General features: G+C 47.7%; 4 protein-coding genes and 1 long non-coding RNA gene across 15 annotated transcripts in view; 1 reads left to right on the top strand and 4 right to left on the bottom strand.

The window, feature by feature from the left end:
• Positions 1–12,950: 12,950 nt before the first annotated feature.
• Positions 12,951–56,688, bottom strand: c26h19orf47 (chromosome 26 C19orf47 homolog). 6 transcript variants are annotated; one of them, XM_070867698.1, is made up of 10 exons: positions 56,582–56,688; positions 46,295–46,382; positions 42,464–42,578; positions 34,661–34,717; positions 31,656–31,737; positions 28,722–28,850; positions 27,146–27,292; positions 26,737–26,807; positions 16,287–16,858; positions 12,951–14,889 (listed from the first exon to the last, which is right to left on the bottom strand). In XM_070867698.1, exons 1-9 carry the CDS (start codon positions 56,598–56,600, stop codon positions 16,325–16,327), a joined length of 1,242 nt encoding a protein of 413 aa, XP_070723799.1. In that variant the 5' UTR covers positions 56,601–56,688; the 3' UTR covers positions 12,951–14,889; positions 16,287–16,324. The 6 variants fall into 6 exon arrangements, with proteins under 6 accessions (XP_070723799.1, XP_070723797.1, XP_070723801.1 ...); XM_070867696.1 differs by having other exon boundaries at positions 12,951–16,858; XM_070867700.1 differs by having other exon boundaries at positions 12,951–16,858; positions 27,221–27,292.
• Positions 38,822–40,568, bottom strand: LOC139239063 (uncharacterized). Its single transcript, XR_011588599.1, has 3 exons — positions 40,231–40,568; positions 39,767–39,923; positions 38,822–39,489 (listed from the first exon to the last, which is right to left on the bottom strand). It is a non-coding gene; the product is annotated as an uncharacterized lncRNA (long non-coding RNA).
• Positions 56,689–61,184: 4,496 nt separating the features above from the next.
• ccdc97 (coiled-coil domain containing 97) lies at positions 61,185–80,719 on the bottom strand. The gene is made up of 5 exons (XM_070867695.1): positions 80,601–80,719; positions 77,758–78,309; positions 70,383–70,628; positions 67,882–68,011; positions 61,185–63,796 (listed from the first exon to the last, which is right to left on the bottom strand). Exons 1-5 carry the CDS (start codon positions 80,632–80,634, stop codon positions 63,676–63,678), a joined length of 1,083 nt encoding a protein of 360 aa, XP_070723796.1. The 5' UTR covers positions 80,635–80,719; the 3' UTR covers positions 61,185–63,675.
• A 2,985-nt stretch (positions 80,720–83,704) lies between these two features.
• LOC139239135 (serine/arginine-rich splicing factor 5-like) lies at positions 83,705–102,885 on the top strand. Its single transcript, XM_070867694.1, has 8 exons — positions 83,705–83,835; positions 85,716–85,862; positions 90,109–90,179; positions 91,460–91,564; positions 95,175–95,244; positions 97,939–98,012; positions 99,880–99,990; positions 101,141–102,885. The coding sequence occupies exons 2-8, from the start codon at positions 85,737–85,739 to the stop codon at positions 101,424–101,426; spliced, it is 843 nt and encodes a 280-aa protein (XP_070723795.1). The 5' UTR covers positions 83,705–83,835; positions 85,716–85,736; the 3' UTR covers positions 101,427–102,885.
• A 6,970-nt stretch (positions 102,886–109,855) lies between these two features.
• Positions 109,856–122,196, bottom strand: part of LOC139239133 (dynein axonemal assembly factor 10-like) — a 237,527-nt gene continuing 225,186 nt past the window's right edge. For all 6 annotated transcript variants that reach the window (XM_070867689.1, XM_070867687.1, XM_070867690.1 and 3 more), the window contains 7 exons: positions 119,536–119,636; positions 117,058–117,188; positions 115,102–115,203; positions 113,889–114,004; positions 112,501–112,635; positions 111,278–111,375; positions 109,856–110,334 (listed from right to left, as the gene is read on the bottom strand). In XM_070867689.1, the coding sequence (XP_070723790.1) occupies positions 110,130–110,334; positions 111,278–111,375; positions 112,501–112,635; positions 113,889–114,004; positions 115,102–115,203; positions 117,058–117,188; positions 119,536–119,636 (888 nt within the window). In that variant the 3' untranslated portion in view covers positions 109,856–110,129. The remainder of the gene's footprint in view (positions 110,335–111,277; positions 111,376–112,500; positions 112,636–113,888; positions 114,005–115,101; positions 115,204–117,057; positions 117,189–119,535; positions 119,637–122,196) is intronic.

Genomic DNA, 122,196 nt, shown 5'->3' with positions numbered 1-122,196 from the left:
AAAAAGGTGCAGGGGAGTTCTCCCTGGTGTCCTGGGGCCAACATTTATCACTCAACCAACATTACTAAAACAGATCATCTGATTATCATGGTTGTGGGAGCTTGCTGTGCGCAAGTTGGCTGCCGCATTTCCTACATTACCACAGTGACTACACTTCAAAAAAGTGCTTAATTGGTTGCAAAGTGCTTTGGTCCCGAGACGGGTTATATAAATGCAAGTCTCTCTTTATAGAGCACGAGTACTATAAAGAAAAGATTGCATTTATAAAATGACATTTATATAACATGGGAGTTAATTTGAGCCAGTGTCTGTAGCGACGTCCATCACCGAGAAGGACAAGGGCAGCAGGTGCATGAGAACATGCTCTCTCCAAGTTCCCCTCTGAGTCACAAACCATCACCACTTGGACCTATATTGGCTCTTCCTTCATCATTGTTGAGTCAAAATCCTGGAACTCTCTACCGAACAGCATTTTAAGAGTGCCTTCAATCACACGGACTGCAGCGGTGCAAGACACGGCCCACCACCTTCTCAAGGGAAATGCAAGGATGGGCAATAAATGCCGGCTTTGTCCATATCCCAATGGCAAATTTTAAAACTCGCCCAATTGCAATGGGATCCATCAGCAAGTACCTGCCCCTGCTGAGCATCTTAAACATAAATTTACCAAAATGGTGGGAAAGGAAATGATTTTGATATGACTATTGACCAATGAGAATGCATCCAGTTAAGGCTGCTTTCAACAATCGTTGCAAGGACATTTAATTATAAATCAAAACAGGTTATTTTCGCACTGCTTTACTTATTGGTAATGAGCATCCTGCCTTCAAAATGGACACCACTGAAAAGCATCAAGGATTTTAGAGCTCAGAATACTAAATGATGAAGATGATCGCCAGAATCCAAATAGTTTTCAATGGGGAAATGAAAACCAAAGGAAAACATGATCTAAAATACTAAAACACACGGATCCAGTGGTTACAAATTACTTACCCTAGTGAAAATCCTTAAGAGCTTGTTTGTTTGAAAGAGTACTTGGTTAATCAAATTGGCTTAATGCAGAGGGTTGGGAATCTTTGGAATTCTCCACCCCAAAGGGCTAAGTCGTTGAGTATATTCAAGGCTGAAAGATAGATTTTTGGACTCTAGGGCAAATCAAATGTTATGGAGATCATGCGGGAAAGTGGAGTTGAGGTCGAAGATCAGCCACGATCTTACTGAATGGCAGAGCAGGCTCAAGGGGCCGAATGGCTGACTCCTTACATAGGATTACACCGGATATATGGCACAGAAACAGGCCATTCGGCCCAACCAGTGCATGCCAGCTCTTCTGCTCCACTCGAGCCTCCTTCCGTCTTTCCTCATCTAAATCTATCAGCATAACCCTCTATTCCCTTCTCCCCCATTGGCTTGTCCAGCCTCCCCTTAAATGCATCGATACTATTCGCCTCAACCACTCCCTGTGGCAGCGAGTTCCACCACTCTCTGGGTAAAGACATTTCTTCCGAATTCCCTATTGGATTTCTTGGTGCTCATCTTATATTGATGGCCCCTAGTTATGCACTTCCCCACAAGTGGAAACACTCTCTGTATCCACTCCATCAAAACCTTTCATCATTTTAAAGACCTCGATTAGGTCACCCCTCAGTCTTTTTCCAAGTAGAGACCCAACTTGTTCATCCTTTCCTGATATGTATACCCTCACATTTCTGGTATCATCCTTGTAAATCTTCTCTGCACCCTCTCCTGTGCCTCTTTTCTTTTTATAATATGGTGACCAGAACTGTACGCAGTGCTCCAAGTGTGGTCTAACCAATACAAGTTTTGCATAACTTCAATACTATTCAATTCTATCCTTCTAGAAATAAACCCAACCCAAGTGCCTGGTTTGCTTTTTTATGGCTTTGTTAACCTGTCGCTACTTTTAGTGATTTGTGTATTTGTACTCAAATCACTTTGTTCCTCTACCTCACCCAGACTCACACCCTCCAAGTAATAAGTGACTTCCCTATTCTTCCTACAAAATGTAATAGCTCACATTTATCTGTGTTGAATGTAATTTGCTAATTATATTCCCATTCGGCAAGTTTATTAATGACGTCCTGTAATTTGTTAGTCCACCTCAGTATTGGCTACCCACTCCCCCTCCCAATTTGCTGTCATCTGCAAATGTAGAAATTATGTTTTTGATTCCAAAGTCTAAATCATTAATATAAACTGTGATTCCAGGACTGATTCTTGTGGAACACCACTACCCACCTTCTGCCACTGTGAATAGCTACCCTTTGCCCCTACTCTCTGCTTTCTGTCTTGAAGCCAGCTAACAATCCATTCTGCTACTTTTCCCCTGACTCCGCATTCTCTGACCTCATATTCCTGCTCCTCGTTATTATGTTATGGTCCTTTCACATTCATTGCTTAACTATTGTTACGAGCTGATTTACTGTGCCGTTGTATAAAGGACATCTCGAGCAGGTGACGAGAGGTTGGAGAGGAAACAATAATTGGAGCAGAGCATGTAGACATAATTCAGCCCCATTTTAAACTCTTACATTCTGTCTTTATTTTTCTCTTTCCGTTATATAAATTCCAACGATCGCATTGGCAATAGAAACTGCTGTAATTACACCATCCTGCCAGTGGGGCACTGCAGCACCCCTGCTCATTGGGCATGGCAGGAGGGTTGGTTGGGTGGGGGCCGGGGGCGGGGGGGGCGAAGGGGACTGGTAGATGTAATTGCAGTGTGACACATTTAGAATGGGCAGTTTCCATTATAAATGTGGACACAAATTTGTAATGGAAGCTGAGAAATGCAAGATTTTAAACTATAAAGATGTGAACTTTTCTGTTGTTGTTGCAATTATTCTTTAGTGTCAGCTGTGGCTCAGTGGGCAGCACTCTCGGTTGTGGGTTCCAGGGACTTGAGCACAAAAAGTCTTGGCCGACCGCAGTACAGTGCTGAGGCAGTGCTGCACTGTCGGAGGTGCCGTCTGTCAGATGAGACGTTAAACTGAGGTCCTTTCTGCTCTCTCAAGTGGACGTAAAAGATCCCACGGCACTGTTTTGAAGAGCAGTGGAGTTATCCCTAATGTCCTGATCAATATCCCTCAATGAACATAAAAAAAATGATCTGGTCATTGTCACAATGCTGTTTGTGGGAGCTTGCTTGTGTGCAAATTGCCGCGTTTTCTACTCATCATCATCATAGACAGTCCCTCGGAATTGAGGAAGACTTGCTTCCATTCCTAAAATGAGGCCTTATGTGGCTGAACAGTCGAATATGAGAACCACAGCCTCTATCACAGGTGGGACAGATAGTCGTTGAGGGAAGGGGTGGGTGGGACTGGTTTGCCGCACGCTCCTTCCGCTGCCTGCGCGTGGTTTCTGCATGCTCTCAGCGACGAGACTCGAGGTGCTCAGCACCCTCCCCGATGCACTTCCTCCACTTAGGGCAATCTTTGGCCAGGGACTCCCAGGTGTCGGTGGGGATGTCGCACTTCATCAGGGGGGCTTTGCGGGTGCCCTTATAATGTTACCGTTGCCCACCTTTGGCTCGTTTGCCGTGAAGGAGTTCAGAGTAGAGCGCTTGCTTTAGGAGTCTCGTGTCTGGCCTGCGAACTATGTGGCCTCCTACATTACAACAGTGACTACACTTCAAAAAGTACTTCATTGGCTGTAAAGCGCTTTGGGATGTCGGTGGTCGTGAAAGGCGCTATAGAAATGCAAGTCTTTCTTTTTTTCTATTTAAATTAACATATTTCATCAGCCCATCTCCTGCGCCATTGCTGATGCACAGTCTGGCAACTGGTGATTCGTAATGTTTAGTGTGTCAACCTGCCCAGTCTATTGAAGGCTACGACTCAAGTAATCCCTGTGGCGAAGGGGTCTTAATCTTCAGTTCTTCTGAAAAAGAACAATTTTAACAGTAATGAGGTACGATGGTGCAAATGGGAGATCAAAGGCAGCCTGGTCAGTATGAGCTCACATTTGACCTCTTGATTTCTCGGTGTCCCCTTTGTGGTCCTGGATCAAGAGCACAAGTTGGCAGCCTGCTCCCTGGCCACCAATTCAACATGGCTTCCCCTTAGAAATGCACAACAGTTATCTAAGGGAGAGACACACTCCCTCTCACTCCCAAACCTCGCCACCATGGGGAGACACTCATCCAACTCCTGAAACAAGCACTCTACTCCGAGCTCCGTCATGGCATGCGAGTCCCAGGAGGGCAGAGAAAACGCTTCAAGAACACCCTCAAAGCCTCCTTGAAAAAAATATAACATCCCCACCGACTCTGTGGAATCCCTGGCCCAAAGCCGCTCAAAGTGGAGAAGCATTCGAGAAGCCGCCGAAAACGTTACTTTGAGTTTCTTCGCCAGGAGCATGCGGAAGCCAAGTACAAACTGTGGAAGGAGCACATGCCAAACCAAGCACCCCTCCCTCCCTCCAACCACCGTCTGCCCCACCTGTGACAGAGTCTGTAGATCCCACATAGGACTCATTAGTCATCTTTGAACTCATGTTCATGTGGAAGCATGTCATCCTTGACTCCGGGGTATTGTGCCCAAGAAGAAGAATTGACACTTCATGTCCAGTCAGTATAGAAAGATGGGCGATTTGAACTGGTGTCCCATCACAATGATTGTTCAATCGATTAAGCAATGGGTGCTGGTAAACCATCCAAGGAACTGACTAGGCAGAGTCAGTGTGTGAGATCTCTTGCCGCTCACCCGCCCCGACCTTCCCGCTGCTCTGCTCACCAGGGATGAGCGGCGAGAGATTGTGGCAGAGGTGCGGCAAATGTTTGAGGCGGAGAAATGGCAAGAGATCGAGGCAGAAATGCGGCAAATGATCGGGGCGGAGGAGCGGTGAGAGATCATGGCTGAGATTCGGCGAGTGATTATGGCGGAGGTGAGGCGAATGTTTGGTGCGGAGTTGCGATGAGAGATCATGGCGGAGGGGAGGCGAATGTTTTGTGGCGGAGGAGCGGCGGGAGATTGTGACAGTGATGCAGCAAATGAGGGTACAGGGCCCAGAAAAGCACGGGCCAGCCCACACTGCGATATGTGTGTGCATTAGGTCCGTGCAGCAGAGCAGGTCTCCGGTCGTCCTTGTTAACCCTTGCACTGGATAAAGGCCGTGTGGTGGCTGATGTGCAACTGTCATCACACGTTAAAAAAATCTATGCACAGGCATCTTCCACCCCTGGAGTTCAGGACTGGAATATTGGGTCCTTCATTGAAACATCTGTGAACTCATCCCTTTTAGAAACATAGAAAATAGGTGGAGTAGGCCATTCGGCCCTTCAAACCTGCACCACCATTCAATATGATCATGGCTGATCATGCAACTTCAGTATCCAATTCCTGCTTTCTCTCCATACCCCTTGATCCCATTAGCCGTAAGGGCCACATCTAACTCCCTTTTGAATATATCGAACGAACTGGCCTCAACAACTTTCTGTGGTAGAGAATTCTACAGGTTCACAATTCTCTGAGTGAAGAAGTTTCTCCTCATCTCGGTCCTAAATGGCTTACCCCTTATCCTTAGACTGTGACCTCTGGTTCTGGACTTCCCCAACATCGGGAACATTCTTCCTGCATCTAACCTTTCCAATCCCGTCAGAATTTTATATGTTTCTATGAGATCCCCTCTCATTCTTCTAAATTCCAGTGAATATAAGCCTAGTCGATCCAGTCTTTCTTCATATGTCAGTCCTGCCATCCTGGGAATCAGTCTGGTGAACCTTCGCTGCACTCCTTCTGTTGTGTATCTGTAAAGCATGCACTCCCATGTTCTGCCACCGGGGAGCTCATCCCCTGAAGTCTCAAGGGATCCCAGCATCCCTTGGGAGCACTGTATATAAGCCGGCCCCTAAGGCCTGTTCCTCACTTTGGAGTGTCTTATTAAAGCCTGAGGTCACTGTTACTTTAACCTTCCTGTGTGAGGAACACAATAACTGGCGATGAGAATACGAATCCAATGCAAAGATGCAGCAAACTGTGGGCATCCTGGAGAAGTTCTCGGAGGGTGAGGACTGGGAAGCCTATGTCGAACGGCTAGACCAGTACTTTGTAGCCAACGAGCTGGACGGAGAAGGAAGCGCTGCAAAAAGGAGAGCGGTCCTCCCCACAGTCTGCGGGGCACTGACCTACAGCCTCATGAAGAATCTTCTGGCTCCGGTGAAACCCACAGATAAGTCGTATGAGGAGCTGTGTACACTGGTTCGGAGCATCTTAACTGAGGGAGAGCGTGCTGGTAGCGAGGTATCTGTTCTACACATGCCAGCGATCTGAAGGTTAGGAAGTGGCGAGCTACGTCGCTGAGCTAAGGCAACTTGCAGGACAATGTGAGTTTGATGGCTATTGGAGCAAATGCTCAGAGACTTTTTTGTACTGGGCATTGGCCACGAGACCATCCTATGAAAACTTTTGACTATAGAGACACCAACCCTCAGTAAGGCCATTGCGATGGCACAGGCGTTTATGTCCACCAGTGATAACACCAAACAAATCTCTCAGCACACAAGTGCTAGCAATGTTCATAAATTAACTGGAATTGTGTTTGCGAGCAGAAATGTACAGGGCAGAACCCACGAGTCTGCAACTGCCAGCAGGCCTCAGGTGACCCAGATGACTCAGAGTCCCCAACAAAGGATGAATGCAAGGCAATTCAGCCTATTCAACCATTCAGCCTATTCATGCCACTTCAAAGGGTATGTTTTTGCAAGAGCTGTGGAACAATGCGGTACCTCCAACGAGCTTGCAAACGAGCTGCAAGCTCTGCAAAACCTGCTAACCACCAAGTGGCAGAGGAAGATCGGTCCATGGTGGATCAAAGCAATTTCGAGCCGGAGAGAGAGGAGGCAGATGCTGAAGTACACAGGGTGCACACATTTGCGACGAAATGTCCACCTATAATGCTAAATGTAAAATTAAATGGCTTACCCGTAGCCATGGAACTGGACACTGGCGCTAGCCAATCCATCATGAGTAAAAAGATGTTTGAGAAACTGTGGTGCAACAAGGCATTCAGACCAGCCCTGAGCCCCATCCACACGAAACTGAGAACGTATACCAAAGAGCTTATCACCGTCCTGGGCAGCGCCATGGTCAAGGTCACCTACGAGGGCACGGTGCACGAACTGCCACTCTGAATTGTCCTGGGCGACGGCCCCACACTGCTTGGAAGGAACTGGCTGGGCAAAATCCGCTGGAACTAGGATGACATCCGAGCGCTATCACACGTCGATGAGGCCTCATGTACCCAGGTTCTTAACAAATTTCCTTCCCTTTTTGAGCCAGGCATTGGAAACTTTTCCGGGGCGAAGGTGTGGATCCACTTGGTCCCAGAGACACGACCCATTCACCACAAGGCGCGAGCGGTACCTCACATGATGAAGAAGAGAGTGGAAATCGAGCTGGGCAGGCTGGAACGCGAGGGCATCATCTCCCCAGTGGAATTCAGCGAGTGGGCCAGCCCGATTGTTCCAGTACTCAAAAGTGATGGCACGGTCAGGATTTGCGGCGATTATAAAGTAACTATTAATCGTTTCTCGCTACAGGACCAATACCCGCTACCTAAGGCAGATGACCTATTTGCGATGCTGGCAGGAGGCAAGACGTTCACCAAGCTCGACCTGACTTCGGCCTACATGACGCAGGAGCTGGAGGAGTCTTCGAAGGGCCTCACCTGCAACAACACGCACAAGGGACTGTTCATCTACAACAGATGCCCATTTGGAATTCGGTCGGCTGCAGCGATCTTCCAGAGAAACATGGAGAGCCTACTCAAGTCGGTACCACAAACGGTGGTCTTTCAGGACGACATATTGGTCACGGGTCAGGACACCGCCGAGCACCTACAAAACCTGGAGGAGGTCCTCCAGCGACTGGATCATGTAGGGGTGAAGGGGTCGAAATGCGTCTTCATGGCAACAGAAGTGGAGTTTTTGGGGAGAAAGATCGCGGCGGACGGCATTCGGCCCACAGACGCCAAGACAGAGGCTATCAGGAACGTGCCCAGACCACAGAACATCACGGAGCTGCGGTCGTTCCTGGGACTCCTCAACTATTTTGGTAACGTCCTACCAGGGTTAAGCACCCTTTTGGAGCCCCTACATGTGTTATTGCACAAAGGTGAGAACTGGGTGTGGGGAAAAAAAAACAAGTAATTGCTTTTGAGAAAGCCAGAAACATTTTATGCTCCAACAAGCTGCTTGTATTGTATAACCTATGTAAAAGACTTGTGCTAGCATGTGACGCGTCGTCGTACGGAGTCGGGTGTGTATTACAACAAGCTAACGTTGCAGGGAAGTTGCAACCTGTCGCCTATGCTTCCAGGAGCTTGTCTAAGGCTGAGGGGGCCTACAGCATGATTGAGAAAGAGGCATTAGGGTGTGTGTTCGGGGTAAAGAAAATGCATGAGTACCTGTTTGGCCTGAGATTTGAGCTGGAAACCGATCACAAGCCCCTCACATCACTGTTCGCTGAAAACAAGGGGATAAATACTGATGCCTCAGCCCACATATAAAGGTGGGCACTCGCGCTATCAGCGTACAACTATACCATCTGCCACCAGGCCAGGCACCAAGAACTGTGCGGATGCTCTCAGTCGGCTACCATTGCCCACCACGGCGGTGAAAATGGCAAACCTGGGTAAACTTGTTGATGGTGGCGCAGCCCGCAGACTTGTTGATGGTCATGGAAGCGTTTAAAAATGATAGATCACTTGTCACGGCCCGCCAGATTAGGACTTGGACCAGCCAAGAACCTTTGCTGTCCCGAGTAAAAAAAACTGTGTACTGCATGGGAGCTGGGCCAGCATCCTCGTTGAAAAGCAAGAACCAATCAAGCTGTTCCAGCAGCGAAAGGACGAGTTGTCCATTCAGGCAGACTGCCTGATGTGGGGGAACCGCATAGTGCTACCAAAAAAAGGGCAGGGAGACGTTCATCTCGGATCTCCACAGCACACACCCGGGTATAGTAATGATGAAAGCGATAGCCAGATCCCACGTGTGGTGGCCCGGTATCGACTCTGACTTAAGAGTCCTGTGTACGGCAATGCAGCATATATGCTCGCGCCCAGAGAGGCACCACTAAGTTTGTGGTCCAGGCCCTCCAGACCATGGTCAAGGATCCATGTCGACTATGCGGGCCCGTTTCTCGGTAAAATGTTCCTGGTGGTGGTGGATGCTTTTTCAAAATGGATTGAATGTGAAATAATTTTGGGAAGCACCGCCACCATTGAAAGCCTGAGGACCATGTTTGCCACCCACGGCCTGCCTGACATACTGGTCAGTGACAACGGGCCATGTTTCACCAGTGCCGAATTTAAAGAATTCATGACCCGCAATGGGATCAAACATGTCACCTCGGTCCCATTTAAACCAGCCTCCAATGGGCAGGCAGAGCGGGCAGTACAAACCATCAAACAGAGCCTTAAACGAGTCACAGAAGGCTCACTCCAAACCCACCTGTCCCGTGTACTGCTCAGCTACCGCAAGAGACCCCACTCGCTCACAGGGGTGCCCCCGGCTGAGCTACTCATGAAAAGGACACTTAAAACTAGACTCTCGCTGGTTCACCCCAACCTGCATGATCAGGTAGAGAGCAGGCGGCAGCAACAAAATGTAAACTATGGTCGCGCCACTGTGTCACGGGAAATTGATCTGAATGACCCTGTGTATGTGCTAAACTATGGACATGGTCCCAAGTGGATCGCGGGCACGGTGATAGCTAAAGAAGGGAATAGGGTGTTTGTAGTCAAACTAGACAATGGACAAATTTGCAGAAAGCACCTGGACCAAACGAGGCTGCGGTTCACAGACTGCTCTGAACAACCCACAGCAAACACCACCTTTTTCGAGCCCACAACACACACCCAAAGGATCAACGACACCACGCCAGACCAGGAAATCGAACCCATCACGCCCAACAGCCCTGCAGGACCAACAACACGCCAGCCCAGCGAGGGCACAGCCAATATACCAGAACAGACATTTGTACCGAGGGCGGTTCACCAGGGAAAGAAAGGCTCCCGACCGCCTCACCTTGTAAATAGTTTTCACTTTGACTTTCCTCCGGGGGGGGGAAGTGATGTTGTATATCTGTAAAGCATGCACTCCCATGTTCTGCCACCAGGGAGTTCATCCCCTGAGGTCAGGGACATTAGATCCCAGCATCCCTTGGGAGCACTGTATATAAGCCGGCCCCTAAGGCCTGTTCCTCACTCTGGAGTGTCTTATTAAAGACTGAGGTCACTGTTACTTTAACCGCCCTGTGTGCAGCCTCATCTGTGTTAGGAACACAATATCTTCAATAGCAAGAATGCCCTTCCTCAGATTAGGGGACCAAAACTGTATATAATATTCAAGGTGTGGCCTCACCAAGGCCCTGTACAACTGCAGTAAGACCTCCCTGCTCCTATACTCAAGTCCTCTCACTATGAAGGCCAACATGCCATTTGGCTTCTTCACCACCTGCTGTACCTGCATGCCAACCTTCAATGACTGATGTACCATGACACCCAGGTCTCGTTGCACCTCCCCTTTTCCTAATCTGCCACCATTCAGATAATATTCTGCCTTCCTGTTTTTGCCACCAAAGTGGATAACCTCACATGTATCTACATTACACTGCACCTGCCATTCTTTTGCCCACTCACCTAACATGCCCAAGTCACCCTGCAGCCTCTTAGCATCCTCCTCACAGCTCACACCGCCACCCAGCTTAGTGTCATCTGCAAACTTGGAGCTATTATATTCAATTCTTTTGTCCAAATCATTAATGTACATTGTAAATAGCTGTGCTCCCAGCACTGAAAGCATATCATCCTCGTTCGAGGGACTGCCTATGATGACTGTGTGAGGGAGATTAATACCAGCAGATGCAGTTAAATGAAGAGCATTACTCCACAGCATCAAGGAGGGAAGGATGAGAAAGGGAATGGCTTCACGAATGCGAGTTACACTATGCATCGTTACTCCGTGATGTACTATTTAAATCTATCTATAGTCTGATTTAAATGAAGTTAAACTGTAGAGAGTTATTGGTCAGGGACATTAGATTATAATTAAGGAGACACAGAACACAAACATTTTCCTTATTACATACTGAGCTTTTAAAAAAAGTTTCATGCATTTCATTATTCAAAAAAATAATTATCCTTTTATGCACAATAATTTGAGCTGGCCGAGGTTTGACCTGTGACTATTCTGATGCACACATTTATCAAAGGACAGAATGCAGGTGGTAGTTAATGGTGGTCAAAATTACAGTAGACACCCTCTTATGGAGCCAAGTGCCAAAGGAACCTCCAATTCCCCCTGCTACAGGTTTTGCGAATGGGAGTTCTTCCCCCTATAACATATACAGTATGCTCCTTTACATTGCTAAATTGTTGTCCAACTCCAGGAACCTGTAACACAAAAAAAAATTCTAGGCTAACACTACGAGTGCAGTGCTGAGGGAGCGGCGCACTGTCGGAGGGAACGCCGCACTGTCGGAGGGAACTGTCGGAGGGAGCGCCGCACTGTCGGAGGGAACTGTCGGAGGGAGCGCCGCACTGTCGGAGGGAACTGTCGGAGGGAGCGCCGCACTGTCGGAGGGAACTGTCGGAGGGAGCGCCGCACTGTCGGAGGGAACTGTCGGAGGGAGTGCCGCACTGTCGGAGGGATCTGTCGGAGGGAGCGCCGCACTGTCGGAGAGGCGGTGCCGAGGAAGCGCCGCCGAGGAAGCGCCGCACTGTCGGAGGGGCGGTGCCGAGGGAGCGCTGTACTGTTGGAGGGGCAGTGCTGAGGGAGCGCTGTACTGTTGGAGGGGCGGTGCCGAGGAAGCGCCGCCGAGGGAGCGCCGCACTGTCGGAGGGGCGGTGCCGAGGGAGCGCCGCACTGTCAGAGGGAGCGCCGCACTGTCGGAGAGGCGGTGCCGAGGGAGCGCCGCACTGTCGGAGGGGCGGTGCCGAGGGAGCACTGCACTGTCGGAGGGGCAGTGCCGAGGGAGCGCCGCACTGTCGGAGGGGCGGTGCCGAGGGAGCGCCGCACCGTCGGAGGGGCGGTGCCGAGGGAGCACCGCACCGTCGGAGGGGCGGTGCCGAGGGAGCGCCGCACCGTCGGGAGGGGCGGTGCCGAGGGAGCGCCGCACTGTGGGAGGGGCGGTGCCGAGGGAGCACCGCATTGTCGGAGGGGCGGTGCCGAGGGAGCGCCGCACCATCGGAGGGGCGGTGCCGAGGGAGCGCCGCACTGTGGGAGGGGCGGTGCCGAGGGAGCACCGCATTGTCGGAGGGGCGGTGCCGAGGGAGCGCCGCACCATCGGAGGGGCGGTGCCGAGGGAGCGCCGCACCGTCGGAGGAGCGGTGCCGAGGGAGCGCCGCACTGTCGGAGGGGCGGTGCTGAGGGAGCGCCGCACTGTCGGAGGGGCGGTGCCGAGGGAGTGCCGTACTGTCGGAGGTGTCGTCTTTTGGATGAGACGTTAAACCGAGGCCACGTCTGCTCTCTCAGGTGGATGTAAAAGATCCCACAGCACTATTTCGAAGAAGAGCAGGAGAGTTATCCCCCGTGTCCTGGGGACAATATTTATCCCTCGATCAACAAAAAAAATCACAGATGATCTGATCATTATCACATTGCTGTGTGTGGGAGCTTGCTGTGCGCAAATTGGCTGCCGTGTTTTCTACATTACAACAGTGACTACACTCATTGGCTGTAAAGCGCTTTGAGACGTCCAGTGGTTGTGAAAGGCGCTATATAAATCCAAGTCTTTATTTCTATTTAATCTTCTGCACCTGTCTGTTTAGTGGATGTGAGCTGGGCCCATGGTTACCTCCTTCCTCCAGTATTAATCCCTTGTCTGAAACTCTGCATCTCTGGGTACCTCGGCTCACGCCCATTATAAGTTCAGATGAGAAGCCTCTCCACAAATGCCATTCCAAGCTAATTCAATACAACACCGGAATTAAAATTTCACACATTAGGTTTTAATTTTCATTTAAAATTAAATCTCGTGTTGAAAGCGTGAACAATGTAATATTACAATTTTCATTAAATAAAAACTTCACACTGTAGGTTATAGCCATCCCTGTGGAGATCTTTACAATCAAGAGCAGGCTCCAGTGAAGAGTCAAACTGAAGGTTGCAAACCTGCTCAGCTTAAAAATAAAAATCAACATTTAGTAGCATCTCTTCAATCACTCCAAGAGTTTGCCCAACTTGCATAGTTTGTACATTTAAAAACATAAAGGACAAAACTGTTTCTGTAGCATAAAGATGTAACTTGGCAGAGTTCAGAGGTTAAAACTGTGTGCCGTTAACAAAAGAAGTGAACGCTGATGAAAACTGTGCCATCCGCAGCCGTGCCTTCAGCTGCCTGGGCCCTAAGTTCTGGAATTCCCTCGCGAAACCCCTCCACCTCTCTCCTTCTTCAAGACGCATCTTAAAACCTACCTCTTAGACTAAGGTTTTGGTCACCTGCGCTAATATCTCATGTGGGTGGGTGTCACATTTGCGTCTGATAATCGCTCCTGTGAAGCGCATTGGGATGGCTTACTGCACCAAAGGCGCTGTACGGCTGAATGTTGTAAGCTGCTGAGTGGCTTCCAAATGTACCATGAACAGACCAAGTGGTCAAAGTTCGCAGTTGTACCATTGGCTGCCAAAATATAAGATGAACCTGTAAACTGCAAAGCTTCAGCAGCCCAGTGGGTGGCTTTTACTGTTGTCGGGCCTCCTGATTTGTGCGTTTGTGTGCATCAGGTAGGGTCACCAAAGGTTGGGTGAAATTAGCCGAGAACAAATCTGAGCTCCTTGGAGTCAAAAATAAACCAGAAATGCCTGTAATCAGAATAATTCAAGTGGGAAATCACAGCTCATCAGGAAAGCCATGGTCAATGCGACAGTGGGCACTGAACGGCAAGCAAGCCATAGGTCATCCCACTTGTTTGTGGTGAGGGAGAAGGGGCAGATGTACAAATGTGGCTTGAGGATGAAATTCTCTGGGTTCAATCCTAAATTCTGGAATTCTTCTTTCCCAAGGTCATTACTGGCTTAAAACACTAAAATCAGACAGCCTGACAGACAACAATCTTCACTCAGATCTCTGCACAACAAGAGTGTGGCATCTGATCAGCCTCGGGAGGACAGATAGAATGAGCTCCACAAGTGGGTCCTGATCTGGGTTTTAAAGAGATATTTTTGAGCAGCTAAAAACAAAGTAGGCAACGAACTAGCTCCCAAAATTGGGGAAGGAACTACTTTTCCACCCTAGGAAAATCGTACAAATGTACAGATAAAAGCAAATCATCACACACAACTGACCTTCGGCACAGAAAAGGCCCTTAAAAAGCTGCCAGCACCGATCTCCCCCAAAATAAATACCAGCGCTTTGGCATTCCGACAACCAATGACGGCCAAACTCAGATTAGAGTAGAACTCAAATGAACACAAGATGTTAAAAGTAACATCTACATTTAATGTACACAAGACTGTTTAATATGTAATACTGGTCTGAAGGTCTCCCCAACTCAGGAATGGCTCAAAATGGCCAATGCACAAATGCCTAGAGCTCACTCACTGTTACAGCTTGCGTTCTCTTGGCACAACCAGTTCAGGCCATGTCATCATCATTCTGCTTGCTGAACACTATGGGCTAGAAAGTCGCCGACTTTGAGAGCAGGTTTTTGCTGATATTTCACCCTCCGCGGTGAAAACCCAGTCGGCAGGATCTTCGATGACCTTTTTTGTGGCGGTGCTTTCCACGAACCACCGGGGAGAGGAGTGCCGACGTGCAACACCCGAAATAGCGTTTGCGACCGATATTTGTCTCTCCCCGCACCCAGAAAACCGACAGGGGGAAAAACCTGCCTTGGAGCCTTGCCAGCAGCGGTAAGTACAAAGACCTGCAAAAAGGTAAGTTAAAGTTTTTATTTTTAAATTGTTTTTCAGCGATTTAGTAGGTAAGGGTTTTGTGAATGTTCTGTGAATGTTTTTTGGGGGTTTTTTTTTTGTAGCTATCACCCTCTCCCAAGGCCTCTCTCGCAGCGCTATCGGCCCCGGACTAAAGTTGCCGAAATCCGTGGTTTGCGCCGCGAATCCTCGTGCAATGCCGATTTTTACCACTGTGCAAATTAAAGGCCGAAAATCGGGCCTACTAACGGTAGCGAAGCGAACACAGTAATTGTGGCATAAACATACCGGTTTTGCTGAAAAACAAATTTCTAGCTCTTTATATTTTCTGTTTTTATTTGCTTGAAGGCGCTTTGGCACCATTCTGATAGCCATGGGTGACCATGTTCGAGACTGACCCACTGCACTGGATCAAACGTCATAAATGTTGAAAGAAGACACACGTTAATTAGTCTCCCCGGGTCTCTGCGTTAGGGGCCAAACTGGCTACCTAGTCAACACCTACACACAAATCAAACTATGGGAGCAAGAGCTGAATTAAAATGATTTTATATCTTCTAGAAACCATGGAAAACAAACTGTTGGGCAGGAGCTCCCCTATAAATACAGAGGGTCAGGCATAAAACACTCTGAAATGCATATAATAAGCTTTGTGAAAGCAGCGTGTTTTGAACAGTTTTGTACCCCCCCGCTGTTCGTCAGTGCGGGGCGATACCCCAATACCACAAAGGCCCACCAATACCAATAGCTCTGTGCACAAAGCAACCAGATTTATCCAAGGCTCCCGAGGGTTCAGAGTCCACTGAAATAATGACTGTGATCAGACACCGTGTGAAAGCGCAAAAGAAAAAACAAAGAGCCATTTGCATCAATCACACAGTGGGCAACGGCTCGGTTTGATAGCGGGCTTGAGGGAGTCACCAAAATTCTTGTGCCAATGCAAGGCAGCAATCTGGGGTGCAAAATACCTCCATCAGATTCAGCAGCCCCTTAGAAAGATCAGCTTCAATCCCCCTTCCTGGCTCCCACCTCAACACAAACTAAACTGGGGTTCCCCCAATAAAATATTAGGACACAACTGTTGTGCCGATTAAGATCCTGTCAATTTTCTCGACAGGATTCTTGTGTCGTGATATCACTTAACCCCCAGTCTTTTGGCTGTAAATAAACACTTCCGCTAGGCAGCGATCTGGGGGTCCCGCTCTCCGGCTTTACAATGGGAATAACCGCAGGTGTGCGCGGAAAATTGAGTGAGCCCGCGACAGGCCCAAAAAAGAAAATGGCAGGGAACATTGTAAATAGATACTTGGGAATCACCCAAACCACAGTGTTTGAAGTCAATGTTAAAAGTGGTCTTTGTCATTACTAAAGAGGCACCTTTTATACATACAAAAATAAAGGATTGTGTGCTTCTTTCGGGAAATCCCACTAGTTCAGCTTCTTCCCCAGCCTCTCGAACACGCTGACGGTTCCTGTGGAGTCCATCTGAGCCAGGCGGCCCTCGGTACTGCTGCTCACTTTGGCGCTAACGGCGGGCCGTGCTGTGTTTTTGATGGTGACGGTGAACTCGGGGCTGCCCCGACTCTTGGTGCTGGTGACTTTGTTGTCCTGCGTGTCCGCCTCGGCCTTGCCCAGTCTCTGCCGGACGCTGACCTTGGCCTGAGCCACCGGCTGCAGTCGGAGCGCGGGGGCCGCCAGGGCAGGGGCCGGGAGGCCGGGGACAGTCCTGCCGCTGGGCTTGGGGACGGCCAGCCGCCTGATCGTGGTCACCGCCGGCTTGGCTTTGGCGGCCGAGACTTTCACCTTGGCTGCGAGTGTCAGCTTGGCGCCCTCCTTCGCAGTCGCAGCTAGGCTTCTCTTCAAGACCCCGGCATACTGAAGCACAGAACCAGCATCGTCATCATCACTGCCCTCCTTCTTCTGATTAACGACTTCACCCAGACGACTGAAGACTCCTGTCGGCTGAAAGAGATGCAGAATTTCAGCCAAGATACAGATTTCCAACATTCATTGCTGAATTTGTTCAGTGTTCGTTTCAACTGTCCCATCGATACCCTAGTGCATTTACTACTGCGAGGTCAGATTAGAGAATCTGGGGCTCTTTTCATTAGAACAAAGAAGGTTAGCAACTTGTATTTATATAGCACCTTTAACGTAATGAAACATCCCAAGGCGCTTCACAGGGGTAAGAGATTTTAAAAAATATTGACACCAAGCTGCATAAGTAGAAATTAGGGCAGGTGACTGAAAGCTTGGTGAAAGAGGTCGGTTTTAAGGAGCACCTTAAAGGAGAAAAGAGAGGTAGAGCGGCGGAGAGGTTTAGGCAGGGAGTTCCAGAGCTTGGGGCCCAGGCAACAGAAGGCACGGCCACCGATGGTGGAGCGATTATAATCAGGGATGCTCAGGAGGGCAGAATTAGAGGAGCGCAGATATCTCGGGGCGTTGTGGGGCTGGAGGAGATTACAGAGATAGGGAGGGGCGAGGCCATGGAGGGATTTGAAGATAAGGATGAGAATTTTGAAATCGAGGTGTTGCTTAACCGGGGGCCAATGTAGGTCAGCGAGCACAGGGGGTGATGGGTGAGCGGGATTTGGTGCGAATTAGGACACGGGGCAGCCGAGATTTGGATCATCTCTAGTTTACGTCGGGTAGAGTGTGGGAGGCCAGCCAGGAGTGCGTTGGAATAGTCAAGTCTAGAGGTAACAAAGGCGTGGATGAACTGAAGCAAGGGCGGATACGGCAATGTTACGGAGGTGGAAATAGGCGGTCTTAGTTATGCTGCGGATATGTGGTCGGAAGCTCATTTCAGGGTCAAATACGACAACAAGGTTGCAAGCAGTCTGTTACAGTCTCAGACAGATGCCGGGGAGTGGGATGGAGTCCGTGGCTAGAGAACAAAGTTTGTGGCGGGAACCGAATACAATGGCTTCGGTTTTCCCAATTCTCAATTGGTGATTAAGAGAAGATCTGATAAAGGGGTTGAAAAGTATGAGAGATTAGGATAAAGTAAAACGGGAAGTACTATTTCAACTGGGCAGTAACTAGAATACATAAATCTATCAGCAGCAAGGGATGAAGGGAGAGGTTAGGACACTTTTGTGCAAAGTGTTGTTAGGACATGAAATACACAACTAGAAACAGTGGCAGGAGCAGAATACATAAAATAATATGGCAAAGAAGGTCATTTGTTCCGTCGAGCCTGTGCCGGCTCTTTGAAAGAGCGATCCAAATAGTTCAACTCACGTGCTCTTTCCTCATAGCCCTGAAAATGGATAAATATTTGAAAAATACATTTTTTTTAAAAAAGGGTCTGGGGAAAGGGCAGGCAAATGGGTCGAAGAGGTTTGCACTTTTAGAGGGCCGTCACTGGCATGATGGGCTGAATGGCCTCTGGCCGTGCTGCAAAATTAAAGTTTCCTGGTGAATTTAGTGTGGCTCTACATAACCACTAAAATCCCAGTAAATACATTTTCCAATTGAAAGTGACCACTTTGCACAAGTTATGTTTTGTTAGAATTGGGAGACATTTTTGGAAGATTTATTTCTAGACAACACCAATCATGTGGCATTCTTATAACTTCACTGGAAATCAAGGAAGCCACCACCATCTATATAGATTCAAAATCTGGAGTCTAGTTGCAATTCTGTCAACTTTTTGCATTATAATTGTTACGTCTGCATTTAGAAATGGGACCAGCCTACATAAACTAGTCATGCTGCAACTGTACCCTCCCGCAGTGGAGGCACTGCAGCCCCACCACTGGTGGGAGGGTGCAAGTACAGCGTGGAAATTTTACAAGGCTCATAGAAACATAGAAAATAGGTGCAGGAGTAGGCCATTCAGCCCTTCGAGCCTGCACCACCATTCAATAAGATCATGGCTGATCATTCACCTCAGTACCCCTTTCCTGCTTTCTCTCCATACCCCTTGATCCCTTTAGTCGTAAGAGCCATATCGAACTCCCTCTTGAATATATCCAATGAACTGGCCTCATCAACTCTCTGCGGTAGAGAATTCCACAGGTTAACAACTCTGAGTGAAGAAGTTTCTCCTCATCTCAGTCCTAAATGGCTTACCCCTTATCCTTAGACTGTGACCCCTGGTTCTGGACTTCCCTAACAGCGGGAACATTCTTCCTGCATCTAACCTATCCAGTCCCATGCGATTATAAATGTAGATATAAAGAAAGACTTGCATTTCTATAGCGCCTTTCACGGCCACCAGACATCTCAAAGCGCTTTACAGCCAATGAAGTACTTTTGGAGTATAGTCACTGTTGGTAATGTAATTTATAATACTGGAAGTATAAAAATAAGGACAGAATGTATGCCTTTACAATGGGGACTGAATTATTTCTGCCCGTCTTGATCTAATTATTCCCCCACACTCTAACTCTGCTTCACCCAAAGTCGACATTTGGTTTACGCTAGCGGGAGATCGACTAATCAGAATAATGATCATCGCGTCACTTTAACCATCACCGGATCATCTTTCATACTGGTTCTGGTTTAATGTGTCTCGCCTGTGACATCAATCTGCAAGTGAGACTCAGGACCACGGTGCACCTTAGCTTTTTAGACCCACCACCCTGCCGACGTTGTGTGCTGCTCTCTGCTTTTGTCAGAGGCTTTGAATTTATGGGTGCCATGCCATATTTTACTGCAACAGCATGCAGACAGTTGAAGGCTAGCCCTTAATGGTTTTATAAAGTGGTAATTCAATTAAGCAATCCTGGCGATGTCAGCAGAACATGGAGACTGAATTATTGCTTCCAAATTCTCTCTCGTTTTGCTTTTGTTATTGAGCATAATTTATTTAAAATATCTGGGGTTTTTTTACTTCCAAGTGCAATAGAAATCTTGTAAAATAGGAAGTGGGGTAATAAAGAGAATCTTGACTCGGGAACGATATAGCTCTGGTGACTACGAGTTCAATAAAATATAAAATATTCCATATAATATTAATGTAATGTTTCAAAGCTGAGGCCACTACATCATTAGTTATATATTTTTACAAAATCATCTCTCAAAATCTGCATAAACACCCGAAATTTTCAAGGGTTGATAGCTAAACAGCCAATTCCATAGGCAAGGCCCCTGAATCGCGGTGCTCATGGAAAAATGGAACGTAATTCTCAATTCACGTTAACCCCCCCTCACAATCTCTTTTCAGGAATATGACTCAGTCCCTGTAAATCTGTGGCCGTTTATCTGATAAACACACTAATGATCAGTCAGCATCTGAGAGAGAATCGGTCAGCTGACAGTTCAGGCTGGACCCTGCATAATATTTTTTGGTTGCCATTTCCGATATAGGGTTTCACTCAAAACCTCCGCCAGTCTCTCCCCATCACAAACCGGTGGACTAGCTGTGTATTCCCAGCTTGATCTACTTTCCATTTGCAAGTGTGCCCAAACAGCAACACATTTTATTTATGCGCTGTTCTACATCATGCAATTAGGAGACGAACTGTTCAATAAATACATCACTGCAATCCAACACTGCTTCAGCCTAAGTGATTCATCGGTTAACTACCCTTAAAATTAATGCAGCTAATGACTGGATTTCGGTCGGAAGAAAAGGTACATCATTGCCCAACAAAAAAACAAGCTATGAATAGTGTCTCAATACTAAACCGTTTGAATACTAATGTGATTTCCGACTTAGTAACTACAATTAATTAGTCCAAGCTTTGCTGTTACTGCAGCTGTGATAGAATCCTTTTCTCCCACTCCCTGATGTCTATTCCGTCCTTGCGCTCAGAAACTGCCATCTTGATGTTCAGAAACCCCATGATCTTGGTCACCTCCCCTAATTCTTGGGTCTCCTTCCCCTATGAAGCGTCTCGAGATGTTAAAACCGAGCCAGTTGTAGTGGCTGTCTCGCAAACGATTCCTCGCGAGTGAAGGATGGTAGCTCACCTGCCCCTCAAAGTTCTCTTTATACAGTGAGAAATGAAGAGTGGTGCAAGGTTCCATCGCCGCCCTGTGGGGAAGTAACTCCCCTCCTTTCTCCCCAAGGCTAAGGTAGTGAAGAGAAAAACAACTCCTAGTCATGAGCAGCTGCTGGCAATGATCTTGCTGTTATCATTTACACCACATCTGGACCCATCTTTTCATAGAATCATAGAAGAGTACGACACAGAAGGAGGCCATTCAGCCCATCATGTCCGTGCCAGCCGACAAAGAGCTATCCAGCCTAATCCCACCTTGCAGCATTTGGTCCATAGCCCTGTGGGTTACAGCACTTCAACTGCACATCCAAATACCACCCTTTCAGGCAGTGAGTTCCAGACCCCCACCACTCGCTGGGTGATGAAATGTTTCCTCATCTCCCCTCTAATCCTTTTACCAATTACTTTAAAATCAATGCCCCCAGGTTATTGACCCCTCTGCTAAGGGAAATAGGTCCTTCCTATCCACTCTATCTAGGCCCCTCATAATTTTATACACCTCAATAAGGTCTCCCCTCAGCATCCTCTGTTCCAAGGGAAAACAACCCCAGCCTATCCAATCTTTCCTCATCGCTCATGTTTTCCAGTCTGGCCAACATCCTCGTAAACCTTTTGTTTCTTTTGTCCCATTACCACCCCCTTTTGCTTAACGCCATCATTCCTTGTATCATTAAATTGCACTTACCCTCCACCGTATCCCAGACCTTTTGTTCTTTCCACCCTTGGCTCTGTAACTGCTTATAAACTGTTAACTCTCAAACTTCTACCAGTTCTGATGAAACCTCTTGGACCTGAAACGTTAGCTGGGTTTTTCTCTGCACAGGTGCTGCCTGACCTGCTGAGTGTTTCCAGCATTTTGTGTTTTTATTTCACATATATACAGCATCTCTCAAGCAACACCCCCAGAAAAGAGATGATCTGGACATTATCGCATTGCTGTGTGCAAGTTGACTGACAATAACGTTTCCCACATTACAACAATGACCAAACTTCAACAAGGACTTCATTGGCTGTAAAGCGCTTTGGGACGCCCTGCGGTCGTTGAAGGCGCTATATAAATGCAAGTCTTTCTTTCACATAGAAAAACATGCCAAGTTACTTCGAAGGCATGAAGAGAAAAAAGTGGACGCTGAGCCAATGGAGGAGAGAAGTAGGAGAGGTGACCAAAAGTTTGGTCACAAAATATGCGTTTCGAGCAGAGGTGTAATGGAGGAAAGGGAGGTGGAGAGAGGCAAGGGTTTTATTGAAAGAATTCCAGAGACTGGGATGTATCTGCCGGAAGGGGCAAAAGGGTGAGGGATGCGCAACAGACTGGGGTTAGAGAACTGGAGAGTTCAGGGAGGGTTGTAGGGCTGGGGGAGGTTACCGAGATAGGGAGGAACAAAGCCATGGAGAGATATAAACAAAGGTGACAAGAATTTTAAATTTGAGCCAATGTAGTTAGTGAGGAAGGGGTGGTGGGTGAGCAGGGCTCAGTGCAAATGGGGTACAGGCAGCCGAGTTTTGGACTGTAGGGTGTAGGAAATCACAGGCACAAGTGTAATTAATCCTCAGCAGCACAAACGCATTAAGTCAAAATAGTGCCCTTGACTTGGAATTATCGAACGCTGAAACCTCCCCCAGAGATTCAGCTGCTTGTGTAAATATTCTTCATTGATCAATTACAGATTTGATAAATACTTCTAATATCAATACCATGCTTTAGTGACCTGGCTTTGAAAATATACCCAACCCACCCCAGTGATTTTTTAAAATAGATTTCGAATACTATTTAAACCATAACATGTTGATTGTGATGAGATGTGGATCAGAGAGGTCCTGGTGGAACCCAAACTGAGCATCGGCGAGCAGGTTATTTGCGAACAAGTGCCGCTTGATAGCACTGCTGATGGCTCCTTCCATCACTTTGCTGATGATTGACAGAAGGCGGACAGGAGAGTAATTGGATTTGTCTTGCTTTTTATTGATAGGACATACCTGAGCAAGTTTCCACATTGGGAGGTAGGTGCTAGCGTTGTAGTTGTACTGGAACAGCTTGGCTAAGGGCATGGCTAGTTCGGTAGCACAGAATTAAATTGGCGCTTTCAAAAAATCTCTCAAGGTCCCAGCCAAGAGAATTTGGCTGTTATGGTGCAGTGGAACTTGTCTGATAAATGTTAGTAGGAACTGATTTGGTGGAGCAAGATATGGCAGAAAGTCAAGCACCACATAACTATAGACATTTCAGCACAGCAGGCCATTCAGCCCATCGTGCCAATGCCTGCTTCATATTAGAATTACTCACCTAAATTCCATTTCACCATTTTTAACATAGAATCAAATCTTTCAAAGCAGAATGTCATTGTATCATATTTCAAATATAAACAGTGAGATTGTTTCTTCTTTAGGGTCAACTTGGGGCTTTGTAATAATTTTTAATTCACACTGGGAATTCCAGCTTCAGTGGGCCCACACCAGGCTGCTCCTGGGTGACACTCGTACCTCAACCAATGTCATCAGAACCGATTAGTCGATCATTAATCTTATTTGATGTCTGTGTGATCTGTGACTCTGTGGGTAGCACTCTCACCTCTGAGTCAGAAGATCGTGGGTTCAAGTCCCACTCCAGGGACTTGAGCACAAAAAATCCAGGTTGACACTCCAGTGCAGTACTGAGGAAGCACCGCACTGTCGGAGGGGCAGTACTGAGGAAGCACCGCACTGTCGGAGGGGCAGTACTGAGGGAGCGCTGTACTGTCGGAGGGGCAGTGCTGAGGGAGCGCCGCATTGTCGGAGGGGCAGTACTGAGGGAGAGCTGCACTGTCGGAGGGGCAGTACTGAGGGAGCGCCGCATTGTCGGAGGGGCAGCACTGAGGGAGCGGCGCATTGTCGGAGGGGCAGCACTGAGGGAGCGCCACACTGTCGGAGGGGCAGCACTGAGGGAGTGCCACACTGTCGGGAGGGGCAGCACTGAGGGAGCGCCACACTGTCGGGTGGGGCAGCACTGAGGGAGCGCCACACTGTCGGAGGAGCCGTCTTTCTGATGAGATGTTAAACCAAGGTCCCATCTGCTCTCTCAAGTGGACGTAAAAGATCCCATGGCCACTATTTCGAAGAAGAGCAGGGAACTTCTCCCAGGTGACCTGAGGCCAATATTTATCCCTTAATCAACATAACAAAAAAAGCAGGTAATCTGAACATTATCACATTGCTGTTTGTGGAAGCTTGCTGTGCGCAAATTGTAAGCTGCGTTTCCTACATTACAACAGTGACTACACTCCAAAAGTACTTCATTGGTTGTAAAGCGCTTTGAGACGTCCGGTGGTCGTGAAAGGTGCTATATAAATCCAAGTCTTTTTCCTTTTATTTGCTGTGCGCGAATTGGTTGCTGTGTTTCCCTACACTACAAAAAGTACTTCATTGGCTGTAAATCACTGTGAGATGGATGTGATAGGTGCTATATAAAGGCAAGCTCTTTGGGGGTAATTCTAACCTAACCCACCTGGCGGGAAGCTGACTGGATCGGGTGGAACGTTAATTTTAAACACAGCCCGATTTTAATCTCCACCAAAGGCGTTCCACCCAATCCCATGGGATTCCCACCCATCGAGTTGGTCAAAATGACCCCTTTCTTTCAATTAGAACAGCATTTAATTCTTGTCTTGACCGAGATATATAACATAGGGAGGAATTTTTTGTGGTGGTCAGTGTAGCTCTTTCATTCCCAAAACACAGATTAGTCCTGAATATTTTTTTTAATTTCATCTCAAGATGTGAGTGATGCTGGCAAGTCGGTTTTAGTTAATCACTTTAAATCTGAGATCGATAGATTTTTGCTGGCCGAGTATTAAGGGATTATGAGCCAAGGCTGGTGGATGGAGTTAGGTCGCAGGTCAGCCATGATCTGACTGAATGGCGGAACAGGCTCGAGGGGATGAATGGCCTCCTCCTATTATAAGAACATAAGAATTAGATGCAGGCCATTCGGCCTATTGAGTCTGCTCCGCCATTCAATGAGATCACGGCTGATCTTCGACCTCAACTCCACTTGCCTGCACTATCCCCATATCCCTTGATTCCTTAATATCCAAAAATCTATGGATCTACTCAATATACTCAAAGACTGAGTCTCCACAGCCCTCTGGGGTACACCATCCTCCGAGTGAAGAAGTTTCTTCCTCATCTCAGTCCTAAATGGCCGACCCCTTATCCTGAGGCTGTGACCCCTGGTTCTAGACTCCCCAGCCCGGGGGGAAACACCCTCCCTGCATCTACCCTGTCAAGCCCTGTAAGAATTTTGTGTGTTTCAATGAGATCACCTCTCATTCTTAACTCTAGAGAATATAGGCGTAGTTTACTTAATCTCTCCTCATAGGACAATCTCCCCATCCTAAGAATCAGTCTCGTGAACCTTCATTGCACTCCCTCAATGGCAAGTATATCCTTCCTTGGGTAAGAAGACCAAAACTGTACACAATACTCCAGGTGCGGTCTCACCAGGGCCCTGTTCCTACGTTCCTCATCCCTAGCTGCCCAGAGAAGGTAGTTGTTTCTCTCGTAGCAACTGCGCCTGCAGCCAACTGGCTCTCCAGGGAGTAAGAACCTATTGTGTAGTGTGACACTGGAGTCACGTGTAGACTAGACCGAATGGGGTGGGTAGGTTCTCTTCTCTGAAGGAGAGTAATGAACCAGTTAGATCATTTTATTTCCCCAATTCAATTCAATTTTGCAACAAGTCACGAATCATAGAATGATACAACACAGAAGGCCATTCGGCCTATCGTGCCTGTGCCGGCTCTGTGACAGAGCGATCCAATCAGTCCCACTCCCCCTGCCCTTTCCTTTCCTTTTAGCCATGCAAGTTTTTCCTCTTCAAGTAATTATCCAATTTCCTTTTGAAAGTTATTATTGAAAGTATATACCCAGCATTTTTAATAAAATGTTGGCCACTCCATTCAATTGTATTTTTTAATTTACTTCCCTTGCATTCCTTTTACAGAAGGGAAACTTGCTCTTCAATAATTGTACTCAGTAACATTTTAGACAAATGTAAAAGCAGTTCATTACTGCGATAACAGTATGTACAAACCAGAGCCATGGCAGGATTTGAACTCAACGCCCAAGTTTCTAGGTCAGTAAGCATAACCATTACAGTACGGTACATAAGATCATAAGAATGAGAAGCAGGAACCTGCCATTCGGCCCCTCGAGCCTCCTCCGCCATTCAATGAGATCATAGCTGATCTTCTACCTCAACTCCACTTTCCTGCACTATCCCCATATCCCTTGGGTAACCAACGATGTCTCCGCAAGATCTTGTGAATCCCCTGGGAGGACAGGCGCACCAACATCAGTGTCCTCGACCAGGCCAACATCCCCAGCATTGAAGCACTGACCACACTTGATCAGCTTTGCTGGGCAGGCCACATAATTCGCATGCCAGATACGAGACTCCCTAAGCAAATGCTTTATGCGGAGCTCCGTCATGGTAAACGAGCCAAAGGTGGGCAGCAGAGGCGTTACAAGGACACCCTCAAAGCCTCCCTGGTAAAGTGCGACATCACCACTGACACCTGGGAGATCCTGGCCACAGACCGCCCGAGGTGGAGAAAGTGCATCCGGGAGGGCGCTGAGCACCTCGAGTCTCAACTCAAAGAGCGTGAAGAGGTCAAGCGCAGACAGTGGAAGGGGCGCGCGACAAACCAGCCCTACCCACCCCTTCCCTCGACGAATGTCTGTCCCACCTGTGACAGGGTCTCGTATTGGACTGTTCAGCCACCAGAGAACTCACTTTGGGAGTGGAAGCAAGTCTTCCTCGATTCCGAGGGACTGCCTATGATGATGATCAACAGGGCAAAAGTGGCATTCCGTTTGAACTAAAAATGTGGCATTGCATTCAGGCCTCACCTTGCTCCCAGTGGTAGTGTCCGCCTTTGCTTCTGCACCGAGCCTGTCAAAGACCGACATTCTTGGCAAACCTAGCGATGGAACAAAGAGCAAACATGTACACTACTGGCACCATGTTCAAATATACAGGAGAAATTCAAATACCTGAAAGGTTAGGATATCATTTCAATCGGAAGGGTTAGTAACTGGAGCACGTTGAAGCTTTCTAGTGTCTAAAATATGCGAGCACGGGCTGCATATCTCCGAGTACTGGAGTCAGCATTACTACGGTCGCGTGGAACAAAAACTGGCCGCCCTGGTTATTAGTGCTAAGATATTTACAGCCTCAGTCTGCACTACAACACGAGGAGTACTTGCTGTGTTAGCATGCAGCAGTCACCCAACAGTATGCACTGTGTGATCACTTTACCTTGTGTGGCTTGCTGTTCCAGGATTTTCTTAGTTTTTTCAGTTGTCCCTTTTGGCATATTGATTATGTATTTACCTTCCATTTCAGCAGTCACTCGGCGTCGCTTTGCAGAAGCATCGGGACCTGGATCAGCTGGCCTGGAAAGAACTGGACAAGAAAACGTTAATGGTCAGCGTACGGTATAAAGGCACAGAAGCGCAGAGGACCTAAGCAAGGAAAAACATCCTCACATCAGCGGTTAGGGCTCCCAGCCTCTCAAACTCTGCTGCAGTTTGTCAACTCGAAGTTGCTTTATTCAAATGATGATAATTCAATTTTTAAGTGTGTATTTATGTTTCTTAATTCAAATGATTGAACAATTAGCATTTTCAGTGTGCAGGCCCGGCAGAATCAGCAGTAGACTGTGGACGATAACTCGCACTGCAATGGCGATTACTGCAAATAGCTGTCATTGCTTTTTTTCCACACCGCAGTAATCCTTATTCGAGTCAGTTGTCCTCTCCAGCCACATGCACAAGACACAAGCTGCAAAAGTAGCTATTCCATTCTCTGTGAGCACAGTATAGAGAGAGAGAGAGAGAGAGAGAGAGAGAGGGAGAGCAAAAGTGTTCAGCTGGCAAGATTCTATTTAGAATTCAAAATTGGGCATTTTAATCCAGCACGTCACTAAATTGTGTCCACGGAGACAAAATGCAATCGGGCACACAGACTTCCTACAAGTTGCAGCCCTGGCTTTAAGTCCAGCCAAAAATGCACCCTGAAAACACAACACTCACTTCGTGCCACTGGTATCCTAGATTAGAGACTAAAGTACAAACTGGCATTTGCGCATGTCAGTTATTAACTGAACGAGTTGTGGGAAGGAGAAGAGGAGGGGTCCTGTAGATTGCAAAAAGATGAATATGATAACAATGAATAAGTTCTCTCTGAAGCCCCCCCCCAGGCAGACTAAGTCTCACACACACTAGGTCAGTCCCGGGATCAATGCCCAGTCAGGGATACTACTATCACCCTCAGCGCCCCAGGTTTGGAAGCTGGGATGAAAAAGAGCAGCCAGGGTTTCGAATCCTGTTCGTTATCCAGTGACACTTGCCGGAAAGTGGATGCATGTGGACACCAGGGGAAGATAGGGTCAGGTTTTAGCTGCTATTGCCTCTCTCTCACTCAAATAAATCTGCTGACAATTGGCGTTTTAGGCTCAGGGGTATGGCAAATTTATCACGAGGAACTGGAGAGCTGCCGGAACCTGTGGAACGACACTCCAGCAGGGTACCGAATCCCCTCTCTGTGTCCCCACCAATCGTTGCCTTCAGCAAACGAGGGGAGACAGTTGTGTGGGAGTGGGTGCCGCAATGACCCATGTTTTTGGCTCAACTCGTTAAGATGTGATAACGCATTTGTGCAGCCAGGAAAGGAGAGAGAGAGAGAACCAAACGTGGGAGTGGGTAAAAGAGATGTAAACGAAAACAAACTTCTAAACATGCATCACACAGGGTTGTACAACCTCAAGCTTCATGCTTTAAGGTAATAGGAAAATGGTGACCAATTTTCAAGAGGTCTCATTCCCCTTTCATACCTGCTTTCTTTGTGGCAAGTTTGTTGGCCACAGTGACGGATATCTTGGAAGTGCTTGTTTCGGGCCTCCGGACAGGAGTAGAAGGTGGGGACTCTCTGCTCAAACTGTTAGCAATCATTCTAGAGGCAGCTGAATGGGGAAAAAAATAGAGAGGACACATGCGTATAGCACAGACCCACACACAGATTAACTTAACAGGAGTAGAAACATCCTTTTCTGCAGAAATAAAGCCCGTTTCTTCAGTGTCACACAAACAATGCAGCGTGCTTCATTTACATTCAATTCAATACGGACAAAAACTGAGCACTGTGCCGTGAAACCACTGGAATAATGTGGTTAGGAATAAACAAACCTTTTTATTGTTGATGCACAGCCTCTTCTCTGCAGCAGTTCTGGCAATTCCTGAAGACTCACCATCTTCCAGCCACCACGACTTGATCGGCACCCTACCCACCACCTTCAACACTCACTCCCTCCACCACCGGCGCACCGTGGCTGCAGTGTGCACCGTCTACAAGATGCACTGCAGCAACTCACCAAGGCTTCTTCGGCAGCACCTCCCAAACCCGCGACCTCTACCACCCAGAAGGACAAGGGCAGCAGGTCCATGGGAACACCACCACCTCCGAGTCACACACTGACTTGGAAATATATCGGCCGTTCCTTCATCGTCGCTGGGTCAAAGTCCTGGAACTCCCTCCCTAACAGCACTGTGGGAGCACCTTCACCACACGGACAGAAGTGGTTAAAGGTGGCGGCTCACCACCACCTTCTCGAGGGGCAATTAGGGATGGGCAATAAATGCCGGTCTTGTCAGCGATGCCCATATCCCAGGAACAAATTTCCCGGCTCCAAATGGTTTTAAAGATTAACGGGGAGGGAAACTGTTGAGAGGGGGGAGCAGTTTATGTTGGAAGTCCTCCTCATCGAACATTCAAAGTCATTGACTCACTATTATTTTGTTGGATGACTGTCTTGAGATGTCAGTGTTGCTGCCTGCATGGAGATGCTCGGGGCAAATCACCCACCTTCCTGCATGACCCACAGTGGCTCCATAGCAGACAGTAGCGGCTGTACACGTGTCTCGAACCAGCGGGGAGCAGAACTGTGCCACCTGCAGTAGCTCCATGGTTACCAGCGGCTGCCGTCGCTTCAAGCGGTCCGAGAGCTGCAGTAACCCAGGACAGCATGCCACTGCGTGCAGATGCGCCCGTCACAACCAGTCACGTGGCTTTGCAGTGTCCCACTGCACTGAAGCCTACCCTCCTCCCCACCCATGGAGCTTCCCCCCACACCCCGATCACATCACCGGAGGGAGCAAGAAGCAAGGGATACGGTCCCACGTGCCAGGAGTACCAGGCCCGGGGGGGGGGGGGGGTGTGGGGGTACTCTCAACAATGCTGGCAATCCTACAGCTATAAAATTAACATTTCTACAGAATCAAAGAAAATAATAGTGAAGCTATTATTTAGCTACATTTTGTGTGTCAGTGGGTAAGCTCCCTCGCCTCTCAAGTCAGAAGGTTGTGGGTTCAAATCCCACCCCAGAGACTTGAGCACAAAAATCTCGGCTGACACTCCAGTGCAGTGCTGAGGGAGCACCGCACTGTCGGAGGGACAGTACTGAGGGAGCGCAGTACTGTCGGAGGTGCCGTCTTTCGGATGAGACTTTAAACCGAGGCCCCGTCTGCTCTCTCAGATGGACGTAAAAGATCCCACGCCACTATTTCGAAGAACAGCAGAGGAGTTCTCCCCTGTGTCCTGGGATCAACATTTATCCCCTCAACCAACTTCACTAAAAACAATTATCTATTCATTATCGCCTTGCTGTTTGTGGGAGCTTGCTGTGCGCAAATTGACTGCCGTGTTTCCGACATTATAACAGTGACTACACTTCAAAAAATGCTTCACTGGCTGTAAAGCACATTTGGGACGTCTGGTGGACGTGAAAGGCGCTATATAAATGTAAGTCTTTCTTTTCTTGCATAGAATGAGAGAGTACTATGAACAAAAGGGGCACCGCTAGGATTTCTGATTTAATTTTTAAAAATGAACCCATATATGTAACTCATCACAACTATATCAAAACATTTCTGATTTTGAGCACTGAACTTCTAGCAAATAAGTTATATCATCGCTGGTTCCAGCACTCCGAGACTTTGAAAGTATGCTGTGTAAAGACTAGCCTACGAACAGTTTCCATGTTCATGTTAAGTTGTTCAAACGTCAACCCATTTGCTTTCAGCTATATTATTAGAGAAGTATTTCATGAGAAGTTAAATTGTGATCCTGTCTGTCCTGGTGGATGCAAAAGATCCAAGGTCCTAATCGAAGATGATCAGGGGAGTTTTCTGAATGTCCTGGCTAAACATTACATTTATCCATCAACCAATACCACCAAAAACAGTTCAACCCATCATTTATCTCTTTGGGACCTTGATGTACAAAAAGGCTGCTTGCTTACACAACAGTGACTGCACTTCGAAAGCAATTAATTGGCTGTGAAGCGCTTTGGAATGCAACAGTGCATAACTTTTTCTTTTAACCTATTTCAAGGAGGCCCTTTCGCACTATTTGGGCTCAACAGTGGAGCTCTGCGCTCTCAGAAATCTAAATTTACTGGGGGGTGGGGGTTGCAATGCTGGTGTGTGTGCTGAAAAGCATGCAGAGAGCTCTCTCCTGATGCCTAGCGTGCTCACGTGATGCACTCTGCAACTACAGATCTCAGACCAGTATTTCAGTCCAACTACTGCACGAGATTCAATCTATAGGAATCATCTCTGTTTAATGCTCACAAGCTTATGCAGCTAAATAGTAAAAAAATGTATAAAAAGATTGCAAAAAAATTGCTTCTGTGAGAGTTCAACAAGACAAAATTACAATTTAAAAAAGTATTCCTGCATTTGCATAAACACTGCAAACTTTGCCTACTTACGCGAGTTTCCTGTTCTTTTCAATTCAAAATGTACGTTAGCATGACTGGGGCTTATCGACTCCGTGGCCACCTTGGCAAGTTCCTGGAAGAAGTAAATCCAGTTTAAGAAACTGTGCAACACAACACACGATAAAATATTTTTACCTTCATGCTCAGCCTATCTGGCTATCAAAAAGGGACTGAAGTTTAGAGATATAAGGGCAGGCTAGGATAACCAAGAGGTGTATTAGTGTTGTCAACAGAGCTTCTGTGAAGTTTCAGCGAGGGGAGCAAAAGGGAAATCATGGAATCATAGAAATTTACAGCACAGGAGGCCATTCGGCTCATCGTGTCCGTGCCGGCTGACAAAGAGCTATCCAGCCTAATCTCACTTTCCAGCGCTTGGTCCGTAGACTTGTAGCTTACGGCAAGGGAAGATAAACATATTTAACATTTATAAAATAGATTATTGGGTTCAAAATACCTATTGGACTATAACTTTGATAGCAAATTTGAACAGAAAAAAGCTAATACCTATAGTTCAATTTGTATAACATATAAAAAATGTGGCGAGCTGAAACACCACGCTCCCTAGAGGCTTTTGCTGGAAGTGCAGCACTTGTTTTTAGGCAACGATGCTTGATGAACTATCCTGCAAAAGTGTTCATATCTTTTTCTAAATCACTCTCAAAGCCCGAGCTTTTTATTTAGGTCAGTCAGACATATTAATATCTGGCTGACCATAAAAAGAAGCTAGCTTTGTCTTAGTCAACCACTGCTTCTGGATTTGTGTTGTTTTCTCTCCCACATATCTCTTCAACCGAGATGGCGTTCTGCACTGTGCACCATGGCCAACGCAGGTTGGGCCTGTACTTATTGGAGTTTAGAATGATGAGAGATCTTACTGAAACATATAAGATACTGAGGAGGCCTCAACAAGGTCGATGCAGAGAGGATGTTTCCATTCGTGAGGGAATCTAGAACTGGGGGGGGGGGGGGGCAGAGTTTCAGAATAAGGAGTCGTCCATTTAGAACGGAGATGAGGAGGAATTTCTTCTCTCAGAGGGTCGTGAATCTGTGGAATTCTCTGCCCCAGAGAGCTGTGGAGGCTGAGTCACTGAATACATTTAAGGTGGAGTTAGACAGATTTTTGAGCGATAAGGGAGTCAAGGGTTATGGGGAGCGGGCAGGGAAGTGGAGTTGAGCCCAAGATCAGATCAGTCATGATCTTATTAAATGGCGGAGCAGGCTCAAGGGGCCAAATGGCCGACTCTTGCTCCTATTTCTTATGTTTTTATATTCTTAAAAGGTTCACAGTGGCTGTAACTATTTTTTATTAGAACGCAGTATATGTTCACTGGGGAAACTGTGGTACATGTTGGCAGTGAATAACTCCAAATACAATGTGGTGCAGCCATTCCCTGTTGTGTCTCCTCTGCATGCGGCGTCAGGTATCAGTGCGGCCTAGTGAAGTTTGAAATGCTTGTCATGTCAGCTACTTCGGGCGATCAGTCTCAGAAGTTCCACTTCATTGCACGAGATAGTTCGGAACGGAGGGTCCCATTCGACCCCAACTAGCTGGACCGTCCAGAAATAAACCTACAGCCCCATCGCAGCAGCCAAGTGTTTTTAAATTATTCCGAGGATTTTGTCTCCACTATAGCGGCCAGAAATCTATTGAAAGTGTTGATCACGCTGTGCGAGGAATTTCCTGACATCAGTCTTAAATTTCCCCACTGTGATTAAGTAACCCTTTACAATTCCAATTTTTTTTTTTACTGTATGTTTTCTGGAGATGGTTTTTCTAGTTTTCCCCTTCAAGAAAAGAATCACAGAAAATACTAAAATTAGTACTAATATTGACAAGAACGTGGAAAAAACAGCAAAGTGACAAACGTATTAAAAATGCAAGCACTCAGATGAGCGACTTCAGTGAGGCGGAGCGGCTGGAGAAGCTGGGTTGCTCTCCTAGGAGCAGAGAAGGTTAAGGGGAGATTTAGTAGAGGTGTTCAAAATGATAAGGGGTTTTGATACAAGTAAACAAGGAGACACTGTCTCCTGTGGTGGGGGAAGGGGGGCAGTAATTAGAGGACACAGTATCAAGATAACTGGAACCAGAGTGGAGATGAGAATTTCTTTTTAATGCAGCAAGTTCAGATTATCTGGAACGCGCTGCCTGAAAGGGCGGTGGAAGCAGATTCAATAGTAACTTTCGAACTAAATACTTGTAAAAGAAACAATTGCAGGGCTATGGAGAAAGAGCAGAGGGTGTGGGACTAATTGGATTGCTTTCAAAGAGCCAGCCCAGGCACGATGGGCCGAATGGCCTTCTGTGCCTAATTTAGAACGGGTTGGCCCATCCATCTGCCCCCGGTCGGTAAAGCCTATTCACTCCATTACCGCCTCTTAGAGGCATTAATGGAGCCTTAGGAGGGGGAAATGTCATCCCCAGCGCCTTTAAAAAGACTTGCATTTAGATAAGGGGTTGACTTTACACAGTCCCATTTCCCCATCCTCGTAGATTTTTCTTCTTTTTTCAGCATACTGCTGTCGCTATCCTAGAGGTATCGTTTTTTTTTTATCAACAAGGTAGATGTAGAGAGGATGTTTCCACTTGAGGGGGGGATCTAGAAATAGGGGGCATAGTTTCAGAATAAGGGGTCACCAATTTAGAACTGAGATGAGGAGAAATTCTCTCTGAGGGTCGTAAATCTGTGGAATTCTCTGCCCCAGAGAGATGCAGAAGCTGGGTCATTGAAAATTTTTAAGGTGGCGACAGACAGATTTTTGAACGATAAGGGAATGAAGGGTTATGGGGAGCGGGCAGGGAAGTGGAGCTGAGTCCAAAATCAGATCAGCCATGATCTTAGTAAATGGCGGAGCAGGCTCGAGGGGCCAAATGGCCGACTCCTGCTCCTATTGCTTATGTCCTTATTCTGTGGAAGAAGAAACTCCATGGATAAAGGCTGACCGAACATATATAGCAAGTGGGGACTGAAGAGCACAGTGACAAGAGTTAGGCTTACCGAGGATCTGTGCCAGTATGCTCTACTGGAGGGCGAGTGGACTCCGGTGTTTTTATGCTATGGAAAAATGTTGAAGTATAACTAAATAACGTGTCTACTTAAAGAGCACATCCAGTCTAACAGTTGATGGAGTATATGTGGTTCATGGTACCATAAAATGGGTTATTTTTGCTGGTTTCTGCCCTACAGTTCCAAATGTCTGTCCCAATGGTCACCTTAGCTGCGTAAGTCATCAGAGGTCAGAAATTAAAATATGCACAACAACCCTTGTAAACCTGAAGGGCTTGATCTCGATGTTCCGTTTAACCCACAGCGCTCTAGGGGACCTGTGCAGCCGGTGAGCCAGCTATTAAATTGAAAACAAAAACGCAAATGCGCAGAATTTTGAATGGGCTACACGGCCCACAAAGATTTACAGCATTGCTCGAGCCCCTCTCTCTTCCCCCCCACCCCCGCATAGAATACAGTGGTCCAGACCTTCGATAAGCTTCCTGTATAAATTTTGCAGTTTTTGAGCACGTATTTTTAATCCTGCTTTATTCTCCAATGTTGATAACTGCTGTAACATTGTCATCATTGAAGCACACAAGATTTTAATTAATTTATTTGTTAAATGCTTTAAGCTGCTTTTTCTGTTTATGCTCGTGGCCTGAATGAGGAACAAATTGGATATTGTACTGGGAGGTATGGAGTACAAAGGTGTGGAAATTATGTAGAACACTGGTTTGGCCCCAGCTGGAGTAGTGTGTCCAATTCTGGGCACCGTACTTTAGGAAGGATGTGAAGGCCTTAGAGAGGGTGCAGAAAAGAGTTACAAGAATTATTCGAGGAATGAGGGTCTTCAGTTACGTGGACAGACTGGAGAAGCTAGGGTTGTTCTCCTTGGAGCAGAGAAGGTTGAGAGGAGATTTGATCGAGGTGTTCAAAATCATGAGGGGTCTGGACAGAGTAGATAGAGAGAGAAACTGTTCCCATTGGCGGAAGAGTCGAAAACCAGAGGACACAGATCTAAGATAATTGGCAAAAGAACCAAAGGCGACACAAGAATAAACTTTTTTTTTACGCAGCGAGTGGTTAGGATTTGGAATGCGCTGCCTGAGAGGGTGGTGGAGGCAGACTCAAATTTATCTTTCAAAAGGGAGTTGGATAAGTATCTGAAGGAAAACATTTGCAGGACTATGGGGAAAGGGCGGGGGAGTGGGACTGGCTGAGGTGCTCGTGCAGAGAGCCGACACGGGCTCGATGGGCTGAATGGCCTCCTCCCGTGCTGTGATAGAAACATAGAAAATAGGTGCAGGAGTAGGCCATTCGGCCCTTCTAGCCTGCACCGCCATTCAATGAGTTCATGGCTGAACATTCAACTTCAGTACCCCCTTCCTGCTTTCTCGCCATACCCCTTGATCCCCCGAGTAGTAAGGACCTCATCTAACTCCTTTTTGAATATATTTAGTGAATTGGCCTCAACAACTTTCTGTGGTAGAGAATTCCACAGGTTCACCACTCTCTGGGTGAAGAAGTTCCTCCGCATCTCGGTCCTAGATGGCTGACCCCTTATCCTTAGACTGTGACCCCTGGTTCTGGACTTCCCCAACATTGGGAACATTCTTCCTGCATCTAACCTGTCTAACCCCGTCAGAATTTTAAATGTTTCTATGAGGTCCCCTCTCATTCTTCTGAACTCCAGTGAATACAAGCCCAGTTGATCCAGTCTTTCTTGATAGGTCAGTCCCACCATCCCGGGAATCAGTCTGGCGAAACTAACGCTGGCGATAAATGGCCGTTAGTTTCCATTTTTAGGGAAAATGGGCGATAAATGGGCGATAAATGGGCATTATACTTCATCTCAGCGGTTAAGTGGGCGGTAGTGATGCAAAACAGACACACAGACACAATCTGCAAGAAACAAATATTCTATCCACCCGGTTGTTCCAGGTGCCTATCTTCTAGCAACGGAAATGGTACAAATTGCCGTTTACATTAGAGATACAATCCCATAGGAACATTGGGCTAGACTTTCCATCTGTTTTGCATCACTACCGCCCACTTAACCGCTGAGATGAAGTATAATGCCCATTTATCGCCCATTTTCCCTAAAAATGGAAACTAACGGCCATTTATCGCCAGCGTTAATTTCACCATAAAGCTAACGCCGAGAATTAGTTAAACCTCCCGCCCATATTTTTTTTCAAAATTATGATGTCAACAATAGTGCACCGCCCACAATACTGTTCAGAAAGAAAACTAACGCCCAGAAATCGCCTAGAATATCGCCGAGCATTACTTTCGGCATCTCGCCCATATATCGCCCAAAACATCGCTCGCCCAAAAAAAAAAATCGCTGAAAAAAAGCTGCACCCAGTAACCCAGTGGTATGGAAGCCATTTTGTAAATCAGAGGACTTTTCATATAAACGGCTGCTTCAAGTTCTGGGAGTTTTAATTTCATCTGAGAGTGCTTTTAAGGCGATTTTAAAATCTGACCAACCATCTAATCACAATGTGGTCGATTTGAAGTTTTTATATGAGTTTTTGGAGGACAATTTCTGAAGAATACATATAATAGTAATTGTAATGGGGCCTGTAATTTCTCAGCCAGAATTGATGACTACTCACATGCTGCAGACTAGAGATGGGAGAAGGTTCATTGAAGAGCATTATGTGCCCAATCAAGGAGGTGGCAGACTGCTGAGGAGGAGAACTTACACCTGACGCACTTACAGGGATAAGCGGTCATACCTGAACTTATCCAAGAAGACGTGGCTTCGGAGACTGCGCTTCCGAAAGGAGGTCATCAGCGAGATATGCCAGCTCATTAAGGGAGATCTACAGCCTAACAGCACCAGCAGGACAGCACTGTCCGTTGAAGTCAAGGTTACTGCGGCACTTTCCTTCTATGCATCGGGCTCCTTTCAGGCCTCAGCGCAAATGTTGCCAGCTATCTCTCAGCACGCCACACATTGCTGCATTCGACGAGTGAAGCCCTTTACACTCAAAGGATGACTTTATAAGCTTCCCTATTACCAGGGAGGCACAGACTGAGGGGGCTCTGGGTTTCTTGAGAATAGCAAACTTCCCCAAGGTGCAGGGAACAATAGACTGCACGCACTTCGCCATGCAAGCACCTTTTCAGGATGCAGAAGTGTTTCGGAACCGAAATGGATTCCACTCCCTGAATGTGCAACTCGTTGTCGACCACAAGCAAATAATCATGGCAGTAAATGCAAAATTTCCAGGGAGTGTCCATGATACGCGCATCTTGCCTGAGAGCACCGTCTCTGACCTGTTTAAGAGTCAGCCACAAAGTCACGGTTGGATGCTGGGGGGATAAAGGATATGGCCTTGCCAGCTGGCTGACGATGATTCCACGGAGTAAGCCCCAGACAGAAGCCAAGAAGCGATACAACGAAAGCCACATAGCCACACGCAATATTGCCGAAAAGACAATTGGAGTGCTTAAGCAGCGCTTCAGATGCCTGGATCACTGAGGAGGCGAATTGCAATACCACCCTGAGCAGGTCGCTCAATTCATTGTGGTGTGCTGCATGCTGCGTAACTTGGCTATCAGGAGGGGACAAGAATCGCCAGATGGGACTGCTGGTCCACCTCAGGAGAGAGGAGAAGTGGAAGAGGAAGAGGTGGACGATGGGGAGGACAATCAGGCTGGCGTTGAAACCATGCCCCCACCCCCCTCTAGAAGGCAAGAAAGGGCCTGTGGTGGTTACGCAGCTGCAAGATTGTTGTGTCTGCAGCTCATAAATGAACAGTTTACATTACGTTGGTGGCAGTTACAGTTGATTTACGTTACGTTTAATCTTTGCCTTTCACGGCCTGGCCTCGCCAGTGTCTGCATACCCTTAACGTTACTGCTATCTGAAGACAATGCACAGCAATGTTATTAAATTTAAAACTTTTAATGTTGTTAATGAAATTCTTTTTTTTTTAAAAACACAACACATCAGTAACCCCCCCCCCATACCCCGTGAAACATTTATAAATAACAATACATTTTATACACAACAGCAGCAACAAACAATTAAAAAAATTCAAACATCTACCCACCCTTCAACAAATTAAAAAAAAATTAACACCCCTCACTCCCTGCGACTATGCACCTCCGCCCCCCCCCCCCCCCCCCCCCCCCGGGTCTGTACCCCACCTCTTCCCCTCCCCCTACCAACTCCAAGTCGTTTTGCAGGAGAGCACCTCGAGCGCTGCTTCGGTGGGGGAGCGGGGGGGGTGACGGCAGATCCATTGATTGGAGCAAGAGCTTCCTCCTGACTCGCATGTGTCTCGAGCAATAGGGGTGCGGCACCTTGGGGGTGCAGTGCCGGAGTCCGGGACCACGGATAGCCCTCTGGCATCCGTGGTCCCGGCTATTCTCTGCAGTGCCACTGCTAGCCTCGTCATGTTCTCAGCGACGATCGCAGACTGAGTGGCAACCTGGCCAGATAACCCGCCCATTGCTTGGGGGAGCTCTCGACCAATGTCGACGCTCGTGCTGGACAAGTTCACCACGCCCTCACTCAGATCTACCACTCTTGGAGCAGTCCGACTGCACCAAACCAACCTCCACGGGATCGGCGCCGGCATGGAACCACTCGGGGTGCCCTGCTGCAAAGCGCTTGGCCCCGCTACCTCCTCGGTCGAAGAAGACCTGGCCGCAGGAACACTTGTAGACAGTGCTGCAGACTCCTCCTCAACATCTTCACTATCCTCAGTGGAGAGGAGGACCTGCAGCAAGATGGGCGACACCCGTGACTCCTCGCCTCCCGAGACAACTACTATAAGCAGGATCCTGGTGTTCCTGCAAGGCCTGCACTATCTGTTGAGCTAGAAAACATAAATGAATAAATGAGGTAATTAGATGGGGGGGGGGCTAGGGTCACATGGGAATGCTTACGCTACACAGAGAGCAACACTACTGCTATAAATATACTGACAGACATCACATATTTTTAACATCGTGATTGTACAGAACTTGCTTTGCATTACAATGCTATTTCATGATCCTATCATTAATTACATAACATCACATCAATCATATATTAAATGGAAATGAATGGCATTAAATTACTTTAAATCACCTAATAGTTTATACATTACTCACATGGCACGAGAACGGGTTCCTATGCCGCACGGGTGGCCGACCGGCTGTGGACACCCACCAGTGCCAATGCCCGCTCTTCCAGATGGGTCAGGGCACAAAGCTCAGCTTGGCCACCACCCGTGCGCCGCTGTTCGGCCCTGTTCTTCGAAAGTTTCTTCTGCAAAGGCATGGCATGTCATAAGATCATTGCTGGGTACTTTTAGATAGCAGATTACTGACAGATATATTATTATCACACAACACACAGCACAGACAATTCACAATTAGTCAGCTCATTCTAGTCCACCGTAAACGTTATATATACATATCGCATGCATGGTTATATCTACCGTCTGCGAATAACTTGAATAAAATCAAGATTTGGATTAAATGATTACCGGTCTAACTACAATACATCAGATCTGCATTTAAATTCATTATTGCATCATTACAATTAGAATTACATAAATAAATGTAATACTTACTCTGCCTGACCCAACAAGATCATTCCAGCGCTTCCGGTCCTGGTTGGGCTCCTTCACCTCCTGAGCGTTAGCAGACACGACCTCTGCAATCTCCGTCTAAATCCTTTGATAAACCCGTGGGTGGGGTTTCCCACGCCCACCCCGGGTCAGTTGTGCCCACTGATTCTCCATCTTTGCCACTAAGGCAGCATTGGCCTCCTTGCTAAAGCGCTTTGCGCGCCTACATTCTCACATTTCTACCCCATCTGCCACCCCTCCTTCCTCCTCCTCGCTCATCATTCTTTCCATGAAAGATTCAATTCGATCCATTATTAGATTAGATTAGATTAGAAAGATTATAATTTCAAATAATTCAGAAATTAATTGTTGAAAATTTGCTGAAAAATAACCCAATACTCCACACTACCAGCTTTCTCCTCTCTCTTCTGCGCATGTGCAGGTGACCCCTAACCTCCTGATACGCGAGAAAAGACCGTTGCTATGGACGCCGGCCTTGCACAACCTGAAAAAACCGCCAACGCCCATTTCGCATGGCTATGGCCAACGCCAAATTAAAAAATGGAAACTAGCGGGTTTGAAAATGGGCGATATTCCGACGATCACAAAAAATATAAACGCTAACGCTGGAAATACCGCCCACTTTTGGGTGATCTGCAGACTAATGCAAAGTGTAGCCCTTAGGTCTTGTTCACTGATGCTACCATCCAGTGGTCACACTAAGAGGATTCGACTATTTTAATTTCCTTGCTGAACTGCATCCATCCCCTCAATTCAGACACCGATACAGCAGCAGTGAAACACACCAATTGAGTAATTTGGAAAATGCACTTCAGTGCAAAGCTATATATAGATTAATGCCGCACCAAAGGGAGTTGTTCAAAACATTATATCTTTATTGCCTAATGCGAGGCGAATATGAGAGCGGAGAGAAGGGAGGGATTGAAACGCTAAACGTTCAGTGCTAAATATTGATAGGTGCATAAAAATGTTATAAAGAAAGTAAGAATTAGGAGGAGTAGGCCATTCGGCCCCTTAAGCCTGCTCCGCCATTCAATAAAATCATGGCTGATCTTCGACCTCAACTCCACTTTCCTGCACTATCCCCATATCCCTTGATTCTCTTAATATCCAAAAGTCTTATCAATCTCTGTCTTGAATATAAACGACTGAGCCTCTACAGCCCTCTGGGGTAGGGAACTCCAAAGATTCACCACCCTCTGAGTAAAGAAATTTCTCCTCATCTCAGTCCTAAATGGCCGACTCCTTTATTCTGGGACTGCGACCCCTGGTTCTAAACTTCCCAGCCAGGGGAAACGTCCTCTCAGCATCTACCCTGTCAAGTCCCGTCAAGCTATGTAGCTTCATTGTGTCAGCTGTGGCTCAGTGGGTAGCACACTTGCCTCTGAGTCAGAAGGTTGTGGGTTCAAGTCCAACTCCAGGGTCCTGAGCACATAGCTAACACTCCAGTGCAGTGCTGAGGGAGTGCTGCACTGTCGGAGGTGCCATCTCTCGGATGAGACGTTAAACTGAGGCCCCGCCGGCCCTTTCAGGTGGATGTAAAAGATCCCATGGCACTATTTCGAAGAAAAGCAGGGGAGTTATCCCCGGTGTCCTGGGACCAATATTTATCCCTCAAACATAACAAAAACAGATTATCTGGTCATTTTCACATTGCTGTTTGTAGGAGCTTGCTGTACGCAAATTGACTGCCATGTTTCCAACAGTGACCACGCTCCAAAAGTACTTAATTGGTTGTAAAGCGCTTTGAGACATCCGGTGGTCATGAAAGGCGCTATATAAATGCAAATCTTTCTTTCATTATTTCAGGTGTATATTTAATATTCACTTTTAACCTAACGTTTTATATAATTTGTTAGTATTAGCAGGATAATACAGTCAAAGAGATTTAAGGCCAGGGCATAGAGCATTAAATGAAATACACCCCAAGCTATTGATTAGTGAGGCTAATGAAGGGGATACATAGGGAGATTAGAGTTGCATGTTATCATAGTCAGATTAAACGTTTTATATCACTAATAGCACAAATACTGAAACAAGAAGCTTAGACAATGTTCCCTTTAAGCTGCACGGCTCCAGGGGTCCCATGCAGCCGGTGAGCCGGCCTTTAAATTGTAAAAAATGTGCGTGCGTGGACTTTTGAATGGGCCACGCAGCCCGTTATAGGGGCAGGGTAACATTATTTGGTTAAGAAAGTACCGTTGGCGGCTCTCACCTGCTTGTACACCACTTTGGCATGTTTGAGAATGGCGATAATATCACCAACAACTGAGATGCCCAGTTCATTCATGATATCTTTGGTGAGGTCCATGAGCATATTCTTCTGTATCCTGTGCAAGCAAAAAAAAAAGTTTTGGGTGAATGTTACTGGTGCTGCTGACAGGTGCCGTGGGTTAGGCTTAGGGATGCTGCGTCAAATCCAGCCAGCCTGATGGATTGAAAGCCTCGTTTGACTGATGGTGGGAAAGGTCCCACATGAAATGAGTCCGGGAATTCCCAATTCAGTTCCTGGTGGAAAAGCAAAATACTGTGGATGCTGGAAATCTGAAATAAAGACACAAAATGCTGCAAATATTCCAAGTCAGGCAGCATCTGTGGCGAGAGAAACAGTTAACGTTTCAGGTCGAGTTAACATCTCCAACTTTTCCAGTTCTGACGAGAGGTCATCGACCTGAAACGTTAACTCTTTTTCTCTCTCCACAGATGCTGCCTGACCTGCTGAGTATTTCCAGCATTTTCTGTTTTTATTTCAGTGACTGGTGGAGATACAAAAATGTCCCCAATCCAGCACTAATTTTTAATCTTATTCAGAATGATAAAATGGTTGTTACAGTATTTAGCTTTTTAATCACCATATTCTCTCTGACATCGTTGGAGTTTTACTCTGTGAATTGCAAGCTATACCTCGTTCCATCCTCTGCCCATGTAAACATGAATCCGGGTCAATTTGGTCTCCTTATCTAAGGAAGGATAGACTTGCCTTAGAGGGAGTGGGAAGAATGTTCACTAGATTGATTCCTGAGATAAGAGGGTTGTCCTATGAGGAGGGATTGAGTCGAGTTGGCCTAATTTAGAAGAATGAGGGGTGATCTCATTGAAATTCTTAGAGGGATAGACAGAATAGATGCGGAGAAGCTGTTTCCCCCGGGCTGGAGAATCTAGAACCAGGGGTCACAGTCTCAGGATAAGGGATTGGCCATTTAGGACTGAGATAAGGACAAATTTCTTCACTCAGAGGGTTGTGAATCTTTGGAATTCTCTGCCCCAGAGGGCTATGGATGCTAAGTTGCTGAGATTGATGGATTTTTGGGCACTAAGGGGATCAAGGAATTGTGGGAATAGGGCGGGAAAGCAGAGTTGATGCAGGCAAGTGGAGTTGAGGTCGAAGATCAGCCATCTTATTGAATGGCGGAGCAGGCTCGAGGGGCTGTATGGCCTACTCCTGCTCCTATTCCTTATATTCTTAGTGTGGATTATGTGGTCAAATCTCTGAACCTACACCTTCTGATTCAGAGGAGAGAGTGCTGGCACTATAGGATGGTGGCCAAAAATAAATTGAAAGTCAAGTTGCAACCCTGCGTTTAAAGGAATGGTCGCTGATGTGGAATAAAATCTATTACATTTCAAAATCAAGCCGTTACATGTTAAGAGTGGTGGGAGATGCTTAAAACTCTGTTACACTGGTGTAGTCATGATTGATTTACACTATGGTGATTTTGACAAACTATCTTTAAATGGAATACTGGAGGCGGATATTGAACAGCAGATGTTTGCACTCATTTACAAATCCAAATGAGCAGAGAAATCAGTCACATTTACTGTTTTTAGACACTTAACTCCCCGATGACACGTGACAGCGACTGATTATTACACATTTACAAATCCTCCTGCAACTGAGTTAGGATCTGCAGTGGTATTTAACGCTTTCACTGCAGGATCCATTAAATTCTTACTTTTTCACCCAACATCCGTGCATCTAAGCACGCACGCACACACATGTACATGCACACACTTCGCGGCAGCGACTGCTATTAACTGAATAGCTATTGAGACAACTGTAGCATCCTAACTACATCACTGGCTCAGAGCAGCTTGCTCCGTATGGACAGGGAACGGAACCGAGGACCTTCTTGTCTTCATGGCGTAGCAATTAATCTGGCAGGGCCTTGAGCTACAAGCTGTAAGATTTCAAACTGACTGGGTGCCTGGATCATAGGGGCCCACGAGCGGATCACAGGAGGGGTTCATGATGTTAGCAGCTTTCTTTCTGTCATTATTTGATTTGAAGAATTTCACAGCCACATTCGAAGCACCTGTTCCTTGTTTTTCATATCTAGGTAAGTGAGTGCACTCGATGTGAAGCTGTACAAAGAGACCAATTAAACAAGCCGCATGCAGATTATTCCAATGACTGGAAGCTATAATGAGCGTCTGCTTCTCCCGAAAGGGAATACGAGTGATATTGCAGGATAACCCGGTGACGCTGTGTGTTGCAGAGACAGGATGCAGGTTCATGGCCGTAATTCCCCACACAGGTTCTCACCCAGATTCATGTCACTTGCTGGATTAAATTAATGAAAGAATAGTCTGGGCTCAAATGTGGAAATCTTTGGCGGTAGCTCTGTTTGCCTTTAAGGTTCTTCAGCGAGGATTTGCTGGCAGAGGATAACAGAAGGGATACTACACTGTCAGACCATTTGGCAGCAGAAACGCATTATTTAAGTGCAAGCTAAATTTAGATTTTTGAGAGGCATTTATGGGAAGTATTGCTCGGGAGCTGAAAGCAATGAGCTGTTGCTCCTACATTTTTCAGCCATACTTTGCATCTGTACATGACCACATATTCAGCATTGGAAATTGTAGGAGTGCTATTTTCCAGATGTACAATATCTGTATTTTGTAAATGACAATGGACTTACATTGCAGGCTGGTGTCCGGAAGCACAGACTAAAACCTTGCAAGGTGCTTTTGCTTCCTGTCTCCGCAGCAAAACATGAATGTCCTCTGCAGGCAGTGCTAGACATGGGAGCTGCCATTATATAGCGTCAACCAGTGGCTCAGTGGGCAGCACACTCGCCTCGAGTCAGAAGATCATGGGTTCAAGCCCCACTCCAGAGACTGGAGCACATAAATCTAGGCTGACACTCCCAGTGCGGTACCGAGGGAGCGCCGCACTGTCAGGAGGGGCGGTACCGAGGGAGCGCCGCACTGTCAGGAGGGGCGGTACCGAGGGAGCGCCGCACTGTCAGGAGGGGCGGCACCAAGGGAGTGCCGCCCGAGGGGCGGTCTTTCACATGAGACATTAAACCGAGGCCCCCTCTGCCGTCTCAGGTGGATGTAAAAGATCCCATGGCACTAAATCGAACAGCAGGGGAGTTCTCCCCGGTGTACTGGGGCCAATATTTATCCTTTAATCAACATCACTAAAACAGATGATCTGGTCATTATCACATTGCTGTTTGTGAGAGCTTGCTGTGCGCAAATTGGCGGCTGCGTTTTCCCACATTACAACGGTGACCACACATCAAAAGTACTTCATTGGCTGTAAAGCGCGTTGGGACATCCCAAGGTTGTGAAAGGCGCTATATAAATGCAAGTCTTCTCGCTTTCTGGTTGTAGGGCAGACTTGACCTCTCACACAGCCCAGTCCATCATTGCGGTTTTCCACGCTGCTATCCTGCGTGAATCTGTGCAACATTTGCGCAGTTGCCACCAGCTCTCTGACGGTATTCAGCCGCAGTGAACCTGAAACACCGGCAGCCCTAACATACTGCGGTGGGTGTAAATGGGGCAAGTGGACGCAAGCAGCTTACCAAAGGAAGAGGGGGTGACAATTAGCAGGAAAGGCACCACAGCCTCTTGTATATCTCCCACCAGACACTTTACACGTGATAAGCATGGGGACAAGCTGACTGAACACAAAAAAAACACCAAGTTTAAATATTTCAAGTTTATATTATAGCAGACATTCTCCAGGATAGCCTGAAGTTCTTTTCAGTTAATTTAACAAGGACTTGGAAGCCTACAGGTATTCTAACAGCCCTACCGGTTATCCACAAAGCTGACAGCATAGTTGACAGCTGGTCCCGCTGGTATCCCAGCATCTTTGAAAAACTGGATCCACTCCGATGTAGCTGCAGAAGAGAGAAAGGTTTGAGTCTCAAAAGTATGTCAGCACACAACACTTCTCTTAACCAAGCAGGCTAACCGCGCCAAGACACCACCTTCACCGGCAACGTCAAACTGAATGGCTGCGTGGCTGCTGCTTCAGGACGAGTTATTTCGGCTGCCTGACGAGAAACTGTACACTTACCGCGTGTTTAGAGGAAACGGGCAAATGGACATTCTAATCTCCAGGTCCCGGCACCAAATCATTTCTAACATTTCATCGACACATTTAAAAACTGAGTTTCAAATGCCTATTTTCCATATCAGATTGGATCGTTGTGTCACTAAGGGTGAAATTTGGCTGCTGCGTTTCCTACATTACAAGCGACTACACTTCAAAAGTACTTAATTGGCTGTAAAGTGCTTTGGGACGTCCTGAGGTCGTGAAAGGCGCTATAGAAATGCAAAACTTTCTTTTTCTTATAAGACAAATATAATTGGAGATGCAGGGCTGGACGCTCCCTCGAACAAGAGTTCCTGCTCCAATGGCTCAGCCAGAACTCGGCAAATCTCTGGGACTCCGAACGGCAAGTGATTGAGGTATAGCAGCCATCAGGTGGGTGAAGGCAGGCCCCCAGCAGTGGGGGCTAGGCCAGTTAAGTGGCTCCCAAAGAAATTAAGCATTTTTGGTTTGATCGGCCCCCGTACTGAGGGAGGGAGGGGAGAAGGACGTGAGCGGCGCATGTCCGGGCAACCCAGCACGTGCAATTTAGGTGCCCTCACACTGACTCTTCAAACTCCAGTAGGGTCAGCGGTGGAGGGCACGATGTAGAAACAACCATTCACACACCATTTGTATATGTATCCAGGCTTGTTTCACAATTGTATGACAATTAGCAACAAAAACAGCGGAAAAATAGTGAACCAAAAGGAGATCGGTTTTAGCAGGGGATTCGTAGTTATACTGCCAAAGTGCAGCAGGACGGCACCAGGCAATATAACAACTTGTTTATATAGCGCCTTTAGCGTAGTAAAACTGCGCTTCACAGCAGTGTTATAAGACAAAACAAATAAAGTTGACACTGAGCCACATAAGAAGAAATTACAGCAAATAATCAAAAGCTTGGCCAAAGATATGTTTTAAGGAGCGTCTTAAAAGAGGAAAGAGAGGCAGAGATGTTTAGGGAGGAGTTCCAGAGCTTGGGCCCTAGGTAACAGAAAGCATGGCCACCGATGATTGAGCGATTATAATCAGGGATGCTCAAGTGGGCAGAATTAGAGAAGCGCAGACATCTCGGGGCTTGTGGGGCTGGAGGAGATTACAGAGATAGGGAGGAGCGAGGTCATGGAGGGATTTGTAAACAAGGATGAGAATTTTGAAATCGGGGCGTTGCTGATGTGGTATATTTGGACTTTCAGAAGGCTTTCGACAAGGTCCCACACAAGAGATTAATGTGCAAAGTTAAAGCACATGGGATTGGGGGTAGTGTGCTGACGTGGATTGAGAACTGGTTGTCAGACAGGAAGCAAAGAGTAGGAGTAAATGGGTACTTTTCAGAATGGCAGGCAGTGACTAGTGGGGTACCGCAAGGTCCTGTGCTGTTTACATTGTACATTAATGATTTAGACGAGGGGATTAAATGTAGTATCTCCAAATTTGCGGATGACACTAAGTTGGGTGGCAGTGTGAGCTGCGAGGAGGATGCTATGAGGCTGCAGAGTGACTTGGATAGGTTAGGTGAGTGGGCAAATGAATGGCAGATGAAGTATAATGTGGATAAATGTGAGGTTATCCACTTTGGTGGTAAAAACAGAGAGACAGACTATTATCTGAATGGTGACAGATTAGGAAAAGGGAAGGTGCAATGAGACCTGGGTGTCATGGTACATCAGTCATTGAAGGTTGGCATGCAGGTACAGCAGGCGGTTAAGAAAGCAAATGGCATGTTGGCCTTCATAGCGAGGGGATTTGAGTACAGGGGCAGGGAGGTGTTGCTACAGTTGTACAGGGCTTTGGTGAGGCCACACCTGGAGTATTGTGTACAGTTTTGGTCTCCTAACTTGAGGAAGGACATTCTTGCTATTGAGGGAGTGCAGCGAAGATTCACCAGACTGATTCCCGGGATGGTGGGACTGACCTATCAAGAAAGACTGGATCAACTGGGCTTGTATTCACTGGAGTTCAGAAGAATGAGAGGGGACCTCATAGAAACGTTTAAAATTCTGATGGGTTTAGACAGGTTAGATGCAGGAAGAATGTTCCCAATGTTGGGGAAGTCCAGAACCAGGGGTCACAGTCTAAGGATAAGGGGTAAGCCATTTAGGACCGAGATGAGGAGAAACTTCTTCACCCAGAGAGTGGTGAACCTGTGGAATTCTCTACCACAGAAAGTAGTTGAGGCCAATTCACTAAATATATTCAAAAGGGAGTTCGATGAAGTCCTTACTACTAGGGGGATCAAGGGGTATGGCGAGAAAGCAGGAAGGGGGGTACTGAAGTTTCATGTTCAGCCATGAACTCATTGAATGGCGGTGCAGGCTAGAAGGGCTGAATGGCCTGCTCCTGCACCTATTTTCTATGTTTCTAACCGGGAGCCAATGTAGGTCAGTGAGCACAGGGGTGATGGGTAACAAGGGAAGACTATACTATGCACACAACCTTTTTAATATCTGAGCTAATTATTTTCCATGTGTTTTTGAAAAGCTCGGTTTTCAATGTCAGCTACAGTTGGAACGCTGCTGTGGTGTGATGTGCAGCTCGACGGCGGGCATTCAGCAACTGAAGGTCAATGGGACAACTGGGGCCCAAAGACAAGTGGTGAGACAAAAATAGCACCACACGCTTAACTGAGAGTGTGGACTACAAAATCAAACAGCTTGCATGCTGGGGAGAAATTCCTCTTCAGCATTAACAGATCATTGCAGTAAATGTACAGAATTAACTGCACAGAAACAGTCCATTCAGGAAATCAGAAAGGCTGGACAGGCTGGGCCTCTATTCTCTAGAAAAGGGACACTTGAAAGGTAACCTAACAGAGGTCATTAAAATGAAGGAGTTCGTTACGGTAGACGTAGTGATGTTTCCACTTGTGGAAGAGTCCGAAACTGATGGTCATAAATATAAGATAGTCACCAATAAGGGTTTTGGGAGAATTTTCTTTACCCAGAGAGTGGTGAGAATGTAGAACTCGTTGCCACAGGGAGGGGTTGAGGTGAATAGCAGAAATGCATCTAAGGGGAAGCTGGATAAACACATGAGGGAGAAAGGAATAGAAGGATATGGTGATGGGGTGAGATGGAGAGGGGTGGGAGGGGGCTGGTGTGGAGCATAAACCCCGACACGGAGCGGTTGGACCAAATGGACTGTTTCTGTACTGCAATGCTATGCACTATATTAAAAGAAAAATGGCTTCCCTCCATTTTATTCACCCTTTATATACTGGGTAAGTGGAATTATTTTAACAAGTGTTAAGCTTTTGCTGTGCCAAGATGGCAACTGGTAAACAGCAGGGTAACAATCTCTCGAAGGCGACCAATGTCTCCTGTCAATCAGAAGACATTCACTTTGAAACTAGCGCTAGGAACTCGAGGAATTTCTTCTTACAACTGCTGTTTATAACCAGCTGCAGTCGCAGATGGAATTTCTGCACAACTTGCTGGCGATTCCTTATAATTAACTGGTGAGGGGTATTCTGCATTGATCACATCACAGCAAATCGATGCTTACAATTTTAAGATTGTCAAAGATTAACTGAAAATAGACTGATTACATTTTACAAATTACGGTGTGAGCAAATGTAGTATTTCCTGCAGTGTGAATATTTTGAGGGGAAGGGAGGCTGGGAGTGGAAAGTTAGGCAGTGTTTAATTTTGGTTTAAAAGAACATAAATGGAAATAAATGTGGAGAAATGTGAAGTTATTCACTTTGGTAGGAAAAATAGAAAAGCAGAGTATTTTTTTTTAAATGGTGAGAGATTGGAAAATGTTGGTATTCAGAGGGACTTGGGTATCCTTGTACACAAATCACAAAATTAACATGCAGGTACAGCAGGTAATTAAAAAAAGCAAACGGCATGTTGGCCTTTATTACAAGAGGATTTGAATACAAGAGGGACTTATAAAGGCGTCACTGCAATTATATGCAGCTCTGGTGAGACCACACCTGGAGTATTGTGTACAGTTTTGGTCTCCTTACCCAAAGAATTATATACTTGCCATAGTAAACATGGCCTATATTCTCTAGAGTTTAGAAGAATGAGAGGTGATCTCATTGAAACATACAAAATTCTTACAGGGCTTGACAGGGTAGATGCAGGGAGGATGTTCCCCCAGGCTGAGGAGTCTAGAACCAGGGGTCACAGTCTCAAAATAAGGGGTCGGCCATTTAGGACTGAGATGAGGAGACATTTCTTCACTCAGAGGGTGGTGAATCTTTGGAATTCTCGACCCCAGAGGGCTGTGGAGGCTCAGTCGATGAGTATATTAAAGACCGAGAGCGATAGATTTTTGGATATTAAGGGAATCAAGGGATATGGGGACAGTGCAGGAAAGCGGAGTTGAGGTCGAAGATCAGCCGTGATCTTATTGAATGGCGGAGCAGGCTCGAGGGGCTGAATGGCCGACTCCTGCTCCTAATTCTTATGTTCACATTTGAAACTTATTTGGTCACATGCAACAGCATGGCATCCCCAACACCATTATCTACTGAGCGCCAACCGTGCAAAGATTTACGCTGGGCCAATGTATTATATTTCCTGACAGAAAATAGTTTTTTTTTAAGTATTTAAAATGTTGTGCTGCAAAGCCTCGTATATTCCTTCAAGCAAAAGAAAAGTGTGGAAGAATGTCGGAGGCTGTTAAGATGCTTGTGAGCCATCTTTGATGTCCTTTCCTCACAAACTTGCAAATAATAAGCAATTTGTCTCAGTAATCAATAAACACCTCACTTAAATAGTGTCGGTAGGATTTCCATCCCCGGGTGTGAGCAGCCTGAAGATAAAGCAGACACACACTGCCTGGCATTTGGAAACAGGACACTGCGCAGTCAGTCAGGCAACAGAAGGTTGCAAGGAGAATGGGGTACTATAGCGAGGAGCTAGAAAATCAGTTTCAAGTCCAGCAAGACCCACAAAGCACCTTTTTCTATTTTTATATATAAACAGACAAGCTATACTGATGGAAAATAAGTGAATCCAATCATAACTTTTGTTGTACAAGTCCAGTCGATGGAACTAAAGCAGTTTGCTGATTTATGTCAAGTTGCCTCTCACCAAGTGAAACTTCGGAGAGATTGAAGAAATTCACGTGCAAAAGGCACAAATCTCCAGTCTGGATCAAAAGGGGAAGCTATTGCCATACCAGTGAGTCAACAGCCATAAAAGTCCTTTGAACCATTTGAGGGAACAACTGATGCCACTGATGGTCCCTATGGATTGGTAACAGAACATAATAAACAGGAGCAGGAGTAGGACATCTGGCCCCTCGAGCCTGCTCCGCCATTCAATAAGATCATGGCTGATCTGATCTTGGCCTCAACTCTACTTCCCTGCCCGCTCCCCATAACCCTAGACTCCCTAATAGTGACGGCGCTCAGTGGTATAGCATATGTTTTGTAACTAAGAGGCCCCTCGGGTTCAATCTCTACTGTACTTTTGACTTGATTTGTTTAATGAGATCAAATGCGAGTCCAGAACTTCTGCACCCAAAGCTATTTTGTGATTTATCTTCAAAGGCAACAATGCCCCTTTAAAGATCACAAGTCTTAAGAAACAAAAGGTCACCACCATGTAAAAGATGTGGAACATTAATAAAAATCAGAAAAGTTCTACCAGGAGAGGAAATACTAACTGAAAGATTTCAATTTGTTCATGTTCTAGTTCAGAGTCTTACAAGGAAGTAAAATGGCTCTCAGTGCGTCCCGTTCAATGAGCTACTTTGAAGGGCAGTGCTGCAGCTATTTCATACAGTAAGATGCCACGAACAGCACAAGGCAAATGACCAGTTCATCTATTTTTAGTGGGTTGGTTGCAGAAGGAATGTTCCCCACAACAGCGGAACGCTCTGCTCTTTTTCAAATATTGTCACAGGATTTTTTACATCCACCAGAGGAAGCATTGAAACAGGAAGTTCTGCCATTTAGTATCGACTCCATCTACCTTGATTGCTTAACCCTTAATACCTTTGCCCAACAAAATTCTATCCACCTATCACTTTAGAACTTTTGAATTAAGCTAGGCAGGCTGTTCAACGTCTTATCCAAAAGACAGCATTGCCTCCAACATAACAACTTGCATTTGTATAGCGCCTTTAACTTAATAAAATGTCCCAAGCCAACAATGCAGCACTCCCTTGATACCACTTCCTGCACCAAAGCATAAACCCTGGGGTGGGGCTTGAGCCAAGATCTTCTGACCCAGATGAGCCACTTGAAACCTACTGATGGAGGTTAGAGATTTTTTTTAAAAGCTGCATTCATACAGCGCCTGACCTCAGGACATCTCAAAATACTTTACAATCTGGATATGGGTTTTTTTGTGATGTTGATTGAGGGATAAATATTGGCCCAGGACACCAGGGATATCTCCCCTGCTCTTCTTCGAAATAGTGCCCGTGTGCTCTTTTACATCCACAAGAGTGAGCGGACAGGACCTCGATTTAATCCCTCGTCCAAAAGACGGCACCTCCGACAGTGCAGCACTCCCTCAGCACTGCACTGGAGTGTCAGCCTAGAGTTTGTGCTCAAGTCTCTGGAGTGGGACTTGAACCCAGAAACTTGACTCAGACAAGAGAGAGACGAGAGAGAGCTACCCACTGAATCACTCACTGACTGATGGAGGTTAGAGATGGAAATAGGCCTGCCAGTCAGAGGCAACGACAACCAATTTGAGAATGAAACACAGTAAATATTTAGATCTGGTGGAAATCTCTAGCTCTCCCCGATTTTTAAGCCAGTCTCTCTTGGCCCCCATCCGAGAGACCACACTCCCAGTGACGGAAAGCCCCTTCCCTCAAGGAACCGGCACCTGATGCTAGGTCCCAGTACTAGGTCCCTTACCATTTGTTGTATATAACTTGAATGAAGGGGATATGATTCAGAAGTTTGAAGAGGATACAATAATTGACCGTGTGGTTGCTAATGAAGAAAAAGCTATAGGCTGCAGGAAGATATCAATGGACTGGTCAGGTGAGCAGAGCAGTGGCAAATGGAATTCAATCCAGAGAAGTGTGAGGTAATGCATTTGGGATGGGCTAACAAGGCAAGGGAATACATAATGAATGGTAGGACAGTGAAGTGTAGAGGAACAGAGGGACCTTGGAGTGCAGGTCCACAGGAACTTGAAGGTAGCAGGCCAGGTAGATAAGGTGATTAAGAAGGCACAGAGAATGCTCGCCTTTATTAGCCGAGGTGTAGAATACAAGAGCAGGGAGGTTATGCTTGAACTGTATAAAACACTGGTTAGGCCACAGCTGGAGTACTGCGTGCAGTTCTGGTCACCGCATTACAGGAAAGATGTGATTGCACTGGAGAGGGTACAGAGGGGGATTTACGAGGATGTTGCCTGGACTGGAGAATTTTAGCTATGAGGAAAGATTGGATAGGCTGGGGTTGTTTTCTTTGAAATAGAGGAGGCTGAGGGGAGACCTTATTGAGGTGTATAAAATTATGAGGGGCCTGGATAGAGTGGATAGGACGGACCTGATTCCCTTAGCAGAGGGGTCAACAACCAGGGGGCATAGATTTAAAGTAATTGGGGGGAGGTTTAGAGGGGATGAGAGGGGGGAGGTTTAGAGGGGATGAGAGGGGGGAGGTTTAGAGGGGATGAGAGGGGGGAGGTTTAGAGGGGATGAGAGGGGGGAGGTTTAGAGGGGATGAGAGGGGGGAGGTTTAGAGGGGATGAGAGGGGGGAGGTTTAGAGGGGATGAGAGGGGGGAGGTTTAGAGGGGATGAGAGGGGGGAGGTTTAGAGGGGATGAGAGGGGGGAGGTTTAGAGGGGATGAGAGGGGGGAGGTTTAGAGGGGATGAGGTTTAGAGGGGATGAGAGGGGGGAGGTTTAGAGGGGATGAGAGGGGGGAGGTTTAGAGGGGATGAGAGGGGGGAGGTTTAGAGGGGATGAGAGGGGGGAGGTTTAGAGGGGATGAGAGGGGGGAGGTTTAGAGGGGATGAGAGGGGGGAGGTTTAGAGGGGATGAGAGGGGGGAGGTTTAGAGGGGATGAGAGGGGGGAGGTTTAGAGGGGATGAGAGGGGGGAGGTTTAGAGGGGATGAGAGGGGGGAGGTTTAGAGGGGATGAGAGGGGGGAGGTTTAGAGGGGATGAGAGGGGGGAGGTTTAGAGGGGATGAGAGGGGGGAGGTTTAGAGGGGATGAGAGGGGGGAGGTTTAGAGGGGATGAGAGGGGGGAGGTTTAGAGGGGATGAGAGGGGGGAGGTTTAGAGGGGATGAGAGGGGGGAGGTTTAGAGGGGATGAGAGGGGGGAGGTTTAGAGGGGATGAGAGGGGGGAGGTTTAGAGGGGATGAGAGGGGGGAGGTTTAGAGGGGATGAGAGGGGGGAGGTTTAGAGGGGATGAGAGGGGGGAGGTTTAGAGGGGATGAGAGGGGGGAGGTTTAGAGGGGATGAGAGGGGGGAGGTTTAGAGGGGATGAGAGGGGGGAGGTTTAGAGGGGATGAGAGGGGGGAGGTTTAGAGGGGATGAGAGGGGGGAGGTTTAGAGGGGATGAGAGGGGGGAGGTTTAGAGGGGGAGGTTTAGAGGGGGGAGGTTTAGAGGGGATAGGTTTAGAGGGGGGAGGTTTAGAGGGGATGAGAGGGGGGAGGTTTAGAGGGGATGAGAGGGGGGAGGTTTAGAGGGGATGAGAGGGGGGAGGTTTAGAGGGGATGAGAGGGGGGAGGTTTAGAGGGGATGAGAGGGGGGAGGTTTAGAGGGGATGAGAGGGGGGAGGTTTAGAGGGGATGAGAGGGGGGAGGTTTAGAGGGGATGAGAGGGGGGAGGTTTAGAGGGGATGAGAGGGGGGAGGTTTAGAGGGGATGAGAGGGGGGAGGTTTAGAGGGGATGAGAGGGGGGAGGTTTAGAGGGGATGAGAGGGGGGAGGTTTAGAGGGGATGAGAGGGGGGAGGTTTAGAGGGGATGAGAGGGGGAGGTTTAGAGGGGATGAGAGGGGGGAGGTTTAGAGGGGATGAGAGGGGGGAGGTTTAGAGGGGATGAGAGGGGGGAGGTTTAGAGGGGATGAGAGGGGGGAGGTTTAGAGGGGATGAGAGGGGGGAGGTTTAGAGGGGATGAGAGGGGGGAGGTTTAGAGGGGATGAGAGGGGGGAGGTTTAGAGGGGATGAGAGGGGGGAGGTTTAGAGGGGATGAGAGGGGGGAGGTTTAGAGGGGATGAGAGGGGGGAGGTTTAGAGGGGATGAGAGGGGGGAGGTTTAGAGGGGATGAGAGGGGGGAGGTTTGAGGGGGGAGGTTTTGAGGGGGGAGGTTTAGAGGGGATTTGAGGGGGGAGGTTTAGAGGGGATTTGAGGGGGGAGGTTTAGAGGGAATTTGAGGGGGGAGTTTTAGAGGGGATTTGAGGGGGGAGGTTTTGAGGGGGGAGGTTTAGAGGGGATTTGAGGGGGGAGGTTTAGAGGGGATTTGAGGGGGGAGGTTTAGAGGGAATTTGAGGGGGGAGGTTTAGAGGGGATTTGAGGGGGGAGGTTTAGAGGGGATTTGAGGGGGGAGGTTTAGAGGGGATTTGAGGGGGGAGGTTTAGAGGGGATTTGAGGGGGGAGGTTTAGAGGGGATTTGAGGGGGGAGGTTTAGAGGGGATTTGAGGGGGGAGGTTTTCACCCAGAGGGTGGTGGGGGTCTGGAACTCACTGCCTGAAAGGGCGGTAGAGGCAGGAACCCTCACCACATTTATAAAGTACCTGGATGTACACCTGAAGTGCGGTAACCTGCAGGGCTACGGACCCAGAGCTGGAAAGTGGGATTAGGCCGGGTAGCTCTTGGTCGGCCGGCGGACATGGTGGGCCTGATGGCTGTAAATGTCTCTGATCCCGCGGGTGAGTTTAATCCGGCTCCCTCCCTCCGGCCGGCTGCGGCTTTACCCATTGCCGGGGCCCCGAGTGAGCCAGGCCCGAGGCCTCAGCACCGCGCTCTCGCCCGGCCCCGCACAGCACAACAGCCTCGGTTGTGGTTGCCCCGCCGGGTGGGCCGGCTTTCTCGCCCCGGCCCCGGCCCCGGCCCCTTTGCCACCAACTTACCGAGAGTCACCGACACCATGGCGGCTCCGCGCAGCGCGTCACCTCAACGCCCGCGCGCCCGCCCGGCCGGCCGGAAGGGGCCGCCACCTAGCAACGGGCCCGATCCTGGCAACCAGCTCCTAGCAACCGGGCCCGACCCCTAGAAACCGGGCTCTGCCGACCGGGCCCTGGCAACCAGATCCTAGCAACCCGGGCGCTATCCTGGCAACCAGCTCCTAGCAACCCGGCCCGGCCCTAGCAACAGGCCCTAGAAACCAGGCTCTGCCAACCGGGCCCTGGCAACCAGTTCCAGCAACAGGCCCTAGTAACCGAGCCCTAGTAACCGAGCCCTATCCTAGAGACCAGGCTCTGGCCACCGGGCTCTATTCCCCAACTCTTTAGTTGTGATACTTTGCTGTTTCATGAACGTTTGGGTCAAGTCGGTGCAAATGAGGCACTTTGCAAAGTTGACCCTTTGGTGCGCTGCACACGGAGGTAGAGTTTGCGCTGGTTCTTTGCGCTGCAATTTGCCCGAAATCTGCATAACTTGAGCAAAAGGTGGCGGAATTTTAAGCGCTAATTACGCTCAGCGCAAATCGAGGTTCCGTAAACTACTGCGCTAATCTAAACAAACAAGCCGCTATAAACAAAACTGGCTGTGCCCCCCCCCCCCCCCCTCTGCAAAACACAAAAAAAACCTACAAAAATACAAAAAAAACCCCAAAAAACAAAAAAAAAAGGGCCTTGGGAAATGTTTGGAGTGTCGGGGGGCACTTGATCTAATGTTTATTTTTGTTTACTCTAAAAGAGTTGTGCCCCCCCCTCCGCCGGGGGAATTAATCACCATTGGGAGTTTGCAGGCCTCCAAATACTTTTGCATGTCATTTTTTTTTAATTTACTAAGAAGCGGCCACTGTTCGCCAATATAACTAGCAAATGGTTCTGTATATATTTATGTTTTTAAGTCATTTTCGGTATTTAAAATCATGTTACTCCCAGTTGGTGGACTGACTGTGATTTAAAATGCTTATTTTTTGTAATAAACCCATTTTCAGAGAGATGAAACAAACTGCACCAACTTACCACTCTTAAAAGATATCAAGGAATATTTTTAAAGCAACTTTTTATTTAAATTAGGTTTTAAAACTATGTCCGATTGCGCTGGCTGGGCTCCTGGCAGATTTTGCATTTGGCGATTATGCAAATGATTTTGGGAAGAAATCCGAACAAAAAAAAACCTCTTCTCAAAATGGGCGCAATTCTGGGCGCTATCTGCGCCCGGATCGCCGAGTGTGCCCAAAGCGGAAACTCTACTTAACTATCAAATATATGTAGACACATATAGGGCCTTATTACTAATCGTGGAATAGGATCCTGAAGTGGTACAGGATGCTGTTTTTTAAATGAGATGTTAATCTGAGTCCCGTCTGCCTATTCTGGTATTACGTGAAGAATTACAGAGTGTGGCACAAGTGGGGCAGTTGAGACAAATGTCATACAATGTGTCTGCGTAGCTAGTTTGTGGAGTTATCCAAAAACCGAGAGAGACAGACAGCAACACTATATCTTTTACACAGGATAATTCCTGGATACAAAATTCCAATTTCAACTTCTAATGTTTAAATTTTGACTTCAGTTTTGAAGACAAACAATATAGAGTTCTATGCACCAGAGTATTGCGTGTTTTTTTTTGATTAAACTAGAAAATATAATCTATCTTCTCATTTGATAGGAAAGTCCTTTTGAAAAGTGTTCTTATGTTGGATTCTAATGAGGTGCTACATCATTTCATGAAATAACAGGCACAATTTTAAGTGGAATCCCTAAATCACCATTAAATTCTAGGAATCATCATAGGCAGTTCCTCAAAATCGAGGAAGACTTGCTGCTACTCTAAAAGCGAGAGTTCTTAGGTGACTGAGCAGTCCAATACAGGAATTACAGTCTCTGTCACAGGTGGGAGAGACAGTGGTTGAGGGAAAGGGTGGGTGGGACTGGTTTGCCGCACGCTCCTTCCGCTGCCTGCGCTTGTTTTCTGCACGCTCTCGGCGACGAGACTCGAGGTGCTCAGCACCCTCCCGGGTGCTCTTCCTTCACTTAGGGTGGTCTTTGGCCAGGGACTCCCAGGTGTCAGTGGGGATGATGCATTTTATCAAGAAGGCTTTGAGAGTGTCCTTGAAACGTTTCCTCTGCCCACCTGGGGCTTGCTTGCCATGTTGGAGTTCCGAGTAGAGCGCTTGCATCTGGCTTGTGAACAATATGACCCACCCAACGGAGCTGATTGAGTGTGGTCAGTGCTTCAATGCTGAGGATGTTGGCCTGATCGAGGACGCTAACGTTGGTGCGTCTGTCCTCCCAGGGGATTTGCAAGACATGGTTGGTAGTATTTCTCCAGCGATTTGAGGTGTCTACTGTATATGGTCCACGTCTCTGAGCCATACAGGAGGGCAGGTATCATTACAGCCCTGTAGACCATGAGCTTGGTGTCAGATTTGAGGGCCTGAACTTCGAACACGCTCTTCCTCAGGCAGCCGAAGGCTGTGCTGGTGCACTGGACCTCGTCATTGATGTCTGCCCTTGCTGATAATAGGCTCCTGAGGTATGGAATACCACAGCAATGAAAACTAAAATTTAACTTATTCGGTCACTGTAAATCAATGACTAGGAATTCGAAGTACCTTAGTGTATTATGGATTAGGCAACTGGTTATTCACACATGGATGGAATCACAGAACACAATCCCCAAAACACTCGAAAAAAAAGCTGCCATTCTATGTAATAACAGAATTTGATTTTTTGCTGTTATCCAGTGGCACTGGTTATAATTTATACTCAAAGCTTTCTCTTCGTGATCTGCTATCATGAAAGACAATGGGGCATTACTTTAGCACTAACAGAAAGAAAGACTTGCATTTCTGTAGCGCCTTTCACACCTTCAGGCCTCTCAAATCACTTTACAGTCAATGAAGTACTTTTTCAAATGTAGTCACAGTTGTAATGTAGGAAATTGGCGGCAGCCAATTTGCACACAACAAGCTCCCATAAACAACAATGGCACAATGACCAGATAATCTGTTTTTGTTATATTGATTGAGGGACAAATATTGGCCCCAGGACACCGGGGAGAACTCTCCTTCAAAATAGTGCCATGGGATATTTTACGTCCACTTGAGAGAGCAGAAGGGGCCTCGGTTTAATATCTCATCTGAGAGATAGCACCTCCGACAGTACAGAGCTCCCACTGCATTGGAGTGTCAGCCTAGATTTTTGTGCTCAAGTCCCCGGAGTGAGGCTTGAACCCACAACCACAGAGGCGAGGGTGCTACCCACTGAGCCACTGGCAGACAGTGACTAGTGGGGTGCTGCAGGGCTCAGTGCTGAGACCCCAGCTATTTACGATATACATTAATGATTTAGATGAAGGAATTGAGTGTAATATCGCCAAGTTTGCAGATGATATTAAACTGGGTGGCGGTGTGAGCTGTGAGGAGGACGCTAAGAGGCTGCAGGGTGACTTGGACAGGTTAGGTGAGTGGCAAATGCATGGCAGATGCAGTATAATGTGGATAAATGTGAGGTTATCCACTTTGGGGGCAAAAACAGGAAGGCAGAATATTATCTGAATGGCGACAGATTAGGAAAAGGGGAGGTGCAACAAGACCTGGGTGTCATGGTACATCAGTCATTGAAAGTTGGCATGCAGGTACAACAGATGGTGAAGAAGGCAAATGGTATGTTGGCCTTCATAGCTAGGGGATTTGAGTACAGGAGCAGGGAGGTCTTACTGCAGTTGTACAGTGAGGCCTCACCTGGAATATTGTGTTCAGTTTTGGTCTCCTAATCTGAGGAAGGACATTCTTGCTATTGAGAGAGTGCAGCGAAGGTTCACCAGACTGATTCCTGGGATGGCTGAACTGACATATGAGGAGAGACTGGATCGACTGGACCTGTATACACTGGAGTTTAGAAGGATGAGAGGGGATCTCATAGAAGCATATAAAATTCTGACGGGACTGGGCAGGTTAGATGCAGGAAGCATGTTCCCGATGTTGGGGAAGTCCAGAACCAGGGGACACAGTCGAAGGATAAGGGGTAAGCCATTTAGGACTGAGATGAGAAGAAACTTCTTCACTAAGAGAGTTGTTAACCTGTGGAATTCTCTACCGCAGAGAGTTGTTGAGGCCAGTTCATTGGATATATTCAAGAGGGAGTTAGATATGACCCTTACAGCTAAAGGGATGAAGGGGTATGGAGAGAAAGCAGGAAAGGGGTACTGAGGTGAATGATCAGCCATGATCTTATTGAATGGTGGTGCAGGCTCGAAGGGCCAAATGGCCTACACCTGCACCTATTTTCTATGTTTCTACATCATAGATGATGTTGTTATACCTTCCAATCTGTTAGTGAATACTGAATCTAGAATTAGTGCAGCCACAATTGAGGAGTCTCCATCCAGGGGGCAGTAGTCTACAACATTACATTTCTTTCAAGTTCCTAAAATAAATCTAAAAAAAATAAGAGACGGCTTTGGAGGAGTTGGTATGATCCCTGCACTTTCAGTAATGAAAAGTGTGTTGGTCCAAAGTAGATGCAGAAAGGCATATGCAGGAAGACTGAGAAACTGTTATTTTGGAAAGCTTTTTATTTTAATCTCTGTAAATCAGAACGTATGTAAAACAATATCCCAGCTTTCTTCAACACAAGGAAAAAAATCTTATAATTTGGAGGATTAGGATATGCTGCCTCCCCATTAAAGACAGACATTTTGAAGACTAAATAAAACAATTTCAAGAAAATCTTAACTCCCCTTCTTCCTTCCTCCTCTGTTACTGGGCTACTGTTCCCCAGGCACTGGTGAAAGTGGCTACTCTCGACCTGTGAGAGACTAGGCAGTGTGAGTCACAACAGGATAGTCTACTGGGTTGCTTAAAAAAAAATCACTCTCAGGATGTGGACATCACTGGCAAGGCCTATCCCTTGTGGCCTTGAGAAGATGGTGTGTGGGCCTATTTTGCGAACCACTGGTAGCAGTTTGATGCAACGGAGGGGCTTGCTGGGCGACTTCAGGCAGGCAGTTAAGAATCAACCACATTGCTGTCTGGAGTCACATATCGGCCAGACCGGGTAAGGGCGGCAGATTTCCTTCCCTAAAAAGGACATTAGTGAACCAGCTGGGTTTTTAGCGTCACTCTGACAGCTTCATACCAGTTTATTTATGAAATTTTAAATTAAAATTCTCAAACTGGGATTTTAACTTGAGTTCTCTGGATTACTAGTCCGGTAACATAACCCACTGCACTACCGTACCCCATCATTCACACCTGGATTACTGTAAAAATCATGTCTAGTTACTAAAAATAGGAAGGCAGCCTACAACAACATACGAAGCCCCTTTCGACTATCCAACAAGGAATCCACAGACATTTCGTGCAACAGATTGCCATTCTTAGTTTATACAACGGGGCAATCTTCGCCCTCTCCCTTCCCTCCCACTGTAGACAGTGGTTAAAATGGGGGGAAAATTGCAACAGGATTAATAGTAAAAAGTAAAACATTTCATGGAAGTCATTTGAATCCCTCAAAAATAGTTTAAAAAGCTGGTTGGTGATTAGTAATGTTAATTCTATGCAGCGCGCTTTTAGACATAGAAAGAAAAACTGGTAATGCCAGGTCAGTGAGTCAGATGAGACCCAAAATAATTAACGCCTTACTGATCAGGGCTGTGGCTTTTCTTAAAGCAGGGAGCTTTCCCATTAGTTCCCACTTTCTTATTTCCCTTCCAGGAGCTTTGCAGCTCCATCACTAACCAGAAGAGGGGGAGCTCCCTGTCCCCCGACCATGCGGCAATGCTGCTTTGTAACTGTTTGCAAGGAGGGGCTGTGTGACGCACTGTCCCTCGTGGGGGTTGGAGGCTCCAGCTCTTTGCCACTTCCCCCTCGCAGTGCATTAGAGATCAGAAATTTGCCGCGCAAGGGGGTTGCCGTGGCTACGCTGAATTCGGCCACTCACGATACGGTGCATCGAGGTATTAATGTGTCGTGTCACTGGGATATCCATCCATCATTACTCTCGCTGTGGTTTGTACAGCGCACACCCAGTGATGTAATAGGCCACACAGATGAGAAAGCCCCTGGGTTATCCCAAGTTAGCGGACCTGAGCAGGGGCACTACAGGCAAGGACGTAACCGTCGGTGATCCCAGGGTACCGAGGTTTCCGACTCTGATTGCCATCCAATGATCCCTGGTGGAAACTGCCCAAGAGAACTCCAGGTCAGGATTCAGCTGTCATGCTCTCCCTAATCAATCAGCCTGGTGGCACATCACCAGCTAGGGGAAGAATGGCCACTTGGATGAAATACCAGAGGGTAGCGGGTACCCAAGAGCCAGTACCTTCAGGAGAGGAGTGCGCGGACTCCTTTGCCCTTTTCCAGGTTTTTTTTTCTCCCATATATATTTTCAACCAAAACTGTGAGGGAACTGGTTTACAGAAATGATGGAGCTCAGCAGTGTCAGAGAGATGCTCTTGTTTCACAGGGTAAAACAATACCAACATTACGATTACACGTGCTTTCAATCCAGAAACCGGGTTGGTGGGATATTCAACTGTGGGGGGCTTCGTGTCTGAGCTCAATCCTGGCTTCACCAAACATTCGCACATAACAGAGGGCTCTGGAAAGCGACTAGGTGCGGGAACGCTGGCTGATTTTAACCCTCCCTCCCCTAGAGGTGCAAGGGCCAATCCTTCCCGCAGCCAGTACCACACGGATCAGGAATCAAAACAGGAAGCAGGTCTCTGTGGCTAAGTGGTGCAATTCCCCTCTGAGCCACCAGGGGGAATCCAATTCATGTCTGTTAGCGACTGCATCTTCCTTTGCACATATAATTTTTAAAAATTGAGTCTAGAACAGGAACCGTGGCCAAATAAACAGTACTTTAAAAGTATGGGGAAACGAGGAAAGATTTATGATTTCTTGGTTTGGTGATATGTTACGTACACAAAACTACCCCGACCTTCTCTAACAGTCCCTAAGAAACAAAGAAAAGTTTGGACACGCTGTTAAACCTAAAATTGTAAAAAAACACACACACATAAATTGAAGAATGTTGGAATCCTGTCATTCCCTGTCCAACTCCATATCTTCAATTTCCACTGGCTCTTCCTCGTCAAAGTACTTCTCCTCTTCATCACGATTCACGATGTCAAGGTTGTCAAAATCTGGGTTGTCATCGACAGTGCTGAAAGCAGAATGGGTTTTAAACAACAGGAAGCATTACCGAGGTTTCCTAAACAGAGTTTACTTTTGTCCAATTCCCCTGCCGGTAAACGCCGGGCTGAGCCCGCCAACGCCGGGCCGGGGTAAAGTCCCGTGATCTGCAATCTTGCCCAAGTGGCGATGACTCCTGCGTGAACCCAGACAGCGAATCAATGGCAAATGTGGAAAGAAAGACTTGCATTTATATAGTGCCTTTCAAGACCTCAGCCATAGCCGAGTGGGCAGCACTCGCCTCCGAGTCAGAAGGTCGTGGGTTCAAGTCTCACTCCAGGGACTTGAGCATAAAAACCCAGGCTGACACTCTCGGTGCAGTACTGAGGGAGGGGCAGCGCTGAGGGAGTGCCGCACCGTCGGAGGGGCAGCGCTGAGGGAGCGCCGCACTGTCGGAGGGGCAGTACTGAGGGAGCGCCGCACTGTCAGAGGGGCAGCACTGAGGGAGCGCCGCACTGTCGGAGGGGCAGTGCTGAGGGAGCGCCGCACTGTCGGAGGGGCAGCACTGAGGGAGCGCCGCACTGTCGGAGGGGCAGCGCTGAGGGAGCGCCGCACTGTCGGAGGGGCAGCGCTGAGGGAGCGCCGCACTGTCGGAGGGGCAGCGCTGAGGGAGCGCCGCACTGTCGGAGGGGCAGCGCTGAGGGAGCGCCGCACTGTCGGAGGGGCAGCGCTGAGGGAGCGCCGCACTGTCGGAGGGGCAGCGCTGAGGGAGCGCCGCACTGTCGGAGGGGCAGTGCTGAGGGAGCGCCGCACTGTCGGAGGGGCAGTGCTGAGGGAGTGCCGCACTGTCGGAGGAGCAGTACTGAGGGAGTTCCGCACTGTCGGAGGGGCAGTACTGAGGGAGTGCCGCACTTTCGGAGGGGCAGTACTGAGGGAGTGCCGCACTGTCGGAGGAGCAGTACTGAGGGAGTTCCGCACTGTCGGAGGAGCAGTACTGAGGGAGTTCCGCACTGTCGGAGGGGCAGTGCTGAGGGAGTGCCGCACTGTCGGAGGGGCAGTGCTGAGGGAGTGCCGCACTGTCGGAGGGGCAGTGCTGAGGGAGTGCTGCACTGTCGGAGGTGCTGTCTTTCGGATGAGATGTTAAACCGAGGCCCTGTCTGCTCTCTCAGGTGGGTGTAAAAGATCCCATGACACTATTTCGAAGAAGAGCAGGTGAGTTATCCCGGTGTCCTGGGCAATATTTATCCCTCAATCAACATAACAAAAACAGATGATCTGGTCATTATCACGTTGCTGTTTGTGGGAGCTTGCTGTGTGCAAATTGGCTGCCGCGTTTCCCACATTACAACAGTGACTACACTCCAAAAGTACTTCATTGGCTGTAAAGTGCTTTGAGACGTTCGGTGGTCGTGAAAGGCGCTATAGAAATGTGTGTCCTTTTCTTTCTTCCCAAAACGCTTTGCAGCCAATGAAGTACTTTTTTGAAGTGTGGTCACTGTTGCAATGTAGGAAACGCGGCATCCAATTTGCACACAGCAAGCTCCCACAACAATGGGATAATTATCAAATAATCTGTTTTAGCTATTGGTTGAGGGATTAATATTAGCCAAGACACCAGGGCGAACACCCCTGGTCTTCTTTGAAAAGCGCCATGGGATCTTTTACGTCCACCTGAGAAAACAGACGGGGTTTAACGTCTCACCCAAAATCTCCGCAGTGCAGTGCTCCCTCAGTACTGCACTGGAGTGTCAGCCCTGAACCCACAACCCTGCGACTTAAGAGGCGAGAGTGCCACCCACTGAGCCACGGCTGATTTAACATAGAAACGCCCCACACTGTTTCAGAGACATGAGCATGCCAAGCCAGCTCACCAAATTACACTGTTGCTGCAGCAGTGAAATGATAAGCAGTTTCTTTTTGGTTAATCTAAAAGATTATTTTCAAGGCTGTAGACAAAATCTGACAAGCAGTTTTTTTTTAAATAAAATGGACCAGAGTACAGAGATTGCAAATAATAACGTGTTTTAAAAAAAAATGAGGTCAGGGGCCAGTGCTAAAGTGCTGGATATCATTTTACAAGACAGCAGATGTGGTAAATCTAGAGTGGTGTTCAGGAGACAAGCAATTGGGGTTTCAAACACCTGTAGATGGTAGGAGAGGAGGAACCCTGAAGGAGATAGAGTTTAACTATTTTGGAAGTTCAGGATTACATCGGATATACGGCACAGAAACAGGCCATTCAGCCCAACCAGGCCGGCGTTTATGCTCCACTCGAGTCTCCTCCCAGCTTTCCCCATCTAAGTCTATCAGCGTAACCCTCTATTCCCTTCTCCCTCATGTGTATATCTAACCGTCCCTTAAATGCATCGATACTATTCGCTTCAGCAATGAAGCAAATGGACTCCATCACTGCTATAATTTCTATGATTTCACTGATTTTATAGTTCGAATTGAAATTGGAGGGACAGGAACGAGCTTTTGCAGGCTGAATCCCATTGGTTGGCAGCTGCAGGGACTCCATTGTGGGGTAGTTGAGCTGGGCACCAGGGGAGGGGTGTAGCGAGTTCCACATTCTCACCACTCTCAGGGTAAAGATGTTTCTTCTGAATTCACTATTGGATTTCTTGGTGACTATCTTATATTGATGGCTTCTAGTTATGCTCTTCCCTACAAGTGGAAATATTCTCTCTGCAGCCACTCTACCTTTCATCATTTTAAAGACCTCTATTAGGTCACCCCTCAGCCTTCTTTTTTCAAGAGAAAAAAGACCCAGCCTGTTCATCCTTTCCTGATATGTATACCCTCGCATTTCTGGTATCATCCTCGTAAATCGGCTCTGCACCCTCTCCAGTGCCTCTATATCCTTTTTATAATATGGCGACCAGAACTGTACGCAGTGCTCCAAGTGTGGTCTAACCAAGGTTCCATACCGGGTTAGCATAACTTCCCTACTTTTCAATTCTATATGAGAGTCTGAGGTGATGAACACAGGAGGAACAAGAGGGGAAAATTCAAAGAGGCACTAATCACTGTGGTATCAACAGAGACAAGAATGGTTGTGGGAGAGAAAAGCGGCAATCTTGAAAGACTTGGATTTATATAGCGCCTTTCACGACCACCGGACGTCCCAAAGCGCTTTACAGCCAATGAAGGACTTTTGGAGTGTAGTCACTGTTGTAATGTAGGAAACGCGGCAGCCAATTTGCGCACAGCAAGCTCCCACACACAGCAATGTGATAATGTCCAGATCATCATCTTTTTTTATGATGTTGATTGAGGGATAAATATTGGCCCCAGAACACCTTGGAGAACTCACCTGCTTTTCTGCCAATAGTGGCCGTGGGATCTTTTACATCCACCTGAGAGAGCAGACGGGGCCTCGGTTTATCGTCTCATCCAAAAGACGGCACCTCCAACAGTGCGGCGCTCCCTCAGTACTGCCCCTCTGACATTGCGGCGCTCCCTCAGTATTGCCCCTCCGATTGTGCGCCGCTCCCTCAGCACTGCCCCTCCGACATTGCGGCGCTCCTTCAGTACTGCCCCTCTGATAGGGGCGACGCTCCCTCAGTACTGCCCCTCCGACAGTGCGGCGCTCCCTCAGTACTGCCCCTCCGACAGTGTGACACTCCCTCAGTACCGCCCCTCCGACAGTGCGACACTCCCTCAGCACTGCCCCTCCGACAGTGCGGCACTCCCTCAGTACTGCCCCTCCGACAATACGGCGCTCCATCAGTACTACCCCTCCGACAGTGCGGCCCTCCGACAGTGTGGCACTCCCTCAGTACTGCCCCTCTGACAGTGCGACGCTCCCTCAGCACTGCACTGGGAGTGTTAGCCTAGATTTTTTTTTGTAGCTCAAGATCCTGGAGTGGGACTTGAACCCACAACCTTCTGACTCAGAGGCGAGAGTGCTGCCCACTGAGCCACGGCTGACACAAGAAGAATATTGTCTGCAAGGAGGAATGTGTTCGGATCAGAGTTTGGATTAAAACCAGACAATTAATCAACAAAGGAGTGGGACCAATTGGATCGCTCTTTCAAAGAACCGGTACTGACACGATGGGCCGAATGGCGGCCTCCTGTGCTGTATGATTCATGATGCTAAATAATGGTCACCTGTAATCGAAGTCTCCATCCTCCCCGTCCAGGAAGCGCTGGTGCATGCGGCTCACAAATTCCTCCCTCAGCATGGTCTTCTCATCCTCACTGGGCACCCAGTCTGCAGCTTTAGACTCCGTGTTGTCCTCTATGTGGAAACAGGGGTGGCAGTGTCACAAGACACAACGCAAAACTCAAAAGGTTATTACACAGAGCTCCCCACCCACCCCTCTCCCGACGGTCCGGATAAAGCCCTCATGCAGAAGCAGCATGAAACCAGCTGGAACAGGAGATCCCAGATTCGTTCCCAAGTCCGCGCCGAGCTCACGGAGCTCAGCCTGTGGCTGCAGCTGGGCCGTTGTGGCTGGGGTCAAAGCCTCTGGGCTCGGGAAGGTAATAAACAAAAAGCCCAGGATTCTCATTCCGGACTCAGGGCTGGAAAACGAGCGCACACGTGGAGGTCGGAATCATTCGCGCTCGGCTGCGAGGTTTCCATAGTTGAATGGCCGGCTGACACTCAGTGCCGGAGGGCTGAGGACACCCATGAAGCCAAACCACAGCAACAGTCAGGTTCCTTCAGGAGAGAAAATTGGAATAAATTCAAAGCTTGCGCAGGATATACCGTAAATTTACAGTCACTAGTTCCTTCTTTGGAAATTACCTCACCCAGAGTCTTTTTTCAATGACCCAGGAAACCTGATTCCTTATAAATACGGGATATACCTCCCCACAATCTGCAAGGCTGAAGTCAGGAGTGTGACGGAGCACTCACCACTGCCTGACGTAACAACACTCGAAGTTCAACATCATCCAAGATACAGACTGCTTGATTGGTGGATGATAGCCACTTTCTCCGGAATGGGAGGGGGGGGCGGGGGAAGGGCCATCGGGCCCATACACGGTCTCCTATCATCGATTGGCATATCCCTTCCCTGAGCACCCACCAACACTGCTCCCCCCCCCCCCCCCCACTCCCCTATACTTGCTCCCCTCCCCGAACCTTCTGGGAAAAGCAAAAGAACCAGAGACCTGAAGCCAGTGCTGATGGGGGAGGGGGAGGGGGAGGGGGAGGGCGAGGGGAACGTGGATACCCAGACCCCGAGCTTGTTTATTTAAATTCAATTTATTGCTGTATTTGTTTAATAGAAAATAACTAAGTTAAATTTCATGTATATCAGAGCTATTCATGTGGTGTGTAGGGTTAATTAAATTACTCTGTGAATCCACATCAGTAATATAACACGCAGAATTTTAGATTTTCAGGCACTACACGTCCTTTCCCTGTTACATAAACTTTCATTTATCCAAATCATGAAACTGTTTCCTAAATTCCATATTATAAATCTGCAGCAGATTTTGAAATTGAACTCATAGGCATCAAAGTTGGGCCTATAGGTTTGTGTATCCCAAAGGTGGCAAAATAATGCGGCCCCAAATTGCTCTCAACGGGACTGCCTGTAGCCAGGCCAAGAGTCCTCTGTCAAAATGTCCCTCCAACCCCAGGGTGACCGAGCAAGCCCTAGGTCAGTTGGCTAATGTCACCCATCAGTAGCGGGTGCCACATTTGACCCCAGTATCTGAGATCGAAGGATTTATTTCATTCACAGGCTGTGGGCATCGCCTGCAAGGCCGGCATTTATTGCCCATCCCCAATTGCCCTAGAGAAGACGGTAAGCTGCCATTTCAGAGGGCAATTAAGAGTCAACCGCACGAGGAGAGATTTCTTCACTCAGAGAATTGTGAACCTGTGGAATTCTCTACCACAGAAAGTTGTTGAGGCCAGTTCGTTAAGATATATTCAAAAGGGAGTTAGATGTGGCCCTTACGGCTAAAGGGATCAAGGGGTATGGAGAGAAAGCAGGAATGGGGTACTGAAGTTGCATGATCATATTGAATGGCGGTGCAGACTCGAAGGGCCGAATGGCCTACTCCTGCACCTATTTTCTATGTTTCTATGCATTGCTGTGGGTCTGGAGTCACATATAGCCCAGACCGGGTAAGGGCGGCAGATTTCCTTCCCTAAAGGACATCAGTGAACCGGATGGGTTTTTACAACAATCCGGCAATTTCATGGTCACCATTACCAACAAATTTATCTTATTGAATGTTAAATTCCCCAGCTACCATGGTGGGATTTGAACTCATGCCACAAGATCATTAGTCCAGGCATCTGGATCACTAGTCAAGTAACATAACCACTATGCTACCATACCCCTATTCAAATAGGGCTGGCTGCTCCTGATTGCTATCCAATCAACACTCGACAAGGACAGGATCAGGCTCTGCTGTGATGCCTCCCACACTCAAATAGCCTGCCAACATTTACGTCTGGACTTAACACCTGATGAATAGCCTCTTGTGCACAGACCTGTGATACCATACCTCAGCACGAGTCACTGCCTTCAGAGAAGGGGAACAATTTAGCAATAAAGGCGAGTGACATAAAATTATAATGTTTCACACACAATCGTCAAAATTTTTCTTTTACGGAAACATCTAACCCCAGGATAGAAACACACCTTCCTCCTCATCATCCTCTTCCTCCTCCACACAGGCATCCTCCCGTTCCTGCTGCCACTGCAGCCTTTCCTGCACCATCTTTTCCTGGTAAGTGCTCATCAGCAGGTCAGACAGACACATGGCGTTGCCCAGGTTCTTGCTGCTCTGAGCTAACAGCTCCTCCTCCGTCATGTACTGTCTAATATACTGTTCGTAAAGCAGCGGATCTCGAGTTCGCATCTGCTCGTCGCTGAAATACTCCCCGTCTGCAGGGGAAAGACAAAGGGCAGCATCAGCAAAGACATCTATTGGTGCGTTCACCAGAGACTGGAGCACAAAATCTAGGCTGACGTTCCAGTGCAGTGCAGAGGGAGTGCTGCACTGTCGGAGGGGCAGTACTGAGGGAGCGCCACACTGTCGGAGGGGCGGCGCCGAGGGAGCGCTGCACTAGCGGAGGGGCAGTACTGAGGGAGCGCCACACTGTCGGAGGGACAGTACTGAGGGAGTGCTGCACTGTCAGAGGGACAGTACTGAGGGAGTGCTGCACTGTCGGAGGGACAGTACTGAGGGAGCGCTGCACTGTCGGAGGGACAGTACTGAGGGAGTGCTGCACTGTCGGAGGGACAGTACTGAGGGAGTGCTGCACTGTCGGAGGGACAGTACTGAGGGAGTGCTGCACTGTCGGAGGGACAGTACTGAGGGAGCGCCACACTGTCGGAGGGACAGTACTGAGGGAGCGCCGCACTGTCGGAGGGACAGTACTGAGGGAGTGCTGCACTGTCGGAGGGACAGTACTGAGGGAGCGCTGCACTGTCGGAGGGACAGTACTGAGGGAGTGCTGCACTGTCGGAGGGACAGTACTGAGGGAGTGCTGCACTGTCGGAGGGACAGTACTGAGGGAGTGCTGCACTGTCGGAGGGACAGTACTGAGGGAGTGCTGCACTGTCGGAGGGACAGTACTGAGGGAGTGCTGCACTGTCGGAGGGACAGTACTGAGGGAGTGCTGCACTGTCGGAGGGACAGTACTGAGGGAGCGCCGCACTGTCGGAGGGACAGTACTGAGGGAGCGCCACACTGTCGGAGGGACAGTACTGAGGGAGTGCTGCACTGTCGGAAGGACAGTACTGAGGGAGCGCTGCACTGTCGGAGATGCCGTCTTTCGGATAAGATGTTAAACTGAAGCCCAGTCTGCCCCCTCAGGAGGACCTAAAAGATTCACAGCCACTATTTCAAAGAGCAGGGGAGTTCTGCCTGGTGTCCTGGTCAATATTTATCAACATCACTAAAACAGATTATCTGATCATTATCTCCTTGCTGTTTGTTGGATCTTGCTGTGTGCAAATTGGTGCTGAGTTTCTAAAACTTCAAAAGTACTTCATTGGCTGTAAACCCCTTCATGTAACTTTAAAAACACTTTATTAAATCTCCGCTTAGCTTTCCCTACTCCAGTGAAAATAGTTTGTCTATTTTTTATTGCCCTTTGTTGCTCTTCGAACACTTTGGGACATTCCGAGGTCGTGAAAGGGGCTATAGAAATGCAAGTTCGTGTTTCTTTTATTTGAGAGATGAAGACTGCTTCTGAATTATAAGGAATGCTGCAAAACTATTGGAAGACCCACGTTTAATCTCAATTGCTGAAGTGATAAGTTTTTGAATTTGCTCTGAATCCTATTAATGAGCAGGACAGCGTGGGAAAGGTCCAAATAATTGGGTAAAGCTCACTGTTACTGGTCAGATATTCACAGTCAAGGCTCGCACATAACAAACACAAGGCTCGCACAAACGCTCACCACATTTAAAAAATACTTGGATGTGCACTTGAAGTGCCGTAACCAACAGGGCTACGGACCGAGAGCTGAAAAGTGGGATTAAGCTGGGTAGCCGTTTGTCGGCCGGCGCGGACACGATGGGCCGAATGGCCTCCTTCCGTGCTGTAAATTTCTATGATTCTATGATACTCCAGCACTTTCTAGAAAGGAGGAGGAAAAATATGGGTGGGGTTGAAGCAGTCTTGGGGTTAAACATCGGACTGAAAAGCTGTTGCCTTTACTGTAAGGATACTGAAAGATGTGATTGCACTGGAGAGGGTACAGAGGAGATTTACGAGGATGTTGCCTGGACCGGAGAAGTTTAGCGATGGGGAAAGATTGGATAGGCTGGGTTGTTTTCTTTGGAACAGAGGAGGCTGAGGGGAGACCTGATTGAGGTGTATTAAATTATGAGGGGCTGAGATAGAGTGGATAGGAAGGATCTGTTTCCCTTTGCAGAGGGGTCAACAACCAGGGGGGCATAGATTTAAAGTAATTTGGGGGAAGGTTTAGAGGGGATATGAGGGGGAATGTCTTCACCCAGAGGGCGGTGGGGGTCTGGAACTCACTGCCTGAAAGGGTGGTAGAGGCAGAAACCCTCACCACATTTAAAAAGTACTTGGACGTGCACCTGAAGTGCCGTAACCTACAGGGCTACGGACCCAGAGCTGGAAAGTGGGATTAAGCTGGAAAGTGGGATTAAGCTAGGTAGCTCTTGGTCGGCCGGCGCGGACATGATGGTCCGAAATGGCCTCCTTCTGTGCTGAAAATTTCTATGATTCTATGATACTCCAGCACTTTCTGGAAAGGAGGAGGAAAAATATGGGTGAGTTTGAAGCAGTCAAACAACATAAGGAACAGAATGAAAAATAGACTAAAACTATCTTCACTGGAGCAAAGAAGGCCAAGAGGAGATTTAATAGAGGTTTTTTTTAAATTACTTGAAGGATATCAGAGTGATTGGGAAAAGACTATTTCTTCTGGTTGGTGAGTCAATGATGAGGAGTCATCAATTCAATAGAAAATAGCAGTTGTCGGCCATTCGGCCCTTCGAGTGCACCACCATTCAATATGATCATGGCTGTCACTAACAGTGAGGGAGCAGAGGTTAAGAGAAATTTCTCTGCGCAGAAAGTTGTTAGAGCATTGAGATGTTTTGCCATAGAGATTAGTTGAGGCATAGGCCATTGCATCTTTTCAGGGAAGAGCAGATCTAGGGATGGATTTTCGGTTTTGATGATTTCGGGGTGGTAAAGTTTGCGCCTCAGTCAGTAACATTGGGCAGCTGGGCTCCGAGTGTGGGGTGCAGCACTAAGGGAGGCGTTGTACACCTCTCTTGGGGCGTTAACGTGGGAAACTCCCGAGCTAAAGAGCCGGGCACGCTCCCAGAGATGCCTGGGAAGAAAAAAAAACCTGAATAAAACCCCACAAAAAATTCCCAAAACATTGCCACCGCCACCACAATATAAACTGCAAAAAAAACATTAAGAGAAAGCACAATCGCACTTACCTTGGACGGCATTACTTACCTCCCTGCCGGCGATGTAGGTTCCCCGCCCGTTTTCCCATGCGGGCTCTGCGGGCTAGGCCGGAGTCAAGAACCGCGCCGGTGTTGCAACCAGGGACATTGCACACTGGTGCAGCTCTTCCGGGCGGTACTGCTCCGCGCCGCCGTTAAACCAGCCCCGGAAACCCCCGCGGGACACTGGAAGGCTGACCACCGGCCCAGAAGACCTCACCGCCGCCATTGCCGCTGCTCCGGGGCGATAAACGGAGCGCAAAGGGGCCGGAAAATCCTCCCCCGTGAGTTGAAACCTACTCCAGCCCTACACTCGCCAAGATCTCGGCGCTCCTCCAATTCTGGCCTTTCTCGTTAAGGAGCCGGCACAGACCAAATGGGCCGTTTGAGCCCCTTCTGTGCTGCAATCTTCTCTCACTTCTCCCAAGTTTCTGAATGTAAATATTCACACACAGATAGAGGGGAAGGAGCTGCTGCAGTTAGTCCCCATGCCCAAAAAGAAAAGCTCTGCGTAGCATCCCTTAGCAATTAGTTACAAGCAAGAACCAGGAGGCAGGAAACAGCTTCTTAAACCAGACCACTGCATGTTTTATTTGGACAGGCAAAGGGAGAAGTTAAAATTAATCTACTTTGTCTTTTCTTCTGGCAACTTACATTTTTTAAAAAAAGAACAGCATGAAAGAAAGACTTGCATTTATATGCCTTTCATGACCAGCGGACGTCTCAAAGTGCTTTACAGCCAATGAAGTACTTTTGGAGTGTAGTCACTGTTGTAATGTGGGAAACGCGGCAGCCAATTTGCGCACAGCAAGCTCCCACAAACAGCAATGGGATAATGACCAGATAATCTGTTTTTTGTTACGGTGATTGAGGGATAAATATTGGCCAGGACACGGGGGATAACTCCCCTGCTCTTCTTCAAAATAGTGGCCCTGGGATCTTTTACATCCACCTGAGAGAGCAGACGGGGCCTCGGTTTAACTGAAAAACAGCCCCTCTGACAGTGCAGCACTCACTCAGCACTGCACTGGGAGTGTCAGCCTAGATTTTTGTGCTCAAGTCCCTGGAGTGGGACTTGAACCCACGACCTTCTGACTCGGAGGCGAGAGTGCTGCCCACTGAGCCACGGCTGACATGGTGAGAAAGACTGAGCCTACATGCAATCTGGTCTACGGGCTGCAGTAGGATAGAGGGGGACACAAGTGGGTTCTAACCAGGTGTGAAGATAAACTATTTATAAATCGTTGTGAAACAGGAGGTTAGCTGAAGCAGTGGGTTATAACATCATTCAAATCCAACATCTGGTTTTGAATCCAGCCCACAGGATGAGACAAATGTCTCCATTCTTTTGTTAATGACAAGGATGTTAGTTGAAAGATACAGAGGAAGAATTTAATCTCCATTCTTACTGGATACAAATCTACAGCAATAAAACTAGCAAATATCAGATACAAAACTAGCAAGCTGACTTGGAGCATTTGGAGGAGTTGGGAAATATTGCTGAGACAGATTAGAGGGAGCTTCAAATCCTATCTTTGCAGGAAGTGCTTGATGTTGACACAAAGAGAAGGAAACTGTTGCCTTCCTCGGAAATGGATATACACGTAACTTCATCAAAATTAGGGGGGGTGGGGTGGGGTGGGGGGGAGAAACTGCTGAAAAATGACATTATTGACACTAAAGTATACGTGCAATCATCTTCACTTCATGTGGAACTCACTGCTGTAAAAGTTAACAGGATGTGGTGAGACTGCCGATTCTTGTGTTTAAAGTGTCCTTGCTCAACATCTGATCTGATCACCACCATTTGTATGAGGTATGACAACAACAACTTGTATTTATATAGCGCCTTTAACGTAGTGAAACGTCCCGAGGCGCTTCACAGGAATATATAAGATAAAAAATGACACCGAGCCTAAGCATAAGTAGAAATTAGCGCAGGTGACGGAGGTAGGTTTTAAGGAGTGTCCTGAAGGAGGAGAGAGAGGTAGAGAGGCGGAGAGGTTTAGGGAGGGAGTTCCAGAGCTTGGGGCCCAGGCAGCAGAAGGCACAGCCACCAATGGTTGAGCGATTATAATCAGGGATGCTCAGGAGGGCAGAATTAGAGGAGCGCAGACATCTCGGGGGGGTTGTGGGGCTGGAGGAGATTACAGAGATAGGGAGGGGCGAGACCATGGAGGGATTTGAAAATAAGGATGAGAATTTTGAAATCGAGGTGTAGCTTAACCAGAAGCCAATGTAAGTCAGCGAGCACAGGGGGTGATGGGTGAGCGGGACTCAGTGCCAGTTAGGACACGGGGCAGCTGAGTTTTGGATCACCTCTAGTTTACGTAGGGTAGAATGTGGGAGGCCAGCTAGGAGTGCATTACAATAGTCAAGTCTGGAGGTAACAAAGACATGGACGAGGGCTTCAACAACGGATTAACTGAGGCAGGGGCGGAGACAAGCGATGTTACGGAGGTGGAAATAAGGTGGTCTTAGATATGCTGCGGATGTGTGGTCGAAAGCTCAGTTCAGGGTCAAATATGATGCTTAATCTGTTCTGTACTTAGTCAGTCGTCTCTTTTTCACAGTTAAGGATTTTTGAAGAAACGCCAGGCTTGTGACACCAGAACAAAGCCAGGGTTTTGGCTTCTAACTACCGTCTTAAATTACTGAGCTATTGGAAATCTGCCAGTGTTCTGTGGCATGAAGAGGCAAGACCCAAGGAAGGATATACTTGCCTTAGAGGGAGCATGTCGAAGGTTCACCAGACTGATTCCTGGGATGGGGGTGGGGGGATTGTCCCACGAGTAGAGATTGAGTAAACAAGGCCGATATTCTCTAGAGTTTAAAAGAATGAGAGGTGATCTTATTAAAATATTTAAAATTCTTACCGGGCTTGACAGGGTAGATGCAGGGAGGGTGTTTCCCCCAGGGCTGGAGAGTCTAAAACCAGGGGTCACAGTCTCAGGATAAGGGGTCATCCAGTTAGGACTGAGATGAGGAGAAACCTCTTCACTCAGAGGGTGGTGAATCTTTGGAATTCTCTGCCCCAGAGGGCTGTGGAGGCTCAGTCATTGAGTATATTCTAGACAGAGATCTATAATTTGGGGGATATTAAGGGAATCAACGGATATGGGGATAGTGCAAAAAAGTGGAGTTGAGGTAGAAGATCAGCCGTGATCTCATTGAAAGGCAGAGCAGGCTCGAGGGGCCGAATGGCCGACTCCTATTTCTTATGTTCTAAGATTGGGGTTGGTGCCCATGATTCACCATATGGCAAGTTCCCCGTCTTACCCAAACACTGGGTTGCTCCAGGGTCATCGAACAAGAATCAGCGCAAGTGCCCCTTTAACATAAGAAACAAACATACAGTCCAATCAAACTAAAAGCTCAATATAAGCGTAAACGTCCCAACAAAAAGCCAAGGGAACCTTCCCAACTAAATCACACTGTTGTTATCAGTATCTGTAAGATTGGGCTCAGGTGTGATGCCTTCCATGGTTGAATTACTCCCTGATTCTCACTGACTATTGGTGAGAAATAAAGCACTGCTGGGGAGATGCTGCAGGGGCGACCAGCTCCGGCAAGGTGCTCGAGTGGAGCATAAACACCGGGTGCATGGACTGGTTGGGCCGAATGAACATAAACAGAACACAATAGGAGCAGAAGTCGGCCATTCGGCCCCTCGAGCCTGCTCCGCCATTCAATAAGACCATGGCTGATCTGATCTTGGCCTCAACTCCACTTCCCTTCCCGTTCCCCATAACCCTTTACTCCCTTATCGTTCAAAAATCTGTTTATCTCCACCTTAATTATATTCAATGACCCAGCCTCCACAGCTCTCTGGGGTACAGAAGTCCAAAGATTCACGACCCTCAGAGAAGAAATTCCTCCTCATCTCCGTTTTAAATGGGCGACCCCTTATTCTGAAACTATGCCCCCTCGTTCTCGATTTCCCCCTCTCTGCATCTACCAGCCCCCTCAGAATCTTGTAAGTTTCTGTGCTGTATATCCTATATAAAAGAGGCAGCACCTTCCTAAAAGTGGGGCGGGAAAAAAGGAAAACACCTTTTTACACATCACCTTTAATCAGCTGCTGCAGGGCCGCATACCTCTTGTTGCGAACATTTGTTCGAGCAGTTTTCTTCCTTGAAGACTTTCTAATTTCTTTACAGTAAAAAGTAACTTCGTAATCGCCAGCTAAATGGTTGAAACAGACCAGATGCTCTTCTTTGATGATTTTGTGAAAGCGTTCGAGGAAAACCACCGGCTTACGCCAGAAAAGGTCCTTGACGATGTCCAGCTTCTGGTCATACACGAGGTCAGGCTCGTCCTTCTGCTGGCTCTTGATCTGAGCCTTGCTGCTGGCGATGGTATGAAACAGGCTGTTCAGCGAAGCATCCATGGCATCTTCCTCCTGCTGGTCGGAAAGCTCCTTCATCCTTTTAGCTGCCTCAGCAACCTCTCCCGGCGAGGCAGGAGCAGCGGGCGGATTCTGCTGATTGGGGGCAGCACAGCCCTCACTGGCAGTTACGAACATCTCTTCCATCATTGCGTCGGCTTCCTGAGTGACACCATCTGGAGAAGCATCATTAACTGTTGGAGCAATTTCCAAGAAATCTTGTGTTTGTGGGCCTACGAATAAAATAATGTTTCTATTAATTATGCAACAACTTGTATTTATATAGCACCTTTAACGTAGTGAAACGTCCCAAGGCGTGTTATAAGATGAAAAATTTGACACCGAGCCACATAAGTAGAAATTAGTGCAGGTGACCAAAAGCTTGGTCAAAGAGGTCGGTTTTAAAGAGTGTCTTGAAGGAGGAAAGAGGGGCGGAGAGGTTTAGGGAGGGAGTTCCAGAGCTTGGGGCCCAGGCAACAGAAGGCACGGACACCAATGGTTGAGTGATTATAATCAAGGATGCTCAAGAGGGCAGAATTAGAGGAGCGCAGGCATCTCAGGGGGGGGAGGTGGCTGGAGGAGATTCATCATCATAGGCAGTCCCACAGAAACAAGGAAGACGTGCTTCCACTCTTAGCATGAATTCTTAGGTGGCTGAACAGTCCAATACAAGAACCACAGTCTCTGTCACAGGTGGGACAGACAGTGGTTGAGGGAAAGGGAGGGTGGTTGAGGGAAAGGGAGGGTGGGTGGGGGAGTCAGCTTTGCCGCACGCTCCTTCCGCTGCCTGCGCTTGGTTTCTGCATGCTCTCGGCGATGAGACTCGAGGTGCTCAGCGCCCTCCCGGATGCACTTCCTCCACTTGGCCAGATACCCCCAGGTGTCAGTGGGGATGTTGCATTTTATCAGGGAGGCTTTGAAGGTGTCCCTTGTAATGTTTTTGCTGCCCACCCTTTGGCTTGTTTGCCGTGAAGGAGTTCCGAGTAGAGCGCTTGCTTTGGGAGTCTCATGTCTGGCATGCGAACAATGTGGTCCTGCCCAGCGGAGCTGATCGAGTGTGGTCAGTGCGAGGGCCATGGAGGGATTTGTAAACAAGGAGAATTTTGAAATCGAGGCGTTGCTTAACCGGGAGCCAATTTAGGTCGGCGAGCACAGGGGGTGATGGATGAGCGGGACTCGGTGAGAGTTAGGACACGGGGCAGTGCGCACAGGGGGTGATGGGTGAGCGGGACTGGGTGCGAGTTAGGACACGGGGCAGCGAGCACAGGGGGCGATGGGTGAGCGGGACTCGGTGCGAGTTAGGACACGGGGCAGCGAGCACAGGGGGTGATGGGTGAGCGGGACTCGGTGTGAGTTAGGACACGGGGCAGCGAGCACAGGGGGTGATGGGTGAGCGGGACTCGGTGCGAGTTAGGACACGGGGCAGTGAGCACAGGGGGTGATGGGTGAGCGGGACTGGGTGCGAGTTAGGACACGGGGCAGCGAGCACAGGGGGCGATGGGTGAGCGGGACTCGGTGCGAGTTAGGACACGGGGCAGCGAGCACAGGGGGTGATGGGTGAGCGGGACTGGGTGCGAGTTAGGACACAGGGCAGCGAGCACAGGGGGTGATGGGTGAGTGGGACTGGGTGCGAGTTAGGACACGGGGCAGCGAGCACAGGGGGTGATGGGTGAGCGGGACTGGGTGCGAGTTGGGACATGGGGCAGTGAGCACAGGGGGTGATGGGTGAGCGGGACTTGGTGCGAGTTAGGACATGGGGCAGCGAGCACAGGGGGTGATGGGTGAGCGGGACTCGGTGCGAGTTAGGACACGGGGTCAGCGAGCACAGGGGGTGATGGGTGAGCGGGACTCGGTGCGAGTTAGGACACAGGGCAGTGAGCACAGGGGGTGATGGGTGAGCGGGACTTGGTGTGAGTTAGGACACGGGGTCAGCGAGCACAGGGGGTGATGGGTGAGTGGGACTGGGTGCGAGTTAGGACACGGGGCAGCGAGCACAGGGGGTGATGGGTGAGTGGGACTCGGTGCGAGTTAGGACACGGGGCAGTGAGCACAGGGGGTGATGGGTGAGCGGGACTCGGTGCGAGTTAGGACATGGGACAGTGAGCACAGGGGGTGATGGGTGAGCGGGACTCGGTGCGAGTTAGGACACGGGGCAGTGAGCACAGGGGGTGATGGGTGAGTGGGACTTGGTGCGAGTTAGGACACGGGGCTGCCAAGTTTTGGATGACCTCTAGTTTACGTCGGGTAGAACGTGGGAGGCCAGTCAGGAGTGTATTGGAATAGTCAAGTCTGGAGGTAACAGAGGGCAGGAATGAGGGGGGCACATGGTTGGATTGTATTATCTAAAAGCGATGTGCAATAATCTGACTGAAACTCTTTCCCCCGGCAGCTGGGAACTCTGCCCTGACCTGAAACTGGGAGTTGGGTTAAAACCCAGGCCTTGGGGCCCAAGCTGTGAAGGCCCCAGAGCCTCGCCCCCCCCCCAGCCTGGGCCCCTCCCGGGAAACATTCTTCGGCCTTTTACCTTTCAGCCGATGCAGACCGCTGTCCCCGTCCATCTCCTCACATCCTACACCCGACCTCCGGATCTTGGTTCTCTCAGATCCAATGGAACACAACCCGGAACCTAAACCTGGCCGGACAGGTTCCGATCGTCAACAGCGTCCGAACTGGGGGAAATGTATCGCGGCTCGAACGTTCCGCCCCAACTAGCCCCCAAAAGACATTCATCTAAATGTCTAACATTGTTCATGACCTGCCACTGTGCCAATCTATCATTGTTATTCAAGCGATTATTACATTGATAGGTGAATTGTTAGGCAGAAATAAAATTTCGCATTCCTTGCATTTTGACCTCAGCACATATATTTTAAGCCAGTTGTTTTTCGTTTTAAGTAAGTGAAACTCGGCAGCTGTGGATGCAGATTTCATTTTATGTGCAATAAAGAAAGTCTTGCATTTATATAGCGCCTTTCACGACCATCGGACGTTTCAAAGCGCTTTACAGCCAATGAAGTACTTTTTGAAGTGTAGTCATGTAGAAAATGCCACTTTGTGCACAGCAGGCTCCCACAAACAGCAATGTGATAATGACCCAGATAATCTGTTTTTTAGTGATGTTGATTGATGGATAAATATTGGCCCCAGGACACCGAGGAGAACTCCCCTGCTATTATTTGAATAGTGTCAGAGGAACTTTTATGTCCACCTGAGAGGGCAGACGGGGCCTCGGTTTAACATCTCATCCAAAAGACGGATAAAAAGACTTGTATTCTCCAAATAGTGAGGTTAATATAAGTGCAAACTGCATGTACATATCACTCCAGTCCCCACACTGAGCCAATAAGGCACCTGGCCTGATGGCTAAATAATAATATTATTTATCTTTCCCGTTCTCTTTTTTAATCCTTTGGGCATTTGTTTGTGCCCCTCTATAAACAGGGACTTAATTAATTCCTGGGATGTGGGTGTCGTTGGCAAGGCTGGCATTTATTGCCCTTCCCTAATTGCCCTTGAGAAGATGGTGGTGAGCCGCCTTCTTGAACCGCTGCAGTCCGTGTACTGAAGGTTCTCTCACAGTGCTATTAGGGAGGGAGTTCCAGGATTTTGACCCAGTGACAATGAAGGAACAGCTGATATATTTCCAAGTTAGGATAGTATCTAACTTAGATGGGAACTTGGAGGTGATGGTATCCCATGCGCATGCTGTCCTTGCCCTTCTAAATGGTAAAGGTTGCGGGTTTGGGAAGTGCTGCCGAAGAAGCCTTGGCGAGTTGCTGCAGTGCATCTTGTAGATGGTACACACTGCAGCCACGGTGCGCTGATGGTGGAGGGAGTGAATGTTGAAGATGGTGGATGGGGTGTAAGCAAGCAGGTTGCTTTGTCCTGGATGGTGTTGAGCTTTTCGACTGTTGTTGGAGCTGCACTCATCCAGGCAAGTGGAGAGTATTCCATCACGCTCCTGACTTGTGCCTTGTAAGTGGTGGAAAGGTTTTGGGATTCCAGGAGGTGAGACACTCGCCGCAGAATACCCAGCCTCTGACCTGCTGTGGCTGGTCCAGTTAAGCTTCTGGTCAATGGTGACTCCCCTCCCCAGGATGTTTATGGTGGGGGATTTGGCGATGGTAATGCTGTTAAATGTCAAGGGGTGGCGATAAGGCTCTTGCTTGTTGGAGATAGATAATGTGTGTGTGTATGTTGTGTGTGTGTGTTGTTTGATTCGATGACCTTCTGTCAGAACTGGAAAAAGTTGTAATGGATTTTAAGCAAGTGCAGGGCCAGGGAAAGGGAGAGGGGAGGAGAGAACAAAAGGGAAGGTCTGTGATGTGGTGGACAGCAGGAGTGATAAAATGACAAAAGGTATGATCGTACAAAGACAAAAGGAGATGGTAATGGGACAAGTATAAAGAAACAAAAGATGGGTCTAGAAGAGGTGTAAATGGGAAATGCAGAATTATCAACAGCTGCCATGTGGATAAATTGGAATTTTTCTGTTTTTATTTCAGATATCCAGCATCTGCAGTATTTTGCTTTTATATAAATGCAAGTTATTGTTATTGAGAGGGGAAAGTGAGTGATAGGAGGCAGAGAGAGTGAGTGAGATGGACACAGAGAAAGTGTGTGAGGTGGGCAGAGAGTGTGTGTGGTGGGCAGAGAGTGTGTGTGTGAGGTGGACACAGAGAGAGTGTGTGAGGTGAACAGAGAAAGAAACACTTGCACTGATATTGCGCATTCCATAACCACCGAACACACCAAAGCACTTTACAGGCAATGAAGTACTTTTTGAAGTGTAGTCACTGTTGTAATGTAGGAAATGTATCAGCCAATTTGCACTTAACATGCTCCCACAAACAGCAGCGTGATAATGACCCAGATAATATGTTGGTTGAGGGATCAACATTGGCTCCAGGACATCAGGGAGAACTGAGAGTGAGTGAGACAGAGAACGAGACAGAGACAGAGACAAAGACAGAGACAGAGACATAGAGAGAGATATATATAGAGACAGAGATAGAGAAAGAGAGACACACACAGACAGAGAGAGAAACAGATCGAGAGCCAGTGAGAGAAATGATAAGGGAATCAAGGGATATGGGGACAGTGCAGGAAAGTGGAGTTGAGGTAGAAAATTAGCCGTGATCTTACTGAATGGCGGAGCAGGCTCGAGGGGTCAATGGCCTGCTCCTGCTCCTAATTCTTATGTTCTAACAGTCAGAGAGTTAGAGGGACATATATATAAAGATAAACATATATCATCATAGGCGGTCCCTTGAAGCGAGGATGAATTGCTTCCACGAGTTCACAGGTGTTTCGATGAAGGACCTAATATTCCGGATCCCGAACTACATCCTGAAGGGTGGAAGATGCCTGTGGGTGGATTGTTTTAACGTGGGGTGGCCGTTGCACACCAGCCACCACACGGGGCTTGACAGAGCGAGGTCTTGGTCCTGGGGCAAGGGTTAACCAGGACGACTGGAGACCTGCTCTGCTGCACGGGCCCAGTGCGCGCACACATCGCACAGTGTGTGTGATAAATATATCGAGAGACACACGCATATAGAGAGATGGGCGGGGTCTAGTGAAGGGGGCGTGATCAGGGATAGGAGGCGTGGCCAGAGGGACGTCGCGCTGACGTCATAGCACAGCCCCTGCAGCCTCAGCCGGGAAGCCCCATTCCACTGCAGCTTGAGATCGCGTCAACAGATCGGGGGGAGAGGCCCGCACCCCCAGCACCGGCACCGGCACCGACACCGACACAAGTGAGGCGCTGACCGAGCGGGCGGAGGCCGCGGTCCCGGTCCCGGGCCTAGGCCTGAGCCGAGCCCGGCGGGTGGGCGGTGCAGGTCCGAGGCCCGGGGCCCCGGCCGCCGCTGTTGAATCACTCTAACAGTTTGCTGCTCTGGAACCTTCTCCATGTGCTCGAGCACCTCTGGCTATTTGATACTGTTTACAATATAAAGATCTCTATCTCTATTTACTTCAGTAAATTGGGCAAAACCCGTCGCTTTTTGCTAATATTGGACCGGTTCCTAATGTGTTTTGTTTTAAAAATGCTCAGTTAGTAATTTGCTCAGTAATTTCCCTAATTAGGTATTTGTTAAACTTTTTTGTTGTTGATTTTAGTGGGTAATTTTTGTAGAAAAATGAAAGCTTTATTTTAAAAATGTTTTTTTTTTAAAATGGGAAAATGTGTCCTGTCCTGTTGCTGGTTCAAATCTTGAGCTGAAAAAGCCACGGGTGGTTTTAACAGAGAGTTGAATAGTGTGATAGATTGTTTCCATGGGCTGCTCAGGTGGCAACAAGAAGAGACACATTTCAGATAATCACAAGGAAATTAAAGGGGAAGTTAGAGAAAAATAATTTAGAGGACAGGAACATCCAGTTGGTGAGCCAGACAAAGTTTAGGGTTCAGAGGGTGGTTCAAATGGTGGAATTCTCTGCCACAAACTGTTTTAGCTAACTCTATAAGAAAATGAGATGCTACTATTTTTAATTTCAACATTTGGGTTGAATCATTTTGTTTACTCCTCTCCTCTCCTGTTTGCTGTAAAGACTGGGTGCCACTTAAACTGTTATACGGTCTTGAATCAGGATGTAAACAAGTGTATTGTCAATAATGTAGTCTGTGTTAAAAGTGGCGTTACATTAAGTGCAGGTTCTGTTGTAAAATCTGTACGAACAGGAAACATTGTTATGTGATCTAGCCACATTTAAATTGTTCTTTGACCAACCCTTGTCTGGCACTGAAAAACTTAAAATGGATGTAACCAAACCACAGGAAGGTTTACGAGCGGAGGGGTCTTAGAATTGCGTAACTACTTTGAGTATAACATTGAGATTAATAACCTTATTATCCTAGTTCTAGAGCTGCAACCAGGAAATAAAAACCCGGGTGATAGTTCAAATCACTGCGCCTGTTGTTAACATTATAAAGAAATAGTCTTGGAGCATCCGTCAGGATAGTATATTCACGGCTGAGATATCTAGATTTTTGGAGATTGAGGGAATCAAAGGAGATGTGGATAGGGCAGGAAAGTGGAGTTGAGATTGAAGATCATTCATCATCTTATGGCGGAGCAGGCTTGAGGGGTTGATTGGCCTACTCCAGCTCCTATTTCTTATGTTCTTATCAGTATTTACATTTGATAACTTGCTGATCCTTCATCGCATTGCGCATGGGTAATCTGTTATCTGGAGCACAGTTGGAATGTTTACCAGCTATTCTCCTTCAGTCTCCTTCAGGTGCTCCTTGAAGTGCTCTCTCTGGGGAAGCTAATTGCTCTGGAATAACTGCTCGTCATCTGAAAATTAGAAAAGCCTGCAGGAAGTAACTAGATTTCATTGTTAATGTACAGTGTGCCAGCACTTGACTTTTGTATAAATCTCTAGTTAGTACTGTAAGGGTGGGGTAATATTTTACCGCGGGTGTAGTATTGCTAAATGGAGATGAATTGTAATCGGGCAAGTCGCCAACATGACCTCATAAGTAGGTTCATTACAAGTCATCTCCATGTGACGCCTAGCCTGGTTATAGGGTTTGATTTTGAAATGGTCTCGATAGACCAGTGACTGTGTGCCTCTCTGCCGGGTGTAGTGGCATTTCCAGCCTGTCTTAATACCGCAATATTTTCACTTTCAGACCATCTAAAATCATTTCAAAATGAATGGTTGCCGCGTGTTCATCGGCCGCCTGAGCCCTCAGGTGAGAGAACGCGATGTGGAAAAGTTCTTCAAAGGTTACGGACGTATTCGTGAAATTGACCTGAAGAGAGGCTTTGGGTTTGTGGTGAGTATTTTGCCATTTGTTTTAGAGATTTTCATTTTTCAAGAAACTGCGCCGCTCTCCCGGATTTGATCCAGTGCGATTTGATGCCGTGAAATTGTTGCTTTCACCTTTTTTTGAAAGAAAAGGTTGGATTCATCTTTAGGGACTCGTGTGCGTGCAGCATTGAATTTGAAGGCTCCCTCAGTACAGCTGTGAATCTATTTGCTGGACCTGAGTTGCTGTGCCCTTCCATTTCATAGAGTATTAAAATTCATTCTGATTCGGATAGTGATGGACTCTGGCTGAGATTAGGAACTTGCCAATTGGGAAAACTGCTGATGTGAACTCTTCTTGCCGTGTTAAAATAGTGATTTTGTGAGTAGATTTTGTTCTTCACCCAAATGTATCTAGCTGATTCATAAGTGAGTTTGAGATAAAGTATTTGTTACCCCCAGTAAACTTAAATGTAATGTCTTGGAGGTGACTTTTTTAAAATCTTTTTTACACTCTCCCTATGCTTGGTCTCTTAAATCAGTTGACCTTTTTTTATTCACTTATTGCTTCTTGAAAGAAAAGGCTTCAGTTGACGCAGCATTTGTGTGGTGGTCCAGTTAGGTTTCTGGTTAATGGTGATGGCTCGGATGTTGATGGTGGGGGACTCGGCGATGGTAATGCCATTGCATGTCAAAGGGAGTTGGTTAGCAACTCTCTCGTTAGATGGTCATTGCTTGGCATTGTGTGGCGTGAATGTTAACTTGCCACCTACCAGCCCAAATTTGGCCAGGTCAACTGGACATACATAAGAAATAGGAGTAGGAGTCGGCCATTTGGCCCCTAGAGCTTGCTCCGCCATTCAATAAGATCATGGCTGATCTGATCCTGGCATCAGCTCCACTTCCCCGCCCGTGGGCACAGACTACTTCGCGATCTTGGGGAATTGCGAATAGATCTTGCAAGGGTAGGTGTTTGGCACCCAGTGAGAGGATTCCTGAGCAGCTGAAGTGAGACACTTAACCGAAATTGACTTTCTTTCGTGTATTTGCATGACGTGGCTCTGCTTGAATTCCCCTAAAGTTGATGTATTGTATCCAGTCCATCGAAGTGACGACGCAAGCCTTAAAACATACTGACAAATTTCATTTTACAACCAGACCATTCTTCTGTTGACTTGGTCCAAACTCTCAGCCAAATATACAAAGTAACCAATCTGAACAGGGCTAACCATGTGGGGTGCAGCCTCGCTTGTTTCAGGAGGCGTCACTCCATTGCTTAATCAATTGCGTTTCATAACGGCTGCTTTTGTAACACAGGTGGGAGGTATTGCACTACGTATGTGTATTTTATGGCAAGGAAAAATGGACTTTTTGCCTATACTGTATCACAGCGCATCATGTCTACAGCAAGGTAAAGCACTTCACAGCCAATGAATCCCTATTGAAGTGTATTCGTTGTTGGGGCAGCAAGGGTGCATTCTTAGTTATTCAGAAGACTTTTATGGGAGTTGGCTTCACTTTGCACGAATCAGCTAAAATGCAGTATTTGAAATCAGTTTTGTAGAAGTTGGGGCCCTCAGTGCAGTAGAATGTGCAGTTGTCTGGTGGCCGTTATTTGGTTGGGTCTTAGCTGTGCTTTGGGCCAGGGGCAGCATTGCAGCAAATCAGTTTTCCAGCACTTGAGATGGATCACTTTCAAAATGGGGAAAAGATTTGAGTCTTGCCTGCAGTATTCAGAACCTACAGCCGGACTCCGTATCTAAGCCTGAGAAGGCTGCGTAAATAAGGTAGGATTGAAGGGGCTTTGGATAGTGGGGGGGAACACGTGATCCATGGCTGCAGTTTGGGCACAGCAAAAGCTAATGGCCATGATCACATCCCAGTTGTAGCACTCCAGCCAAGCTCCAATACAGTTGTGACATTGACATCTACCTGATGTGGAAGATTGCCCCGATATGTCCAATCCTTTTTTTTAATAAAAGCAAACCCAGGATAAATAAAACCCAGCCAATTGCTGCCTTATTGGCCTTCAATAGTGACATCTGTTGGTCAATAACCTGCCCACCAACGCTCAGTTCTGATAATCCCAGACCTCCGCTTGGATCCAGTTCTGGGCGCCAGAGCTGAATGCAGGAGGGGTGACAGCATTTGGAACAAGCGTGGCACGAAGGAGCCCTCACAGTGGGGATCAGACGGGAAACCCTCCAATAGCTAGAGGAATACCTGATAGAAAGGCTGTTGGTGTCTGAGACCAATCATAGCCCCAGGACATCGCTGCGAGGAAGCGTCTGTGGCCCAACCATCTGCAGCTTTGACTGTCCCTCATCATGTGATCAGGAGTGAGGCTGTTTGATGATTCCGCAGTGTTCAGCTCCATTCACAACTCCCTGATGAAAGAGCACATGGATGCTTGGGTTGTCAAGTGCCTGGTAAGGACCATTTTGAACAAGGGAGAGCCCATCTATCTCTGTGATCTTTACTAACTGCATTTTAATGGAGTTCCTCCACTACCACCATCTGGGGGGGGGGGGAAGAAGGGGGTCGGCAGAAGATGAACTGGACCCGCCGCATCAACATCATAGCTACAAAAACAAAATAGTGGCTACTCTGAGTTGCTCACTCCTCAAAACCTGTCCACCATCTACAAATATCTTCAGTCGGAGTGTGATGCAACACTCACCTGCATCACTGGCACCAAAACTCTATAAAGTGGGTCACCAATACATTGTCGAGCAGTCGCTTGATCAGCTCTCGTGCCACAGGCCTCTTCTGTGGCGCACTGTATAATCCACTCACCGAGGTCACTTTGACAGCATCTCCCAACCCTCTACCACCAAGCAGGACATGCACGACGCTGTGGCAATGGCACCGCCTCCAAGTTTCCCCCTCCGAGTCACATACCATACTGACCTATCGCTCAGTCGATACCTTTTTGAATTCCCTGCGTAATCCCACTGGGGGGACGTATTCAGTTCAAGGTGAAGACCCAGCACTATCGCCTCGGGGCAACCAATGACAAGCAATTAATGTAGCCCACATCCCAAGAACAAAATTAAAAAGAGAACTTTGTTGCAGATCAGGTCTGAGGTTAAATAGTGCTGGGGAATTTTGAACTTCCATAACCTGTGATGCAGGAATGCGGGTGTCTCTGAAATATTTTCTAGATTACAATTCCTGTTTTGATGCAGGCAAATGCTGCTTATAATATAATATTTAATATAAAACATCATATCTTCTGACTTACCGTGAGCAACACCAGAGAGATTTGGTATTTAAGTGAGTCCCCGTGTGACTTTATAATTTCTACACTGTTTTTGAAAAAAAAAGTGAATTACATTCTACCTATTTATTTTGGGTCTAATCCTAGCAGGAATAGTTCTTTCCCTTCATTCCAATCCTGTGTTGTATGTGCTGTAATATATTTAAATTTATCTGGTCCCCACCCTTTTAAAACTTCCTTCAAGGAGCAGCACAATTTAATTAGTCCCGACGGTAAAACCGCTGCTATTGTGATGCAAGCACTCTAATTAAAAAAGATATAATTGCATTTTCCTCTAACCATATCCCAGCAAAGCCACGATTTCAAACCTGACTGCAGCTGCATGTTCCTCTGTGGGCCGACTCCATTTCCCCGGGTGGTACAGTGGCTGATGAGTCTGTCATTTCAGCCAATCTCGGAAAAAGGGAGTGTCTGATTTGGTGAGTGATGCACTAGAGAAACAATTACAAAAGGAACTTTAAGAGTAAATGGTAAGTTATTCCAATGCCGTGTCCACTGCTGTTCCTGGGGTTAACATTGTTTTTCTGGCTTGTTCTCAGGATGTGGACGTTGCTGGCAGGGCTGTATGTGTTGCTCATCTGATTGCCGTGCAAAGATAACTAATTGCTTGGGCAATTTTGACATTAAATGCCAGCCATGATCTTATTGAATGGTGGAGCTGGCTCGAGGGGCTAGATGGCTTACTCCTGTTCCTAATTCTTATGTTCTTATGTATTGCTGTTGGGGCTGGCTCATTCCTTCCATGAAGGATGTTATTGATTTCGGTTGATTTAAAAAAAAATTTATAACAGCAATCCAGCATCTTCTGTGGTCATTCTTGCTTTCCCTGCTGCCCACCTACAAATTACCTGATTTAACAAATTCAATTCCAGAAATGGCCATGGTGGAATTTGCACGCGCATGCTCTGGGTTGCTAGTCTAGCACACAAGCCGTTCGGTTTGTGAAGGTGTTCAAAAACTATGAATAAACTGGGTTCTTGACGTTCTTGTTTAGGAATTTGATGATGCCCGGGATGCAGATGATGCCGTTTATGAGCTCAATGGGAAAGAACTGTTCCGGGAGAGGTAGGTCTTCTAACAATCAGCAGGATAATCAGAGTTTTCTGTCGTTAAGTTTATCAATCTGGAAGTAGGAACGTTATCCAGTAACTTTCCAAGGATGTTGACCGACAACGTTCCCTGTAATTTTTTTGGGAGCCGCACAGCCCCTTCAACGAGCCGCACTACACGACCGCGCAGCTTGGAGAACATTGCTGGTCGGTATATTTTACAGGAACTGGAAGATGTCTAAATGTACGGCACTTAAAAAGTACACTTGGTTGTAATAGCTTACATTTAAACAGTCCATTGAATATATTGCTTGCATACATCAAGCCAAAGGTTAACAGACAATGTTACAGCACTGAGCCACAGCAACGGTTGGGTTTGATTCCCAGTTTGCTGAGTTCCTCCATGATGATTGTAATTTTTAAGGAAATGTGGATATGATTCGTGCAATAGTCTAATTCTGAAACCAGTGGAGAGGGCAGGCGTGAATCCTGTGATACCATCTGGGATTTTACTAAAGTGTCGGGCTTGTGGAATTTCCACACTCTCAGCAAAGTGTAACGGTGAAACTTTCAGATTTCGACTTCAAGGTTGCAGTAAATGAAGTACGGGTAGAGTTTGCCAGGAGAAGCACTCGCTTTCCATGGGACTGATACACGGGTAAACAATTTATAAAGCATTTGTTTTATATGGAGAAATTTGTAGAACAAGTTGATCATTCTAAAGCTGCACAAAAAAATCTTGGCCGTTAGCTCAATTCACATCATCTGTTTCTGGGGGATTTGTAACGTCTGACCTTTGGGGTGCAGTTCCACCATTTATTAAAATTTGAGCTTGGCGGCGGTGACTGTAGGCAAGGTGTTTAATCACCGAGCATCACGGCTAAGCCCAATTGTGTACTCGCGCAGTGCCTCCGAGCGATTGGGTTTGCCTGCGGGTCCGGTTCCTCCCAGCTGGAATAGGATAACTGATCAGGCTGGGATTGGAGTCCTTTGGGTCTGTCTCGTCGTTAAGACAGACAGGCTGGCTTCTCCCACTGAGCTTTCATTAACAATGTCATCGTTTTGAAATGAATGAGGATGTATCCGGATGTTAAACTTGCTCTTAACTCCAAACTCCAGGTATCCTTATATCGGTTGTATTCTACTAAGAATGTTTATTCAGCAAAATGTGTCCGGTTTGCGTTCAAGGATTATGCTGGGAAAAGCACATGTATTGCACAACTCAAGGTCATGTTGCAACTTATGTATGTAGCTTTTCTGGTGTCTATGAATTGCTTTTTTTCGAATTCTCTCTAGGATCACTGTGGAGCTTGCAAAAGCTCCACCTCGGAGAGGAGGGGGCTGGTTCGGCGGAAGATTTAACTACTACCGCCCCAAAAGTGAGCGAAGCAGCGGACTCAGGTAAACACTGCATTTGGATGGGGCGGGGTGGTCGACAGGAAGGAGAAGTGAACTTAAATATGGTATTTACTTATTGAAAACACAAGATGCTGGAATTGCACAGCAGGTCCATCTGGATGTAGGGGATGGGTCCAAATATACTACTAAAATAGGCTGGTACGAAGGATGCGGATCCACTATTGATACACAGCCAGCAGGATGGTCCACACCCTTGGGATCCCACCACATTCACAGGCCACGGCAGACTTCCCCTCTGCTAGATTTCCCAGCCTTCCCTCACCGTCTGCTAATCTGCTGCAAACATTTACACCTCCCCTGAGCCCATCTTTTGTTTCTGTACTTGTTTCATTATCACCCTGCTTTGCCTTACACTGTTATTTAGTCTCTCCACCCTGTCACAGACCTCTCACTTTATCTTTTTCTGCCCACCCTTTTCCCTGCCTCAGTACTTGCTGACAAGCCGTTCGTCTCTAACAACTTCCGATCTGAAGAAAGGTCATCAACCTGAAATGTCAGCTGTTTCTCTCCACAGATGCGGCCTGACCTGCTGAGTGTTTGCAGTATTTTCTATTTTACAGATGACAATAAGTGGACATTGTGGTGTTGCCTTGGCGCTCCCCCAGCACTAGAAAGTGCTGACTCGGGCTGGGGTGCAGGGGCCTGCAACCTTACCCAAGTGGCCGTTCCTCGCGATTGAGCTTAGCGAATGAGCGTTGAGCGTTTCCCAGCGATGTTGGGCTGAGCGGGATTGTATCTAGACCAATATGTCAAGGAACCAACTGGGGAGAGGCCATCTTAGACTGGGTGTTGTGTAATGAGAGAGGATTAATTAGCAATCTCGTTGTGCGAGGCCCCTTGGGGAAGAGTGACCATAATATGGTGGAATTCTACATTAGGATGGAAAATGAAACAGTTAATTCAGAGACCATGGTCAAGAACTTAAAGAAGGGTAACTTTTTGAAGGTATGAGGCGTGAATTGGCTAGGATATATTGGCAAATGATACTTAAGGGGTTGACAGTGGATGGGCAATGGCAGACATTTAGAGACAGCATGGATGAACTACAACAATTGTACATCCCTGTCTGGTGTAAAAATAAAAAAGGGAAGGTGGCTCAACCGTGGCTATCAAGGGAAATCAGGGATAGTATTAAAGCCAAGGAAGTGGCATACAAATTGGCCAGAAATAGCAGCGAACCCGGGGACTGGGAGAAATTTAGAACTCAGCAGAGGAGGACAAAGGGTTTGATTAGGACAAGGAAAATAGAGTACGAGAGGAAGCTTGCAGGGAACATTAATACGGACTGCAAAAGTTTCTATAGATATGTAAAGAGAAAAAGGTTAGTAAAGACAAACGTAGGTCCTCTGCAGTAAGAATCAGGGAAGTCATAACTGGGAACAAAGAAATGGCAGACCAATTGAACAAGTACTTTGGTTTGGTATTCACTAAGGAGGACACAAACAACCATCCAGATATAAAAGGGATCAGAGGGTCTAGTAAGAAGGAGGAATGGAGGGAAATCCTTATTAGTTGGGGAAATTGATGGGATTGAAGGCCGATAAATCCCCAGGGTGTGATGATCTGCATCCCAGAGTACTTAAGGAGGTGGCCTTGGAAATAGCGGATGCATTGACAGTCATTTTCCAACATTCCGTAGACTCTGGATCAGTTCCTGTGGAATGGAGGGTAGCCAATGTAACCCCACTTTTTAAATCGGTAGTAGGTAAAATGATGGAATCAATTATTAAGGATGTCATAGCAGCGCATTTGGAAAGAGATGACATGATAGCTCCAAGTCAACATGGATTTGTGAAAGGGAAATCATGCTTGACAAATCTTCTGGAATTTTTTGAGGATGTTTCCAGTAGAGTGGACAAGGGGAAACCAGTTGATGTGGTGTATTTGGACTTTCAGAAGGCTTTCGACAAGGTCCCACACAAGAGATTAATGTGCAAAGTTAAAGCACATGGGATTGGGGGTAGTGTGCTGACGTGGATTGAGAACTGGTTGGCAGACAGGAAGCAAAGAGTAGGAGTAAATGGGTACTTTTCAGAATGGCAGGCAGTGACTAGTGGGGTACCGCAAGGTTCTGTGCTGGGGCCCCAGCTGTTTACATTGTACATTAATGATTTAGACGAGGGGATTAAATGTAGTATCTCCAAATTTGCGGATGACACTAAGTTGGGTGGCAGTGTGAGCTGCAAGGAGGGTGCTATGAGGCTGCAGAGTAACTTGGATAGGTTAGGTGAGTGGGTAAATGCATGGCAGATGAAGTATAATGTGGATAAATGTGAGGTTATCCACTTTGGTGGTAAAAACAGAGACAGACTATTATCTGAATGGTGACAGATTAGGAAAAGGGGAGGTGCAACGAGACCTGGGTGTCATGGTACATCAGTCATTGAAGGTTGGCATGCAGGTACAGCAGGTGGTTAAGAAAGCAAATGGCATGTTGACCTTCATAGCGAGGGGATTTGAGTACAGGGGCAGGGATGTGTTACTACAGTTGTACAGGGCCTTGGTGAGGCCACACCTGGAGTATTGTGTACAGTTTTGGTCTCCTAACTTGAGGAAGGACATTCTTGCTATTGAGGGAGTGCAGCGAAGATTCGCCAGACTGATTCCCGGGATTGTGGGACTGACATATCAAGAAAGACTGGATCAACTGGGCTTGTATTCACTGGAGTTCAGAAGAATGAGAGGGGATATCATAGAAACGTTTAAAATTCTGACGGGTTTAGACAGGTTAGATGCAGGAAGAATGTTCCCAATGTTGGGGAAGTCCAGAACCAGGGGTCACAGTCTAAGGATAAGGGGTAAGCCATTTAGGACCGAGATGAGGAGAAACTTCTTCACCCAGAGAGTGGTGAACGTGTGGAATTCTCTACCACAGAAAGTAGTTGAGGCCAATTCACTAAATATATTCAAAAAGGAGTTAGATGAAGTCCTTACTACTAGGGGGATCAAGGGGTATGGCGAGAAAGCAGGAATAGGGTACTGAAGTTGCATGTTCAGCCATGAACTCAATTGAATGGCGGTGCAGGCTCGAAGGGCCGAATGGCCTACTCCTGCATCTATTTTCTATGTTTCTATGCAAGGACAGGGCCCAGCAGGCGCCATGGGAACACCACCACCAATCACACTTGGAAATAAGTCGCTGTTCCTTCATCGTCGCCAGATCAAAATCCCAAACCTCCCTCTCTACCAGCACTGAGGGAGCACCTTCACCACACGGACTGCAGCTGTTCAAGGCGACGGCTCACCACCACCTTCTCGAAGGCAATTGGGGATGGGCAATAAATGCTGGCGATGCCCACATCCCGTGAATGAATTTAAAAGTGTGATCGGGAGCCGTGGATGTCTGACTTTCTCTCTTTTTCCCCCCTCCCACCCCCCCCCCAATCCAGAGCCTTCTCTATTGCCCCAAACATCACCCCAAGGGAGGCAGCGGATTCATCACAGGCCTGGAATCGAACCCTAGTACCGTTTGTCTTTACTTCCTAAGGCATTGGAGGAGATCGTTGTACATTAATGTTGGAGAGGCAGCCATCGTCACATTGGCACTTTTTGCTGCTTTCCAGTAACAGGGTTTCCTTTTGTGAAATTTCAGATATGGACCTCCCGTTCGTACTGACTACCGTCTGATTGTGAAGAATCTCTCTTCCCGTGTGAGCTGGCAGGTGGGTCCAGATAGTCAAATACAAAAAGTCTGCACGAATTTAACAAACTAAAATTGTTAAATCTTAGTTCTTGGATATTTGTGCTTAAAAACACATGGGTCATAACTTCATAAATATAACCCACAGCCTGCTTCAACCTTCACCTGAAGCGCGTGTGTGTGTAAATATTTTATAGGAATTGGAGTAGGTCCATTGAGACTGCTCTGGAATGTTTTCAGTGGCAGCTCTCATCATTTGTAACCCCACTTTCCTGCATCTTGCTTCCCAAGCAAGTATCTCTCCCTTTTAAAGTCTTCAATGGACTTTTGTATCTGTGGCTTCTGGGTTAAGTATGTTTTGTGTATTCTCAACCCATTGCATGGAGAACTGTCCTGGATTTGTAGGCAGGTATTTCTGTGTGGCGTGCACTGACGGAAGGTGAGCGATTTGCTCCGAAGGTCTTTGCTGATGCTCTCCTTGATCAAGTGGCTTAGGAGACGCTGGACAGTTAACTGTGCTCCCCGAAAATGGTGGAGCATGGATCTCGGCCCACCTCCCTGAGCTGGCTACTGATAATGGCAGATGATTAGCGTTAATCCACCTCGCTAGCTTGTGACCCGACTCATTAAAGCACCATTGTACTTTGGTGTGGGCACTGCCCATACTTTTGATCCATTGTCTAACTGTGCCTGTATCTCAGATGCATTCTTGCACAATCATCCATTCTTGCAATCAGTTATTCACACAATTTGACCTCTTCCTGTCTCCCAGTAGCTGTGTTTGGTATATTATACGTGTTGAAATTGGGGATTCGATGTGAGGAAATCCTGCACTCACCAAGGTCGTAGAATAAGTTTCTGATGAGGCTGGCTTATCCGTAGAAACCGGCATTTCATTCCTCCCTCTCTCTTCACCGCCCCAGGCCTCCCAATCGTAACGGCAAACTGCTTCTTGATTTACTCTTGAATTTTTGCCTCCGGGTATTGGTCACTGTGTGAGGACGTGTTTCTTGACAGCAGTTCTGTGCTCGATGCTGTGCTCCTAGGCCTGACCCACCCTCCTCGCTGTTATGTACGTTAACTGTTATCTGAGGTGGGCAGTCCCTTTTCGAACAATAGCATATGGATAATATCCACAAGGAATGTTGCATGATATTTGTGTTTTTTGGGTTATTTTGTGAAAATATGATCTAGGGAGGCACATCTGATTGATTTAATTAGTACTTTTATGACGAAATCTAATGGTATTCTGCACGCACCTTTTAAAATGAATAGCCATTAAATTTCTGATTTTAAAATGTTAACGGTAACTCCGTTTTAACTCCTAATTACTGTTATTAATGTAGACTGTAAATCTGATGGCTTAATATTGTTTGATTGGAAATGAATGAGCATTTGACTAAATTTGAAAACCTTTGTTTAGCAGCTTGTCGTGAGGTCATTCGCATTTTGACCAGGAGTTCCCCTTTCTCGTGTTGTCGCGTCCTGTATCTGGAAAAGGTCCCGTGTTGACTAATTTGCCAGTCAGCTCCCACGATTATTCAGGCAACTGGACGCGGGTTCTGGGTTGTACTGATCCTAGGGTCACCGACGGCATCGACACCTGTCGCATCCCCAGCCCTGGTGTAAGAGAAAAAAAATCCGTGTCGATCTCGCTCGGGAGGCTTGTCAGGAGATTGACTTGTAAAGGCGGCCGAGCCTTCACACAGCCCGTGCTTATCGGTGGCACATTACCCCGGGTGGCAGGCACATTCGGTGCCCGAGGGAGGGCCATGTCCCAAGACGCTGTATCGAGAGGGTATTGTATCGAGTGGGTGCACCCTTTGCTTAGATGCATCATGTAGGGCATGGATGGTTGCCTAAAATTGTAATTGGCTTGGGTAACCCAGGGCTAATTTAAATTGTAAATTTTTAATATTTTTTAACATGTGGAATAGGGATGTCATGATATAGTACACATATTACAAGGTCCCCCTGGGATCTTCTCGCGTTCCTCACTGGTTCGAGGCAAAAGATGGCAGTATATATACTATTTGTGAGGAGCTAGCGTGGAGGAAATGGAGACGGGGGCTAAGGGGGAAAATAGTGGTTTCCTCATCTCCCCGACAAAACACGAGGCTAAATGAGAAAAAGGCGTTTGAAAAATACTGCCCATGCGCAAGACGGCAGAAATAGAGCAGTGCTCGACAAAGACAACAGTAGAGACTGCGACTCGATCAACAAGTCGGGGTGGATTTTCGTGAGTGGTTAGAGCTGTCACCGACAGTTATTTTCCTCGCTTGGTTGAACGCGAGTGACGAGGCGCCAGGTTGCCGAGGCGGCTGATGTACCGAAGATCGGTTTTGAATTTTGGCCAGACTCTCACTGGAGCTTTGAACTGCTGCCGTTTAACCCGGGAAGATTGGAGTCAGTGTCTGTGGCATTCCTTAATGTGTTAATTGTGCCCGATGAGCATTTTTGGCGCATCTTGCTTTTGGAGAATGGTTAAAGGGCACGATTTGGATCTTGTGTTGACACCGGTTACAGGTGGCACTTGTTCAGAGACTGAATGGTAGCGCCACTACTTTGGGTAATCTGCAGCTCCTGCATTTCATTTAGTCAGACAAAGCCCCATAACATGACATCCCAATTCTGAGACTGTGTTGTAACTGATGTTATTGTACAGTGCGATAGGTTTCTGTCTGAGCTACATTTTAAAGTCTTTTCCTGTTTGTAGGATCTAAAGGACATCATGCGACAGGCTGGTGAAGTGACTTTCACCGATGCTCATAGAATCCACAATAATGAAGGGTAAGAGAAAGACAAAATGTGATTGGCAGGGAACACCATGGTGATCCTCCACTTGTGCCATTTTAATTCAGAACATGGAATCCTGACTAGTCATAACCAGCATCTTGATGGGCGTCATAGTTATTGGGATATCGTGCTGTGCACATTTAATGGTGATCTTTATAGCAACAATAATATGCATTATACAGGTTGAATCTCCCATATCCGGCACCCTCGGGGCCTGGCCTGTGCTGGATAAGGGATTTTGCCGGACGAGGGGTGGTCACGTTAAATTGGATGGTACAGGTGCTGAGCAAGGGGATATTAGGACTGGGAGTGCGGCAGAGAGATCGTTGGGGTGGGGGGTTGTGGGGGCGGTGGATCGCGGGGTCAGGCCAGGATTGCGGGAGTCGATAGCGAGGAAGGACTTCAATTTGTTCATGTTGGAGTTCTGCGCATGCGCCACCCGGTGGCCGGGAACGGTCCTGGACGAGGGAAGTCCCGGATTAGGGAGGTTCAACCTGTATAACATTTTAACATCGATGTCCATGGAGACATCATTTTGTTTCTTTAAGAAAGAGTTCTGTCAAAGTTGTAGATAAGGCAGGGTGGTCAGAGGTGGGTTTGAAGGAGTAGAGAGAGTTGAAGGGTTTAGGGAGGGAGTTCTACAATAGTCTTGGTTCAGTTTTCTCCCCTGCCAGGATGGCATTAGGACACTTGAGTCTGGAGGTGGCAAAGGAACAGACGATGGTTCCAGCAACATGTTGTGCAAGGAAGGAAGTAGCCTGAGTTTGTGATGGAGAAATTGTGGGGTTGGAAGCTCGGGGGTGAATAGGACACTGTGGTCTCGAACATTCTGGTTCAGCCTAAGACGGTGGCCAGGGAGGAGGCTGGAGTCTGAGGCGAGGGGCCAAAGACAATGGTTTTGAGCTTCCCGACTGTCATGTATTCAACCAGCAATGTAACCCATGTATAATCTGACCTTTGGCATTGACATGCTGCAACACACACCCGACACCATAGGACGATGCATCGCACGTTAACATGGTTGAATACATGACACCGACGTTTAACCGGAGGAAATTACGGCTCGTCCAAGACTGGATATCGGACAAGCGGTGTGACGATACCGAGCAGCGGAGGGGTTGAGGGAGATGGTGGTGAGGTAGAGTTGGGGGTTGTCAGTGTACATGTGGCAGCTCATTGTGTGTCTGGATGATGCTGAAGGGAAAGGGGCCAGCGATAAATTCTTTAACTGAGCGGGAAGAGAAGCCTCTGGTCTGGCCACAGCAGATGTCATTTGTGACTTTGATTCCAGCATGGATTTGGGAGGTGAGAACAGATTGAAGGGCTTTGGAGAGGTAAGGGAGATTGGAGGTGGGGAGGATTTTTGTTTGGAGGAGAGGGCTGTTTTTTTGTCCCTGAAAGTGCTGACTATTGCTGGGATCACAAGCTGACCAAGTGGCCATTCTTTGTCTTAGTTGTCAGCAGTCCCCATGAACCCAAAATTTCGATGGTCTGGTGGTCACGTGTCTGTCACTGGTGGTGAAAATCGTCTTGAGATGAATTAAGAGCATCACACAATATTAAACTGTATTGGGTGAAATATGATCTTTTCACAACATTGGTCCAAAGTACTAATAAACGTATTTATGATTTCGCTATAATTAGCGGATATGGAAATTGTTCCCTCGCTCCGCCCTCAGTAACGGCCCCACCCCCGGTGACCGCCTCACGCCATGACCCTCGGTAACTGCCCCGCCCCCGGTGAGCCTCGGTAACAGCCCCGCCCCCGGTGACCTTCTCACCTTTTCACGGTGTCTATAGAATTATTGCTGCTCCATCTTCTGACTATGTTTTTGTGATTCTATATTTCTTTTCACTGCAGTATTGTGGAGTTTGCTTCTTACAACGATTTGAAAAATGCAATTGATAAACTGGATGGAAAAGAAATCAGTGGCCGGAGGGTCCAGTTGATTGAGGAGCCGAGGCGCAACAGGTAACCAGCAACATGGGGACTGCGGAATTCGACCTGGTGGAGGTGGAGGTGGGGGGGGAGGGGAGGAGAGCGACACGAAGGACATTTGTAAATCAGTAACCTGTTGATTCAGACACTCTGCTTGGCCCGGTTTGTGTTTCTAAAATGGATGTATTGGATGACAATCCATTAGTTATTATTTCTGAAAGTTTAGCTTGTGCAACAGGAAGAGGCCGAGCATGGAGCAGACGGGCCGAGCCTGTAGTCGGAGCTCGTTATTCTCCACAGTGAAGCCGATGATTTTACATTTTACTAATCGGTTGTTCCAGCTGTTCGGGGACACAGGCACTGTCCTCCCGGGGCTACTGGAACCAATTTCAGCCAAAGGAAGACGCAAACATAGGCCTTTGCGTCTCTGCTGGCTCTTTGCTAGAGCAATCCGAGCTAATTCCACTAGCCTGTGACTTCCTCTGCTTCAAATGTTGATTTACTCTTCCCGTTAAAAGCTTAAATGATCTTGTCATTAACTGCTCCCTGTGGCAATGGATTCCATGCTCCTAACACTTTGACTTTAAGATTGATCTGTCAGCAGTTGGATCTGCCTCTCTCTGGCATTACAAGTGCAAAATCTGACTTGGGTCTTGGATTTTTTCAGAAACTAACTTTTTAACCATCTTCTTCACAAAATGATAAACAATAACCAGCTCTTACGTAGGGAGAATACAGTCTTCAAGGCAGTGTGGCTTGGGCACTTTATTAAAAAAAAATCTTTACGCCAACATGACTACTACAAGCGGATTTCACCGCCCACGTCATACGGAGACTGAAGAATAGGGAAAGCCATCGGGAGATGGAGTTGTGCCCTGTCAAAGTTCCACACTACTTGCATTATGTCGTGTGCAAAGTTCCCTCTAAGCCGCGCAGCTCACTGGCTTTTGCAATGTTCAGTTTCGCGCATAAGCCACGTGGCCCCTTAAAGCGGCCGCACACCCAAAAAAACAATGAGGGGGGAACATTGATCCTTGTGTTAAATTTTGCTGCCTGACATTGGTATTTTCCTGTGGTTGTGGCATGGGTTAACTCCAGGGTAGGGAGATGACCACTGCACGGGGAGAAAGCGCTTGTTGATGTAGGGAGGTTTTTATTTTAACTTCCTCCTTTGCCGTTCCAGATCGTGGACCAGATCTCGCTCCCGAAGCTCTTCCAGATCCCGCAGCTACAAGGCCTCCCGCAGCGTGTCAAGATCGGTCACCCGCTCGCCGAGCCACTCGCGCAGCAGGTCCCCTGCCCGCGACACCAAGCGGCAGAGGAACGAGTCCCGTTCGCCCAGCCGCTCGCCGGAGGTCAGGCGTCGCAGGACGCCGACTCAGTCCAGGTCACGATCGAATTCCCCCGACAAATCGGCCCGGTCCTGGTACGGCTCCCGGGAGCAGTCCCCCGTCAACAGTGCAGAGTAAACACCATGTTGTACAAGTGTTTTTATAATTTGCTAAAAAAAAAAGATTTTCTATGAAATGTTGGCCTCATTTTGAAAACTTTTTTTCTGTCTGACGCTGGGTTTGGGGTTTAAGTACTTCTGTTTTTATTTCATGCAAAACACTTTGAACCTTATGATCCTGTTAGAATACAGGCATCTGGTTTAAAGTAATGCATTTCCTAGAATAATTTGAAGACTTGAGCATCATAATTAGTCTAGTATTGTTGAACGGGCTGCAGTCTGCTGGGGCCCACAGGACTAGTCTGAGGGCTTCAATCACTCCACGTTTAACAATGTGCCGATAGTGATTGTAAGTTTCCTCTGCTGAGCAGTCGAAGCCTCGAGACAATTTGCGGTGTTTCTTAGCACTTGCACAAAGAACATGGAATTTAAAGTAAAATTTGTGCACAGGGGTCATGACGGTCCGAATTTGATTGAGTGACCCTGTTGTAGAACATTAAGTAAATTTGAGGTTTGTAGTTTAGTCCCCCAGCTAATTGGCCAGTCTGAAATATGGTTCAACTGAAATCGGCCTGTTTTTTTTAAAAAAAAAAGCTTCCATTCATCGAGACCGATGCTGAAAACCAAAAGTATTTCAAATCCCAAACTAACTGCATCTTAACCCGGGTCAAGCCACCGTTTCACCAGCACAAACACCATTTAAGCTTTGTACAAAATGGCTGAACCTGTTGCCCTTTCCACAAGGAGACGGAGGGGGTTAAAACATTCAGGATGTTTTACAGGAAACCTTTCGGGTTTGGGTCCGTTCCTATTTTGAATTGCTAGTGGTTCAGGGACAATTTTAAAACTCTCTTTCCCCCCCCCCCCCCCTCCTATTAGCTTGATTTGTGTTTTTTTAAAGCAGTGGTTTTAGTTGTGTTGGTTTTTGTGCGACACTAGCACACACAGTTGCATCCTGCCTTTAGGGAACCCTGCTTTACTTGCACTTGGAATTTGCTTTTAATGTGAAGGCTTGGTGGTTGCAGAGTAGTGCGGCTTTCTGGCCTGCTCTCCCGAGTGAAGGGAGGCAGCTTCAGATCAAGGACATGATCAGCATGGCGGAGAGAGCAGGTGCTGGAGGATAGCAGGGAAAAATGTATATATCATTTTTGGTTCACAAGTGTGTTAATAGTTTTTGCTTTATTTGGTTCCTTTCACATTGTTTTAAAGTATATATAAATTTATATTTAACATGACCCATCCTCTTAACTAGTTGCTAGAGAACCAACATAGAATGTTGCTCTGCATTGGAACTGAATTTGAAACAATTAGATGTTTGTACTCAACAATTTTATACAAAAACTATAAAGCCCAATGTTCCATGTACCTTTACTGTATCCTGCTAGTTTATAGTCTATTGTGTACTACATACAGGCTGTGTATCACTATCATTCCTTGTAGCAAGAAATGGTACTGCATTAAAAATGAGTTACAAGTGTCCTCTTCAGAGTGTTTGTGTTTTATTTCCTGGGCCATTTTTCGCTTGAATTTAAAAACGATGAAATATTTTCAGGGTAAATGGTGATTTGTGCGGAGGACAACACCGACCCTGGTCTATCGGGGCCTGCGCCACTATATCATTTGGTACACATTGTCAATCCAAGGTCCCAGGGCGGCTGGTGTAGAAGCAGGGGAACATGTCACTCTGGAGGTTTCTCTTGTGGTTGGGTTTCGAGCGTATTTATTGGAGCAAAGTGCAGTATACTTCTGCCATCCCCTCCGCACATGTTGTACCTGATTTGGGAGTGCTGGGTGCCTGAAATGGAAACGTTAATTCCCTGGCACTGATATCCTTCAGCTTTATGAGCACAGTCTTTATTTTAAAAAAAATACAATTGGAATAATGGCATAGTTGGCTTTTGTTAACATTGAATCCCATTAGAAGTCGGGCAGCAGTGTGAATGCATGTTGCACCGTCTGCTGGTCTAACCGAATGGAGTTAGAATTCCACTCTCCAGACTGAAGATTCGTTTCACTCGTAGTCCAAGGACTGACTGGAAAGTTTCTCGTGGCTGGTCTCCCAAATTCTTAATGGTTGTATGTGTTTTGGCTGCAATCCCATCAGAGGAATAATTAAGCTCCTCCAAACTACCCTCGTGTTGGCCACAAAGGACCTGCTTACTGATTATTTTGGTGGGGGGGGTGGGGTACCTGAAATACAAGGAATGTCAGCAGTGGAATAAGAGACGGATAAGGGTGGGTGGAAGGACATGCAGTCTTTTCGGATACTCCCAGCTTGCTGTGGATGTGCACTGCACTCCAGAATTTTGAAGGGAAAGATGATTTTACTGCAATTGGATGGGTTTGAGGGAAAAGCAGTGTTATAGAAACATAGAAAATAGATGCAGGAGTAGGCCATTCAGCCCTTCGAGCCTGCACCAACATTCAATAAGATCATGGCTGATCATTCCCTCTGTACCCCTTTCCCTAACTAACTCCCTCTTGAATATATCTAACGAACTGGCATCAACAACTCTCTGCGGCAGGGAATTCCACAGGTTAACAACTCTGAGTGAAGAAGTTTCTCCTCATCTCAGTCCTAAATGGCCTACCTCTTATCCTAAGACTATGTACCCTGGTTCTGGACTTCCCCATCATCGGAAACATTCTTCCTGCCAGTCCAGCCATCCCTGGAATCAGTCTGGTGAACCTTTGCTGCACTCCCTCAATAGCAAGAATGTCCTTCCTCAGATTAGGAGACCAAAACTGAACACAATATTCCAGGTGAGGCCTCACTAAGGCCCTGTACAACTGCAGTAAGACCTCCCTCTCCTATACTCAAATCCTCTAGCTATGAAGGCCAACATACCATTTTCCTTCTTCACTGCCTGCTGTACCTGCATGCCAACTTTCAATGACTGATGAACCATGATACCCAGGTCTTGTTGCACCTCCCCTTTTCCTAATCTGCCGCCATTCAGATAATCTGCCTTTGTGTTTTTGCCCCCAAAATGGATAACCTCACATTTATCCACATTATACTGCATCTGCCATGCATTTGACCACTCAGCTAACCTGTCCAAGTCACCCTGCAGCCTCTTAGTGTCCTCCTCACAGCTCACACCGCCATCCAGTTTAGTGTCATCTGCAAACTTGGAGATATTACACTCAATTCCTTCATCTAAATCGTTAATGTATATTGTAAAGAGCTGGGGTCCTAGCACTGAGCCCTGCGGCACTCCACTAGTCACTGCTTGCCATTCTGAAAAGGACCCATTTATCCCAACTCTCTGCTTCCTGTCTGCCAACCAGTTCTCTATCCATGTCAGTACATTACCCCCAATACCGTGCATTTTGATTCTGCACACCAATCTCTTGTGCGGGACCTTGTCAAAAGCCGTTTGAAAGTCCAAATACACCACATCCACTGGTTCTCCCTTGTCCACTGCTAGTTACATCCTCAAAAAATTCCAACAAATATTCAGTCTGGGGATATGGCCATGACTGACATTTATTGCCCAATCCTAGTTGCCCTCAAGTTATTGGTATCCCCACTCCATGACATATATTGGCAATCATTGATGTACCCTGACTTAATAGCCATGTAGAGAAAGGTTCCTTTCCTCTCCCACAACTCCCCCCATGCACATCCTGACTTTATACATAATTGTGACCCACTTGGGCCAGGCTGCTCTTGGTCCCTATTTACAGCCCACCTGGCTGGGATTGTGTTGTCCTGCTATTCAGTGGCGGTTGGGGGCGAGAAGCAAAGTGTGTACTAACTGCAGATGCACTGCAGTAAGTTGCCAAAGCTGCTTCGACACCATCTAAACCCATGACCTACAGCACCGAGAAGCACAAAGGCGGCGGTGGCATAGGAACACCGTCAAAATCCTACAGCTGCTGCTCTAACAGCGCTGTGGGGGCACCTTCACCACACACTGCAGCGGTTCAAGAAGGTGATTTGAGGGCAACTAGGATTGGGTGATAAATGTCAGTGATGGCCATATCCCAAGACTGAATATTTGTTAAAATGATTAGATTTCGGGGCTGTTCTGGCCTCCGCTAATGTAAGTGAAGGAGCTTTACTGCAGGGGGGGAGGGGGGAAACCAGCCTGTAGGGTTAATGGATCTCTATAAATCATTCATGGTTTTTCTGTTGTGTGGGACATGTCTGGCTGTCCTTTGGCAATAGTTCAGGTGCGGCATTTGAAATCAGAAGCTTTGTAGAAATCGCAGAGCCCTCGACCCCATCCCTGGTGCAGTGCTGCTGGACTTAGCTTTCCTGCCAGAGTCTCGTGATTGTCACAGCTGGCAAAAAAGGCATTGGCCTATACAGTGTCGACTGGTATAATTGGGCTACAATTACATTAGAAAGTAGGAGTCTCCTTTTGCTTTATGGAGCTTTAAATCTTACTCCCATCGGAACAACTGATTTGCAACACAGTCCAGCTGTGGCCTCTGTGTGCCAAGTTTTCGGGAACGGTTAAACGGGTAGGAATGTCACAATGGTGGATTTATTACACACCTTGTGTTACTTTCATTGCTGGCCTGCAATAAGGAGCACCAGCAAACTGCGTGGAGGTCGTGACCACATCGACTGACGTGTTCTCAAATCTGTTTCCGAAAGTTCAACTAGGGCCTTGAATGAATTGTGTACAACTCACAGCAGAAGAGTATTCTGAATATAAGAATTAGGAGCAGGAGTAAGTCATTTTGTCCCTCGAGCCTGCTCCTGCATTCAGTAAGATCATGGCTGATCTTCGATCTCCACTTTCCTGCCCGATCCCCATAATCCCTTGATTTATGGGACCAGGTTATGTATAGGTTACAAATTGGGAGTCCTGTGGTGACTGAATGGATAAATGCATCCATGCTTTTTTTACTCCAGACTCGACTGTTCCAACACTCTCCTAGCTGGCCTCCCATCTTCCACCCTTCATAAACTTGAGTTCCAAACCTCAGCTGCCCGTATCCTAACTTGCATCGAGTCCCTTTCACCCATCACTGCTCGCTGACCTCCATTGGATTCTGGTCCAGTAACGCTCATCCCTGTGTTGAAATCCCTTGAGGGCTTTGTTCCCTCCTTATCTTCCTACAACCCTCCAAGATCACTGCGCTCCTCCAATTCTAGCCTCTTGTGCGTCCCCAATTTCCATCGCTCCACCATTAGCGGCCATGCCTTCAACTGTCTGGGCTCAAGCTCTTGAATTCCCTCCGTAAACCTCTCCAACTCTCCTTTAAAACGTTCCTTTTAAAACTTACCTCTTTGACCAACCCTTTGGTCACCTGCCCTAACAGCACCTTTGGCTCGGTGTCAATTTTTGTCTTGATAACACTCCTGTGAAGCACTTTGGGACGTTTTACTGTGTTAAAGTTGCTATATAAATGCACATTGTTGTTTGGGAGTCCATTCCATCAGTTGATCTGCTAGTCACTATTTACAAAAGGGAACGTGAATTTGTGTGAAGCATTTCCTGCTATTGGTCCTAAAGTTACCTTTTACATTTTTTAATTTGTTTTGGGATGTGAAAGTTGCTGGCAAGGCCGGCATTTATTGCCCATCCCTAATTGCCCCTTGAGAAGGTGGTGGTGGTGAGTCGCCTTCTTGAACCGCTGCAGTCCGTGTGGTGAAGGTGCTCCCACAGTGCTGTTAGGGAGGGAGTTCCGGGATTGTGACCCAGCGACGATGAAGGAACGGCCGATATATTTCCAAGTCAGGATGGTGTATGACTTGGAGGGGAACTTGCAGGTGATGGTATCCTTTTGCAAATCCAGAACATTAAATTAATTACCTTTGATAGCTCTATCTTGCAGGTCCCTTCTTTCCAGCCTGATAAAAATCTCATTTCTCCAATCTTTCCCCATGACTCACATGCGGCATCGGCCTGCTGACGCTGAATGCCGACAGTGACCCCCCACTGTAAGTACAAGCTTGCGTAGATCCACTGAGGACACAGTCAGCTCATCAAACACTGACCTGAAGAATCGACCGGAGAAAGTTCAATGGCTGGGAATTTGGATGCCAGCAGTAGTTAGTGCCTTCAGGAAGGGGACGGAAGAATGAAGGGGAAGGTGTATTTTTTAAATGCTTGTCGTTATAACCACATTGTGGATCGGTGATCTGGCACTGACTCAGCATCTGTCCCCACAAGCTGGGGTGGTTCTCCTTAGAGCAGAGAACGTTAAGTGAAGATTTAATAGAGGTGTTCAAAATTATAAGGGGTTTTGAAAGAAAGACTTGCATTTCTGTAGCGCCTTTCATGACCACCGGACGTCTCAAAGCACTTAACAGCCAATGAAGTACTTTTGGAGTGTAGGCACTGTTGTAATGTAGGAAACGCGGCAGCCAATTTGTGCACAGCAAGCTCCCACAAACAGCAATGTGATAATGACCCAGATAATCTGTTTTAGTGATGTTGATTTGAGTATAGGAGCAGGGAGGTCTTACTGCAGTTGTACAGGGCCTTGGTGAGGCCACACCTTGAATATTGTATACACTTTTGGTCTCCTAATCTGAGGAAGGATATTCTTGCTATTGAGGGAGTGCAGCGAAGGTTCACTAGACTGATGCCCGGGATGACAGGACTGACATATGAAGAAAGACTGGATCGACTGGGCTTACATTCAATGGAATTTAGAAGAATGAGAGGGGATCTCATAGAAACATGTAAAATTCTGACGGGATTGGACAGGTTAGATGCAGGAAGACTGTTCCCGATGTTGGGGAAGTCCAGAACCAGGGGTCACAGTCTAAGGATAAGGGGTAATCCTTTTAGGACCGAGATGAGGAGAAACTTCTTCGCTCAGAGAATTGTGAACTTGTAGCATTCTCTACCACAGAAAATTGTTGAGGCCAGTTCGTTAGATATATTCAAAAGGGAGTTAGGTGTGGCCCTTACGGCTAAAGGGGTATGGAGAGAAAGCAGGAATGGGGTACTGAAGTGCATGATCAGCCATGATCATATTGAATGGCGGTGCAGGCTCGAAGGGCCGAATGGCCTACTCCTGCACCTATTTTCTATGTTTCTATGTTTGAGGGATAAATATTGTCCAGAACACCAGGGATAACTCACTTGCTCTTGTTCGAAATAGTAATGGGATCTTTTATGTCCACCTGAGAGGGCAGATGGGGCCTCGGTTTAACGTCTCATCTGAAAGACGGCACCTCCGACAGTGCGGCGCTCCCTCAGTACCGGCCCTCCGACAGTGCGGCGCTCCCTAAGTACTGCCCCTCCGACAGTGCGGCACTCCCTCAGTACTGCCCCTCCGACAGTGCGGTGCTCCCTCAGTACTGCCCCTCCGACAGTGCGGCGCTCCCTAAGTACTGCCCCTCCGACAGTGCGGCGCTCCCTCAGCACTGCCCCTCCGACAGTGCGGCACTCCCTCAGTACTGCCCCTCCGACAGTGCGGCGCTCCCTCAGTACTGTCTCTCCGACAGTGCGGGGCTCCCTCAGCACTGCCCCTCCGACAGTGCGCCGTTCCCTCAGTACTGCTCCTCCGACAGTGCGGCGCTCCCTAAGTACTGCCCCTCCGACAGTGCGGCGCTCCCTCAGCACTGCCCCTCCGACAGTGCGGCGCTCCCTCAGTACTGCCCCTCCGACAGTGCGGCACTCCCTCAGTACTGCCCCTCCGACAGTGCGGCGCTCCCTCAGCACTGCTCCTCCGACAGTGCTGCGCTCCCTCAGCACTGCTCCTCCGACAGTGCTGCGCTCCCTCAGTACTGCACTGGAGTGTCAGCCTGGACAGATTAAGTAAGGAGAAACAGTTTCCCGTGGCAGAAGGGTCAACAGCCAGGGAAAGCAGCTTTATGATAATTGGCAGAATAACCAGGGTAAGATGGGAAATGATTTTTGCGGACTGAAATGAAAGGGCGGTGGGAGCAGATTCATCAGTAACTTTCAAAAGGGAATTGGATAAATACTTGGAAAGGAAAATATTGCTGGGCTGTGGGGGAATGATCAGGGAGAGTGGGACTAATTGGATCGCTCTGTCACAGAGCTGGTACTGGCACGATGGGCCGAATGGCCCCCTGCGCTGTAAGATTCTGTGGCGAAACAGATCGAAAACTAAACCGAATTACTCCTTCGACCTTACACTGGATAAAATAAAATAACATTGGGAGCATTTTCAAGACCGCAATCGGGTTTCTCGGAATACACCTCCTGCAGATTTGATGAATGGAGTTTGATCGTTGCTGCAATTACAGGAGGCAAGGGTTGGATAATTATACATGACTTTACCTTTGCTCTTTTAGAACCATACCAGGTGAATCGCTTTGTAATTGCTCCAAGGGCCACACATTTCTCCATTTAATTATTTAGTGTTTGTAATTGTGGGGCTGAACGCTAAATAATTTGAATGTGATTGACATTATTTCCTTGTGTTATTACCACAGCCTGCCGGACTCTGCATCTGCACGGAGTGTCATTTTGCATCTGTGCTAAACACACCACCTGGTGCGCTGCGGAATCTTCACAGTATTGTTTATTTTACCAAGAGGTTGGTATGACAATGAGATGAGCAACTGCTTCATTGATAAGTATAGTTGTTAAACTCAACTCTTTGTTACAGTGTAAACCCTTACTAACAAAATACAGTATCTGCTACTTTAGAGTCATCGCCACATCCTGAGGGCAGTTCCCCCCCCAATAAAAAGGCTTGTCAATAGGTTGCTGAGAAATGTCAAATGATAAGACGGTTCCCGCTGCCCCCTCGGATCCAGCGCAGCTCGCTGCCGTACCTAGAAACTCTGTTGGTCGGCGATGAAGAGGATGTGGACACTGCGGTCAAAGGATGCAGAGATACAGAGGCCCTGCTTATCCGGATTCCAGTCCAGGTTGCCGATGGGTTGAGACGAGAGAGAGATGCTGTTCAGGAGTGCGGTGGTTGAATCCTTGCCCTCTCGCTCGTGGTCGGTCCTTTCGAGCAGTGTTGAAGATTCATTGCTGGCAAACAAACAAAGGCTGCGTAGCACAAAGAATGTCTACCTCCTCCTGCTGGCTCAGTGGGGGCACAGTGCCATAGGGCTGTGGTACTAACTGTGCAGGGCGTAAATCATGGCGTTAGGGGTACTAGAACTGGCCACTGTGGCCCTGAGCTAGGAAGGTTCCTGGGTCTGCTGGCTACAGGGAAGTGACCATTGTAATGTATGCACCTGTGAGCATGCTCATAGGTCTGTGGAGCTGCTGCATTGTGAATGGCTTAGCTCATCACGTGATGGTCACAAGACTCAATAAAACCCAGTCAGTTGGGTTCGGGGGATCCACGATGAGGCAGGTGGTTGTGAGCCTGGTGGATGAACTGGTAATGTGTCGTGTGATTGTTAAACATTTTGCTAATAAACCAACTAGTTCTTTATCGCAATGTGTTGCTATGAATTCTTAAGCAAAGAACCCATGAAGCAAATACATTATACTCATGTTGCGGGATGAGGACAGGGACAGTTTGGATTTTGATGCCCAACATGGTTGAATAACCTGATAATGCCCACTTGGGTGAGTAGCTGAGATCAGTCAGCAGCCACAGTGCTGCACCACGGCAGGAGTGACGAAGGCACAAAGGGCAAACTTTCCACCCGTTCCCTGCACCACTCTCATTTTCTCCCCGTTGCTTGGGTTGTTACAGGTGAACTCTCAAATCTGTGAGGATTTGGGGCCATTCAAGGAGTGAATGGAATCAGACCAAAGGAACTGGCTCGCTCGCCTCTCTCTCTCCAAGGGGAAATGGCTTCTCCCTGACTGACCAGTCATGGTCAAGAACACGGGTTAACCGCAGCCACCAACCGATGTCCAGCGCTGCACTGGCCAGCCACTGGTGTGCCAGTGATGTGCGCCCCCACCCTCCCCCCCTCCCTCAGCACTTGCCCAAACTCAAGACACGGCCACTTACTGTTTCCACAGATGCAGACAGCCGGCTCCTCCACTGGTAACGAAGATATTTCGATTCTGACGCAAATGTCGCACTGTCCAAGCCGTGAATTTGTACGGCTTTAAAAAGAAAAAATGAAAGTAAGTTATTGGCCTCTGTTTGATGTGTGCAGTATCTCTACTGGGAAACTCCCTGAACCACAGAATTCCTGGTGGGGAGACTTGGGGGCCGAAATTGGCCACCGTTGGAAAAGGGGTGCACCTATCGTGTTTCGTCTGTTTTTACTGGCGCGATTGATGTGGTGGCCTCTTGAGCAAAATTCAGCTCTTTGGCTTTTTTTATTCAGCGGACCAGAAGTCGGTCATAATGGGGGCGGACGTGCGCCAGTAAGCGGAAATTCGCACACTAGAGGGGGGGGCGGAGTGTCCTACGCTGTTACTCATCAGTGTAGCGCTGATGATGTCATCACACTGGCGCATCACCTGCGCGATTCTTTAAGTTCAGTTCACTGGGCCAACAGGAAGGGTTTTGGCCGGGCCAATGGCCTGGCATCCAAGAGGGAGTGCCAGGCTGCCTGTTGGCGGCCTGGCCGAACCTGGGGGCACAATTGTCGGCCCGACATGGCAGTCGGGAACACAAAGCAGGCCTTCGGGTCTCACGGGCTCTGTGAAAAAAAGCAGAACCATCATCGAAATTTCCAGATTCATGCGCAGAGCGATCCTGCGCAGCTTCTGGTCATTGGGATCAGCTTCCAGCTCGTTGGCAGCAGTCACTCCGTGTCCTTTAATACCGAATAAAAATCTATCAATCCCAGTTCTGACATTTTCCATTGGTCCCCCAGCCTCAGCAGCCCTTTGAGAGAAAGTTCCAGATCCCCACTGCCCTTTGTGTGACAAAGTCCTTCCTGATATCACCCCTGAACGGCCTGGCTCGAATTTTAAGGTTACGTCCCCTTGTTCTGGACTCCCACCACCCGAGGGAATAGTTTCTCTCTCTGGCTCTCCTATCAAATCCCTGCTTAATCTGCTAAACGCGAGGGAATACAGGCCCAGTCTCTGCAACCTGTCCTCATGATTTAACCCTTTTAGCCCCGGGTATCATTCTGGTGAACTTGCACTGCTCCCGCTCCGAGGCCCATCTACCCTTCTGGAGGGGCGGGGCCCAGAACTGAAGGCATTCACTCCAGGTGTGGTCTAAGCAGGGCTTTCTATAACTGGACAGCTTCCATCCCCTCAATGTCTTACCTTCTCACTCCAACAGCTGAAGCACGTGTTCGTGTCGTATTTCTGCATATTGAAGACATGGACCCTTCCTTCCAGGGTCGTTGCCACCAGTTTGTTCAAACTCGTGTCCTTTCCATCAAACTCCACACAGCAAACCTGCCCCGGCGATGGACGTCAAAAACAAAACACCAAGGCTTGAATAAGCTTCAAAACCGCATTTAGTTCCTTTGCTCATTATACATTTTTCCCTCCTCCCTCTCCTGGAACTGTGCTCCTCACTGGGGGGGGGGGGCGGGGGGAGGGCAACCCTTCCAGCTACTGAGATCAAGTGCTCATTCTATGTAAATAACCATGGACAATGAAGGTCAAAAAGGCTACTCAACCAGAGGGGCAACACATCCCCCGCCCAATTCTATCCTCCTCTGATGTCACTGAAAGAAAGAATTTGCATTTCTATAGCGCCTTTCACAACCTCTGGATGCCCCAAAGCACTTTACAGCCAATGAAGTACATTTGGAGGTGTAGACACTGTTGTAATGTGGGAAATGTGGCAGCCAACTTGTGCACAGCAAGCTCCCACAAACAGCAATGTGATAATGACCAGATAATCTGTTTTAGTGATGTTGGTTTGGGGATAAATATTGGAGTGAACTCCCCTGCTCTTCTTCTATGATGTCCACCTGAGAGAGAACTGAGGGGCCTCAGTTTAACGTCTCATCGAAAAGACGGCACCTCCGACAGTGCAGCACTCCCTCAGTACTGCCCCTCCGACAGTGTGGCGCTTCCTCAGTACTGCCCCTCCGACAGTGCGGCGCTCCCTCAGTACTGCACCTCCGACAGTGCAGCACTCCCTCAGTACTGCCCCTCCGACAGTGCAGCGCTCCCTCAGTACTGCACCTCCGACAGTGCGGCACTCCCTCAGTACTGCCCCTCCGACAGTGCAGCGCTCCCTCAGTACTGCCCCTCCGACAGTGCAGCGCTCCCTCAGTACTGCCCCTCTGACAGTGTGGCGCTCCCTCAGTACTGCCCCTCCGACAGTGCGGCTCTCCCTCAGCACTGCACTGAGAGTCTCAACCTGGATACTGTGGCTTAAGCCTCTGCCTCAGAAGCGAGAGTGCTCCCCACTGCGCCACGGCTGACACTGGATAGGAATCAGGAGCATGGTTCCAGCCTCTCGGCTCCAGACACTACTGCAGGGCCGCTGAGGCCCCAGGTATAATCCCGTGTCCGTACAGAGTTAGCAGGTTTCAGCAGTCGGGGGACTACAACCGGCTTCAACCTCCACGTCTGCCCGGCTGAAATCCACTAGCTCGGCTCGCACCACGGACTGAGGCCAGTGTGGCTCCGTTTTACACCAGGCACCGATTTACCAAGAGCCACGAGGACCCGTTCCGATCAGTCAAACTCACCCCGCTCTTGACGTTTGTCTCCCATCGCACCTCCATGTTTCGCAAATCGAACAGTTTAATATCCCCGTTGTCGTATCCGGCACAAACACAGCGATCCCACTGAGTGCATGCGTGACCTGAGCGGCCCAAAACAAGCACACTTTAAACTTGAAATGTGTGTAGGTGTAAATGTGTGCATGGGTATAAATGTGTGTGTGAGTGTGTATATGTATGTATACACGTGAGAGACAGTGGAGGGATGTGATCGGGGCCCAGGAGAGACGAGAGTTTGGGACCAGGGGCCCAGGGGCAGCACGGGCCCAGCCCACACTGCGATATGTGTGTGCACTGGGTCCGTGCAGCAGAGCAGGTCTCCAGTTGTCTTGGGTAATCCTTGCCACAGGACCAAGACCTCGCTCTGTCAAGCCCCGTGTGGTGGCTGGTGTGCAATGACCACCCCACGTTAAAAAAATCCACCGACAGGCATCTTCCACCCTTCAGGATGTAGTTCGGGTTCTTCATTCGAAACACCTGTGAACTAATCCTTTTTTTTGGCGTGGAAGCAAGTCATCCTCATTGCGAGGGACTGCCTATGATGTATGTATATGTGTGTGTGTGTGTGTGTGTGTATGTATATATGTGTGCATATGGGTGTGTGAGTGTGTATATGTGTGTGAGTATATGTGTATATGTGTGTGAGTGTATGTGTAAATGGGTATGTGTGTGTGTATATACGTGTGTGTTGTATACGTGAGTGCATGTATGTGTAAATGTGTATATATGTGTGTGTATGAGTGTTTATATATGTGTGTGTGTATATGTGTGTGTATGTATATGTGAGTGTGTGTATATGTGTGTGTATATGTGAGTGTGTGTATGTGTGTGTGTGTGTATATGTGTGTGTGTATGTATATGTGTGTGTGTATATGTGTGTGTATATGTGAGTGTGTGTATATGTGTGAGTGTGTGTATATGTATGTGTGTGTGTATATGTGTGTGTGTGTGTGTATATGTGAGTGTGTGTATGTGTGTGTGTATGTGAGTGTGTGTATATGTGAGTGTGTGTATATGAGTGTGTATATGTGAGTGTGTGTATATGTGAGTGTGTGTATATGTGTGTGTATATGTGAGTGTGTGTATATGTGTGTGTGTGTATATGTATGTATATGTGTGTATATATGTTTATATGAGTGTGTGTTGTGCAGTGGTGCAGGTTTTATGAGCAGCATCTCACCAAAAGCCACTGTCCAGCAGTCTCTCCTGTTGAATCCCAGAGCAGGCTCCATGTTGGCCACAGGAAGGTCCTTTTGTCGGGAATCCCAGACCTTGACAGTCCCTGTGAGAAAGAATACAGAATGGAGGGGGTCACGTACGTCAGTTGGGAATTCCAAATTTGGCACCCTCCCCACATTCCGCCCCAAACTCCCTCCGTTCCCGGTGATGAAGTGCTGTTCAGTGGGGCGTCGGCTGCCGGTTCGCCTCACCGTCAGAGTCAGCTTGGCTCAGGCTGTAGCAGTCTTGGTTGAGAGCGAGCAGGAGGTGTTATCAAACCCCACCCCAGGATTTGGGCCAAAGTCTCGGTCCAAAGGACAGCCAGTCAACTGTTTATAGCCCACTGGTGTTTTCTCTCAAAGTCCAAGCACTCATATTTCTTACTCACTGTTTTGTGGAATGGTACAGCACAGAAGGTCATTCGGCCCATCGTGCCTGTGCCGGCTCTTTGAAAGGGGAATTACTCCCATTCCCGTCCTTTCCCCACACCCCTGCAAAATGATCCCCTTCTGGGGACTAATGGGACACAGATTGAAACTTTATACATGACGCTGGGACATCCTGGGCTAGGTTGACACTTCCGTGCGATACTGAGGGAATGTTGCATTGTCAGAGGGGCAGTTCTTATGTGAGATGCTAAAACAAGGCCCCCTTTGCCTGGCCCAATGCTAAACTGGTGTTCGTTTCATTGACAGACCCCCTAAATGGCGTGCAGTAAGCTGAAAGGGTACAGGGAGCCAGTGCAGCACAGCGAGAAGCAGGGAGTTGGAATCGGGAGGCTCTGAATGGGTGGGCGGGCCAGCCTTCTGAACGAGTTGCGATTTATGGAGCGGAGTGGGAAGAAGTCGGGAGACTGGGTAGGTGAGCAGCAGAGCCTCAAGATGAAGAAAGGTGTGGATTAGATTCTGGGTGGGAAAGCTGTATTAGTGAGGGATCAGCTAGCATCCATTTATCCAACATCCCAAATTGATAGTCACCACATAAATAATGCAGGCTTGGACAAGTGCTGGGAACATTATCTGGTGCAACTGTACCACCCGCTCAGATTCGGTACATCAGCAGGGACACTTTGCTTCAAAAATGTGACCTATTTTTCAGGCATTTCACTTGAAAGGGCAAATCTTCTGAGTTCCTGCCCCTTCCCTGAAACTTGGGTTTTAAAAGCTTCTAGGTTGGAGTAAAAAGAAAAAAAAAACTTGCATTTCTATAGCGCCTTTCACGACCACCGGACGTCTCAAAGCGCTTTACAGTCAATGAAGTACATTTTGTGTGGTATCACTGATGTAATGTGGGAAACGCGGCAGCCAACTTGCGCACAGCAAGCTCCCAGAAACACCAATGTGATAATGACCAGATAATCAGTTTTTGTTTTGTTATGGTGATTGAGGGATAAATATTGGCCCCAGGACACCGGGGAGAACTCCCCTACTCATCTTCAAAATAGTTCAAAACGCCCACCTGAGAGAGCAGACAACTTATTCTAAAGACAACACCTCCGACAGTGCAGTGCTCCCTCAGCACAGTACTGGAGTGTCAGCCTAGATTTATATGCTGAAGCGAGTAAAGGAACAGTTTGAGACCCGGGGTTAGAATGATTTACAATAGTTCAATGTCTTGATTTCATAGAATCATACAGTGTACAAGCAGACCATTCGGCCCATCGTGCCTGTGCTGGCTCTGTGACAGAGCGATCCAATCAGTCCCACTCCCCCTGTTCTTTCCCTATATCCGTGCAATAGTTTCCTCTTCAAGTATTTATCCAATTCCCGGTTTGAAAGTTACTATTGAATCTGCTCCCACCGCCCTTTCAGGCAGCGTGTTCCCGATCACAACAACTCACTGCGTAAAACATTCTCCTCATCTCCCCCTTTGGTTCTTTTGCCAATTGAGTTTTAACCGTGTTTATACCAGTACTCACCGTCCCTGCTGCCAGTGACTATCTCCGGGGCCCCGTGTCCGACTCCAAGCCCACCTACACCATCGATGCAGTTAATGATTTCGCGATGTGCTTTGGCTGCGTACAGCGGAGCTTCCGATGCCTCCAGGTTCCTGTGGGGTGGCAACACGTCAGCTTTTAGGTGCTTTTATACTTGCACTTTCATCGCAGCAGTTTTGGGAGAGTGATGTCTTTGTGTGCCATTGTCCCGCAGGGTCGACAACTCCCGTGAAGCGCCTTGGGACGTTTTACTACGTTAAAGGCACTATATAAATTCAGGTTGTTGTTGTTCCTGTTGGACCGTAATCCGGGGGGTTGCATCACATGACCTCCCTCCTCTATCTGCACCGCCTCCGCCCGCCCATCACTGGCAGCCCAGCACGTCAATCCTCACAGCAATGGCGGCCACAATACCCACAATCCTCTGCCCCCAGAAACCGCTCTATCCGTGTGGGTTTAACCAGGGCTGCATTGCATCCTGGGATCGCTGGGGCCCTACTATTTGTTGTGCGTCCGTCCGGAGCGGCTTGCAGGAGTGTTTCCGGGAGATTAATCTTTAATTCCGGGAGTCTCCATGACAATCCGGCAATCCCAAATGGGACAGGGGAGCCAGTCTCTATCGGCACCTGGACTCTGCTTTTACACAAAGACCCTCGGGATTCTATCCTGCAGGGAATAGCTCCGTCCCGTTCACATAACTGAAGTCATCTCCCACATCCCGAAGGCAGGAATGTCAACGCACTGCTAAATCAGTCAGCACTGCGCCTGTTTAACACCCTTATGCATACCTGCACCCGGTGTGGTCCCTACCCTGAATGGAGCTTACCGCATGGTGAATTGCAGGTGAGAACCCACATGCTGTCGCTCCATGCCACACCAGCAGTCTCGGCTGCCCCCTTCCCTCCCTCCTTCCCCCACCGGCAGATGAGCTCTCACGAGAAGTGTAGCGGGTGCAGGCATGGCACTGAGCTTAGGAGGAGTCCATTCAGCCTCTCGAGCCCATTCCGCCATTCAATGAGATCTTGGCTGATCTGCGACCTAACTCTATATACCCGCCTTTGGCCCATATCCCTGAACACCTTTGGTTAACAGAAATCTATCAATCTCACAGATTTAAAATGAACAATCGATCTAGCAACAACTGCCCTTTGCGGAAAAGTGTTACAAACTTCTACCACCCTTTGCTGTGTAGAAGTGTTGCCTAACTTCACTCCTGAAAGGTCTGGCTCTAATTTTTAGACTTTGCCCCCTATTCCTAGACTCCACAACCCGCAGAAGTAGCTTCTCCCTCTCTGTTCCCCTTAATATCCTGAAAACTTCGATCAGATCAACCCTCAACCTTTTAAATACTAGGGAATACTTCCCTAGTTTGTGTAATCTCCCCTTGTAGTATTCTAATAAATATCCAAGTATCATTCTAATAAACCTACGCTGCACTCCCTCCAAGGCCAAGATTTCTTCCCTAAGGTGTGGGGCCCAGGATTGCTCACAGTGCTCCAGGTGTGGTCTAACCAGGGTTTTGCAGCATGACTTCTACCCCCTTATATTCTGAGCCTTTGTGTCCAGATTCCAGCTTTGATTCCTGGTCGGTACAAAGTTAACTGATTTCAGCCAGAATGAGGGCAGGGGAAGTTAACCCTATGTTAATGAAGGTGGGGGCTCCTGTTCCTGAACTCTCTCTGGTGACCTCAGTGGGAAATGCGCACACAGTGGCGTAGTGCGAGGGCAGGATCGGGTTCGGCTGTGATACCATCCACAGTCGATGAGCCAACACGAGGCTCGTGCAAGAAATATGGTCGCTTGGTGAAGTACTGGAGAGTCCGGACCATCCTCCAACAAGGCTGAGGGAGTGAAATTGCCCCGTGGCCCATCCAAGGGTGCTAACTTTCCCGGCCCGGGTCAGTTAACACCCGGGGCGTTAGTTTTGTCCCCGGCGTGAAATTGCCCCTTTATGAGGCGGAGTGCGGTCTCGGGCGCTCCTGGGGCAACAGCCTGGTGCCCCCCCCCCGGGAGTCATTTCCCCCGTGGGGTGGAAAGGAGTTGGCACAGGGCGGTGAGGGGTCAGTGTGTACAGCGATGACCCAGGGTGTAAGGTGCGTGATGTGTGGTGCGGCGCTAACTGCCATTCGCCCCCAAAATCTCCGGGGCAATTTCAGTCCCGGTGCCGCTGCCGCCTGCCCCCTGGCGAGAAGGGGTGTTCCCCCATTAGTGCCTACCGGCGGCGCTAACACACCAATTTTAGCCCCCGAGTGCCTTAAGGAGAAAATATTAAACAAAAGGCTAGATTTATTGCTGGATTTTTGAATTAATTGAAAGTACTGTTGGAGTTTTACATGTGGGACTAATCCCACGCTTTTACACAGGATATACGGCACAGAAACAGGTCAGTCAGCCCAACCAGTCCATGCTGGCATTTATGCTCCACTCAAGCCAACTCAATGAACCAGTCGCACTTATTACCAGATGTGAAGATTGCCATCAAAGTCTCCAGTTGCCAGGTGCCTCTGCTGCAGACTGGTAGCTCCGAACGTGCCACATCTGAAGGCTCTGGGCTTTTCAATCTACAAGGTGAAAGAAATAAGGTTTCCTGAGATCGGCGTATTACTGTGATGGGGCTGGGTTACCTGCAGTAGGAAGAATATATCCGTGGTGGTGGCCTGGGAGAGCACCGTGAAATGCGGCAGGTACAGGTTTGGTTGACATCTCAGCCATATCACGTGCTGCACGTTGGGTTTCGGCAAAGTGGATTTGTGAAATTTGCATATCATTTCCACGAGAGGTGAGGGAAAAACGCTCAGGATTCTAATCAAAAACTTGGTCTTCACCAACCCGTGTGTCTAGAGAGAACTTTTATCTGTGGGTCAAGAATTGGTTTCTAGAATTCCCACTCCAGAAACTTGAGAATAAACTCCCAGTGCAAAGCTGAGGGAGTGCTACACAGTCTGAGGTGCCGTCTTTTGGATGAGACGTTAAACCCAGGCCCCGTCTGCTCTCTCAGGTGAACCTAAAAGATCCCATGGCACTATTTTGAAGAAGAGCTGGGAAGTTCTCCCCGGTGTCCTGGGGCCAATATTGATTCCTCAACCAACATCACTAAAACAGATGACCTGTTCAAGTGCTCATTATCACATTGCTGTTTGTGGGAGCTTGCTGTGCGTAAACTGCATTACAGCTCTACAAAACTACTTCATTGGCTGTAAAGTGCTTTGGGATGTCCTGAGGTGAAAGGCGCTATTTAAATGCAACTTTTTCTTTACAAATCTGTTACTGGTGCTGGGGGCAATTTTGAATGGTCAGTTATGAGTATTGCAGGAGTTTAAAGCATAGCGTACACCAACATTTTTTTTTCATTTGGTCTCAGGACATGGGTGACCCTGGCAAGGCTGGCATTTATTGCCCATCGCTAGTTGCTCTGTGAAAGTGGTGGTGGGCCTTCTCCTGAAATAAGCCGAGTGACTCTAATATCAATGAAGAACCATCTTCAGCCAGAAGTGCTGAGTGGATGATCCATATCGGCCTCCTCCTAAGCTCCCAACCATAACAGAAGCCAGTCTTCAGCCAATTCGATTCACTCCACACTATATCACGAAACGGCTGAGCGCATTGGATACAGCAAAGGCTATGGGTCCCGATGCACTGCAGCAACACGCCAAGGCTTCTTCGGCAGCACCTCCCAAACCCGCAACCTCCACCACCTAGAAGGACAAGAGCAGCAGGTGCATGGGAACACCATCACCTCCATGTTCCCCTCTGAGTCACACACCATCCCGACTTGGAAATATATCACCGTTCCTTCATCGTTGCTGGTCAAAATCTTGGAACTCCCTCCCTAACAGCACTGTGGGAACACCTTCACCACACGGGACTGCAGCGGTTCAAGAAGGCGGCTCACCACCACCTTCTCAAGGAGCAATTAGGGATGGGCAATAAATGCCGGCCTTGCCAGCGACACCCACATCCCATGAATGAATTTCTAAAAATCTGACACCAAGATCAATCTGGCTCCTGCATTGCCCAGGTCACACAGACTGCAGAGTTCGAGACCTACATCTGGTCATGACATGCTGGTTAAACATTGATAGAAGTGGAGAGCAGGATGTTCCATCAGCTCCCCATAAACATCAACAAGATGTTTTTAAATTACATTTGAGAGGCCCAATGGAACACCTGAAAGTTCTTAAAACTTTGTTTCAGATCGGTTGTAGTTATACTGCAGGCGGCTTGAAGCAGAAGCGGGAGACTAGCTCCTCGAGTTGGTCTCACATCACTTCTCTACATGTTCCCTGGGCCTGTATTCACTGGAGTTTAGAAGGATGAGAGGGGATCTCATAGAAACATATAAAATTCTGACGGAGCTGGACAGGTTAGATGCAGGAAGAATGTTCCTGATGTTGAGGAAGTCCAGAACCAGGGGACATAGTCTAAGGATAAGGGGTAAGCCATTTAGGACTGAGATGAGGAGAAACTTCTTCACTCAGAGAGTTGTTAACCTGTGGAATTCTCTACCGCAGAGTTGTTGAGGCCAGTTCATTGGATATATTCAAGAGGGAGTTAGATATAGTCCTTACGGCTAAAGGGATCAAGGGGTATGGAGAGAAAGCAGGAAAGGGGTACTGAGGTGAATGATCAGCCATGATCTTATTGAATGGTGGTGCAGGCTCGAAGGGCCATTTGGCCTACTCCTGCAGCTATTTTCTATGTTTCTATCTGATTCTGGTAATTTTGCATTCTATAATGCTATTTGCCTCAAGGTGAAGACAAGACTGCTTTGCATCAACACTGCTGTAACCCACTTACAGGTTGCGATGTTTGCAGGAGTGTCTTTTCTGGCTTGCAAGGTATTTAAACCACCGTGATTGTCAAGACATGTGGGACGGAGTGTTACAGAATTTTTTGATGAGTGCGCAGTTTTTTCCCAAAGTGCTACAGTCTTCAAGAAAAAGTGTTCATCAAATTTATTTTTTGGTTCAGATGAAGGAAGAAACCAGAAATTTCTTAGCTATCGGACAAACAGATCATAGAATTGTTAAAGAGGTTTCAGCTTCCAGCTGGGGTACAGACAGAATTCACAATGTAGAATCGACCATTGCCAAATTATCAGACACCAGACCTAAAAGTTCT

This window comes from Pristiophorus japonicus, chromosome 26 (genome assembly GCF_044704955.1).
Source record: "Pristiophorus japonicus isolate sPriJap1 chromosome 26, sPriJap1.hap1, whole genome shotgun sequence".
NCBI lineage: Eukaryota > Metazoa > Chordata > Chondrichthyes > Pristiophoridae > Pristiophorus > Pristiophorus japonicus.
The sequence above is the reverse complement of the archived record's forward strand: the minus strand, read 5'-3'. Positions and strand labels throughout refer to the sequence as shown.

Bases quoted from the DNA above. Each gene is read 5' to 3' on its own strand.
- c26h19orf47 (XM_070867696.1), bottom strand. The intron at 42,579-46,294 runs GTAGGGCTGTTA...TTGCTTGCACAG, and splicing joins GTCAGCTTTGTGGATAACCG to GATACAGAAGAATATGCTCA. The intron at 31,738-34,660 runs GTAAGCCTAACT...TACTTCTTCCAG, and splicing joins CATACTGGCACAGATCCTCG to GAACTTGCCAAGGTGGCCAC.
- ccdc97 (XM_070867695.1), bottom strand. From the start codon at position 80,634: ATGGACGGGGACAGCGGTCTGCATCGGCTGAAAG. The intron at 78,310-80,600 runs GTAAAAGGCCGA...TTTTATTCGTAG, and splicing joins CGGTCTGCATCGGCTGAAAG to GCCCACAAACACAAGATTTC. The intron at 68,012-70,382 runs GTGTGTTTCTAT...GTTTCCACATAG, and splicing joins AGAGGATGATGAGGAGGAAG to AGGACAACACGGAGTCTAAA.
- LOC139239135 (XM_070867694.1), top strand. From the start codon at position 85,737: ATGAATGGTTGCCGCGTGTTCATCGGCCGCCTGAGCCCTCAGGTGAGA. The intron at 90,180-91,459 runs GTAGGTCTTCTA...AATTCTCTCTAG, and splicing joins AAAGAACTGTTCCGGGAGAG to GATCACTGTGGAGCTTGCAA. The intron at 91,565-95,174 runs GTAAACACTGCA...GTGAAATTTCAG, and splicing joins GAGCGAAGCAGCGGACTCAG to ATATGGACCTCCCGTTCGTA.